Source organism: Pseudopodoces humilis, chromosome 6 (genome assembly GCF_049639895.1).
Source record: "Pseudopodoces humilis isolate 2021_Gansu_Grassland_sample_001 chromosome 6, ASM4963989v1, whole genome shotgun sequence".
NCBI classification, from domain to species: domain Eukaryota; kingdom Metazoa; phylum Chordata; class Aves; order Passeriformes; family Paridae; genus Pseudopodoces; species Pseudopodoces humilis.
Window position 1 is genome coordinate 49,092,383 of NC_142205.1, and position 121,450 is coordinate 49,213,832.

Consider the following 121,450-nt stretch of genomic DNA (forward strand, 5'->3'; position numbering starts at 1 on the left):
TGACTCTGCCCCACTGAAGAGGGGCGAATCATTTCACTGCATATCAGTGCATCAGTGCAGTCTCTCTGGCTTGGGACAGGGAGGCCATTGGCAGCATCTGTGAGACTCCTTGGTTGTCAGCAGCCCAGGATTTGGCTTTTCTGCTGTGCCCTGTGATGACAGCACTGCCTTCACAGCCTTCCCTTCAATTTTTGGGCAGAGTGCTGGCTATTGATTTGCTGTTGGATTTCTGCAGCACTCCTGGGACCTCACTCACCAGAGCATTCCCCAGCCTCAGTGGTGTGCCCCAGCATGCTGGGCACCTCTAGCACACTGCCTACAGCAAAGCACTCTCCTCAGGAAGCTTTAAACATACATCTCAGGACCTCTCTGGCACCATTAATTATGGCTCCTCAATTTCTTCAAATTAGAACCCTATATCTAATAAAATAAAAGAGCTTAAAGATTACTCTATTGATTTCCAGTTGAGGCAGCTTTTCAGTTTATGGCCAAGGGCAATCTATAAAACACAGACTTCAATTAACCCTGATGAATGCAGCTGACATGAAACATCAATACCCTCAACATTTTCAGCATAGACAGCTGAAGATCCACCTTTCACATTCCCTGTGGAGAGCCACAGCAGAGGCACTTCCCTATCAGGCTGCACTGGGACAGGGACAGAAACCTCTCTGCTGCCACAGCCATCTTTATTGCTGGCAGTGCTGGCTGTACCTGTTGGTGTCCCTCTGTCTTTGCTTCATCTTGAGGGTAGGACTAGACATTAAAGGTCACTTCCAACCCAAATTATTCTGTGATCTTCTCCTCCCATGGCTTTGCAGGTAGGCAGGGTGAAGACCCACAAGCAGCCTGCTGGTGGCCTACAGGGGACACCCAGCAGGTCCTGCTGGTTCCTGTGGACCCCGTGCCATGGTGGGCAGCTCTGGGGCTGTTCTTCAGGCATCCATGGGTAACCCTTCATTCCTGGGCTGTATCACTGTGGCCTCTGCGTTGTGCTGGGCCTGTTCCCTGGAGCAGAGTCCTGTAATTTCAGGGTGCTAAGCTGCAGAGTCATTTAACTGAGGTCAGAGCTTCTGGGGTGCCTCAGCAGGGCTGACCCATCAAGAGCTCTGTTACACATCAGGACCCTCACAGGTGGCAAAATTCCAAAGAGAGGAGCAGCAGTCAGGACCGCTGCCTGGCCAAGGGTGGAACACAAACCTGCCTGTGGGACGGTGCCTCAGTGCCTCGCATGGCAGGGCTTCTGTAGCAGCAATGCCAGCTTTTGGGGCCACATCATAGCACTCAAGGGAGCAGCAATAAACACTGCAGCTACAGAACTCAATACCACAAAAAGCCCCACTAAATAAAACTGGGAAGAAAGAAGGTGCTATGTGGGCAAGGAGCATTTTGTCGGTTTTCATCTCTGCTTTCCACAGAGCATTTATTTTCTCTAGATTTTGTGCTTTCTGATAGAAAAGCCACTGTGTTACTGTGTTCTTTATTATTATTAACAACTTTCACCTTTCTCATTACATCAGTAGGACGCTTCCCTGGTCAGGGCTGCTGTTTTTCTAATGAATGTGGCTCATTTGTCTGTTTCCCTCCCTCCCTGCTCTGCTTTTTGTCTGCTTGCTCTTTGGGTAGTAATTTGATGTATTGAGCTCTCACCACCTCCGCTGCCCCTGGGGCTGAAGTTCTGACGATGCTAAACAGTTAAAATGCAATGCAATTACAGGCAGTACAGAACAGCAGAGAATAAGCCAGCAAAAATTCAGTCGTGCATAACACTGTGGAGACTGTGTGGCTGTCAGTCTCCAACTCCCGGAGATAATTTGGGCTTTTTAAGAAGCAATAATTGAGCCTTTTGCATATGCTGCGGTTATGAACTAGTCAAAAGCCTGTTTGCTCTGCACCCTGGAGCACCAGATGGATTGGATAGTCCCTGCAGGTCTTTGGGGCCTGCCAGCTTTACACTTCAAGACTTTTCTAGCTCCTGTACTTTTAAGTTATTCTTTTGACAGCTCATACCTTGTCTGAATTTAGCTGGCAAAGTGAGGAAGGAAGGGTGAAGAAGAGCATACCAAACGAAATCCATATAGCTTGGGGGAGTTCAGAGGCAGAGATGAACTTTGCTGCTCACATCAACCTAAGAAAGAACCATATAAAGGAGAAAACCACATCAGACCTTTAGCCTTCAGAGTAAGGTAAGTGCTGTGTGCTGCAGGTCAGGCTGTGGCCACAGGTGTCCCATGCCGGTCAGTCTGATCACACTCACTTCCAGTCCCATCTTCACAAATCCCATGTGCACACTCTAAAGACTCAGTACTAGGAAGCTCAACAGAGAGCTGCTCCTAGGAAAAAAAAAAAAAGCGATTGGAGGGAGACTTTTTTCCCCTGACATTTTTAGCAGCTGACCTCATTGAAGAATACGCCTGATGGAAAGGGCAGAGAGGAATTGATTGCAGGTACCTGCAGCTGCTCTGCTGACCATCAGGGCTTTGCATTGGACTTGTAGGTCAAATTTCAAAGTTGAGCTATGGAAATGTCTAAATGCTCCCCCCTTGCAGTCAGAGCCCCTGCTGATGGAAGGGGGAGCAAGAGGCAGGATGTGAGAGAAGCACCTTCTGGGTGCAAGCCTCTCATCTGCCCAATGTGGCTTGCTTACCACACTCTCCCTCAGTCCCTCCCTCACATCCACAAATCTGTGAGCATTCTTTGCAGACAGGAACAGAAAATACTTAATCCTACTGCACTACAGTTCAAGCTCTGCTAAATGCTCTTCATGAAAAGCCTGGCCTGCACCTCTGGGAGATGGAGATAAATGGAGCCAGGATGTGAATCAGACTGTGCTTTCATGTTGCCCAAGCCAGATGATTTAGGAGCCATGGCAAGCTGTCATGCACTTGTGCCAGACTGTGCACAGCTGAGGTGCTGGGAGACACAGTGGTTGCCCACCCCACAGGGAAGCGGGCCCTGAGGCACTTGTGTTCCCCATCACCCCCGTAATTCCTTTCAGGTGCCACTACTGTGTAATCACCAGGGAAATTTTGCCTCATGTACCACCCTCCCTCTTTCTCAGGTAGGTTTCTTATTGTGGGGGCTGCTTTGCACCCTCCTAAATACTTCTCTTGGCAAAGGATGGAAGCTTTGGGGCGTCTTCTATCCTCCAGAAACCTGGATATATTTGGGTCGCCTTCAGTTGGCTGAGCTTGGCTGCCAGCTTAGGAGCCGGAAGGCTGAGCACTGGAAGGAGGGGTTTGCTGGGAATCTGTGCAGTAGTTAAGTACATTTCAGTTCCTGGTCCTTGGCATGGGATGATGATGGGTCTCACTGAGGGGAGGAAATTGTTACTGTCCTGTAGCTATGCTCCTTCCCTTTTGAGATGTGCTGTTTTCATCTTCTCCCTCAGGCAGTCTGCTTTTGCCTTCTCTAAAAAAACACAGTGTTACAAGGGGGAAAACATCCTTCTCTCTCCAGGCTGTGCCTGCTGTTCTCACACAGCCATGAAGGTGTCTGCATGCTGAGAGGAGCCCTTTGTGATGGGCACCTGGCCCCCTCCAGGCAGCCAGCATTGAGCTCTGTACCTAAAAACATATAGTTCAAAACTCCATGTTAAGCTCAGTGTTCAAGGTTGGTGCCCGACTCCCTGTTCCTAGTACCCAGCCCCAAAACCTGTACAAGATGCAATCTGGAGTGATGCTTCCCCCTTCAAACAGTTCTTCACAGCTCATGATTTTTAGGCTTCTTTTAAACAGCATTTTAGCAGTTCTTTGAAACTTTTCTGGCCTGAAGCAGTAGCATGCACAGGACCACGACACAGCGAAGGTGATGAAATTCTCATCCCTGAATGGTGAAATGTTTGAATGAGAAGCACAAATGGGAGCTGGCCAGGTGGGGAGAGGCCAGCCTGCTGAGTCACGCAGTATCTTGGGAGCCAAGGTAAGGGATGGTTTTTGATAAATGAAGGAGGCCAATATGCTGCATCTCTGCTTTCTGGGCTTTCAAAGCTCTAAAGAAACAATTTTTCTGTGTCTACAGATCAATGATGGAATGAGCTGTTTGGGGATTGTCCCCTTAGCAGGGTGTGTACCATGTACTCTTTGAAGGAATTTGCACCTGTGCTATCTGTAGTCTGGAAAATACATCCTTGCCTCTCTCCACGTGACTTTGTTAAAATTGCCCTTTTCAACACAGCCAGGCTGGGTCACCTGTGGTGGTGCACACACTCAGTTTTCTACCTCCATACAGGTCTTAAATTAAATCCAAAGTATGAGGAAGAATCCTGACACTGAAAATGTCAGTGGGGTTCCTGCGTCCTTGGGGCAAGCAGGTGTGAATTTATGTACCTGTGCATCCTCTGGGAGAAGAAAATTAAAGTGTGTCATTGCTCTATTTTCCTGAACTGCACCAGGTGATCTGATAATATTACAGCTGTCTCGGAGGGACTGCTAGGCAGAGGTGTGGTTCTGAAGAGGAGAGAATGAGCCTTGTTTTCTTGCACTTGGAAAAAAGTTTGTCTGGAAAAACTGCAGTTTTCTGAGCCTTGCCATGGACTGCAGAAAGGAGGTGACTTCTAGATCCAGAAATGTTTGGTTTAAAAATACTCCAGACTTTTTTTATTTCCCTCCTCATTAAATGAAGACACTTAACGTGCTGGTTTATTGCGCCAGTTTAAGGAACAGAATCATTAGGATTCAGTGGCAGTGCAAAGACAATGCACTAACTTTAGCTGAGCTTCAGTCATTAGACACATAGGGTTTTTATTTTCCATAGCTGTGTCTGACATATTAAATTAGTTATTTTGCTCCTGTGTGTTGGAAGCAGCAGGAATTAGTGTAGAGTATAAATAAGATACCTAGTAGAGCAAAATAAGGAAAAGTTAATGACCACAAGTACTGGAGAAAAATTTCAGGTACTCGAGATCATGTTCAGGGAAAAAGAAACCCTAACTATTATGGATCAAATAATCTCACAGCTTTCAGAGAACTCTTTCCAACAGAGCACATGAATACTTAGAGTCTGTGTTTTCTAAGAGAAAATGAGTGACATTATTCCCATGTTACCAAGGGGAAAAACAAGAGCAAAAGCGCTTCACATTGCCAAGGCATGGCATATGCCTGTGGTGGGGACAGGAACAGCAGCCATCCAACTCCTGTTTTGGTTTGCAGCTTTAATGTCCAGGAAAACACATTTCAGGCCTGAAGTCCTGTGAATGAAATAGAAACCAAGGAAAGTTGCAAGGGCCAGCCATCTTTTTAGAGACTAATAATGCCATAATGTTAACCCATCCCATTTTATTTTTTTTTAATTTAAATTTAATTTTAATTTTTAATTGTTCATCCCTCCATGGTTTTGTGGCTTACCTGAAGCTATGTGACAGCAGGTGCCTTACCAGAAATATTTAGCAGGCAAACTTGTTACATCAACCTCCAAAACTGCCTCTTGCCATCTCAGAGCATCAGTGGCCCATCAACCACTCCTGTGCTATTTGTATTCTTCTCCCGTATTAATCAAAACTGGTCCTATTTTAGCTAAGCTGACTTGCAATTTCCAGCACACCATAGCAGATTGCTAGAGAAATACTGAAAACTTCTGGAGCAGGTGTAAAACAAGCAAACAAATCAAAGCAGTGGTTTGGATCTGTTGGAAGAAGTAAAAACACAGCTTCCCAAATATGCAACCTATGAAATACATAAACTGCAATAGAGAACTAAAGAATTCCTGTCCTAAGGATACCTGTTAAATGTTAAAAGGAAGCAGTGCTTTTTGTATTGGACAACTTGCAGCAAACTTTTATCTTTTAATCCAGAGGGACTATAAATATCAGTGTAACAAAATCACCTTTCTTTTTTTTCCCTTTCTCCTCAAGCAGCAAGAAATTTGGCATTCTGATTGCAAATGTTTTTAGATGAACACTGGGTGCACCACATGCAGTGGTGAAGGTAGTGAAGTCCATGATGGTTTATTTTCCCTTGGGGTTTCCATCCCCAGGAAGTGGAAATTCCACTGATGAAACAGAAGAACTTTTCATGGAGAAATGTATGATGAGCCCTTGTGCAGGGCTCCCATGCAGGGAAGGATATTTCAGCAGCCCTTGAGCTGTGAAGTACCACGGCCAGCTGGCAGATGGAGATGTTCACCAGCACAGAAACTAGAGCTTGGGAAGTGTAGGTCTTGCTTAGCCCTGCAGGTGATTAAAGACTTGTGCCCTCAGCACAATGCTTTCTCCCAAATGGACAGGTACATACCATGGGCACTCACTGGTCACGTCCCTGTGATGGATGGGGCCACTTGCTGCCAGCCCACATCAGCACCCTCGTCCCCTCTGGAGACAACTAGCTTTTGCAGTGGGAAAGGTAAATGGTGGTGATGATGATGATCATGATGATGCTCATGGCAGTTCCTTTCTTTACCTGACTACTTACTTCTGTCTTCTGTTTTGTAGGCTAGGTGTTGAACACGGCAGTCTACACATCTATATTGCTGTGGCTGCCCTTAAGCTTGCAGGCTTTTTAGAAGGGTAAAGAGCTTCAGAGAAGCTGGCAGTCATCAATAGAATGCTTTAACCACAACATTATGGAGCAGCTTGGACCATAAAAAAGCTGTTTGGATACCTACAAGTTATTCTCAAAGAAAACTGTTTTCTTTGCATCTGTGCACAATCTGCTGTTCTTTCAGTCTCCAGAGCACTGAAATAACGATATTTTCACCTAAACATCCACCAGACTGTGGCCTGAGAAATACAAGGCCTTGCATCTCAAGCAGGGCCTGTTTCTTTTTCCTGTAAGACACACACTGGCCACAAGAACTACAAAGTACATTTCCCCCAAATCAGTGACTGATGTGATGTCACTGTGTGATGAAAAGAACGAGCTTCTGACTGCTCAAACCAAGAGCCTTATTTCCACCTGTTAAACAACATCTCTGTCTATCAGCACAGTCTAACACAGAAGAGCAGACAGACTAGATTTAAATCAATCAAAACTCTATTTAAAACTGAACTCAGAAAAAAATGAAACAGGAAAAGCTATATATCTAAAGAAACGAGACTCTACACTGCCTGTTCTCCAAGATCCTCCTGAGTCTGTCCTGAGAATCACAGGCACTCAAATATAAATTGGATGGTATAGCTCTGGACTGAGTTCTGCTCTGCAGGTTGGGCACATCTGAGCAGTCTCCAGGGCAGCACGGAGGCACGCGCTGCAGAACAAGTGGCCGCATACAGTTGACACAAGCTCTCGTCCACTCTGCACAATCTGGAAGAAAGAAAACAACAACATGTATTGGGAGGAAAGAATTCGAGTTTGCTGCTCTATTGGCACCAGGCAAATGAGACTTGAGAGCATCTGGAATCAGTTAGAATAGTGAGGGACCCACAGATCTGCCAGTGCCATCCTGGCAAGGGCTTCTCCCTCTACATTCACCACCAAGAAGTGACTTGTGGAGCTTCCCAGTAAGGACTGTGCTTCCAGCCAGCTGCCCACATCAGTCAACTGACTTGTGCAACTCCCCTTTTGGCTTCTTCCTCCTCCCACAAAGCACAAAGGATGACAAGAGGTGGAGCCTTACCTCTGAGTAAAAGTCCATGCAAATTGGACACTTAATAACCACTCCCGGCTCTGCGCTAGAGGGAACAGAAGCAGAAAGAAAGTGCAGCTGTTAATATCACTACACTTCAATGGTTCTTGATACATAAAATCTCACCTAATCATGACACTGCACTGACTAGCCCTGGCACATTTCCTTTGAAGAAGCCTGCTGTCTTTAACTCTCTCTTTCCTGCATTTAATGAGGATTTGGGGTCTCCCTGCCTTGAGGGAAAGAGCATCCTGGTTTTCACTAGGAGAAAGGTGCAGTCAGTCACCCTGCTCTGGCATTTGAAGTAAGAGCAGTCTCTAGCGCTGGCCAGTTGGTGTTTGGAAACTTGGACTTCCAGCGGCTCATCAGGAACAGCTTTGGAACTACAGCATCCAGCTGTCCTCTGGGAACTATTCAGCATGGAATATTCATTCCAGGACCCACTTCTAACGCTACAGAGTAACACGGCTCCGGCAAGATCCAGCCCCAGGAAGGAGCCTTTGGTCAATGTTGAATGCTGCAGCACTGAGTTCTTTCAGAGCAGTTCCATTCTGGAACAGAGAACTGAAGGAATAAAGTATTCCTTTGCTATATGAATCCCAAGTGGTGGGATTTGTTCACCTGCAGACAGAACAACCAAAACTTAAACATGTACAATTTCATTGGCTAAAGGCATTAGGGTTAAGAATAGTGAAAGCCCTTGAGGTGGCATACTTAAGACCTGACACCTAAAAGGTCCATACTCAATTTCTCTCCTACATTGCCTTTCCCAAAAGGTTCAAAGCACACCAGCTTTATTAAAACCTATGCCTTTCCCTTTCACCCCAAAAAAACACTTTAGACAACCTTCCATCTTCATTCTCATGTTCTTTGTCCTCCCTAGTGACACAGACACCTGGTTTCATTTAATCAGCCTAATGCACTGCATCTTTCTAATTCTGCTGGAGCGCTCCTACAGCAGGACTTTGCTGTTTCTCTGCAGAACGGGGATTTTACTGTGCAGGCACCCAGCTTCAACTGCAAGATCTCCATCCCAGAAGCAAAGAAATCAGGGCTTGTGACATCCAGCACTGGCCATAAAAGCATGACCTGCACAGCTGCCTGCGTGCAAGTCTACCTTGGGAAGAAGGGCTCCAGTTCCAGGAGAAAGGGAGCCAGCTGGCAGCATTCCAGCAGGCAAGTTCTGCTGGAATTTGCCCAGCTGCTGCCTGCTGGCCCCATGATGCCAAGCCTCATTTCTTGCAATGGAAGTATTTCCATATCTAACATGGCTACTAGAACTTGTCAGAAAAAGCAAATGCAATCCTGAGCTATGGCCTGTGACCAATGCCCTTCCTTGCCATAGCCCCACTCTCATCTCTAAGGTTCTGTGGCATCTGCCTTGGGCTGCCTTTTTCTCCCTAAATGCAAATGGCATCATTTGATCATCATGTAACACAGGAGAAGTATGGAAATAAGTAGAGTAGGGAAGGCTTCAAAGATAAACCAGGCATAGCAGTATAACTTAGTCCTACACAGAAAAGAAACAAAAGCACAACATTCTGTGTTTGGTAAAACATGAGCCATACGTACGCTGAACGTTCAGTATCCTCCTCTGATGCCTGTTCTGCAGGGGCTGCAACAGCCATAGGTGCATCATTTGCTCCTGATCCATCACCAGAGCCATCCACCTGTTCCTGACTGTCCACTGCCACACTTCTCCTTTCTTGTCCATGCACTGTAATTGAATTTTCAGAAGTTAGATCTATTATTCTCTCTCTCCCTGGAGCTACCCTTCAAATGAGTTCTAGAAATAGTCAGTAATGGTTCCTATTTTAAATGGACTCTGTTCATCTGGGTTAAAAACAATCTGAAACAAACTACTTTCCCAAAGAGTAAGGCTGAACCTTTCCAGACATTGGGACTACTTGTGGATGCTAAATGCAAAAAGCAAGCAGGAACACCCAGTCTGTGTGAAACTAAGTCACACAAGCTTCTCCCTCTGGCCTGAGAAAGCATAATGAAAAATCCAAACAGTCCTTGCTAAAGGACAGCAATCTTTGCAGGTGTTGTTTAGAATCCTTGTTGTTTCCTTGCCAGAAACAGTCAAGGGGTGCTGTTCCAATTAACCAATGATAGTGATGTGTAAGTTTCATGACCAATGAGAGCTTTACCTCTCAGACCTTCTCAAACACATCTGTAAAAGAAGATCTGGAATAATAAATCTTGCTCTCTTGGACAAAGCAACTAAGAGAGTCATATTGTACTTCTCGTTGCTCCTAATACAGTACGACAACTACTCTGCTACGGACCAACACAAAACATTTGCTTTGTTCACTCTACACACAGCTAAAAAGGTGATTCTCAAGGACAGTCCCTGGAAACTACAAAATTACTTGGAGCAGTGTCCCCTTAAAAATTGTCATCATGTCCCTCCTGACTTAAGGTAATTTGAAAATGGACTTCTATGGGATGCAAAATGTAGAACATATAAAAGATTTCTTAAGGAAGGATGCTCTTTGTATTGATATATTTCATCCTTAAGGAAGGATGCTCTTTGTATTGATATATTTCATCCTTGCATATTTTCAAGCCAAATCAAGCGGAAGGGAGATTTAATCCATGAAATAGACAGCAACTAACAAACAAGCTCTAAGTGATGCCCATGGGTTAGAAAAACAAATCCCTTGTTGGTAGAACTGCCTTGTTAAGCTTCAGGCCTTGGCATGTTTCAAGGAGCTCAGACCCAGGGAAAGGTTAACAAAGCTTCAGGAGAAGGATGCCCACTGAGAGTGGACACAAAGAATGCAGAATTGAGGGGCCAAAAGGACATCCAACACAACTCCCAAGATAAGGAAGCAACTAAGAAACCCAACTCTCCTGAAATCACCTTTGACTGGTAAAAAGTAATTCCTGCAGGGGGAGATTGCAACCAGCCCAAAAGAAGAGAGAGACTGAGCAATAGACGGAGTGGACTAATTCTAGGGAGAAGTGAGACAATCGGTAACCAAAAGAAGGCAGAAGACTCATTAGGAAGATGACCGTGTCACTTGTAACCAGTCAATACCAATTTCTTTGTTTGTTCAAATTTGTAAATAATGGAAGTTTTGATAGTGAGCGTGTCTGATAGGTGAAATAGCACTGAGCACCCAGACTGAAAGTGCAACACTGAAATAACCAATCTATGTCTCTCCCAAGTGTACAACTATTGACCTGTTGCACCCCAGTAACAAAATCCAGTTTTTGTGGGCAACATCTTGACCAAGTTCAAGAGCGATCAATTTTAAATGGCCTGGTCTGTAACAGCCAGAGGGTCAAGAAATGCTGTTTGCTTTTTAACTCTCAGAAAATGCAGGCACCCATGACTTCTGCAATTCCATTCTCCATGTGATACTAATCAATCACTAATCAATTAAAACTGTAGCAAGCATCACCAAATTCAAGTTCCTTCTGCCTAAGTATTCAGCCTCAACTTTTATGGCAGGGATTTTCCACTGTGACTGATAGAGGCCACCACACACACATTGGATCCATTCTCTAAGACACTGGCTAGCAGCTTGAGCCTGTCCTCTGCCTTTTACTAAAAGCACTTTCAACCCCTGCTGCTTGAGGTGCTTGGAAAAGAAAAAAAATAATGATTACATTCTAGATAAAAGTCCATTACCAACTGTAAAACATCAACTCACCTTCAGGAAACTTCCATTGATGCACATGAGAAGGGAAAGAAAAGAAGATACAATTAGATTTGGTGAGCCCCCTGTGCTGCATGCAAACCTCAGCTCAGAGAGCAGTTCTAGCAGAGGAGTGAGGAAGGCTAGGCTATCACCCTCCAAGTTGGCTTCAGAACATTCAAAGCAGGAGCACAAACAGCTGCTGCCCTGAAAACAACCAAGTGGCTGCTGCTGATTCTGCTCTCATTGATGCAACAGGGTACAAACAGAGGCAGCTTAGGAAGCACCTGAAAACCCTCCTCCCTCCTTCCCCTGTTCCTGTGCCCTAATTCAATTTGGCCTGGAACTGTTTCTTTCCCTTGTTCTCCCTAAAACTGGAAAATTCTGCTATTTGAACTCTAAACACTTCATGTTAGATGAAAGAGCTGCTGAAGAAAGGAAACCACAACAGGCATTGGCAATAAAGAACTCTATCAATCAGTGCTAGAATTACAAGGAACACATGGATCTGCCAGTGCCATCCTGGCAAGGGCTTCTCCCTCTATGGACACCACCAAGGAGGGACTTGCAGGAATGGGCAACTTGGAGCTTCCCAGCAAGGGCTGTGCTTCCAGCCAGCTGCCTGTAGCACCCATCTAAAACAACTGAGTTGTGCAGCGCCCCTCTTTTCCCTTCCCCTCCCACAAATCAGAAATGACAACAACATGTGGGTCCTCACCTCTGCGTTGTCATCCTCCCAATTTGGAGGACTAACGAGACCTCCTGGCTGTTCACTAGAGGGAGCAGAATCAGAAGAACATGCAGCCATCAATTTCACACAGCACACAGGCTTACCAAAACATATAATTGCAGAAATTGAAGTAACCCCTTATTCTAATTTGGCAACATCCCAGCCAAGAAACACAATCAAGTGCAAGAGCTTTTATGTTCTGCAAGCATTTCCGTGTATCACAATCCATAAGGTAAGAAACATTACAATAATGACTTCCTGACAGAGAGGAAATATTTCTCCTGGATTTTGCTGGTTTTAGGGGTTTTTCCCATTACTTCTCTTCCAGACAGGCTACTATGATTCAAGTCAGAATTCTCCAAACTGAATCAAGTAGAACCCAAAAGATTGGCAAAAACCTGTGTCTACACAGAAATTACATCAGAAATTACACTTTGGAGAGACCCTTTATCTGTCACATACAATTCAATATCTCTTGGTTCCTGTTGGAGGTTGCTCGCTAGTACTTGGTTTGAATTCTCTGCTGATCCAGAATCCAATGGGTACTGCTGGCTCCCCTCCCAGTCCTGCAATGGGGTAAAAAAGGAGACAGATTATGAAGAGCTCAAAGCCACCCCATCCTGTTTCCCCATTTCAGTTCCCTAACTGGATTTGGGCTAGAAGCTTTTCTTTCCCTCGTTAGCCCTAAACACTTGGCGTTGGATGAGCAGCTGCTGAGAAACGGAAACCACAGCCACAGGAATTTGGGGCAAAATGTTTGCTGCTCTAGTGGCACCAGGCAAACAGGACTTGGAGTATGTGCAGTCTGTCAGTCAGTGCTAGAACTACAAGGAACACATGGATCTGCCAGTGCCATCCTGGCAAGGGCTTCTCCCTCTATGGACACCACCAAGGAGGGACTTGCAGGAATGGGCAACTTGGAGCTGCCCAGCAAGGGCTGTGCTTCCAGCCAGCTGCCTGTGGCATCCTGCCTAAGCCAACTGAGTTGTGCAGCTCCCCCTCTGGCCCCTCCCCTCCCACAAAGCAGAAAGGACAAGAACATGTGATAAGAACATAATCCTCACATCTGTAATGTCATCCCGCCATGTCGGAGGACTCTCAAAACGGTCTGGCCACTCATCAGAGTTAATAGAACTGAAAGAACATGCAGTTGTTAATTTCACAGTGCACAGAGGGCTACCAAGACATAAAATTGAAGAAATTGAAATAACCCCTTATTCTGATTAAGCAGCATCCCATCCCAGAAACACAGTCAGTGCAAGAGCCTTAATGGACTGCAAGCATTTCAGTGTATCACAATCCATAATGGAAAGAAACATTCAATAATGACTTCCTGAATGGAGAAGAAAGGTTTCTCCTGGATTTTGCTGGCTTCTAGGGTTTTTTTCAATTAGTTCCCTTCCAGACAGGACATTATGGTTCAAAGCAGATTCCTTCACACAGAATCAAGCAGAATCCAACAGTTTGGCAAAAACCTATGTCTACCCTATATCAGCAATGACACCTTGGGGAGACACATCATCTGTTACATACTCATCGTTGTCTCTTGGCTCCTCTTCGTTGTCACTGGGCCAAAGCTCAGCTGAATCCTCTGTCTTGCTGGAATCCAGGGGATACAGCTGACTCTTCTCCCTGCCCTGCACCTCTGAGTTTTCATCCTCCCTAGTCAGAGGACTGGCGGGATCTGTAGGCTGTGCACTAAAGAGAACAGAACCAGAAAGAACATGCAGCCATTTCAACATGGAGCCAGTAATTTCCCTGGGCACCAACAGTTGCCAACAAAGAAAATGCTGGTACTTAAAACATCCCCTATTCTGAATATGAAACATTCTCACCCAGAAACACAACCATTGCAAGAATTTTTATGTACTGCAAGCATTTATGTGTGCCATTCTCTGACATTCAAATTTAGATGGACCGCTTCTAAGAAGCTAAGGCTTCACAAACAGAGAAAGAAGGTTTCTGCTGGATTTTGCTGGGTTCTCCTCCAGGCAGACCGCTATATTCCAGGTCTGAAGTATTTGCACAGAGTTCTGCAGAACCCTACAGCTTGGCCAAAACCTCTTTCTACCACATATATGAAATCAGAGTTTCAACAGACACTTTCTCTCTCACATACCCATCATCTTCTCTTGCTTCCTCTTCATCATTCCTTTCCAGTGGCTCAGCTGAATTGTCTGAGGCCCTGGAAAGATGTGGCTGCTGCTGGCTCTGCTGCAGGGGTAGAACGGGGTAGAAATGGACACACTTAGGAACCAGTGGAACTTTACACTTCCTGCTCCCCCGTTTCAGTTCCCTAATTGGATTTGGGCCAGAGCTGTTTCTTTCCCCCTTTCTCCCGCAAACTGGCAACTTCACCTGTGATAGCCTGAGCACTACTTTTTAGAGGAACAGCTACTGAAGAGAAAAAAAGCCCTCTACCCAAACCTGCTCTTGTGTTTGGTCTAAGTGGAGCTGGGTCATGCAAAGGCTGTTGTGAAATTGGAGGCCTTTTCTTTGCATGGGTTCAGGAACAACCCTGTCAGGATATAACTGCCATGCAATGTTTGCTGCATGTGTCTGCTTTGCACAGCAGCAGAGGCATCCCAGATTTGATCAGACACACTGCTCTCAGGACTGGATCAAAGCATATTCTTTCAAAATAGTAGGGGAAAAAGAAAAAATCCCAAATGTGCCCCTTTTAAAGACTTAGAGGAGTAAGAAACAGAACTAGTGTGTGTCCCAGTCAGCTGCAGTTGCTTTTTACATCCAGTGACAGGGGGACCTTAAACTGATGCTGCAGCTAAAACACTTCTTCAAATCAAAGACTTCCTGTGCTCTCTTTTGAATCACTGAAGCAACAACTTCTTTTAGCTTGTTCATCCACTCTCTGCAACTGATTCTCAGGCATGCTGATGTGTTTGCGAGTGTGTTTGGGGTTGACTGGGAACAGTGTCTAATGTGATAAATCAGAGCCATCTTTCAACCTTGGAGGCCAAGGGACTTAGCAAGATTCCAGAGGGCAAGAAAATTCATGTGGATGCAAGATGAAGAGGAGTGTGCCAGTCACTACTTACCACAGGAAATTCTTCGTCATTGATGGTGATGACTTCAGGCTCGGAAGATTCACCTGTGAGATCTATGATTTCTTCACCAGTTGAAAAAGAGAAGGTTAAAACTGAGGTCAGAGATTGCAGAGGAATGAAATGGGCTGCCACTGTGGAACTGACTGTGCTTGGATTCACAGTGCCTAAGGTCTCTTTTTTTCAGGAATGTGTTCAACATTTCACTCACAGTCCACAGGGAGCATTGCCAGCCCTGTCCCCTGAAGGGGCAAAACAAGAGGAAGAGCACCTGAGCTCCTCACAAGTTCTCTTGGATGACAACAGCTTACGGCAGGTTCACCCCAACAGATCATTCCTCTCACATAGGGGAATGTTTAGCACACAGGAGAAAAAAACAACCAAAACTAGAGGGGATGCTAATTTTACAGTACCATGCTGTCCATGCTCCCCTGAAGAATGGGCCACAGCTAATGACTAACTTTTCTTCATCTTTCTCCAGCTTGGCGGATCCCAAACTCAGCCTGCCACTTCCACTGTGGCAGCTGCAGTCACTGCCAGCTCCTCAGAGCACATATTCAGGTGTTTGAGCAGCACCTGGGGCCTTTGCTACACAGCTCATCTCCCACTAGAGACCAATGTATAGCGGTCAGTAACAAACCAAAACAGCTGCCAGTGGGCTGGTTGTTTAGGGATGCCATACCAGGTGCTTCCTCAACCCCAAGGTTCCCTTCCTCCCCAGGAAAGGGCCTAGGAACTGGCAAAAGCACATGTTCAAATGAGCTCCAAGCCTCCAGAAGCAGGTTCTGTTCTTACCAGGCTCTAGAGCAGGTGAACAACTTTCCTCATGGTCTGTTGGCTCTGTCTGCAATGTTCCAATTGCTCTGGAGGGCAGCAGCCTGCTCTGTTTCCAAGGTGGACAGGAATCACACCCCTCTCCCGGGCGCTTTCGCCGACGCTGAGAGAGAACAAAGCCTTAGCATTTTCTGTTGCACTCATATCAACATGCCACTTGCTTTTTGCCACACCAATGACAGCACACAAGGATACAAAAACACTCCTGCAAAGGCTGCAATATGCATCCAATGGTGCTATGGGCCATTCCCACCCAAGTGCATCTCCTCAGAAAAAAGACATCACCCCTGATCTCCGACCAGCTGCCTCACCAAGAAAGAGCCTGTCCCAATGGCTTGAAAATGAGGAGACCAGTTCCCAGTTCTAGCAGGCTACTACTCACAATGTAAGCATTTCTGAATTACTGCTAATACCCACAGAGATCCAAAACCTTCAATATCCCAGGACACAAAATTACGTGAAGTTTTCAAAGGTTTCCATTCCTGTTCATTTGCTACAAACTCTTGAAATACTTCCTAGAAGTACCCCGTAAAATGTTTCAAGATTCAGAACAGCATTGAGTAGCGATGTACTTACTGAGCTCATGGTATTTTCTGGTCTAAATGCACCAGCAAAGTAGGTGGGACAAACACCAGAAAAGGAATGTCAGGGATTTGATCAATCCCTTTTGTTCCTTTGGGTAGCCCACTGAAGTTTTTTTGGAGTGACACAAAATTGTTGTTCCAAACCTATCAGAAAAGTACAGGGGAGTTGATCTATTTGGAATGCAAATTTTCTTGAACACCCTCATGCCCCAAGACTCCCATTCCCAAGTCTTCAGGTCCTGTTCAGAGCTAAAGGGGAAGTCCATGACTCTGGCACTTGAGCCCACCTGCAGCCCATGCTGCAGCCCAGACCAGCCCCTCAGCATGACAATCAGAATTGTCAAGCGTTGTCTGCACTCGCCTGTACAGTCACTCCAGAGTTTGGCTCACAAATGTCAGCAGATGACTCTCTATTCCCACCCAGGATGGAGAAGACGGATGCTCTGCGTCTGCTGCGCAGCAGAGAATCCGTCAACTGGCTCAACAGACTCCGTGTCAACAGAACCTTGGGAGCAGGAGTGCCCCTGGCAACCGGTGCCAACATTTCATGCCCAGCTAAAGGGGCTCCACTTTGCTCACCCATGCACTTCCAGAAGGCCATGGAGGCAGCGCAGCCATTGCCTGGTTCTGCTGCCACCCGCTCCATCAGGGTGCTCAGGGCCCTGTCCTGCCTGGCCTGGAACCTTCCAGGGACAGGGCATCCACAGCTTCTCTGCACAGCCTGTTCCACTGGCTCACCACCCTCCTGGCTCTTGCAAACATCTGCTCCCAACCTTCCCCTTCGACGTCTAAAACCTTCCCCTTCCCCCATGGCTCTCTGCCCCCTCTGGCCACTGGAAGGCCACAGTCAGGCCTCCCCAGCCCCTGCTCCTCTCCCGGCTGCACAGCCCCGGCTCTCCCAGCCTGGCCGCACAGCACAGCTGCCCCAGGCCTCCACACATGCCCAGGGCCGCCTCCAGCCCTGCTCCACAGGCACATCCCGCTCCTGCTGGGCCCAGCTGGACACAGCTCCGCACGCGCGGCCTCACGGGCACAGCTGTGCCTCCCACCGCCTTCAGCCTCAGGCACCTGAGCACCACTGGAGCCTTCCTGTGCCCAAAGAACCCACACCAAACCACACCTGCCCAAAGCAAAGAGAAATTTAAACCCTTCCTTAACCCTCCTCCTCCAGCTTTATTGGTCTCTTGCTGGTTTAACTCTTATGGGACTGCTCTAACTTGAACCCAAGTAAATAGCAATTAGAATCCATGTTTGGTGGAGTTTGTTGTTTTTTTCAAACTGTTGAAACTATCTAACCATTCAGATCCTTATTTCAAGTCTCTGAAATCTTGACATTGCCAGGTGTTTCACTACTCCTCTACTAGAATTTCCCAACAGGCCTGAGGAGCTTTGCTCTGCTCCCAGGGACAGCACCTCCCTCCTGAGGCCCTGCTCTGCTCTCCAAGGAGACACAGCAAAAAAAGCAGAATTAATAATCAGTTTGCCTTCAAGCCACAGGACCTGTGTTCAGAGGGATGGGCTGGGGCTCCTGAGAGCACCCGGGAACCCATCTCAGCCCTGCCAGATGCAGGAATGCTCCTCAGCCCCTGGTCCCTTTGCTTGGGTGCCCTCTGGTGTGGGGAGAACAGTGGCAATTGATCCAGGGCTGTGGAGGAACAAGGATATGTTCAGCTCGTGCTCTACATGAGAAGCCTCATTTCTTACAAAAATTTCTCGCTTACTACAACTCATCCTTTTGGGTAATTAGGTATCAAGTATTGAAGAATGGGTGGGGATGACTCTTCCATCTTTTGAAAAAACCCTAAAGGAGATTCAATGCTTTATATAAAATGTTAAGATGCTAAAGCAATTCCAAATGTGCATTTAATAGATGAATAATTAAGCTCCTTGTATGGGTCCCAAAGCACTGAATAGGAGAAATGGACAGTGCAAATATGCTGTCTCTCTGTTCTGGGCTTCTGAAGCTCAAAAAACCCCAATTCTTCTCTGCTTACAGATCAATGATGGAATCAGCTGAAAATGTGTTTTTCCTTCTGCTGACAACTATGCACCAAGATCGAAAACAAATTTTAAAACACCAAAACTTTAAAAGAAAATTGCCTCAGCTGATGCTGTTGAGCCAAACCAACATCGGTTTCAACTTACTATAAAATCAGCTGAGTGCCATTTCATTGCAGGTCAATTAAGATCAAATTGACTTGACCATAAATGCTTTCTTTAATGAAATTTTCTCTTTTCAATGAAAATACCGAGCATAACATGTCACCTACAAATATAGCTATTTAAAAAGACATTTCTACTTACTGCCATTGCATCCACCAAGAAGTTAAAAGTCTAGCAATAATGAGAAACAGAAAACATTGGTCTAAAATTTATGGCCACCCTATATGTAAATCATTTTATGTGTGTCTGTGGAAGTACTATCTTTGAGTAATTTTGACAACTCAAGTAGTTCTCATTAACAGGACAAATCAAAAGATCACTTTATCAGGCTAATACTAATCTTTTAATTTTATTAAGATCAAATAAAAATTAGGGGATACAATGAACCTTGTTTGTTACTACCTCTGCCTAATTATGGCAATACTAAGACATCTTGAAGTATGACTGAGGACGCAGGTAAATAACAGAATAAAGACAAAAAACCCCAATTAAGGGTCCATGTCCACTCAGATAACCAAATTTTAACACATAGAGGACTTAGTTCAATTTGGTCATCTGAGTTTTCTGTTTCATGGCACAACAAATTTACTGTTGCATTGTTGACCTGAGATCTGCCTTTGCCACTTTTTTACTTTTACATAACAGAAGTCATTTTCTTTCCTCTCTTATGTCCAATTATTATATCTCTGGACAATTGCATTTCTCTTCAAGGTAACTTAGGATTAAACTCCTGTAATTGAAGGAAAGGAGCTACAACACAGTGTACTGCTAACAGCTCCAGGTCAGGAACCAACTTCATCCATTCAAACACACATTCCTTCAAAAGCCTCCAGATTCGAACTCTAATGAAACCTTGCAACACGAAATGCAGCAGTTTGTTAACATACCAGTTATTCTCCAAGAAAATTGCTTTCCATCTTCTGGGTGTGTGCACAACCTGCTCCTCTCTCCATCCTCTGAGCATTGGAATCATGACATTTGCACCTAAACATCCACCAGATTGTGGCCTGAGAAGTACAAGGCCTTGCATCCCAAGCAGCGCCTGGTTCTTTTCCCTGTACAACACACTCTTGATTGGCCACAATTATTATTAAATTATTATTAAATTATTATTTATTGGCCACAAGAACTACAAAGCTCATGGCTTTAGCACATTTCCCCCAAATCAGTGACTACAGTGTGATGAAAAGAACGAGCTTCTGACTGCTCAAACCAAGAGCCTTATTTCCACATCTCTGTCTATCAGCATAGTCCAACACAGAAGAGCAGACAGACTAGATTTAAATCAATCAAAACTTTATTTCTAACTAAACTTAGCAAAAATGAAACTATGTACAGGAAGAACTATATACATAAAGAAACAAGCCTCTACATTGCCTATTCCCCAGGATCCATCTGACTCCTGAGAAGCAGAAACACTCCTAAATAAACTGGAATATACATTTCTGGATTGCATTCCGCTCTGCAGGTTGGGCACATGCTGGTAGTGTCCAGGGCAGCAGGGAGGCACGTGCTGCAGAACAAGTGGCCACACACGGTTGTCACAAGCTCTTGTCCACTCTGCACAATCTGGAAGAAAGAAAACAACAACATGTATTGGGAGGAAAGAATTCGAGTTTGCTGCTCTATTGGCACCAGGCAAATGAGACTTGAGAGCATCTGAAATCAATTAGAACAATGAGGGACCAAAGGATCTGCCAGTGCTGTCCTGGCAAGGGCTTCTCCCTCTACATTCACCACCAAGAAGTGACTTGTGGAGCTTCCCAGTAAGGACTGTGCTTCCAGCCAGCTGCCCACATCAGCCAACTGACTTGTGCAACTCCCCTTTTGGCTTCTTCCTCCTCCCACAAAGCACAAAGGATGACAAGAGGTGGAGCCTTACCTCTGAGTAAAAGTCCATGCAAATTGGACACTTAGTAACAATTCCTGGCTCTGCACTAGAGGGAACAGAAGCAGAAAGAACATGCAGCTGTTAATATCACCACACTTCAATGGTTCTTCATACATAAAATCTCACATAATCATGCAACTGCACTGACTAGCCCTGGCACATTTCCTCTGAAGAAGCCTGGTGTCTTTAACTCTCAGTTTTCTGCATTTAGTGAGGATTTGGGGTTTCCCTGCTCTGAAGTGTCCTGGTTGAAAAAAGGTGTAGTCAGTCAGCCATCTCTGGGATTTGAATCAAGTAATCCCCCTTCTCTGATATACCCCCACACTTGTCTCCAAGGTTCTGTGCAAAGCTGTACATCTGCCTTGGGCTGCCTTTTTCTCTCCAAATGTAAATGGTATCATTTCATCATCATGAGATCTCTTTTGAATCACTGAAGCAACGACCTCTTTTAGGTTGTTCATCCACTCTCTGCAACCGATTCTCAGGCAGGCTGATGTGTTTGTGAGTGTGTTTGGGGTTGACTGGGAACTGTGTCTAAAGTGATACATCAGAGGCATCTTTCAACCTTGGAGGCCAGGGGACTTAGTAAGATTCCAGAGGGCAAGAAAATTAATCTGCATGCAATATGGAGAGGAGTGTGCCAGTCACTACTTACCATAGCAGACTCACCATCACCGACAGTGACAACAGCAGCCTCCGAAGATTTGCCTGACACACCTATGAATTCTCCATGAACTGAAAAGAAGAGAACATTAGAATGAAGGTGGGAGACTGCAGAGGAATGAAATGGGTTGCCTCTTTTGAATAGGCTGTGCTTGATTTCGATGTGCCCTACGTTTCAGGAATGTGCCCAATATTCCGCTCAAGCTTTGCCCTCAATAGTCCACAGGGAGCATTGCCAGCCCTGGCCTCTGAAGGGGCAAAACAAGAGGAAGAGCACCTGAGCTCCTCACAAGTTCTGTTGGAAGACAACAGCTTATGGCAGGTTCACCCCAACAGATCATTCCTCTCACATAGGGGAATGTTTAGCACACAGGAGAAAAAAACAACCAAAACTAGAGGGGATGCTAATTTTACAGTACCATGCTGTCCATGCTCCCCTGAAGAATGGGCCACAGCTAATGACTAACTTTTCTTCATCTTTCTCCAGCTTGGCGGATCCCAAACTCAGCCTGCCACCTCCACTGTGGCAGCTGCAGTCACTGCCAGCTCCTCAGAGCACATATTCAGGTGTTTGAGCAGCACCTGGGGCCTTTGCTACACAGCTCATCTCCCACTAGAGGCCAATGTATAGCGGTCAGTAACAAACCAAAACAGTTGCCAGAGGGCTGGTTGTTTAGGGATGCCATACCAGGTGCTTCCTCAACCCCAAGGTTCCCTTCCTCCCCAGGAAAGGGCCTAGGAACTGGCAACAGCACATGTTCAAATCAACTCCAAGCCTGCAGAAGCAGTTTCTGTTCTTACCAGGCTTTAAAGCAGGTGAACCACTTTCTTCAGGGCCTCTTGCCTCTGTCTGCCAACTTTCACCTGTGCTGGAGGGCAGCAGCCTTCTCCGTTTCCGAGGTGGTCCGGACTCAAGAGGCTCTCCAGGGCGCTTTCGCCGACGCTGAGAGAGAACAAAGCCTTAGCATTTCCTGTTGCACTCATATTAACATGCCACTTGCTTTTTGCCACACCAATGACAGCACACAAGGATACAAAAACACTCCTGCAAAGGCTGCAATATGCATCCAATGGTGCTATGGGCCATTCCCACCTATGTGCATCTCCTCAGAAAAAAGACATCACTCTTGATCTCCGACCAGCTGCCTCACCAAGAAAGAGCCTGTCCCAATGGCTTGAAAATGAGGAGACCAGTTCCCATTTCTAGCAGGCTCCTGCTCACACTCTAAGCATTTCTGAACTGCTGCTGTGAGCTCCCACAGAGATCCAAAACTTATAGTATTCCTGAACATCAAGTTACATGAAGTTTGCAAAGATTTCTACTCCTTTGTAGCTTTTGCTACAAACTCTTGAAATACTTCCTAGAAGTACCCCGTAAAATCTTTCAAGATTCAGATCAGCACTTAGTAGCAATGTACTTACTGTGCTCATGGTGGTTTATGATCTAAAAGCACCGGCAAAGTTAGTGGGACTAACACCAAGACAGGAATGTCAGGGATGTGATCAATCCCTTAGTGTCCTTTGGGCAGCCCACTGAAGTTTTTTGGGAGTGACACAAAACTGTTGTTCCAAACCTATCAGAAAAGTACAGGGGAGATGATCTATTTGGAATGCCAATTTTCTTGAATACCCCCATGCCCCAAGACTCCCATTCCCAAGTCTTCAGGTCCTGTTCAGAGCTAAAGGGGAAGTCCGTGACTCTGGCACTTGAGCCCACCTGCAGCCCATGCTGCAGCCCAGACCAGCCCCTCAGCATGACAATCAGAATTGTCAAGCGTTGTCTGCACTCGCCTGTACAGTCACTCCAGAGTTTGGCTCACAAATGTCAGCAGATGACTCTCTATTCCCACCCAGGATGGAGAAGACGGATGCTCTGCGTCTGCTGCGCAGCAGAGAATCCGTCAACTGGCTCAACAGACTCCGTGTCAACAGAACCTTGGGAGCAGGAGTGCCCCTGGCAACCGGTGCCAACATTTCATGCCCAGCTAAAGGGGCTCCACTTTGCTCACCCATGCACTTCCAGAAGGCCATGGAGGCAGCGCAGCCATGGCCTGGTTCTGCTGCCACCCGCTCCATCAGGGTGCTCAGGGCCCTGTCCTGCCTGGCCTGGAACCTTCCAGGGACAGGGCATCCACAGCTTCTCTGCACAGCCTGTTCCACTGGCTCACCACCCTCCTGGCTCTTGCAAACATCTGCTCCCAACCTTCCCCTTCGACGTCTAAAGCCTTCCCCTTCCCCCATGGCTCTCTGCCCCCTCTGGCCACTGGAAGGCCACAGTCAGGCCTCCCCAGCCCCTGCTCCTCTCCCGGCTGCACAGCCCCGGCTCTCCCAGCCTGGCCGCACAGCACAGCTGCCCCAGGCCTCCACACATGCCCAGGGCCGCCTCCAGCCCTGCTCCACAGGCACATCCCGCTCCTGCTGGGCCCAGCTGGACACAGCTCCGCACGCGCGGCCTCATGGGCACAGCTGCGCCTCTCGCTGCCTTCAGCCTCAGGCACCTGAGCACCACTGGAGCCTTCCTGTGCCCAAAGAACCCACACCAAACCACACCTGCCCAAAGCAAAGAGAAATTTAAACCCTTCCTTAACCCTCCTCCTCCAGCTTTATTGGTCTCTTGCTGGTTTAACTCTTATGGGACTGCTCTAACTTGAACCCGAGTAAATAGCAATTAAAACAGAATCAAAGTTTGATGGAGTTTGGTTTTTTTTTTTAAATTGTTGAAAGGATCTAACCATTATTTTAGGTTTCGGAAGACTAGGCATTTTCAGGTGTTCAGCTATTCCTTTGACAACATTTTCCAACTGGCCTGAGGAGCTTTGCTCTGCTCCCAGGGACAGCACCTCCCTCCTGAGGCCCTGCTCTGCTCTCCAAGGAGACACAGCAAAAAAAGCAGAATTAATAATCAGTTTGCCTTCAAGCCACAGGACCTGTGTTCAGAGGGATGGGCTGGGGCTCCTGAGAGCACCAGGGAACCCATCTCAGCCCTGCCAGATGCAGGAATGCTCCTCAGCCCCTGGTCCCTTTGCTTGGGTGCCCTCTGGTGTGGGGAGAACAGTGGCAATTGATCCAGTGCTGAATAAGGATATTTTCATCTAATGCTTTACATGACAAAGATAATTTCTTACAATTTTTCAGTTAATACAATTTTTGCTTTTAGATATTTGGCAACCTGCTGAGTGTTTAAGAGTGGGTGGGGATGACTTTCCCAGTATTTTGAGTCCTTTTTCTGGGAGATGATGCAAAGCCTTGCTCTGGTCATCACATCCACATCCTTAATTTCTCATATTCAGTGCTTTGAGGCTGGTATGAGGTACTGAATTATTTATATATTAAATACATATTTGGAATTGTTTTAGCATCTTAACATTTTAATATGAAGTGTTAAATCTCTTTTAGGTTTTTTCTTATCCTCTTCCCTTTGGACCTCACATCTTTGGAAAGCAAAAGTGGTTAAGATGAAGTGGATTTACAGGCGTCTGAAACATCCCATGTGCTAAAGCATGTGCCCACTCATGCTCCAGGTACAGCTGATGTTGTCTAAGTGGACTCAGTGCCATGTGTATTTTGGGACAGGACTGGGTGGCTTTTAGCAGAAATGTGTCATCACGGGTAAGGGACAGGGGACCACTGAGGAAGAGGGGCAGATTTTAGTCAGTCAAACATTTGAAGGCTCTAGGGCTTGATCTCCCTCATCCCTGCTGGACAGTGGCATCAGGGACTGGGAGATCTTTAAGGCCCAACACATTTTAATTAAAGCTGCTCTTGAAAATATTCATCACTAGGTAGTGAGAGGGAGAGAAACTTCTTGTCCTTTCACTGCACATCCCAGGGAAGATGCAAAGGCCACATTCCTCTTTCATCTCCTCCTGTGTGGATCACCTTTGTAGCAGGGTGCAAGACCTTTGAAACACCCATTGCCTTTCCATTTTGGGAAGGAAGAAGTTTGCATCTACCAACTTCCAAAAATAAAACCCAACAGCCTAAACTAAGCCCATATTGAGCTGGCTTGGTATATTAAACACCTGGAGATAGAGCATTTGTGTTTTCATATGATTAGCTATGGTTTGTCAGGAATTTTTGGCAGGAGAAGACAGCTCAAGGAGCAAGAAACCCAGGGTTCACTGGATAGGGATTGTCAGCTCTGTACTCTCCCAAATCAGGGATACCCTGAGGATCAGAGCAAGGGCCATGAAGTAGTGAAAGAAGGGTGAATGTAGTATAGGATGTTGTATACCAAAGCACTGCAATCACTCATGAAAAGAAAACCTACAATGATATGAGAAAACCCATGTTCCACCCAGGTGGGTCAGTGCTGCTTCTTTCTCTCTCTGACTTTCTCTAACAACCAAAATTATTTTGATCTGAGGGCAGAAAAACAACTGGATTGCATGAGGCAGCAAAGATCCAGTAACCAGCCCTGTCTTTCAGCCCCATGACCATGGCCGTGGTTGCCCACAGGATCCTGCCCATGGGCAAGTTGGTTTCCCTACTGGGAAACACAAGCCAAAAAGGGCTGCATCACCCTCATGGGCTGCCCTGGACACGTTATTGGTGGGAGACAGCCAGACACCCAGCTTCCCACACAGCTTGGCACAGGGACAGGTCTGCAATCCCTACAGCAATCCTGCAGACCAGTCCCTCTAAATCCACCATCAGGATGTGGGGAAATAGGCAAGGATTACCAAAAGAAGCCCCAAAAAGATGATAGTCTTGACAAATGATAATTTGTATCAGTCTCACTGAGGATTGCATTTCACTTCATGCATCAAAATGTGCTTTTGCTTGACTCTAGCAATGGTTGTGATTTCAGAGTATGTTTCCTCAAAGACTGTTCAAAGTAAAACCATTTTTTACCCTCCCTGATGGTAGGCAGTAGGGGGTGGCTTGTTCTGCGGAACAAATATGTCTCTGATTTCCTTCTCTCATTTTTTACTAATACTCCACAGAGGTTTGAAATTCCTCTACAGAGTCTACATGGTCTTGAAAGCTGAGCAAGATTTATAGCTTGCTCTGGATCTGAGACAACATCTATGAGTGTGCTTGCAGGGAAATGTGCATATAGGACTTTTCAGGCAGTAACCAGACAGGGAATGTTTTTCCATATATACCTTATGTTGCTTGTTCATACCCCAGGCCTAACACTAGGAAAACTCATCTTCATAAATTGCTTTTTTGTGAAGGCAGGTATCATACAGCATTTTATACAGTGTTAGGCAAAAACTATCTCTAAGAATTGGGTCACTATGGTAACCGCTTCTTATCTCAAAATCAAATAGCTGTTATGGCTGTAATTAAACAATATATGATTTCTACCAAGAATTATCCTGAATTATAACTCATTTTCTGTCACTAGCTGGAATTATTTTTATTGCCCCCAAAGGCATCAGCATTTCGTCTAATTCAGGAGTACAGAACTTCACAGAGAGAGACTATAATCTGCTTTGAATCTACTGTCAGAAATCATGGTCAATGACTTCAACCTCTTAAATATTTCAACAGACTCCACAAAACATCAGTAATAATTTTTGGGGAAGGCAGAAGATAAACAATGTCTCCTGAAACTTGTGTTTCATTGCAGCTAGCCACATGTCCTGAGCCCAGTGGTGCACAAGAGGGCCAGGTTTGCTGCTGTACACAGGGAGTGGGCAGGCCACAAACTCAGATTTTCCTTTAGCTTAAGCAGAAACTTTATTTTAAAACAAACAAAAAAAGAGATTGAAAAAAAGAAGAAAACCTCTCAGCTCCTCTTCCTTGGGCACTTTTGCCTATGACTTCTGTTCTCAGGACCAAGGTCATGCACATAAACCTTGGCAGACTACCAGGACACAGTAACATCATTCACAGGTCAGTCACTGTGACTGCCCTTAAAACCATGACATAAGCAACAGGAGCACAGTGCTCCACCTAGGCCCAATCAAGCCAATGGCAAAGCTGGTCTCCAAATAAAGGGGAACAAACCCACCTTACGATTAGGTGAGCTGCACCAGCTGGCTGTGATGAGAGTTATCCACATGTGGCTTCAAGGAGGAGCAAAGCTGCCAGTGCTAATATGAACCACTTCCAAGGGAGTAGAAGTAGGGTGGTTTTATTTTCTTCTTTTTGGCCTGGGGCTGTACTAGCTCAGAAGATTTTTAGAAGGATTTTTTGGTGCTCACACCTAGGAGGTTGGTTTTTTTGTTTGTTTGTTTGTTTTGGTGGGGGGAGGACTGCAGATTGTTTGTTCTCTAGCTAACACATTATTGGGCAAATATACACCTATGTGCTATGTAAATATCAATAGAATTGTTTGCCTGAGTGTTCCTTTTTTTATTTTTCTCTTTCCAAGAGGGAGGTAAAACAAACATTTATTTTTTAAGAAAAACCTGTATATTTTTGAGGCACTTGTTTCTCCATACAGTTGTGAATCCCTGTGGACTCTTGAGTGTTTTCTCCTGGAAGTGAATTTACTGGCTGCAGTTATTCCAGCAGGAAACCATGGAAAACTTTTTGGTGCCTAAAATGAGCTTTCTCTTCCTGATCTGGAGAAGCAGCTTCTTGTGTTCCAGATGAGCAGTGATGTTAACTTAGTGAGCCATGGACTAATATTTTTTTATTCTTTTGGAACTGTTCTGGCCATCCACGCACCGCAGTGGCTCTCAGTGGAAGAAGATTTACGAACCATCGAGTTACCTAAAGAGTTTTGGAAAAGGACCCTGTAAAAACCCAGAACCCAAACATGTTTGTGGAGCCAGAGCATTGTACCCAGGACAGTGCAACTCTTCCTGCAGTGGCACAGCCTGAGTTTTGGGACTTGCACTGGGATGCTCTCAGCACTGACTACAGACTCCTCATTACAAGTATAACACTGTGGGCTTTCCAGGTAAACCTCGTGAGTGGTGCATGGCTTCATGATGCATGGACTAATAAATAGCTTAAGCTGCTGAAGCACATTCCAACAAAGCACAGTTCAGAGGTGAGTTGGCTCTGGCATGCCGTGCAGGGGGCAGGAGAGGATGCTGGCAGTGGGAGGGCTCTGCAGGCTCCTGCTGGGCTGGTTCCCCAGGTGTGCAGGGACACTGAATGGGAGGGGCAGCATCAGAGAAATGCCCTTAGGCAGAGGGGCTTTCCTGACCCTGCACTCTGCCCTGTCACTGCTCAGGGACAGGACTACGTGAAAGGCAGCTCCTTTGGCAGAGGAACTGAACCTTCTGGCCTTGAGGTTTTTCTGTGACTTTGCCCTGGGCATCCATCCCTTAGCTCTACTGCAGAGCATCAGTATTTTGACCTTTCCTCTGTTGGTTTTTTCCAGATCCTCCCTGCTGGTTTCTCTGCTCTTCCTTGGCAACTCAAGCTAATGTTTTTTCCCCCAAATCCTAGGCTGGTGGCTGGTTTGATTTTTTTTTTCTCTCTTCAGTTTTTGAAATATCCAGTAATTCTCCATTTTTTTCCTGTGCTGCTGCAAAAATGTCACAGCTGAGCTGTGGTTCAAGCTACAGGAAAATATCCTATGCCCACCCCCGCCCCCAGAGCAATCAGGTTTTGCACTCATGATGGGTTTAATGTCAAGCAGTGTCTTCAAGTGGGATGTCATTTGCAGGGGCTGGATCTTTGCACTGCCATGAATTGTTAGCCTCCTCTGCCACCCTCATCTTTCTAGTTTCATGAAGGCAGCTGCTTGCTGGCATAGCCCTACCCTTAAATTCAAGAAATGAACTTGTCTGTGTTGACACTCCAGACTACACTTTTAGTTTTCAAGAGAGGGTGTCTGCAGTGTGAAATCCTGCTCACCACCTATGGTTCATAGTCACCTATGTGCTTCATAGTCCCAGCCAGTGGGAATAACAACCCCTCCCTTTACGAGCTGGTCCATGAACAGTGGTGTTGAGAAGTGCTGTGAGCAGCAGGAAAAGTGGTGTGTTAGTGCTGCACCCTTGAAACTGAAGAAAGGAGGCCTTTCTTTACCTGGCCCTCTTATTTTGAACAGACTTTCCCTTCCCAACTCTCCCAGCAGCACTTAGAGTCAGAAACAGAAGAGACCATCAGAAAGAATTTTGAGGGAGGGGACTTGTCTGCGGCACTGCAATTTTGGAGGTCCTTGTGCTGAACTCTGAGGAGCCCTTGGCAATGATAATTACTCAAGATTGCAGAGGCTCTGCAATCAGAGCCATGCTAAGCTTGGAGGAGCCTGCTTCAATTTGAAGTACATTAGCCTGCTCAGCACTGGAGAGCAGAAACCAGCATGATGCACCCTCATGCTGTGAAGTGAGAAACAAATCCTGCTGTTTGAGCTGGCTACCAGGATGGGGTGGCTCTTCAACTACCTTCTCACACTGAATTAATTTCCTCATCCTCTGGAGAGGGTAGGACAAGATGGTCCTTGCCCATGGGTGTCAGAAAGAAGGGAGACTTGCTCACAAAACTTGTTGCCCTCATAGAGTCAAGTGTAAAGGTGGTCAGGAAAGGAGCAGCTGTCCTGGCAATGCTGCTCCTGTCCTCGGTGGCAGTGGAGCCTTTCCTCCACCTCTCTGCCAAGCACTCATCCTTTGGATGATGGGAATACATTTTAGTCAGTATTTTCTAAATGTTGGAGCATCCACAAAAGGCTTTTCATTCTACAGTTTTCAGCCATTATATATATATATTGGGAGAAAAAGTATCCTAAATCGTATCTTTCAATGGCTACAGGAAACTACTTACTGGTCTGGTTCCTACCTCATGTAAGAAGGAAAATGTGTGCAACTGGGTTTGCCCCTCATCATTGAAAAGTTGAGTTCTGTTACAGTTTTTACTGCTGTTTTGTGACTAAGCTTTGGGCAAACAGCCTGGGAACTGTTGAACATGCCAGGGACCCAAGGCCCTGACTCATTTGTTCATCCCACTTTATAAAATAATTTAATAGAAAATAATTTAAGTGTGGACTTAACTGTGCTGCTGAACTGGGACTTAAGAGTCAGGTCCCTGCTGGATTCAGTTCATCTTAAGCAGATATTTATTAGAGCTTGGGCAAAGCCACTGATATTTTGCTAAAAGTGTTTCATAAAAATGCTGTTGGTGATAACTTGGACACCACCACACAGGCATTTTGGGAAACAAATGAGTACCAACCGTTGTTGTGCTGGATGAGTCGTACGGGAAAGGGGGAAATCTGGCTAATTTTGCTCTTATTAAGGCAGTCAGCCATATTGATGTGAGTGGCAAATGGGAGAGCCAGGTGAAAGTCAGCTATGACAGAGTCCATGACAGCCTGCAATTCATTTTGGAGGAAAACTGTCAGTAAAAAGGATCTGGTCATCATTAAGCTCCAGCAGAGTTTATTCTAATTTTGTCAAACTGACTCCTTTATTAAATGGTTGCTTTACAGGGAATTGGAGAAGTACTGGATGTGTGGTAGCAACAGGTAGAGGTTGTCATCCCGATTCTTCTATTTTCTCTGAACTCTGAGAAAGTATTTTCTGCTTCTGAGAGGCTCTTCTCCCAAAATCTACTAACCCTTCCCTGAGCAGACAAGATGAAAGGTGGGGAGGGAGGGAATACCCTTGTTTCTGTCAGAGCCACCTGCTGCTGTACCTCAGCTATAGATGATACTTTAGCTTTTAGTTTCCAAACAATGTCCAGACATTTGTCTTTTCTTAAGGGATGACTTAATTCCTTTTGTGAACTTGTTTTGGGTTATATATGTGACTATATTTCAATGCCTCTTATTAATCCCATATTGAAGGCAAGCATAGTAAAAATGTGAGAAAAAGACCTACAGTTTGGTTTTGTTTTGGGTTTTTTGTTGGTTTGTTTTTTTGTTTGTTTTTTGTTTTTTGTTCTTTGAAGGTCTTTTTTTTTCTCCCATGTTCAGGGTGTCCTCTGGGTTTCAATCCAGTAGCCCTTCCATCTTATAGTGCTCATCTAAAAGAGCCACAGGACATGCACCAGGGCATTTGGCGGAGCAGAGAGATGAACTGGATTTTTGCATTGTACTCCTCTTCTTCCCTGTATATGGCAGGGGATGAGGCCAGACACACCTCGGTGTTTGCTTCTAAGGCTGGGTTTGTGATGCAGAGTTGTGCTGGGGCTGACAGTGCACTGCCAGCTCTTGTGGGCTGCAGCATCCCCTGCACCACTCAGCGTCCTGCCAAGGTGTGTTCCCAGAGAGGCCTGAGGGCCCACCTTTAATTAACACCTTCCCATCCAGGCTTTCAATAACCTCGCGTAGTTTCAGGGTGTTGTGGCTTTCATCAAAATAAACAAAAAAGGAATTTGCCAACGGACAGGGAATGTTGCTAGCTGCTGTCCCAGCAGTTCCCCACTGTGTGGCAGAGATGGTTTTGCAAAAGGCCCTAAATCCTTCTGAGCAGCTGCCAGGGAGCATCCCATGCAGAACATGAACCAAGTAGAAATGCAAAGCTCATCTTGCATCTGTCTTACCTTAAGAAATTCTTAGCATGCTAAGGACACTTGTATTACAGTATTTGTACCTTTTTAATTCATAAGTGAAAGCGATGTGGAGTATCATATGCGATGTCTGAGAGCTGATTGACAGAGCTGTCAGCTGCAGGACACTGAAATGACAGCCCTTTAAAGTGCTGTCAGGTCTTGTTGGACACTTTTATTATAATACTTATTTTAGCCTCAGGAAGACAAATCCATTGTGTCTTCCCTTTCTGGGGGTCTCCTTAAAGTACTGCTATATAGTGGTGGAATGTTTAACAAAAATGGCTTTCTTGAAGTTGTCTACACTGTAGGTAAGATCTCCTCCCTTCCCAGAGATGGGAACAACACCAATGCCACAGCCAGGGGCTTTGAGCAGGTTTCCCAAGACACAGAGAACTTTTCCAGGCCTTGTGGCCCTTGCCTTGTCAACATCTGATGGATGCAAAAAGTGCAAATGATCTGCTTAACCACACTGCCAATTCCTCTCCTACGGGAAGAGCCCAGCTCCTTCCCAGCTGGAGGAGGTTTGGTGCAGTGGGGCAGTGCCACAGCAGACCTTCCCCTAAACCCACCCACAACCATTAAGTCTCCATTACAGTATGCTGAATTCACTCTGCAAATGGAAGATAATGTCTCCTGAGGAAAATAAACTAAAAGCGGGGAAGGGGATTGGCAAAACAAAAACAACCCTTCCCACTGCAATAACACTTTCAATTAAGAACAAAACGGAGCAGGAAGCTTTGAAGCTTGACTTTGGGCAGAAAGAAAAGGCCCTCTCTGAGAGCCCCGGGTTTCTGTAGGCACAGCACAGCGGCTGCTGTCTTCTTTTTACGTCAGACCATTAATGCTGTTTTTTCGCCCCTGGTATCAACAGAGCTTGCCTGGTAGGTAGGTGGGGTATTGGGATTTATATTGTAGACAAATTCAGGGAAGCTTCAGTCCTTTTTTTTTTTTTTCTAACAAAGCTTTTGAAAGTCCACTGGGGACCCCTAATGTTCAGCTACTGCTGAAGCAAGCACTTCAGAGCCAGAGCTGCACAGCTTCTTTAGCCATCTATGGGTTTGATCATTCTGTGGGCTTTTATTACAGGCAATAACACTCCCTTCCCCTGCTAAAAGTCATCTTCTTAGGAAGCTCTGAGGGTTCCTCAAAATGTTTTGTAAAACAACATTTCAGTGGTCATAAAAACATGCCAGCCAAATAAAACCGGGATGGCCCTGAAGATGCTTTGGGAGACAGAAACCTTTTTTCCACCTGCATAGCAGGTAGGATCCCTCCCTGCCCCAAGCTGTGGAAGCAGACACCCCCAACATGCCCAACAGAAAAGTCTGCAGAAGAAAAGTGGATAGCAGACGTGGTTAATGTAAAAGGAGTTGGGAGGAGTAATCCTGTGGGGATTTTAAGGATGGCAGGGACAGACTCTCTTAGCCCTCCATAAATTCCCACTGCCGAGTCCCTATTCCCACACATCTCCCTGTGGCTGCCTCATTTTTCCCCCAAAAAATCTCCGCTGCCCACCTTCTAAGGCCCATACCAAGCTGGGCAGCCTCCATGACCAAAACCTACAGTCTTTCCGCTACCTTCAGCCAGAGTAGATAGGAATTGCTGTTACAGGGTTTATCCTAGTTTCCTAGGGCCTCTGCTGGTGGTGCTAAACAGGACACACAAATACCTCCACAACAGCCAGGTTTAGGATTTTTTCAGCCAAATTCCTGGGGTCAGCTTTTCTCTCTCTCTTATGACAGGAATGTGCTGTCTCTCCTAGATTAGCATTAATATAATTCTAATTTTCCCCCTCAGCCAAAGGCAGCAGCGTGGTCAGTACTGGGAGAGCCACACCAAATGCACCTGAAAGTCTGAGCAGAAAAATGTTAGAAATGCAACTGGAGTAAGTTACCTTCCTCTTTCATGTCTCCATCTCCAAGTAAATCAGAAAAAATCGTGCTTTCTAAGTGCTTTCTAACATAATGAAAGTCAATTAGAGTGATGCAAACGGAGCTGATAACTGCAGGTTTTCATCACTGACTCCGTGCTAAATATCTACACTCTGTGGTTTGCAAGGAAGTAAGGGTGCATGGAGAGGAAAGGATGAGGTTTTTAAAAGCACTTAAATTACCTCTAATTAGCAGCACAACTGTAGTCAAAACATAATGTGAAGATAATAAATTGATATTTGCATAATGGAAATACTACCAAACTGTACTTCAAAAAAATAAATTAGATTATAATTGGAGCTGTGTTTTGGGAAAGAAAAATCCTTCTAATTGCCTGAGTACAGGCAGTGCCAAGGAGGGGAAAGCTGGCAGCTGTCAGGGAGGTCCAGCCACTGCTGTGTGGGACAAGTGCCCCACAAGTGGGGGCCATTCCCTGAAAGAGGAACAGGGTGCCCACATCTACCAGAGGCCAGAACAGCCATGGCAAGGCAGGTCTGGGGAGAAAAAGAAAAAAAACAGGAGGAAGGTGAATGTGTGCACTCTCAGCCATCAACTGCAATACCTTGAACTGAAAGAACATCCAGGGCAAAATTGTACGGACAGCAATTAGGGCGGGAGACACTTGTGTTTCAAGAGGAGGTGGTGCAAGGGTAAAAATGCAAGCACTAATCCTGTAAATTACAGGAAAACAGTGAACATCTTTTTCTGGTAAAATCTCGTCGTCACCTTGAGTTCCAATGGCTTCCTCCTGCTGCTTTGATAACTGACTTTATTAAACTAACAATTGTTTTCTTTCTGTTGAATCATGTGCAAAGTTGTTTGCAAAGATTTCTTGTCCATTTCTTACTACTCTTTTTTAGTAAAGAGGGCCACTTGGATAGCAATGGATGACAGGTCACTCACCCATTGTACAAGTATGTATACCAGTAAGGAAATTACAGCTGATATGTTATATTCCAAAACAGCTGTTTTTTTGAGAAAGCAAACAAAATTATTAAACCCTGTTACAGAAGTAAAGGCAGCATGAACCTTGAGGCTGACTTGTTGCCTGGTGGCTGCAGGATCTTATGGTTGCTAGTGCCAATTTTGTTGTTGGGCAAGGGTTCAGGTGGGAAAATTGATCAGCATACAAAAACCTGCTCTCTCATTTCAGCTGGGGGACTGTAAAAGGTGATTCCTTAAGTCCTGTGTGTACTGGGTTTGTGTGGCCTTATTTTGATAGTGAGGGGGGCTATGGGATGGCTTCTGTGAGAAGCTGCCAGAAGCTTCCCCCATGTGTGACAGAGCCAATGCCAGCTGGTTCCAAGGTAAACATGCTGCTGGCTAAGGCTGGCCTAGTCAGGAGTGAGAGTAATGCCTTCATGATTACATATTTAAGAAGGGAAAAAAGTTACTGCACAGATGTAATTGTGGCCAAAGCACATGGGGTACACCCCATGAAAAGTGACCAACATTGGAGCAGTTAGCGGAGAACTGTCTCCTCTGGGAGGGACCTCACACTGGAGCAGAAGGACTCTTCTCCCTGAGGTGGCAGCAGTGGCAGAAACAGCTGTGGTGGACTGACCATAACCCCCATTCCCCATCTCTCTGCACTGCTGGGAGAAGAGGAAGTAGAGCAACAGAAGGAGAGGGGGATGAGGAAAAAGTTGGCTTTAAAATTTATTTTCTTTTTAATTATTCTGCTCTGATTTTTTCAGTACTAAATTTAATTAATATCCCCAAGTTCAGTCTGTTTTGCCCATGATGGTATTTGATGAGTGACATCCTCCAGTCCTTAACTCATGAACCTTTTGCTGCATATTCTCTCCCCAGCCCAGTTGCAGAGGGGAGTGAGAGAATAGCCTTGATGGGTATCTGCCATCCAGCCAGGGGCAATCCAGCACAGTGTGAAATACAATGATCCTGCTCACCAGGCCTTCTGTGTATTTGCTCCTCACATACCCAGGTGAGCTTATGTCATATCTGGGCCACTAATAGCATCATCCTGCACCCAGTGGCAATAGGAAAGGTGTGAAAGGTGCATGAGTTTGGCCATCACTGGTTGGCAAAAGTGTGCAACAGCATATGTCTCTCTGCAACCATGCTTGGATATGCCTCTGACACTGGCTACTGCAGTTAGGGAGGATAGAGAAAACAAGGAGGATGATTTTGGGGGTAGAAGAGTGGCAGCACACACTGGTTCTGGGTTTCAGTGGGGTTTTGAGACAGCTCCTCATGTTACTTGCCAGGTGGATGCTGTTTTGTGGAGGCAAAGACAAGGTTTTCCTGCTCACAGGCACAGAAAGAAGGGTACCACAGGCCTGGAAAGGATGCCTAGTGCACTTCATTGGTGCATATTTCTATATAGGAGATGTAAAGCATAGGTCCGGTTTCTAAATCAAGGGCTACTGCCCATGCACATGAGAAATAAAGGGCAGGGTATGAGATGTGATGCAGTACAAGCCTCACGTCAAGGGAAATATTCCCCTGCCTTCAAAGGGTCCTGGCTCAGGGCCATGAAAGAGGCCATGGAAATAAGCTCCTTTTTGAGTTGGCAAATGGTGTCTTGCTTTTCTGCTTGAGGAGTAGGAAACAGGGAAACTCACCTGGAGCTCTGCTCTGCTGTGCAGTTTGTGGTACCAGATTTAACAAAGGGCTGTGTGGGAGAGAGAGAGAAAGGAGATGAGTGGGGGGAGCAGGCAGCTGCCCCACAACTGAGAGCACTGGTGTGCAGCATGCTGACAGGGACAAGCTGAGGGAGCCAGGCCAGATGTCTCCTCTCTGTTCCTCCCCTGTTGGGAGCAGGATATAGAGCTGGCCCTGAGGAGCCCAGCCTGGGCACAGTCAGGAGGAAAAGAAGCAAAGCCCAGTCATCCCTTCCTTAATGTGTGGCCATCACACAACCTCCACCAGTCTCCACTGTGCAGGGGGCTGGCATGTTGTGCCAGCTGGGATACCCCCCAGTTGTTGCCAGGATCACCCTAGAAAGATACTGAGGCTGACATCCAAGAGGGGACAGGAAAATGGGAGCCTGGATAAAATCCTTCACACCTTTGCCTACGAATCATGGCACAATAGCAATTCTCAGAAACCAAAGCTTGAACCCCACCATGAGCTTGCCGTCCCATTTGTTCCTTCAGTGGCAGCCCCTTGTTCTCAGGCTCACCAGTGTGGCCTCAGGCATCCAGGGGAGTGCAGGACCTTGTGTCATGCAACAAGTGAGCTGAATAATCATGGTAGGAAGAAGGAAAACATTGCACACCAACAAAAGCCCTGGGAAACAATTTTATTGCTAGCAAAACTCTGCAGGTCTTTGTTTAGTGAGCACACGTCCCGTGAAATGCAATTGCTCACTGTGGTTTTAAACTGAGACCACCCTGAAAATGAAGGTAGTTTCCATTAAATTGAATTTCTTTTCCCCAGAACTGGCATGACAATGGTAATGTTGATAAGGAACACTAGCTGCTAAGTGAGAGCATAATTTGTATTTTCTATTAAATCACAGTCATTTCCAGTACAAATGGATCATGCATGCATGTCATGCTGATTTACAGCCTTAGTCATGATCAGTTATCGCAATGCCTAAGCAGAGCATGAAAGGTGGCACAAACATGCAAGCAACACTGCACCAAGCCAAAATGAATATTTGGATCTAACTTAGCATTAGCAGATGAGTTGGTACAACTGTGATGGGAGTTTTTTTCAAAAATACTCATATGCTTATCATCAGTATAACATTGAAGGCTACTGATCTCCTCCATCTCACCTTTCCAGTGGTCTTCACAAGCGGCAAGCCGGGAAGCAAATGGAGATGGAGCAGCAGCACATGACTGCTATAGACCTGACCATGAAGATGCATCACAAAGCAAATGTAATGTCCAGTGAATTATTCAAATTCCTGAAGACTAGGCAGTCAGCAAGGAGAAGGCAGGGTTGCTGAGTGCAGAAGACAAGGTTGTACAAATATCGGTGTTGCAGCAGTCATTCAGGGAAGGTTTCTGCTCTTGATGTTTTCCAAAAGTTGCTGAGCTTCTAAGAGCCCATGGGCTGCTGCCACACTGAGGAGTTTCTCCGCTTCCCTGAAGGACATGAAACCTTCATCAAGAAAATCTAGGAGGAAATCCTAAATTCATTCCTAGCTAAATTTTAACTACACAGGCTTTTATAAGAGGACCACAGCTACTGAATATGAAAACATCTGTAAAGTTAACTCTCCCCTATTCAGAAAATTATCTGATTTTCCTTCTGCTTTTTCCTGTGGTTTGAGCACATATGTTCTGGGTTTGGTGTTTTATCTTAGTTGAAGGAGAAATGGTTTTGGATTTCTTGATATGCCACCCAATATGTGAGCCTGATCATGCAATATGCAGTGGAGACTGAAACAAAATGCACTAGCTTCAAATCACAAGGTTTGTCCAAACAACACTTTTTTAGCTTCATTTAGAGTACAACTGGTCGCACCCGCCTCGGTTTTTATTTTCAGGCTTGAAGCAAATGAAAATAATTAAAATTGAATGATACAAAATCAAAAAATGGCTGGGTTTCACTGTGATGGGATCAGTTTCTTCAACTTCACTTAGCCCTAGGACAAGTTGTCACAGTGACTATACAAAGCACAAGGCAAGTTTTCTTTATCTCTGGGCCTTGCTGGGAACACTGGTGTGAAATGTGCATGTGCACATCAGGGAGAAAAACTCATGCCAGGCAGTTTCAACCCAACTCCCAGGCAGTAAACAGGAAGCTTCTCATTGACTGGATGGAAGGAGAGTGAAAAGGGAGAGTTTCTCCCTTATAAGAGAAAGACAGGTATTTATAGCAAAAAATTCACATGTCACTTCAACAGCTCTTTCTATACCAATATAGGTCTTGTCCCTTGCTTTCATTGGGAAATCATCATGGAGAAACATATGCAGACCATGGGCATTATAGGTACTGTGACACACTATTTTTAAAATGTCATTGGACTGTGTTTTCCCATTTCCCTGCTGCAGGCAGGGCTGCATTACTGACAATACAAAAAGAGGGCATTAGAAATGCTGGAGTGGCTTCATGCATGGAGTACCTACAGCACCAGGTTTCCCCCTGTCCCCAAGAGGAGCTGGGAGTGAAGCTGTAATGGGAAGGAAGAGGATTATCTCACCCTTCTTCAAGTGCCATGGTCATGTTTCTGAGTGTCCCCACTGCCAGGTTGAAGGAGGAGTGGGGATGGCCCTGCCCCGCAGCCTGCCTACAGCCAGGAAGAGACAAGCACGGAAAATGGTAAGAGAAGTACAGGAGAAGAAAACCAAGAGTTTAAATGTTCTCAAGCAAGGTGAGAGTTGGTTTTGGCTGAGAGTCACTTTTCTTCCTAGCAGCTGGTAGAGTGCTGTGCTTTGGATTCAGTACAAGAATAATGTTGGTAACACACTGATACTTTGGCTGTTGCTGAGCAGTGCTTACCCTAAATCCAGGATTTTTCTGTTTCCCATGCTCTGGCAGCAAGCAGGTGCACAAGAAGCTGGGAGGGAGCAGGGCCAGGACAGCAGACCCAAACTTGCCAAAGGGATATTTCATCCCATGGAGCAGCTCATGGTCAGCGTATAAACTGGGGAGGTTGGTCAGGAGCTGCTGACTGCTCGTCAGGGACAGGCTGGGCATCGGTCAGAGTGTGGTGAGCAATTGTACTGGGCTCACTTCTGTTTCTTGGGGTTTATTCCTTTCTTTTATTACTACTGTTATTGTTATATTTTACTTTATTTCAATTATCACGCTGCTCTTATCTCAATCCATGAGTTTTACCTTTTCCCAGTTCTACTCCCCATCCAACAGGAGGGGGAGAGAAGGGGAGAAACCAGTGAGCAGCTGCATGGTGCTTAGTTGGTAGCTGAGATTAAACCAGAACAGAGCAAATAAGGGAAAAGTTATGTATAATTCACTTTTTGAAATGTGACTCCTTTGAAATTTCAGGCCCTGATTTGGGAAACATCCTTATTCAGAAAAGCATGAAGGCTTGAGCATTTCTCTAGGTAATGGATATCTTTTATGATTCCTCCTTGAATTACATCTCCTGCTGTCACAGGCATAGTTCTTTCAACCCTATAAGTCCAGCAGCTTGATGCTGTTCTATTCCTTGAGCAGGCAAAGATACCATCCAATATGTCTACTCCTATCCTCTTGCTTTTTGGGTAGCACAGTAAATTTCCCTGTCTTTAGTTTTTCCCATTTCTTACCAAGAATGGCAGGATTCCAGGGGATTCAGCCCAGGCTCCCACCATTGGTGTGACTACTATGGGTACCACAGCAAATGCACACATAGGCATGGCTGTGTTACTCATGTGGTAGAAGCCTCTTGGGAGGGTGTGCTGAGAGCAGGAAAATAATACACTGCTGTAAATTGATTTCCCATTCCCTCAGCAGCTCCTGGCTCACTCCCCTCCTGTACCTGTGCATGCTTCCTGCAGCTCAAACCTCCCCATAAACCCATACAGCAGCACCAGCATCCCTCTGTACTCTCGCTGTCAAGCTATTTCCTTTCTTTCCACTGATTAAAAAAAAAAGCATAGCAGGTAGGGAAAGTGGATCAAAGCATAATGCAACCCACAGTGAGAAGTCAGGAGCTCCTGCTGTCCCTGTTGCCACCTGTGAACCTATTCCCAACAGCACAGGACAGCTCAGTGCAGGTTTCCCCAAAAAGCTCTGCCAGCTTTTTCCTCATCCCATACCACAAGTACCCTTTCCCCAGAAGGAGCGAATTTCCCATGTCAGGAATTGCTCGGGGGATTTCTGTGCCTCACCTGAACCAGTGCATGGCCATCTCCTCGTTTTTTTCCACTCCAGCTCCTGGGTGTGAGACAAGGTAGCAAAGTCACAGACAGGTTATGAAATACAGTCCAAAAAATCCAGCAGTGTGTTGGTATCACAAAGCCACATTTGTGGTTCTGGCTTATAAGCACGCACACTCTGGCAAGAAGTTAGCCACATATTGGAGAAACATTACCTTGCAAATACCTCTGTCCCAGGATGTGCTGGGCATTGGGGTACCCCAGGCAAGCATACACACGAGCCACATGGAAATGGAAATCCTCGTAGCACAGGGGGATGTAGAGCAGGAGGAGGCCAGCAGTGATTACAGCTGCCAGCTGTAAAAGAGAGGAACAGTCACGATGCAAGGGAGAAAATAAGCTGAGTGCTACAGCAAATATTTCATCTGAACTCTGAAGTCTCCCAAAACTATTCCCCACAGAGAAACGGGAGGAAAGGCCCACACAACCGCAGAAAATCAAAGTCACCTTTGATAGAGAGCTGGCTCCAGAACTTCCACTGAAGCTGGCAGAAAAGACCCTGCTGAATTCAGAGAGCAGTGTATGAGCTCCTGAGTTATTTTCCCCTCTAAGCTCTGCTATAGGCAAAGGAAACTACAATCATTTGATTTTCTAGTGGTCCTCTTGAAGAAAAGGGAATAAAAAAAAACCCTAAGGTGCCATCAGGCTTCTAGAAACAATTAATCAAAGACACTTGCCAGAAGGAGTGTCATTCTCCAGGCACCTGGGGACTTGTGGCCCACCACTGCCCACATAATTGTCATACACAAGTGAACACTCACAGAATCACAAAATGGGCCAAACTGGAAGGGACCACAGAGTGTCATCTTGTCCAGCCTCCATGCTCATGCAGGGTCATCCTAGAGCACATTGCACAGGATTGCATCCAGACAGTTCTTGGATATTTCCAGTGAGGGAGGCTCCACAGCAATTTGTTCCACTGTTTGGTCACCTGCACAGTAAAGTTCTTCCTCATATTCAGGTGGAACTTCCTGTGTGTCAGTTTCTCCCCATTGCCTTTTGGCCAATTGCTTAGCACCAGTGAGATGTGCCTGGCTCCTTCTTCTTGACATCCTTCCTTCAGATACTTATTAACTGTCTCTTCTTGAGGCTGAATGGGCCCAGCTCCCTCAGCCTGACCTCATTGCCTTGCACTGGACCTGCTCCAGGAGCTCCATGTCTCTCTCCCTTTGAACATCCACAGCTCATAAACCCTTTCATTCTGTGTTACAGTGAGTACATGCCTACACCTGACAGGAGAATAACCTTGAGTCTGAAACTCTTCTTGCATCCAAGGTATAAATCAGTGAAAAGTCTGATGAACTGCACCAGCAGAGAAAAAAAATGAGAGACAAGAATAAGACTGTTTGCTTTTTTTGATGCCAAATTGGATTTTCTTTGTTCAGTGAGCTAGCTATTAGCTTCCAGTGAGAGGAGCTGGCAACTCATGCATCCACATCTTGGCAGAGTCAGATGTTCCTGGCTGGGGGAAGAAGAACATACTTAGGAAAAGGCTGTAGGAGGCCCACGTGGAGCCTCTTGCCTGCACAGGTTTCCAGAAGCCCTTTGCCTCCCTGAAGGGGAATGCAACATGTCTCACTAGTGGTGTCAGCCCTGCAGAAGGTAAAACCCTTCCCTGCTACAGGGGAAGATTGACCAGGTACAGTCCTAAGTGTGGACCACGTGGCTTTTTGGAAACATCAAGGAGGTGAGTGTTGATCAGTCTCTCCCTGCCACACTGTGCTGAAAGAAACCATGTAGATGGTGTGTGATCTGCAGGAGACCATTAATACCTCATCCTTCAGCTCTGTAGCTTTGGTGAAACAGTGATGGACTCTTGGAGCTGATGTTCATGGGGACATGCTGAAGTGTCTGCGGGTGCTCTGCATGCCACCCTCCCTCCCTTCTGCACATGGAAGCAGAGCAGACTTTTTAACAGCCAAGACAGAAGCAAGCCCCCAAGGTCTGTCCAGCTGTCCACAACTGTTGCAGAACAAGCTCACTTTTTCATCTGGACATAATTTCTTGCTTCAGCTACTTGTGCATAGTGCTACAGCACATATGCACATTCGTCACCATGTCATGCTCAGAATGAGCCAAGGGGACAAGAAGCAGCTGCAAAGGATAACAAGATAAGAGCTTTAATAGTCAGGGGCTATTCTGGCCACTCAGGATGGTTTGATGCAACTGATACAGACAGGTACAAAAACCAACTCTCCTTCACGTTTTAGGGAGGCAGGGGGAGGGGGTGTAGTGCTCAATATATCTGCTGACCACTGCAAAGAAAATGATGCATTTAGATCCTGATCTACTGCTCAGTTGTCTTTGGAGCTTGAACACAGAATTGATGTGGGTCTGCAATTCCTTGCTGTTTCATGGGGGCTCCTGCATTCCCACACATCACGATCAGCTGCAGGAATTGCTGGAGGCACAGATTGCCAAGAGCTTGTTAGCTCCTAATTGAGACCCAAGTCCTGGTTTGGGCCCATCTCTAACTGGGATTAGTGAATGCTGAGGATTAAATGAGCCTAGTTATCTTATTAGGCTAAATAGATAAAATAGGTGAGCAATAATGACATGCAAATGCCTCAACATTTGATTTTCTGACTGATAAGTTTAGGGATGTAGGAAACTTGGACACACACACACACACACACATTCCCCCATTCAGCTTGTGTGGTGCTGTTTTCAAAGTGCTGATGGGTATGTCAATCCCTGTAAATCAATGGCAAGCCCAAGAAGAAATGCAAGTCACAGATCAAACTGATTATTGTTGAATGCTTTTGATCTTATTTAAGAGGAGGAAATTATACTCCTGGTAAAAAAATGCTTCTTGCTGGAGATGTGGCTGATGTTAAAGGTCCAGCTGAGGCAAAGCTGAGTACAGATCTATGGTGAAGGGTAGGACAGTGCTCCTGAAGCAGTGCAAAAGCTGATGAGTAAGAGTCTGGTTTCACACAGTGGCTGTGGGCTGTTACTGTGCTATTTTGTCACTGTTGCGGTGGCTGGGACACATCAGGGAATGTTTCACGTGACTGCAGGAGACAGAGCGCACCATACCGCAAGAGGCAGTGGCAGTGCTTCTATAGGTGCAGATCTGTGACCTGCAAGATGCTCACAGCTGTGGTGTTCTCCTTTGTCCTCCATGATAAGTTGCCTGAAGCCTCAGGAAAGGAGTAGGAAATGTAGCATTTTGGAGGAGCTGTCTCTATTGCAAGTCTGGTACATCCAATACATGTAACAGCCAACAAATGACCAAGCAGGTGAAAGAGGAAAGGATATGGTCAGAAGCAAGGTCACAGGGGAAACCTCTGTGACCATGCACCAGTGCCATGGGGGTACATCCTGGCATATATGCTCTCTGTGGGACACCACCTTTCCACAACGATGTCAGTAATGATCAGCCATGCCCTGCTGGCTCCACCCTCACTACTGCAGAGATGCTGTGTCTGGCTCCTCTCTGGATGTTCCCCTTTTGTCCCAAGCTGTTTTTTGAGGGGAGGCTTTCAGCTTTTTGCAGTTGTGTAGCACTGACCTGTATAGCAAGTTCACATTTCACAGGAAGTTCCTTTAGAAATTGATAACTGAGCATCCCTAATCTGATTTGCTTGTTCGTCTGTTTGGGGGAATTTGTGTTTGTGTGGTTTTGTTTTTTTTCTATTTTCTCTTCCTAAACAGCAAGAAAAAAGGAGACCTATGCATGACAAAAGGCAGGTGGAGTGCACTGATCCCAGCTCAAGAAGATGGTACCACAAATAGCTGTTGCTTGGCTGCCCACCACTACCTAAAAAGGCATCTACAAGCATGCAGCTAGTCCTATACCAGCAGAGACATTAGAAAAAATACTCCTTTGTCATGTCATGGTGGTTACATCTGAGCTCAGGTAAATATTGTGCTATTTAAACTGTCTCCAAGACCAAGAGAGGAGGGAAGTGCAGCTGCTGGTGCACAGGGGGTCACTTTGAAGCAAGATCTGTCTGGAGAAGGGATGAAGGAAGGAGATGGAAGTCCCTTGGGCTTCTTCCTTCTGCAGGTCCTTTCCCTCACAGCCAGCACCAGGGACTAAAGGCACCAACAGACCCTGAGACCAAGAGCTCCTCAGGGACCCCAGCTGGGCAACAAGTATTAGTCTACCTCAAATGCAGGAAGGAACATGGGGAGCCTGTTGCATTGCCCCATGCAGAGATGTGAAGCAGATCACTGCCCTGAAACAACCTTTGTAGTCCTGTGTGGCAGCTCTCAGTTGCTCATCACACCCTTTTCTGTGGCAACCCATCAGAAAGCACTTTGCACGTTTCAAGCCCTGCATCCTTGGGGCTGCTCTTAAAGCATGGGGAAGCCCAGCACTGTTGTTGGGGCTCTGCTGAGGAACCAGGCAGTGAGGGAGACAAATCAGGCTGTGCACATGTATTTATGCAATCTGGTTCCTATACAGCACCCTCAGCTTCTTGGCTGCACCATCACCCACGTGCCAAAGCCAGGTGAACAGGATCAAAATGATGACCAAGAGGAATGCCTAAAAATACCACTCATAATCACTGCATTTGAAGATGCCACATTACTATATGTTAGCAAAAGCCTTTGCTCCCCATGCTGAAGGGCATTGCAAGCCTCGCAATTTTTAGAGGCTATTGTGTGCAAGCAGCTCCTGTGGCTTTGACCCGCTCTGGCACCTGTGGCTTTCAGAGGCAGGGTGTGACTGACATAACACCTGCTGCCAGCACTCCCACCCTGAGCCCATTCCCACACTCACCTCCCAGCTGCTCCATGCCAAGCTGGAGGGGTGGGGGTTCCCACTCCCCGGAGAAGGATTTGCTTCACAGGTATCAGCTCTGCCCCTTCCCGGCTGTCGCCACCGCACTGCAGGCTTGGTGTCCCCCATCTCTCCCTCTGGCAGCAAGTCTGAGCACCTCGTCTTAAGCTGCTCCCTCCCTCTCCGCAAGCACCCACCACCACCCTGCCATAACTCTTACCCATCACTATCCCTTAGTTTTGCTCCTGATTTACGGCAGCAGCAGCCCAGCTGCTTCACTGAGATAAGAGGGATGGATACACATCCCCTTGAAGAGTCACAGAAAAGATGGTCCTGACGAAAGCCTTTCAAACCACCAATGTTTAACTCTCCCTGTGCTGAATATTTCTCTTCTTTCAGACTGCTCCCAGGTGCTTCAAGGTCTCACCACGGTTGTATTTGACAAACTTGTTTACATTTTTTCTGCTTTTTATATGTGTGGGTCTGGGATAAATGCAAGACCATGGAGGCCCAAGTGAGAAAATTAGAAAAGATGCAATGATGTATAATTGAAATTTATCCAGACATACAACCCCCCACAAAATTGACAGGATGGGAGGGGTTTTTTAAGCTAGAAAAGAGCTCACTTGTTAAAGTCAATCATTTTATAGCTGCATAATTATGCCTCTATTCATCTGCTGTAACTTCACCTAGTGAATTTCACATGCTAAATTTTGTTTTGCATTCACATCGAAGAAAAAAAAAAATCCCTTCTTAACACAAGATCCCTAATGCATGCTATCTTTCCTGCTCTGAAGTCCTAGCAGAGGATCTTAACCAGATGGCAGCCAGGCAAGGTCCATCTCGTGTGAAATGCTGACCTTGCCTGGTCTCCTGACAGCATAAAATAAATATTTTTCTTTCCAATTTTACAGCAAGATAAGTGCTGTGCTTTGGTTCTAATGGCAACCCCACCCCCAGAGAACAAGGATACCTCTTTGGTGATGATGACTCAGCCTAAAAAGCCTTAATGAAGAGAAAACCCTACATAGTTTCATATTTTATTTCTTATGTTATGCTGCCACCATTGGGACAATATCATTTGGTCAGTCACAGCTCCTTTACAGTTGAAGAGATTCATCTTTATAGCCCTGGTCAAAGCATGACTCATTTTCACAGTATATCAAATTTAATTGGGCAGTTACAGTCATACTGCAAGATCAGATGCTTCCAAGTGCAAACCTCTGCATTAAGGAGACCTGGAAATTTCCAAAATAAGTCCAGCACAAAAGGCCCTTCACTGCAGCAAACAGTAAAGAAGAGATGAAAGAAGGTGAGGAGTCTACTTACCTACTTGCCTTTTTTTTTCCCTTCTTTAGGCACAATTACTAAAATTTAAAGATAAATGAAAAAACAAAAACAAAACCAACCTCTCTGGGAGTCACCGTTCTTGGGAATGAGATGTCCTTATCTATAATCCCAATTTTTGGCAGAATTGAATTCCTGAGTTAATCTCAGTGTTGTTTGTAAAGATATGTCTGTAGCAATTACCCCCCTGGATCTTTGACCTTTGACTTATGACCCCTCACCTTTGATCCTTTACCCCTTACCCCTGGCTCTGGAGCCTGTCCCTGGACCCTAACCTGGTCCCTAACTACTCTGCCCTGTCTGTACCCAGCCCTACTGCTGGGTCCTGCAACCCCAAACTCCTGGTGTGTAACCCTCAGCCCCAACCCCTGCCGGTCACCCTGCAGCCTGCACGTGTCACCCCTACCTTTTTGGTGTGCTCTTGTCCTCCTGGGAGGGCTCTGGTGTTGGCCTGCTGTTAGGATTGCTGCCTGCTGCTGCTGCCACAAGGGATGAAATGGCATCCTTAGGGGCACTGCGGCTTTCTACTGCTGGTTTTTATTTTAAACCAGAGAGAAAAATTACGATCCCGCTTAAACACAGAAGAGCAGAGGAAACCAAGTCTCTGCGAACCCAGAAAGGTTTGAAATACACCCAAAAAACGTGATTAAAACCAAAAAGTTAAATGTTGGTGCCAAAAAATTGATATGTTTCATTTAATGGTGAAGGTAGGTAGGAAGGAAGGTGCATAGAGAGTTGGGGGACAGGGAGAGAATGACAGGGGGTAGGTAGAAATGTACCACCCTTCCAGGGGTCCTGATGATATCTCATTTCTCCCCTCCATCTGGTCTTCTTGGTGGTGGGGGTCCCCCACCGCTGGGGCCATGCCAGAAAGTATAGAGTCCAGTGAAATTTGTGCTGACACCCCGACTCACTCTGTGAAACTGGTAATTTCTCACTACAAAACAGGCCCTGGAGCCTGCAGTTCTTTGTTGCAGATGACCAAAAATGAGAACCTGTTATTATTAATTATGTACTATTCAGTGAGGGCTAGGCTGTCTGTGTTACAAGCCAGGTGTGGTGCAGCATCTCATTCCAGCTGTGAACTTCTCTACAAAACCCAATTTTACACCATTTACACCAGGAAGAAATTACAACTGTAGTAGCTGCCTTCTACCACCTGAGAAGAATTGGAACCCTTCTACTTGCAACGACTTTGGCAAGGAAAGGGCAAACCCCTCAGTGAATTTTCTCTCCAGACTACTCAAGGGCAGGGGGCATTTCTTTTTTCCTTTAATTTTCACAGAATGAGTTGTGTAGGACCATTTCCCATTCCTGCAAGGGAGCATTTTGTTTGAAAACCTGGAAAAAGCCACCTTCAGGAAAATACCATTTTCTTCCCATTTCTTTTTCATGTTTTCCAGGTTGCTTTCTTACACAGAGAAACTGGTATAATGAATTTTCTATAGCTGGTAAAAAGCCTATTTGATTACAATGTCCTCGGGACAAAGGTATCACAAGACAAATTAGATTCACTCGAGAGCTCCCCAGTTTGAACATAATTGGAGTAGGTGCTTGCAAATGACTTTGTAGACAACATAAAATATCATGTAAATATAGCTTTAATTACTAAATTGAACAGAGATCATATATGAGGAAGGGGGAGGACCAAAGCAAACAGCAAAAAGAGAGTGTTGAGGGATAAGTTTCTGTGTAAGACAATGGGAAGAATGAGGTTAAGGAGTTCTAGCTGTCACCATTTCTGACAGACTCTCATTTCACCTTGCCTAACTAGCTGTAGTGTCCTTTCAGAGCTGGCTAAACAAGAACAAGGTCAAAATCTATTCAGGCTAGTCATTTTGACACTATTAATAGTAAATACAAGGGTGTACCATGAACAACAGTGCAGATATAGGGGTAGGTCAAGTATTTCCTGAAATCAGTATGCAAGTGTTATCTGCAGAACTATTAGAGAGATTTGTATTTTGTTACTAGTATAGAAATTTATCAGAAGATAAACCCTCCCGCTTTCCAGCTGATCCTCAGAGGGGCTGGGTGCAGCTAGGTTTAATTCTTTTATTATTATCAATTCAGCACTCTAAGTTCAGCTGCATTCAGTATGATCCCAGAAGCACCAGTACAGTGGGTCTCATTCACAATCAGAGGTTCACAAATAGTGTAGCTCATCAATGAGACACTGTCTGGTTGGCTTCAGGAGAACTTGCATGAACGTAGACTCACAAATGATGCAGCTTATTGGAACAACAGATTGTAGATTCTTACAGATCTGCAGTAATGGATTCACTAGATGTGCAAAATATAAATATATATTACTATGTATAAATGTTTCCAGGTTTGTTCTAGAGGTGCAAATCTAACCAAAGAGGCATTCCAGCTTTGGGGAAAGGAGAGAGGAGTAGAGACAAGTAGAGTAAACCCTTTAGCTTGTCTGTGAGGCAGTCATATTCTCAACCTCTGCCACAGAGGATTTCAAATACCAAATCACATTTTTTGGAGAAGTGGAGGTGAGAATGTAGTCAAATATTCTATTAGCTGCTATCACAAAGGGGAGGGGCAGACACTTTATAATGAGGAATAAATGAGGAATGTTGAGAGTTACAAAAAGAGAGATTACAAAGGCCGTATGTTTTGGACAAGAACAGGACTGTGACACCTGATTGATACTCCCTCTTCTAGCTGGACTGCAGTGATAAGAATCACCTATCACCTATCACCAGTGATAACCTATCACCCCATCAGCAGGACATCATGCCCATGGTAATCCCTTCACCATGTATCTCCCACTATATCTCATTCCTACAATGTGTGAAGCTGTTTGGAGATAACAGATTGATAGCTATTATATGTTAAGCTGAACAATTGAATCCATTCATCACTACAAACAATACAACAGGGCAGCCAGAGAGGGTGGGATTTTCCTGAGCCCAAATACAGCAGCCAGCAGGGAGACCCAGCTGAGCAGAACCCTGTTATTTAATAGAGATCCCGGAAAAGGGCACAAGGGAAGCCCTCTGCAAGGGGAAGAACCCTCGGGGCAAATACAAGTCATACTGGAATTCATCTACCACAAAAACTAGAGCCTAAATAATTTAAGTGGTGTCTAAAAAAAACCCCTAACGAGCTATATTACTCACCTAAGGGGAGTTAGCTCAGAGTTTGGCACACTAAAACCTCTGGCTAAAAACTGGGTACTAAAAACTGAACTGCTTAGGTGTCACCTAAAAAAAAATTAATTTCTCAAATGCCTGGCTTTTGAAGTTCCACAGATATCCAGATTTGTATCTTGGGAATACCGTGGCAGACCTGAGTGCTTTGACAGGTATCTCCCACTTAAACTTATGCAGAGTCACGTTCAGCTCCACAGTCCAGCCAGGGGTTTTGTGGCAAAATAAAAATAGGGGTGGGTACGACTGGGTTGCCCAAAAATAAAGGACTTTAATAACGCATAAAATAACAAAGGAGCATAAGATGTGCACAATATAGGGACAACCTCAGAAGATGCAGAGGCAGGGCAAACATTAACAATATATAAGGGATGATCTGAGGGTAGGGGTCCAATCATAAAAGAGAATTAGGAACATAACCATAAATATAAAATGTAACAATCAATCACTAACCATAACTAGAAACACAACCTTATATGAAATAATTCTATTAACATAAGAACTTCCATGGTGCAACAACACTTAACTCTTACTTGCCCTAACTAACAAGGTTTTTCCCACGGCCTTAAGTCCATGGTTGGCTCAGGTTGGCTGACTCCCACAATGCAGGATACAGAAACTCCAAAGTTCTGAAGGCTGTGGTAGAAAGAGCTTTCTGGGAATGCTTCATCAGTCTACTAAAGATGATCTCCACCACTTCTGCAGAAACTAAGTTCCTGCAAAAAACGCATTTAAGAAAGTCCAAACAATATAAAGTTCATAGCTCAGTACTTATTGAGGGGTGAAAAGTAATACCTGCTTCAGAGAATTTGTTTGTATTTTTGAGACATTTGGAAATAAGTGCTTTTTCATAAGGAAATAATACCAAGTAGTAGGCAGAGTAGAAAAGAAAGCAATACTACACCCCAGTTCTCCTAAGGCTCTGAGAACATAGCTGGGCAGTTGAAGGTCCCTCAGTACAACTCTGTCTCCAAGGCAGAGGTAACCTTTACCCAGCAGCTCACACTGCAAGGCTGACAGCCTCTCAGCAAGGACCTGCCCCAAGCCGGCTCAGGAGGGCACCAGCAAAGCCATCCAGCTTCCCAGAACAGGAAGTACCGCGGTCCAGGACAAGGCAGCAGCCGCCTGAAAGCTGGGTGGCATGTGATGGATTGCAGCAAAAGCAGCTCAGGCACAGCCTACCCAGCACAGACAGTGCTGCAGTGCCCACACAGTGCCACACAACATCTTTAATGACAAGCACCAAAAAACTTCATAGTAAAAAAGCAGGGGCTCAAGGGCTGGGTAAATGATGCAAAGCCCTTCACCACTGTGGCCTCCAAAGGTAAGACACTTGGGGACAGGCTTTCAGTACAAATATTACAAATATCATGAGGAAGATGGAGGTGGCAAGTGCTCCCTTTGGCTCCTTTTGTGAATGTGGGATTGAGGACTATAGGTAGGTATTTTAACCTACCAGACAACTGCTGGGAACTGAATACAGCATAAAAGAGGCAGTCCAGGAAGTTCTTAGAGTGTGTGGATGACAACTTTTTGTCACTGGTGGTGAGTGAGCCTACTAGGGGAGGGACTACGTTAGACCTGTTGTTTGCAAATAGAGATGGGCTAGTGGAAGATGTGATGGTTGGAGGCAGCTTGGGACATAGTGATCACAAAATTATAGAGCTCTCAATATTTGGTGAAATCAGGAGGAACACCAATAAGACTTTTACATTAGACTTTCAGAGGGCAGGCTTTGGCCTATTAGGAGACTTATTCAGAGGGCTCCTTGGGAAGCAGCTCTTAAAAACAAAGGAGTTCAGGAAAGGTCGGCATGCTTCAAAACAGAGATCTTGAGGGCACAGGAACAGACTGTCCCTGTGCGCCAAAAGACAGCTCAGTGAGATAAATGTCCAGCCTGGGTGAGCAATGAGGCTGTGAAGGAGCTTAAGAATAAAAAGAGGATGTATCATCTTTGGAAGGAGGGTCAGATTTCTCAGGAAGTATTTAAGGGGATTGCTAGGGTATGTAGGAAAAAAATTAGGGAGACCAAAGCTCAGTTTGAACTTAATTTGGCACTTTTCTTAAGAATAATAAAATTTCTTTTAATAAATATATTAATGGTAAAAGGAAGGGTAAGACCAGCCTTCGTTCTCTATTGGATGCGGGAGGAAACTTAGTAACTGCAGATAAGGAGAAGGCAGAGGTACTTAACACCTTCTTTGCCTCAGTCTTTGGTGGGAAGACAGCTTGCCCTCAGGACAGCTGTCCTCCTGGGCTGGTAGATAGTGTCAGGGAGCAGAATGGTGCCCTGATACCCCAGAGGAGACAGTCAGAGAACTGCTGAGCCTCCTGGATGTTCATAAATCTATGGGACCAGATGGGATCCACCCCAGGGGGATGAGGGAGCTGGCAGATGAGCTTGTGAAGCCACTCCCCATCACCAACAGTCCTGGCTCACTGGTGAAGTTCCAGATGACTGGAAGCTGGCCAGTGTGACACCCATTCACAAAAAGGGTGGCAAGGAGGATCCTGGTAATTATAGGCCAGGCAGCCTGAGCTCAGTACCCGTAAGGTAACGGAGCAGTTTGTACTGAGTGTCATCACACGGCACTTACAGCATGGCCAGGGTATCAGGCCCAGCCAGCGTGGGTTTAGGAGGGACAGGTCGTGTTTGACCAACCTGATCTCCTTTTATGACCAGGTGACCTGCCAGGTGGATGAGGGAAAGGCTGTGGATGTGTCTATTTGGACTTCAGCAAGGCTTTGACACTGTCTCCCACAGCACACTCCTGGAAAAGCTGCAGCCCACGGCTTGGACAGGAGCACTCTGTGCTGGGTTAGGAACTGGCTGGATGGCCCAGAGAGTGGTGGTGAACGGTGCTGCACCCAGCTGGGGGCCAGACACCAGTGGTGTCCCCCAGGGGTCTGTGCTGGGGCCAGCTCTGCTCAATATTTTTATTGATGACATGGATGAGGGTATTGAGTCTTTCATTAGTAAATTTGAGGATGACACTAAGCTGGGAGCGTGTGTTGATCTGTTGGAAGGTAGAAGGGCTCTGCAGAGAGACCTGGAATGGATGGATGGGCAGAGTCCAGTAAGATGATGTTTAATTAGTCCAAGTGCTGAGCCCTGCATTTTGGCCACAATAACTCCCTGCAATGTTACAGGCTGGGGATGGTGTGGCTGGACATTGCCCAGGCAGAAAGGGACCTGGGGGTGCTGGTGACAGGCAGCTGGACATGAGCCAGCAGTGTGCCCTGGTGGCCAAGAAGGCCAGTGGCTCCTGGCCTGTGTCAGGAATAGTGTGGCCAGCAGGAGCAGGGAGGTCATTCTCCCCCTGTACTGGGCACTGGTGAGGCCACACCTGGAGTTCTGTGTCCAGTTCTGGCCCCTCAGTTTGGGAAGGACATTGAGACACTCGAGTGCATCCAGAGGAGGCAACGAGGCTGGTGAGGGGCTGGGAACACAAACCCTGTGAGGAACGGCTGAGGGAGCTGGGGTTGTTTAACCTGGAGAAAAGGAGACTCAAGGGTGACCTTATCACTCTCTGCAACTTCCTGAAAGGTGTTTGTGGTCAGGTGGGGGTCGGTCTCTTTCTCTAGGCAGCAACTGACAGAACGAGAGGAAACAGTCTTGAGGGAAATATAGGTTGGATATTAGGAGAAAGTTTTTATAGAAAGGGTGATAAAGTATTGGAATGGTTTGCCCAGGGAGGTGGTGGAGTCACCATCCCTGGATGTGTTTAAGAAAAGACTAGATGTGGCACTCGGTACCATGGTTTATTTGAGGTGTTAGGGCTGAGTTGGATGCAATAATCTTGAAGGTCTCCTCCAACCTAGTCATTCTGTAATTCTGTGAGGTTATTTATGCTCACAACTGGGGTCTGAAGTTACTTTGGGATTGTTCCTGTGTACCTAAGTTTGCTTCAATTTATCTCTTTAAATAGCAGAGAGGAGAGTTCAGGTTGCGCTTATGAGAGTGTCTTGTTAGCTGGCATAAGCTGATCTGAGGCTGGTTTCATGTACTCTACCTGACACATCCCTAACATGATTTGTATGGTAAATACACATCCTTGCTTTAGCTTAACCTTTGGTGTTAGGCTGCCTTGCCTGGTAATTCCAGCTGTAAGGAGCTCCAAGCAGCTGAAAGCATGCAGCCAAAGTGAGCTGTGTGGAAAGTTTCCACAGACAGGGAATGTCTGTGGCAGGGATTGTCTCCATCTGATAGGAGGTCTTTTTGTTCCTCTTCCTAGCACTTCTGTGGACATAAACCAAAGAGATTTTATTTTTTTTTACTACATCTTGAATGGTGTCCCACAGTGGTATCATGGCTTGCAACTTGGTTCTCTTTTCATGCAAGGTAAAGGGCACTTGCATCCTTGATTTTGAACAGAAATCGTTTTTAAACACCACGTTGAACAAAATCTTGAGTTCTGCAGGCTTTTGTAAAATCTTGAGGTTTGTTTTCAAACTTAAAAAAAACCCCAAAATTTTTCAAACCCTCTTATCTTTTTTTCTTGCTGAAGGAGAGTATGAACAACTGATGCTTCAAACAGACAGAAGCACCAGATAGTTACATAAAAACAGATCTGTGCCAGATCCATGCATGTAGGAGTGTCTGCTCTCAATTCAGTCCTGCCTAACTCTTCACATCTGTGAATGTGCCTGGAAGTAGGTCTCCCCACCCTGAGGCGATAGCAGCTGGGACTAGATGCCCGAACTGAAAACAGGGTGTTGAAGGCATTGATGATGTGGCCTTAGACTGTGTAGAGATTGAAGCAAAGGGTTCTTTGTAGCCAAGGGACCAAGTATTTGCAGTCAGACATTGGAGAAAAAGAGCCACAAAGTACTAAATATTTACTAGTTGAGTGAACAGCTGGAAAGACCTTTAAGTAAAGCTGTAGGGATCAGGACATATCCTCCTGTCTTAGAGTACTTCGATTGTTGTAGACTTAAATAAAGGGGAAAAGTTATTTCGAGGAGAGAACTTTATGCATTCAGGTCTACCTCCCATTAAATGTTTGGCTCTAAGAGTATTCATTGTGCTCAGGACCCTTCAATAACAAGGTAGAGGAAATACAAGCTACACCTACCAAAGTGGTGGTTTGTGATCAGATTGGTAAAGTGCATGACAGATCCAGCTCCTCTTCCCTCTAAAGAGCTATTCAGCCATCTAAGGGCCAAGGTTAAACGAGCTCTCCCCGAGCTCATTACATGCTCACAGACGAACAGTAAATCTCTCAGATAAAACAGACTTACAGTGTTCTGGAAGACTGAATTGTTACTTTTTTGAAGTTTAAAGAATAGGACCGAGAACACCCTCAGCTGAGCTCTGAGGTTAAATGGTAATGTACTGAAAATGGCACTCTGAAAAAACAAGCGGGTTAAGGCTTCAATTTAGGGAAACACAGGCAGGGGTTCAAAGTACCTAAGGTGAGGACATTTGCACTGCATTAATTGTTACACTTGGAACAGAATCAATGATAAACTGCTTTTAACTATAGTTTGTGAAACACCCGGCGAAACAAAGGGGTCTGAGGGTGAGTGCCCCTAAGCATTGGTGCATCCCCTGCTTACGACAGAGGTAAAAAAAATAAAAATAAAATCAGTGTACGTGCGTAGTTGTTGGCACTTCCCCACCCCCGGAATCTTGAGGAGTTGATGCGAGCTTTATTCGACGCCCCTGAGCAGTCTCGTGTCCTCGCCAACGCAGTGTCATAGCCCCTCATCCCACGCCCGGGCCATAATCTCCTTCAGGCTGCTCCTGAGGCGCTTTACACACAAAGCCAATTAACTCCATTGTGCAAAGAAAGATTCGCCGGCAGTGCGGCGGCTCTGGAGCGATCTGAGCGCACAGGAGAGGCTCGGTGCCGGAGCGGGACCCGGCGATACAGAACCCCGGGAAAATGAGTGGAGGGACTTGGGGCAGGGTCTCTCCCGCCCGTGACCCGCTGCAGCCCCATTCCCAGTACAGGCTGCGAGGCGAAGGAACCCCAAAGCCGCGGGCCACACGACCGAGATTCCCCCACCTTCACCCCCTTCCTGTCTCTTTAAGTGGAGGCGGGGCCTCTCCAGCTCCCCACGTCGAGCGGCCGGCCCCGCCACGCCTCGCCATTGGTTGTCGCTGGGGCAGAGCGGCCGCCCCACCCGCCGCCATTGGCTGGCGGCGAGGCCGGGGTTCCCGGATGCGGCCGCGCGGTGCGGTTATAAAGGGCCGGGGGAAGGCGGGAGTGGGCGCAGTTTGAATCGCGGCGGGTCGGGATAGGTCGGTGCTGTCGACCGGCTCGGTGCGTGCGGGACGCTCTTTGCTTCAGCCTTCCCCTGCGTGACACTGCGCTCCGGTTCGCTATGGTGAGGAACCACGGGAGCCTCTCGGGGCGCGGGCGGCGGTGGCTGGGGCCGGGGCGGCTCCGTGCAGCCGATACCGTGGGGGGAACGCGTGCGGGCTTAGCTGGGGGAGGGCGGAGGCGATTGGGGGTGCGGGGAGGGGGGATGGGGTTGGTGGCACGGGCAGCGGCGCCCCGGGGACGGGGAGCGGTGGCCGCGCATGCGCGTTTTGAGCGGCCTGTGCCGCGCGGTGCGGTGGGCGGTGCGCACGCGCCTCGCAGCCGCGCGTGCCGCTCTGCGCGGGGGGGGAGGGGGTGGGCGCGGGACGCATGCGCGATGGGGGACGTCAATTCCTGCTCTTTTCCCGGCGTTTCCAGGCTGGTGGGAAAGCTGGGAAGGACTCCGGGAAGACCAAGACCAAAGCAGTGTCCCGTTCCCAAAGGGCTGGATTGCAGGTGAGTAGGGGCTGGGATATGGGTTTGTGAAAGTCAGTCTAGCTTTCCATCTGTTGATTTGTTTGTACAGGGTGAAAGCTTCACGCTCTGCTGTCTGGCTGCTGTCTGGAATGATGTAAGGATCATAAACCGGACGTTAGCACATCCAACCGGTTTTAGACCTTTATCTAAGTCCGTGCAGGGAGGAAAGTAATTCCCTTTTGGCCCTTGCTACTACTTGTACTTAAAATCGTGAAAGTTGCTGATATGAGTGTGGCATGCAGTGTATTACATGGATTCTCAAGTTTTGGGATGCAGCCCTTGCTTATGCCACTGGGATTCCGCTGCCCAGGATGTGGTTTTGCATAGAGGCTTTCTATTTTCATAGCCTGTTCATGCTTTTGTTATTTTCCAGTTCCCTGTTGGCCGCATCCATAGGCACCTGAAGTCTAGGACAACCAGCCATGGGCGTGTAGGAGCCACAGCTGCTGTGTATAGTGCTGCAATCCTGGAGTACCTGACAGCTGAGGTAAAATGCCTGCAAGGGTGCAAGCAAGTTGGTGAACCCCTGAAAGGCATAATGACCAGTGCCTACTCTATTTGAACAGTTTGTACTTGGTTGTTAACTCTTTCTGTGCTTTGAGACACTTTTAAGTGCATACTTCAGCAGAAGACTGTGAAATACAAGTTCTCTGCGTTTCATGTAAATCCCGCAGTGTGACTTGTAGGAAAAATGCAGTGTGTGAAGTAACTTCATAAATGGGCAATTACAGCACGTCATATTTACTGTAGAACAGTTACTCTGTCATTGGGAAAACTAAATGCAGAGCACCAAAGGAGGACTCCCTTTAAAAGAGACATTGTTTGCCCTCTTGGTGTCACTGACAAGTGACACTGTGTGGAATAGAGAATTAAACAGCTAAGACTGTGCTATTGGTCTCATTGGTTGTGTAACCATTGAAAAATGGTCTTGTTTCAGGTCCTTGAGCTGGCGGGAAATGCATCCAAAGACTTGAAGGTGAAACGTATCACTCCTCGTCACCTGCAGCTTGCCATTAGAGGAGATGAAGAGTTGGATTCTCTGATTAAGGCAACAATTGCTGGTGGTGGTACGTCAATTGCTTGTTCTCTTGGGGTACTTGGGTGGCATGAACTGTCACAGACTTGAAGTTCCTTAGTGTTGTCATTTTACCTAAAGTATGAAATTTAGGAAAATCATTGAAGAGAAATAACATGGTCTTAACTGTTGTTCTTTCTTAGGTGTAATACCACATATCCACAAGTCCCTCATTGGCAAGAAAGGACAACAGAAGACTGTCTAAAGGATACCAGAATTCCTTGTTATCTCAGGACTCGAAGTACTTAATTGTCCGGTGTTGGTGATTCCAGTGGACTGTATCTGTGAAACACAATTTTGCCTTTTTTTAACTTTTGAGAAGCTAAAGCTCCCTTGAGCTTTCTAACAAACCAAATTTCTGCATTGGAGTCTTAACCATATTTAAGTGTTACCATGGCTTCAAAGAAGCTATTGTGTTTGTAGTGGGTTGTAATTGAGCTGACTGTTTCTGGATTGGTTTAAGTAAAGGAAATGTTTGGTTTTGTACAGACTTTTCATCTATTAGAGTGGAAATACTCAATAAATGTTATGTCAAGACTGATTTGTCTCTTTTTCCATTAGCCGGAAAATGTTTCCACTGTGCAGCTCTTAGGGTTGTTCAAGGGCCTGTAACTGACAACCCTTCCTGAAATACAGGAAATCTTGAAATATAGCCTGAGAATACTGCAGTTAGCAAATACCATATAGTGAAAGGGCCCAGGGCTTGTCCTGTAAAGTTACGTTCTTCCTAACTGAACCTGCTGTGTCATGTGCTGGGCTGATGAAAGGCTGATGTTACTTAAGGCCAGTTTTACTCACTGTCAACCATAGAGGGAAAGGGTCTGTATTGAAGGAGGGTATATGATAAGATGAAGGGGTGTTGAAATTCCATGCTTCACATAATTTTTTGCTAGAGCCTGGCCCCCTGTTATGTTTCAGCTTGCAAAAGCTTTGGACAGACAGCCATGAAAGCAGGGACTTGTAGTGCAGCAGCCTTTAAATTCTGCCATGCAGTAGAATCCTCAGCAGCAGTGGATTAGAGGGAGGTCTGGGCACACCTTCAGCTGTCCCCCACTGAGCCGGTTCATTTCCTACAGCAAAGCCCTGCCTGTTGTGATAGGAATGGTTACTGTGTGTGGCTGGGGATAGCAAGCAAGCTCCCTGTCTTCCAGAACTGCAGTCAGCAGTGAAACACTGCAAATAGAGATTCTGCTTCTGAGAACAGGCTCTTGTGTTTCCCTCAACTCTTGCAGGCAATAATCTCTGCTGCAGCACTGTAGCTGGAAGGCGGTGACCTAGATCGGAGACGCGGGTGAGACCTGTGCTGACTGCACTCTGGCGCTGCGGTGCTTCCCTGGAATAGTACCCGAATGTTTCCTTCGCAGCAAAGCAGTCCTTGCCGGGCTGTAATTGCTGTCATTAATTACAATAAGCCGTTACGAGGTGCTAATGAGTACCTTAAAGCATAGTCAGGCAATGACAGTGGCACCGCGCGGGCTCCTCTCACTTCTGTGCGGAGCCGCAGTGCTGCGGCAGCGCGCACGGTACTTTTCCATGGCAGCCGGCTCCTCTCGCCTCTGGGCGTGCGGGCGGCCTCTCTCCCGGCCGGGACGATTCCCAGCGCCCCCGGCCCCTCCAGCCGCTCCAGGCCGGGCAGCGGCGGAGCCCCGGGCGGGGCGGGGCGGCGCATGCGCGGCGGGGCCCGGAAGGGGCGGCCGGGGCGGCGCCGGGGCGGGCGCCGCGCTGGGGCTGCGGCAGCGCCGGGGCAGCGGCGGGATGGGCCCTGCGGAGTGAGCACCGCCCCGCCTGACGCCCCGCGCCGCTCTCGGCGCCTCCGCCCCGTCCGCCTCCGCTCTGGCTCCGGGCCCCTTCTCTCTGCGCTGCGGCGGGCGGAGGCGGCGGAAGGAGAAGCCCATGGAGGGGAACCGGGACGAGGCCGAGAAGTGCATCGGGATCGCGCGGGAGGCGCTGGAGGCCGGGAACCGCGACCGCGCCCTCCGCTTCCTGGGCAAGGCGCAGAAGCTCTACCCGACCGACACGGCCCGAGGTGAAGCCCGGCCCCCTCCCCGCTCCCGCTGCCCGCGGCCCGGTTCCTCGGGACGAGCCCGGAGCGACCGCGGGGCCCGCAGGAGGGCGGGCGCAGGGGGGGCCTCCCCCGGGGGGCCCTGCAGGATGAGGCGAGCGGGAGCCGGCCCCAGAGGCAGCCCGGGGGCTGTGGCGGGGCGCGCGGCTCGGCTGGGAAAGGAGGCCGGAGTGTGTGCCCAGGAGCAGCGCTCAGGGCAGGTGCCTTCCCCCCGCCAGTGCATGACTCTGGCGTCAGGCGCTGCGGAGGAGTGGGTTTACCTCCCCCGGTGCCAGCGGGGATGTCCCAGGGCCGACCCAGCTCCTCGCCTGCATTCCCCCTCCTCCCTACAGCCATCAGTAAAAGCGCAGCCATACAGACGAGGCTTAGCCCCGATTAACATTAGGACATCGCAGGCCCCAGGCCGAGACAGGCTGGGTTGGCTTCTTTTCTGTCACTGTGAATCACCTCTCACTAACAGCTTGCAATGAGAGCTGCAGCTTCAGAGTGGACCGTGTCTTCGTTCTCTGATATACTTGTGGTTTGGGTTTTCTTTGGTTTGGTTCCCTTTTGGTTGTACAGCAGCCACATAGGAATTGCACACGGGTTTACCTTTCCTAGAGAAAATGGAATATGTGGCTCCCTGCCAAGACTTAATTAGCTCTTCTGACTGTTTTGTGCTAAAAACTTGAAAAATATTTAGCAGCCTTTTAGCAAAAGGTGTTTAAAAATAATTGTTTAAAAGGAACAGTAGTAAGGTTTCAGTGTATGTAGAACTGTTACATGTCTTGGAGCCTTTCTGTCACACAGTGCCAGAAGTCAGCTTAAAACACCTTTGGACACAGCAGGGACTTGTTGCGTCCCTCTGGTTCTCACTTACGTGGTCTCTGCTGTGGAAGGAGTAGGAGCAACTTCAGTGCCCTGTACCATTTAAAGGCCTCAGCACTTGCCATTTCTGCAGTGTAAGTTTGAGGCAAAATCTTGACTGGAAGTTGCTGTGAGGAGATGCAATGAACATTTTTGGGCACCTTAATCTCCTGACTTCTTATATGCAAACAATAAATGAAGATTTCACTGGCACTTTTTTTAATTAGTTTTTAATTTTCAAGTGTTTTGTTTTTTTCTCCTGCAAGAGCATGGATGTTGCCATATTCCCCTAAAATTCTGTGGCTTGAGAATATGACATGCATGAAAATACTTTGAGCTTTTTGGAATCTGTGTTGGTCAGGAGGCAGAGGATTTCCTTTCAGGTTTTTCCACAAAGGAGAGCAAATAGCTTAGTATGCTTCCCTCCGATTGTTATCATCTTCTGTCTCAAAGACAAGAGTTAGAATAGCTTTCAGTGAAAAAAAAAAACTTCATCTGACTTGTTTTGAGCATTGGGGTTTGTTTGTTTTTTTTTAAAGTAGGACTGCCAGTACATAACCACCCTTATAAAGTATTCAGTGCAAGAAATAGATGGCTAATTAGGTTATTGTCTGTAGGACACTTGTTTTATTCACTGTGGAAATTAGCAAAGTCAGTCACAAATGAGGCACAGACTTGGGGGAAAAGAAGATGGCCTTGTGGTAGTGGGCTGTAATCTGGAGAATTGAGTCTTTTAAACTAAAAGCTTCACAGAATTTCTCTGTGATATTTAATAAGTCAGTTCACTCAGTTTCCATTAGTGACCAGCTAATTGTTTGTGCTTCATTTTTCAGGTATTCAGCTTGAAAGAAGGGCCTGATTTGTGGAACTGGTGGGCAGTTAAAGCTCCATCTGAAGCTAAAGAGAATTGCAGATGCCCTAATACCACTGAAAAAGTTCAGGCCCTAGGCCTGATTTGAACTAGGTACTTAGAAATTAGGGGACTCTGTAAACTTGTAATATCTCTGTGCTTCAGTTTTCTAGATGTGGAGGTTGTTAAATCTTTTAAACTCATCTCATTTCCTCCCCAAATAACACAAACTCATTAAATTTATTTTGGTTTTAAAGTTTGAGGCACCTAAATGGCCCTCATAAAAGTGCAGTAAGGTGCAAGGACACAGACTGTCTTTTTTTCAGGAAAGGTTCTAGAAGGGGTGCAGTAAATCACATCTGACATTTTACACTAAGAACAAATTAAACTGCTCTCATTGGCATCTTTTAGTGGGGGGTCCACTTGAAGAAAAAAATCCAACCCATGATTCTTAATTTAGGTAATCAAAAATGTGTCACAGCACATACCAGAGAGAAAGAAGCAGTCAAGGTTTTGTGAGCCCATTTAGTTCTGACACAAATTCTGATTTTACAGTCATAAAGTCTTTGGTTTATATGGTGCTAGGACAATGTGGTGCAGCCCCAGTAGTCACTCTGCTCACTTATTTTTCTCTGGAGTGTGGGTTAGAAGGTAGTTGAACTAATTTCTCACTGAAGTTGCAGAGTCTTTATACTTTGTACCTTTAGGATCGTTTTGAGAACAATTGCCCACCATTTCACAAATGAAGTTCTATCAGTCATGAAAGCAAAGAGAATGGTAATGCTGAATGTTTTACTGGTGGGAGCTTCTTCCTCCTGATGTTATAGTGGATTACAAAAGGACAGAGAATAGGTTTTAACGATTGTCTCTAAAACAATACTATGTGTGATCTGCTTTTGGCAACATTTACATTTAAAGGGCATTCAGCACTAGTTCAGTCATCAGTGAAGTTTAGTTTTGCTAAACAAAGCTTCTGCCTGAAATACGCTGACTGCAGCAGTGCTATTTTAAGGCTTTAGTGTGAAATGTAAGGTCAGTGTTTATTTAATGATACTGAGCTAATGACTTCATAGTAGCAGTGTCCATGTTGACGTCATTCTTTGCTAGAAAATTGTTCTACGCTTCAGCCGTTCAAAAAATAGTTTGATTTTGATTTTTGCTAATGATTCATCTTGCAACTGAACAGAACCCAATCACTCATCTGGAAAACATTTTTAAGAGTGGTTTTAAGGATAACAAAGGACAAAATGTCCCTTTCAAACTTAGGTGCCTTTCAAACATTAGCGGCCATTTTTAGGAAGAAAATGATATTAAAAAAACTTTATTTTTCAGTGCTTCTTAAGATTTTCTTGCCCCATTTCTGATGCTGCCTCTAAAAACAAATTTTCTTGGAACATGTCAGCTTAATTTTTAGGCTGTTGCATTAGGACAAATTCTGAATTAAACAGAATTCTTTCATTAGTGAAAGTGGGAGGGTGGGAGGGAGCAGAGGGGTCATGTTCAATGCATAATGGAATCAAATGTAGTCCAAAAGATCTTTCATTCAACAGCAGGTAATAGTACACACAAGAGATGCTTCAGACACATTCAAAGATAAGAATCGTTGTCTTACCTGTTAACAAAATAAGTCTTTGGTTCCCTGTATGCCCTATTTCTAAGTACTAGATGTACACTGAAAGTTTTCTTTAATGCATTGTTAGTGCTGCAATTCTAACAGCTGGTTTTACCACCAGCAAGAGTCAGTTTTTTCTGAATATCTGAACTGTATCTTTTATTTAAAGGAAACAATGGCCCCATACCCTTTGTGTGGTTTTCTTTTTCACTGTAGGACAATAGCATGTTTGTTTGTATGTGCTGTGTCCTGCTATTTTAAGAAGTTCACTTTGATATATTTGAATTTTACTATTTTTAAGCATCCTGCATTGTATTTTCAGCAGTGCAGCACCGTTATGAGGTCTGAGAAGGGGATTAGAAAATAGTAGTGTTTAAGGTGTACTGCAGCCAAACCTCGTCATTAAGAGACTTGGAGCCACACTTGCTTTGAAGAAACACTGGGTGTTAAAAATGCAAACCATCACCCATGCCTGCGTTTCTTCCATTTCTGCTCCCACAGGTTCTGCATAAATGTTGGTGCAGGGATGAGAAATTTCTAGAGCAATTCCAGTATAAAAGGAGAAAATGCAAAACTTTGAGTAAGCATTCTTTCAAGAAGGTCACATGTTCAATAGGATTCTGTGTGATGCCACTGTTAAATGTCATACTCACTGGATAGAAAAATAATCAGGTTTTTGTTTTGTTTTCTGATAGCACTTTGGAGCACATTTGGACTGAAATGCTTCATTCTGAGGGCACTGTCTGTTCAAAGCTCTGTTCCTGATTAGTTCTTAGCCTGCAGACCTGGTCACCTCATTGGAGTTGTTACTACTTTATTTACCTCGGAACATCATATGCCACAATAGAGGATAGTAGAATAAAGTATTGCAAATATTGACTGTGTCCTTCAGTTATAATCCATAATGCAACTGTAGCTCTCCTTTTTCCGAGCTCCAGATTTCAATTATAATGAAAGCATCCCCCTCTGTTACAACTAGAAATCTAAAGCTTAGTTAATTCCTTATATCTGCTGTAAAGATCCTGATCTGATCAGTCAATGAGCCTTGCTGAGGCACGTGGAGGGCAGGACTAGCTCTGAAGTCAGCTGACTTTCTTGTTCAGACTGAGTGTAGCTATTCATTTATAAGTGAATGTAAAAGTAAACTCTGGGGAGCTTTTAAGAAGTGGTGGCTCTCCTTTTCAACAAAGCTTCACTTTCTTTTCTTCCTGTGATATACAGGCTACGATGTGTAGGAGCCATATTTCCTGCTGCTCTAAGAAAGACCATGCTAGCCAGAGGAGAATTTTTTTTTTTCATTTAGAAGAAAAATCTTAAGGATTCTTCCCACTGGCTTTCTAGAAGAAAGTGCTGTGCTTTCACAGTGCATGGAACATTTTTCCTTACCAGTTTTTATTAGTGCATTTTTAATGGAGATAGTAACTCATTTTCTTTATGAAACAAATTTAGCCTATGTAGTTTGCCATGTTGCTCTGAAGGAATCTGTTTTCAGGAAAGGTGGACTATTTAATAATCCTTGATCTATATTATACTTTGTGTGCAGTCCCTTATGTTAGAATGGTATTGTTTCTGATTCATTGCTAAGACAGATACCCCTAAAATACAGGCTTATGTACAGAAAGAAAAAACAGACTTTGTGTATAATGTTTATTAAAGCTGCTAAATTTGAGATCTGCCAGAACATGGAATGAAAGAGGATTTTAAGAACTAGCAGAAGCCAACCGGTTTTCAAGATTCAGGTCTTGAGTTGAGTGTACTTGGCTGGTCCTGAGTGTTTTTTGTGGCATTGTAACAGTGGTTTGAATTTCAGCTGATATTGTCTGGAAGGTATAGAGCATCAGTTTGTGGCCACTAATGACTCAGGTTACAGGTAGATATGTACTGTAGGAACTGAAATGTGCTGTAGATGGGCTTGATATCTGTGAGGAATAATTTGCAGTTTCTATAGAATGTTAGTTCCTCTTCAGTTTATAGTTGCTTATTTGGTTGTTCAGATGTTTTTCACCCCAAGGCACAAGTTTAGTGCCTCTAAAAAGCATCTAGAAATGAAGCAGCTGGATAAATTCTCTCCAGTGTTACGTTACCTTGGCAGAGATGGATGGGAGGAGTCCAGTCACTAATTTTGAAACACCTTTCCATAGTTTTGCCAGAAAAAGGAATTGTTATACTGACTGCAGAAACATTTGTGGCACAAAAGGGTGATTAATAAGGAAGGAGGATGTAGCAGCTAGTCTTGGAATCTGGTGCTCTCATCTAAGATGCTTGAGAGCCCTGGCTTAATCACTAATACCTGTAATGATACCATGATATACTGTTGTTTTTATAGTTTTGTTGGAAGCTATTATGAAGAATGGAAGTACTGCTGGGGGAGGCGCTTACTGCCGAAAATCAGCCAGTAGCAGTGATCAAAGTAAGCCCAATAGCACGAAGGAGGGCAATGCATCTGCTGCAGGTGAAAGTGGAAAAGGCTACAACAAAGAACAAATGGAAGGAGTATTAAGGTATGGCTTAAATATGTCACTGCTTTTCATTCTGTGTATTATGTACTCGTCCTTTCAACTCTTACCATTTAAAGGAGCCACAGGAAGTTTGAATTTTACTCAGAAGGGTTACTTGTACTGAACTTGGACTAGAAGGAAGAGGAGAGTTTTGCTGGTTTTAAACACTGAATGAGACACTGTCGCTTTCTGCAAGAAAGATGCTACTCCTTTCTTCAAACTATCAAGGCTACTTTATGGAAGAATAATACTCCAAATAATTATTGAGTAGATCTCATGATAAATAGGAAAAGTGGTGAAAATTCTGTTGTACAACTTGCAGGACAGTGTTTCTATTCAATATTTTTATTCTAAAGATACATGCTCACTCCTAAAGTTTATTTTCAAGCTAATCTTGCTGTACAGGCAAGTGTTAGAATTGTTTCTAACAAATTGTTAGAATTTGTGTAGAAAAAGCGTTAGACAAGTGTTAAAATTATTTTGGTTTGGACATAAAGGCACCTGAGCAACTTAATCTGGAGGACATAGTCTGAGTTGCAGTATAAATTCTGCTTAGCGCAGCTTGATAGTATTAAGATGAGGTGACATCAGGAAAGGATGTGTGCAAAGAAACAAAGGTCAATAAAAATGTCATTTTGAGGCAAGTAACTCAAGTCATGTTATCACTGCACACTTGCTGGCTGTAGGAGCAAGAAAATTACTGTTTGATATGTGCCCAGGTTTCTGCTAAAGAACTATGGATATAGTGAAGAAATTGCACACCTCAAACCCTGTTAATTTTCAGATAAGCCTAGCCCAAGTATTTTCAAGGGAGCTTTAAGGGAAATCAAGAGTTCCCTATTTCCTAGTTTGTGTATATTGGATGAACTGTTGTGCATAACAGAAATTTGTGGGGGATTTTTTTTTGTGTGCATCTGTGAAATGTATGTTACTGCTGATACTATCTTGGGATCTTCCTAAAGTTCAATAATCTGTTCAGCTGTGCTAACAGTGAGGAAAGAAGTTGAAGTTGTATCAACAAAGTTTGGTTGATACAGAAGCCCTGCATTCAGGCAGGTAGAAACCAGCAGCTCTCACATGGTTATTCTCTTGGTGTCATTTACTAGAGCTTTTCATTTACCATCTTCTCCACTTAATTTATGTTATTGTCCTTTGTGATACATCTAAAGTAAAACCTGGACAAGCCTGTATGTTTTTTGCTATCTTATATCAACTGTTAAAATGAATGTAGAATGTGTCTGTGTGCACACGTGTGTGAGACAAAATATCCAGAAAAAAGTCCTCTGTAAATGCGGCTTAGGTCAAAATAAGGTATGTAACATACTCCTAGAAAGCTGCTGCAAGGGGAGCTGTATTGGTGCCAGCAGTCACTCACCTGTGATGTGCCATTCTGAGCTGCAATCTTCTTTGACATCAGGATCCCTGCAAGATCTGTTTGCTTATTTGTTTGTTTTAGCAAAAGGTATGTTGCCTACTTTGTTTTGAGTTCAGTGGTACTATAGAGCTAGCTTTTTCTCTGGTAGGCTTTTGTGGTATTGAGTATTGCTTTCTTGAAGGGATTTGTTAGATACTATATAAACTTAATCCAGTTTGTTCAGATCAGGACCAGTGTTAGGGGTATTCAAGAACTGCATATTGAGAATAATTTGATGGAATATAGCTTCTAGAACATTGAATATGGAGTTTTAAAACCTACCAACATCTTTGCAAAATAGGCAAATGTAATACCTTACAGAACAACCCACATTAGTTTGATCTACATACCACTTAAAATCATGTGTTAAAATAGTATCTTCACCTTCACTTGGGGAACGCTGCTGTCCTTTAATACAGAAGTTCATAAACCTTTAGAGTGAGATGGAATTTTTCTTTAGATGAGCAGTGATCAACAGAGCAAGTTTTCAGTTCATGTTGGAAGATTTGAAATGTTTGTCATGGTATTAGTTAGTAACATAAACAAACCACTTAAATATTTGTGGTTAAGAATTATAAAACGTGTGTGCCTTGCCAAGGAGAACAGAATCAAATACAAACAATGGGCTGAAAGTAAATGTAAAAATATAACACATTCAGTGATGGTAATTGAGAGAAAGTTCATGTTTAAACCACAATGAGAATGAGCTTTCTAGTTGGAAACATGACAGGCAGCATATGATATTGCTTCAGTCAGGGGCAGATTTTTCCAATTAAATGAAACATGCCCCTTTGGGGAGGGTATTCTTTAGAGAATAGAGTTTGTCACCACCATATGCTTCTGCCTTACCGCAGTGGAACGGTTTTCAGATGTTTGAATTGGTTAAAGAAATAGTGTGTGAGAAGAGGTGGCTTTAAACAGTGTTTCATGCCCAGTATTTGTCTTTTTTTCCTGTAAGGGAAGAATGTTATAGACAGCAAGGTAGCAAAATCTCCAAACTTCAATAAATTCTGACACATAGCATGAATTTGACATTGGACAAACAGAGTTGGTTTGCATGTGCATGATTCAAAAGGTCATTATCCTCTAATATTCTTCCTTTAGGAGTTTTTGGTTCAGTAACTGAATGTAGACATAGGGAAAGTGCTTCTGGTTTCAACTATGCTTCCATGCCATTTCCAATGCTTTTGTTGTAAGCCTTAGTGAGCTGTCAGACAGGGGAACTGACTGTGAGCTCCCTGGCTTGGATCACTGATTAAAGTTCCTGGAGCTGTACAGCTATCATGAATTTGCTTGTGACAGAATATTTAAGAAGCATAGTGAAGGCATGCTTGGAGCAATGTAACTCATTTAGCTGCATTAATTTTCATCAGGGTTACTCTAGTAATCTGAGTAGGTATGAGTACAAACAAGCACCTCTGTGCTGGCTTCATTTTTTCCACGTACACAGGGGACACTGATCACTAGCAAGTTACCATAACTGTTCTGTAGAGTATTACACGAGCTTGCAAGTTGCTCAGCAGGGAGAAGTGTAAGATGTAACATATTTCCTCTGATTGCATAAGTGCTGGGTAATACTGCTCTTTGCGGGAGCCGTGCTCGCTATTTCAGTGTAACAGTTTGAGGCTTGAGAGATACCACAGCACTTTGTTGCTTTTACATGGAAATGCTTTGAAAATCCCATCTGTAGGACATGCATCTTTTTCTTAATGATTCTTACCTTGTCACTGAGAACTGGATCAAGTTGCCTTAAACCCTTAGGTGACCTGGATGTGGGAGGTATTGACAGGAGACCAGCAGAAATATGCTAGGACCCACAGTAGACTTAACGTCATTGTAAAGCAAGTGCCCTAGGAGTCTCTAGGCAACTGAAAGCTACCCAAGCAATGGCAGTTTAGGACAAATGTGTGAGAATTGTGTGCACCCAAAAAAAAATAAAACAATAGGAAGCATGAAGCATTTTCATGTTGTATGTTTTATACAGGCTCTATTTAAATGATCCTAAAATTCACAAGGTGTTTGACCTCTTTGGTCTCTTATTTTTTAGTCAATAAACCATAGCATGTATTCCATATTGCCTTTTTGACATCTGAAAGAAAACTGCCGTGACTAGTAGTATGCTAAATTTGCACTGTTGTCTTGTGAAGACTGTGGTGGAATACTGCTTTTCCTGCCTTGCCAGTGCCTGCTTCTTGGAAGAAAGTACAATAATCAAATTTTGTATTTGGATTGTTGAGATAGAACAAAAACAAATGAATAGATGTATGAGTTCTATAGAGACCTTGCAAGGCAGGATTAAGTGTCATCAAGTAGTGGTCAGGACTTATCAATAACTTGATTTGAATTCATGTAGTCAACCAAAAAATTGCCTCTACATATTTCATGGATCAAACTAGGAGTATAAATTACATGACTGTCTTCTTCCAGGCATTCTGCTGACACTTTTGCAAATCCAGCAAAAAGAGAATTATTGGTTCTTTTCCAGCATGGTGTCGAGAAGATAATTAACTTAGAGTGGATTAATAACAGCAATCAATATATGCTAAAAAAAACCAAACCACCAAAGCAAAGAATCGGGGCATGCCTTTAATTAGGCTGTAGAGCTGCCTCGAAGTGTTGAAATATCCAGTTTAATGGTTGGGAAATTAAGGTGGAAATCATAATCATAGAGCGTTTCACATGAAAGTGGCAGAGAAGACATGATGGACTTCATCAGAAAGGTTGTAACTAAAATAAAAGGTTAAATAAAATCTGGAGAAAAGTATGCTGATGTAAACACAGCCTTGAATATTTCATATAATGCACACAGTAGAAACCATCTGCTCAGTTACATCCAAGAGCAAGGTAGTAAGACAAGCACCCTAATGTGAATCTATCAGTGCAACAGAGATCTGTGACTTCTGCTGCATTTGTTTCAGAAACTAGGGATATGCCAGTACCAGCTCGAGTTCCTTGACAATGCTGTGACCTTCTCTGCTCAATCTAGAGTACTTCTTTCAGGCCATGTTTATGTTACCCAAACTGTGACTGGCACATTCCCAGCTCAGCTGCGAGATACCATTTGCATCAGACTCTCTGGCATAATCGGAAATTTGACCTGCATAGATTTTGGTATGCATTTTACTGTGTTTTTCTGCTCAACTCTAGGATCAGAAGTCAGTATAGCTTTCGCTTGCTGGGGTTTTTGTCACTAACATTCACATTTCTGCTCACTGCTGCTCAATTCAGATTTCCATTGGGAGAAATAATTATGGCTCCCTCGACATACTTCTGATTGAAGTATTTGTCTTTTGGGCTGTTCCTGTGAGGCTTTGGAAGGCCCTTTGAAATACCTCATCATACTCCAAATTTCATGATTGTGCATTGCTGCAGGTATTTGATACAGTAAGGCAAGCATCTCTGATAGGTTTTGTTAATCTGATAAAAGTGCTGACCTAATCTGAATTGTAGATTTGAAAAGTGATCTGACAAGCACAGCAGTAGGATCACATAATTTTGTAGTCACAGGAGAACCAGTGGTGGTAGCCCTAGGGCTTCTGCAGGTGAGAAGAGACGTTTCAGGACCTGAAGGGCTTCCTCTGCTATCAGCCATCAGAGCATGGAGAGGAGCCCAGCATCCAGCAGAGTTGTTGGTGCTGCAGTGTGAAGCTGACTGACCAGTTCTACTGCAGGTGCCTTGTCAGCTGCAAGCTGGGGTAGTGGAGCTTTGCAAGTCACGATGAGATACCTCTGTCAACAGATTGGGGATGAAGGAAGGCCATCACTTGCTCTCATGCTGTTTGAGAAGTCTATTCTGTAAAAGTCAGCTGTTATTTCAGGAACAGCCAGCAAATCTGTTAATCAGAAGGACAAGTGCCAAGGTGGTGGTAGGGGACTAACAATTCAACAAGGAGAGAAATTACCTAAACAACAAAAATAATTTGATAGTAATTCAGATACAGAAGTGATCCAACTAGAAATGAAAAGTAAAAAAAAGCAATTCACAAAAAAACAAAACCCCAAGCAAAGTATCAGTGAAAACACCAAACTTCAAATAAGCCAGAAATAAAGAACAAAAATAACCTGTTCAATACAAAATGGGCAGTTAGTGAGCAAGCGATGTGTACATTAGAATTTTAAAAAGAAATGTCTTTGTGGAGTTTATGTATGCAAGAAGATTAGCAGTAGGAACTGCAGTGCCTTAAGGGCAGCAAGACCAAACAAACAATTTGAAATTCAGCATTCAGAAAGTTGTTCATGCTGAGAGTGTTGCAGGAGTTTCAGGTGCAGTTAAAAGCCAGCAGTAACATCAGTGATGGGGCTTTTCCAGAACCTCCACTGGTTTGACCCTTAATTTTTCCATGCCTTTACTGGCTGATTTGTGTGCCCTGTAACAAAAGAAGGTGAAAAAGCAGTGGATCCTTCTATCAACCTGCCTTCCCAAGACAGATCTCCACAGGATAATTCAATGGTGCAGGTAAGGGATTCTGGCTGAGTGAGGATTGTCAGAGGTCAGTCTGCTAGAGTAAAGATGTGAGGAATATGTCCAAGAAAGGTCTGCATCTTCTGAGGGACAAGGATCAAGTTGGCCATGACTTCCAACAGCTTCCAGCAGCTGGAGAGAAATTTCTCATCAGGAGAGTGGAGTTTTGGGGAAGAAGACTTGGAGCATCTCTTAAGGGTTGAGAAGGGGTGGGACATCTGAGGCCCTGGTGTGGTGGGCTTTGTGCTCCAACAGTGTTAGAGAAGCCTTGTGGCTGCGCAGCCGTGTATGACCTGAGTCTGGTGACCCCTCAGTTTGTCCTGTGATAAACTGACTTACCAGGTTCAGTTTGTGATGCATTCAAGTTTTGCCTCTCAGGACTACATCACAAACACTGATAACTTTGTTTAATTGGAAAGCAACTTCTAATCATCTTTGCTTGTCCCATGCATCATTTGCACTGGGGATCAGTGCAAGTTTTGGTGCAAAACTCATATGAACTCAGTTGAGGGGGGAAAAATGGAGGTGTTATCCTGTTATGATTGCCCTGAATTGTGCTCTGTCAGGAACCTCCTGGCAAAACTCACTGGCTCTCTTCCAGGAGGAAACTGCATTGACCAGATGCTAGCTACTTACAGTCCAGGTGGTTTTGGCCTTGAAGTAGCCAAGCAATTGTGTAAAACTGGTGGCTAATGGCAGAGTGTGGCAAAGGCTTCATAGCATAAGGTCACTGCTGAAAATTCCAGGCTTAGGTATGGGTTTTGGCCCCTGTGCATGTTTTTTAGCTTTAAAACTTGATCTGCCTAATCCAAAGTCCTGGTAAACTGCAAAATTTCCATATGTATATGCATGTTCTACATTTGTGTTTGTAGAATTTTTCATTTACCACTAGGAAAGACTTGCAAAGAAAAACAGAAATGTGTTATACCTCGGCTGAACACATTTCTCGATAATAACAATACCTCATTTGTGGGCCAGGTTCAGGATAGCTGTTGCATGGAGGTCATTGCATTTAATCCTTTAGATTTTTTGGTTGATACCCATCATTGCTATTTCTCCTTTGAGGGTTGTCCACTGTGGAACATCCACATCCACATCCAGTGAACTGGAGGGAACTCTCAAGTGGGTTTTGGGGATTTAGAAGAACAGGTTGGCATCTATTGCATTGTTCCTTTTTTCCCCATATTTCTCCTCTTGGCATCCTAGAGTTGTGAAATGGATGTATATTGGGTCTGTAAATAAATAAACTTCTGTGTTAGGTGTTTTTTTTCATGAAAAATGACAATATGCTGTTAAGGGAGAGAGTTGTTGAGGATGCGCAGTGCTTAAAAATACGTGAATGAATGTTTAACACCAGAGTTTTAATGCTAAAAAAATAACAACGTTGCTAAGCATTGACAGCTTGCTATGTAATTTTATATCAACCAAAGTTCTGAAGAGTCTGGCCCACAAACAGATAGCTCAGAAACAATTATTGTAGAAAAGTTAGATTGGATGCTGAGATAGCAACTTAATGAAATAAAAGCTTAATTTGATACTGTTACACATTTAAATAAAGCTACCTGCTCTTGATACAGTTCTTAAGTCATCGAGGCATTGAGGCTATGGATTAAGGGATTTGTACACTACCACAGTTCTTTCTGCTTGTACAGATTACCAAAAAAAAGGTTTCCAGTACTCAAGAGTATATTTTAATGTATTTTCTTTCTATCCTTTCTTGATGGATTCATGATGTTCTTTTTAGTTAGCTCTATCAGCTTCCTAATTGGAGCTTATTAAATGTTACTTCAATATAATGAGCTATATTTATTTCACAGGATGTTTGTGTTGGCAGCTGCCTGCATACATTCAATTCAGTGCTCTTGCAAGCATTACACCAAGGCTTCCATAAAAGCTCCTGTATTTGAATACAGGAAACAGGATCCCTCAAATGAAACTTGATTTGATCAATCTGTGAAGTAGGATGGGCCACACATGATGGTGTGGTTGTACTTGTGATGCTCACACTCCCTTAATTACAGGGTATCCATTCTTCTTTCATGAGAATGCCAAAAGCTTGCTTGCCCCCTTGTTTTCCACATGGCTGCCCTGTGTGTAGTCTTGGAAACATGAAACCCAAATTTAAGTAGAAATTTGTGCATGCAAGAGAATGCAGATACAATTACAGCCATGTGAAACAACTCACATGAAGCTTGTAAAGTATTTATGGATGTAATTTCTATTTCTTGCTCAGACCAGCCCATTTCTTTTGGCATGCACTCAATGTCAGTGTGCCTCATTTCTGCAGTGCAAATTAGGGATTCAGCCTTTTCTTTCTGAATTCTTACCCAAGTGACTTGGTTTGATTGTTAAGCTATATTTACTGATTTGATCAGTTTTTCCAGCCCACATAGAATTAATGTTCTCTCTTCTCCTGTAAGTGCTCTTTCTTCCTTCTGGGGTATGGTAAAGTATACTAAATCATTACATCATTTCCGGATTTTACTTCTGTCTGGGTTAGACAGCCTACAAAAAATATTTCTGAGGTTTCAGTTTTGAAAAATGCTACACTTGATTATATGAGATGAGTTAAATATGTAATTGCTGGAGCTGCTGCTATGACATTGAATTTACATAAATTAAGATCCAGTGCATTCCCAGCAGCAGAAGTATTCTCACATGTTTTATTCCCTGAAAAGTGAATGTTTGAGTGGTGGTTGGATTTGACTTTTGTTTGGAGAAAGGGAGGTATTGTTTGCTTTGTTTTATATCCTTTATACTGAAGTACATTTGCTGTTTACAGTCCAAACAGATTATCCTACCTGCTAGTTGTGCAAAGTAAATTTGGAACCTTCTTTTTATGCATTATTAACAGCAGTATTAATGTAATTGTGGATGAGGAAATGCCACAGTAGTTGCAAACTGAAACCCTTTCTTACAGCTGCGGTAGTTCTACAGTAGAAGAAATGTACATAATGAGCTAAATATTGAGTTTATTATGAAAAAAATGCATTCTTTGTTTCTAGAGTGGCTATTTAAAAAATATTTTATACTGAAAGCAAAAGATGTAATGTGGTACACCAATGTTGTGTATGACCTCATTTGCAGCTGTATGTTAACCCATTACTTCTGTATCTCTTTTTTTGCAACATTTTACGTCATTTTCTTTTGCAGTATAAAGAAATGTAAAAATTATTACGAAGTCCTTGGAGTGTCAAAGGATGCAGGTGAAGAAGACCTAAAGAAGGCTTATAGAAAACTTGCTTTGAAATTCCACCCAGACAAAAACCATGCACCTGGAGCAACAGAGGCTTTTAAAAGTAAACCCCATTTTTACTTTGAATTTCTTTTATGATTAAGCTTCATCCAAATAAATATCTGCATTGGTCATTTGTATTTTTACAAATGTAAATGTATTTTTAGCTGTTGTTAAACTGACATTTTTATTGAAGAAAATACTTGACCTTTGTTATATTAGAAATATAGATAAGTAAACATGGACTTCGGCAGTAGGGCTTGGTTTCAGAAAATTGATTGTAGTGTTCAGTACAGGGAACAAATACTTGATCTGTGAAACCCAATTGCACTTTTTTACTGTTTTTCACTTAATGTAGTCATCGAATTTTACTACCTTGGATCTTTACTGTAACTGAGCTAGAAAAAAGGAAATCCGTGATAACAAAATGTAGCTTTTACTGAATCACATGCCGCACTGTTACCTCTTCCTTAGCATTTTTTGTATGTGTGTAGTTTTACTACTTTTTCTGCACAAAAACACCTGAGTTCAATCGTGGCCTTACTAGTAGTTGTCTTTGACCATTTTTTAGGTAAAATTTACAGTCTGACTTGACCTTATTTAAGGCTGCCCAGCTTAGCCCTGCACATGGGAAATTATTGAAGAAAAGCTTTTTAAAGAAAACTACACCTTCATCTCAGGTGAAGAAAAATGTGAATCTGTAAGAAATGATGATGCATAAACAATCTGATTGTGGTACATCTTTTTATTTTTTTTCTGTGTGAGGTTTACATGCAGACATTTGAAAAAATCATTCGGATAAAACACTTAAATTGGGGAGGGAAAAAAGAAAAAAAAAGTCCTGAGCAAGACTCCTGATACAGACTTTAAGAGGTAATTATAATAATATATTAACAATTACAGGTGAAAAGTAGATAGAGCAAAGCAGTAAAGTTGATTACTGTTGAGTCATTTAATACAGCTATGTGGTATCTTTATTTAAAAGATACTATTCCTATAAAATTGTATTGGGCCCTAGGAATAAAATAGTTCTTTCTTGTTAATAGCATTTCAAATCATCTTTAAAATGTTAAATTCCGTTTATTAATATTTTATTTAACATGAGCACTTTGTACAAGTCTGATTTCTTCAGCTGAATTTCACTTTCTAGTTTTTAACTAGATGAGTAAACAAACAGGAAATTTTGTAGGGGAATCTTGTTTACCAAAAATTGTTTAATGACAACTAGCATTTGCTTTCATTGAAATTATCATAATCATTTTGTATGGCTGAGTAAATTTATGGTTTAGTTTTCCTTTAAAGGTGTCTGGTGAGTTTTTGACATCCATCTGAGAAAAGGAGTTCATAATAATAGGTTTTATTTCATAATAATGTTTTATTTTAAGGAAAGGTCACATTTTAAAGCAGAATTGAATTTCATGATAGGTAAGGTACTTAGATCTTGACCTACCTAGTACTACTGTTCCATTGTATTGAACAGTTTCACTGAAGTGAATTTTTAAATGAAAAAGTTTGTGCAAATATAATAACTTCTGCTGTCTTTTACCAATTTAGTCAAGAACCTTTTCTTTGAAACTTTTGAGCAGTGGCTTTTTTTTATTTTTATGTCCTTTTTGAAAAGAAAATTATATTGGAATTAAAATCTGTTGTGAATTAGCACCAGATAATCAAGAGCAAGTAACAAACAGGCATATTGTGACAGTATGGTGACTTGACTTTATATTCAGTCACCTGATTTATCTAAGTTTTTAATTGTTGGGAAAATCTAAATTTTTACTGCCAATTTTATCCTTGTATTGAGCAACAGAACAGTATTTGATGTTGGTTTATATCATGCTTTCAGTGCAAAATACCAGGCTTCATTTTTTTGGGGTTTCTCCTCCACTTAAAGGAATTGCATATGTTTTATCCTAAGGGCATCTTAAAAGACACATAGCTAAAACTCATTAACTCTTGCTTAGACTGGATAATGTTTAAAATACTAATTATAAAACCACAGTCTTATTTGCCTGTGTTGAGGTTATAGTGTTGCACCTTTCACGAACTTTTGATGACTGTGGCTTTTCAACACTGAACATCATAATCCCTGTGCCTTGGGTTGGTTTTCTGCCAAAGAAGTCTTTTGTTAGAGAGGACTGGAGGAGAGAGTAGAGAGGAAGGCAGAAAGGGTTTAATGAAGATATGACTGAGTGAAGATCTTTCATCAAGTGGCAGCACAAACATTCCATCAATCTGCAAGATCATTATGTCTGTGCACAGCAAGAAAGAAGCTTCTAAAGTCATTAGAATATGTGGGTTTTCTTGCTGATTTTTCCATGCTTATCTAAATGAGGTTTTTTCCTTTCTACTGCCAAAATTGAAGCTGTTCATTTGTTCATTTGATACCATAGCATAAACAGGGACAAGCATCCAGGCCAGGCCCTCCGAACACGGAGGTCATATTGATCGCCCAAAGAACACGTGCATTCCTGTCACACGTGCATGTTGTATTCCTCATGTTACATCATGCAAAACTTTGTGTTATTAATGTAATGCATAAAAATACCTTCAGAAGCATGAAGACAAATACATTCACACTCTTGTTCACAATGAAGTTGGTATATTCCAAGAAATGACCACTTACCAAATGAAACCAAAGAAAACCTGCCAAGTCTATGATGTTTTTTTAAGCTAGGCTGCTAGAGCAAACTGCAGGTACCCAGGTTCAGAGTCGTATTGTAATGCTTGAAGATTTTTTGGTAACTGCAGTGAGAGAGAACATTTCCAAAAGTGTAGGTGTTCCCCTAGAAAAGCAAAGCTCTTCTGCCTTGTTTAACAGGATAAAAGGCCTTTGAATAGCATTGGTGGGAAACTTTGTGGAAGCTATTCTAAGAAAAGTGGAGATGTTTCTGGACCTTGTTATACTCTAGTTGTTTAGTAACATACAGTGAATTACATCGTTTGCTGCCTGTTTTTGACTTTGAAATTTCAATTTTCATGCTGGAAAGCTTTTATCATGCATTTATGGGAGTTGTGTTTTATTCCTTGCTTCAGAAATCGGAAATGCATATGCTGTGCTGAGTAATCCAGAAAAGCGAAAGCAGTATGACCTTACAGGCAGCGAAGAGCAAACTTGCAATCACCCTAGCAATGGCAGATTCAACTTCCATAGAGGTTGTGAGGCAGATATTACTCCAGAGGATCTGTTCAACATGTTTTTTGGAGGGGCCTTTCCAACAGGTATTTGTATTCATCAGTATAATTGTCTAGATGTACTGCCCAGAGTGGCATTAGAGCTTATGACATTATAAAACAGTAGAATAATTCCAGCCAGCCTTGAACCCCAACTCTACAATCTACATCAGTTTATTTTTCCCTCAAACGCTGCGTAATCCGAAAAATGTCAGTTCTTTGGGGTTACTATCATAGAGATTAAAATACGTCTTTTAAGCAACTTTGAAAATATAAGATACCTTAATGTCATTTTATATGCCATTGTGCAGTAATGTAAAGTGCTTTATGTTGCTTCTGTACTGACTTCTAAATAGTATTGTGTACATGATTTAAATGTGGCTGTTCCTTCCTCAGGTAGTGTACACTCATTTTCTAATGGTCGTGCTGGCTACAGCCATCCAAACCAGCACCGTCAGAGTGGGCACGAGAGGGAGGAAGAGAGGGGTGATGTAAGTTTAAGCACCATTGGCTTTAAATTATGAAATCTGCTTTCAGTGGTGTGATTGTACAGGAGCTCTCTACTGTAAACCACTTTGTACCTGCCGGTTGGGTATTTTAAACTTCAGCAGGTGGTTGGCTTACTGACTGATAAACAGGCATGCAAATTTGAGAAGGTAATAGCCTGGTTTTGTAAATCTGTTGTATGTCACTTTCTTACTGGTGACTGGTATTATTAACCTAAATATGCCACTAATTCTGGCCACTAATCCTTGTATGCATTTAAAAATTTATTTGGGCTGAGGTAAGTATTGAACTTATGGCTCAATATTGACCTACATGAATTATGTCTAGTCCTGTATAATCACATATCACTGTATAGATGAGACCAAATCATAGTATACAATGTAGCTGAATCCAGTTTTTATTTGGTAGTTGCTTGTGTGTATGTGCTTACCCATGAACTCTTGCAGCTTGAGCACTCTGTGAATATTGTGTATGCATTTGAAAGTTCAGATAATACCACAGTGTTTGCAGTTACTGTTTTCCTAGCAGCTTTGGAGGCTTAAAGCAAAAAGTCACGCTTAGCATTAAGTATTGTCAAATTTACTTGTTTGCTTGATGATTTATGAAATACTTGAATCTGTTTTGTTCCTTAGGGAGGTTTCTCTATGGTCATTCAGCTGATGCCTATTATTGTGTTGATCTTTGTCTCCTTGTTGAGCCAGTTGATGGTATCTAACCCTCCTTACGCCTTATATCCAAGATCGTAAGTAACGCTTAATTACATCACCTTAAAGTAGAGGGGGAAGGTATTGTAATCACCCTCTCCCACTTAGAAGCATTGTGGAGAGTCTTTCATTAGTTGATCTTTGATCTCCTACTGTGAAGAAAGGGAAGGAAGGTGTAGATGAAGCAGAACAAAAAATGTAGGTGCAAAAAATATAGGTGCTGTGAGGATGTAATGGAGAAAAGAGGTCAGCGCTACCTGGAGTTTAGGAGGTCTAGTACAAGCCAGTGGGTCCATGCAACACGACATGTTGTAAAGGTGTTTACATCTCCAACATACGTAATCAAAACCTGAAATCTGCTAAGGCTCATTATTCTTTTGAGGGTAATCTTTGTTCGCGGAAGGTGAAGAACTTGAAAGCAACTTCCTTATCCTTATTTAAGTGTTAAACTTGATGATGGCTGGGAAGATTGTCTGTTTTTTGCTTCATTCTAGGTGATGGTAAAATCTTCATTTTCTTTTGAAGAATTCTACTTGTGAAACTTACCTATTTTGTACAGTAGGATATTTAAACCTTTTTTTCTTGTGAGAAATAAACTTGAATCAAGCATGCAGCTAGCTGGTAGACTTAGCCCACTCACCACAATGGTTTTAGAGGTTTTTAGTTCCTTGCAGATCTCTCAGCCCCACAACAGAAAGGTTTGATTCCTCCTGTTTTTCAAAATTCTCTATTTCTGGAGTAGGATGTTTTTCCCTTCTGTAACTAAGCTGTTGCAATGCTTAGAAAAGCTTCTCTGCCAAAATGTTTGCATCCAATCTTTGATTTTTAATCTGCAGAATGCCAGCAGGAAAATGAATTTATCAGGGCTGGCAGCAAACACTTCAGAATGGAGATGCCTGTACTGTGTTGCAACAGAATAGTGACCTGTTTCTGTTGAGTTTGAATGTATTTTTTTTTATTATTAAGACTTATATTTGCCTAAAGAGATATGAAATAAATGTCATAGTAAAGTGGAATTTTTTTATGAGATCAAGTGTTTAAGCAGCAGAAGTTTAATGATCAGGTAAATGCAATAATTTTATTCTCTAGACAATTATAGAGCCATTCTTTTCATTATTTGTCTCAAAATGGCAAATTTATGAATGTGCTGGTACTATTCTGTAATGGCAGTATTTTTTTTAAATCTATTTGTGATATAAAAAAATAAATTAATACTTAGTCTTTCTCTCCCCCCTCCCTTCTTTTTTGCAGAAGTACAGGGCAGACCATAAAAATGCAGACAGAAAATTTGGGTGTCATTTATTATGTCAATAAGGACTTTAGAAATGAATACAAAGGAGTGTCGCTACAGAAAGTGGAAAAGAGTGTGGAAGAGGATTATGTGTCCAACATTCGTAATAACTGTTGGAAGGAGAGGCAACAAAGTAAGTTTGGTAATATGTGTAATTTCATGAAATCATGCATTACTATAAAATTAAATTGCCTCAAGCAAGAAGGAAGGGCTTGTATTATTACAACATCTCAATGTGAAATTAAGTCCCCTGCTGTTCCTCACTTTAACACTGTCCACGGTGTCACTTTGTTTCTGAATTTTATTCAGTGATCTAACAACCATTTGCAAATCATCAGCAATTTTAACCTGCTGCTTTATTATCTGTGTCGATTTCTCAGAAAATTAGACTACACTAAATTGATAATGACAAAGCTTTTGTCGTTAACTCACTGCAATTTATAAGAATTCTCATGTCTTCCACATTACTTTATCATGGCAATAACTCATTTCCCTAAGTGCTTTTATATAAGTAAATAAATATACAGAAGCTTACATAGAAGCTTACATAGGTATTTACAGGGAGACAAAAAAAGAATCTTCCTTGGACGACAGTACATACAAACACTGTTTTTCCAGGCAACCAAGGACAGGCAGTGCATCCTGTAAATCAAGAGGGTTTAGTTTGCCATCTGTTTCTCCAATCTAATATTATACAATGAGTTACTTCTTTTCAGAAACCTAAAATTCAAAGTTAAACCATAAAAATACTGAAGATCACCAGCCTTTTCTAAATCAGCATCAATTTTATCCAGTTATTCTGTTATCTGTGACCATTTTGTGAGCTATGTGGGAACAGCACCACTAAAATTTACATTAGTATTGAAACCAGATGGTTTTAACTTTTCAGGTGGTGAACTTCAGTCATAGCTAACTGGAAAAATAATTGATTCATGAACTGTCAGTAAACTGACCAAAAGCAAATAGAATGCAGTTCTCTGAGTAGATCAGTAGAGTAGAACAGTAAAACTGTTCCCGCCCAGTTTTAGTCTCTGCAGTGCAGTTGCTTGGTACTTGTAATTTATTAGGTTGTGAAAACTACCTAAACTGATTTTGAATAAGAGGCTCCTAATGTTTTCTTTTTTCTGATAATAGAAACAGCTGATTTTATGGTTTTAAAATACCAGTTGTGTGTTAAATCTCCGTGACAGTTAAAATCTATCTGGGGTTGATTGACGTTTAAGAATGTCTTGCATTTTGAGTTGAAGTGACAAAAAAATCTACAGAATTAAAATGCTCAGCATTGTCAAGCTGTTGAGCACCAGTATAATACAGAGAGCTCTTAATTATTAATAGCTCTGAACACTGACAGTCTGAATCAGCATCAGTTGAAGTAAAGGGCTTAACATTCAGATTGGACTTTTTAGGGCACAGACAAGATGCTAGAGCTATCAATAACAATGCAGGATCACTGAGAGTGGCCTGTATTTGTAATGTTTAATAAGGTCTGACCAGAAGTAGTAGGGCATTTTTTGTTATTTTGTTGTTGTTGAGGATTTTTGTAGGTTGTGTTTTTTTCTGTTTAATCAGATACTGCTTTATGAACTCTGAGGGAGCTGGAAGGGTGATACAGCTTTAACTGCTCAAAAAGATGGAATTGTTACAAATATCCAGCAAAGGAAAACAGTAGCAGTGCTGTTTAGTCTGAGGGAAGTTAGAAGGAAAAAAGGGCAAGGGTTAAAATCTCAGGTGTTTTGTACAACTCTGTCATGTTCCAAGTATTCAGTTTGTAACCAAAAGAATGTTTTCTCTTTTCTCCTTGAAGAAACAGACTTACTTTATGCAGCAAAAGTATATCGAGATGACCGCCTCCGAAAGAAAGCAGAGTCTATGTCCATGGAGAACTGCAAGGAACTGGAACGGCTGACCAGCCTCTACCGAGGAGAATGAGCTACAGTTACACACACACCTTACCTATGCTGTTATCTCTCCTGTAAACCGACAAGAGATTTAGTTTCACCATGGGTGCTGGAAAAGAGGGTGGATGTAAAACTCTACTGTGTAGCTGTTTCCAGAAACCTTATGCTGAAATATCATTTAACGGCTTCTTTACCTACTGTGAAATATAGGTAACTTTAATTGTCTAGATTTTACTTCAAAGCTTCTGTGAATTCTTTCAGCAGAGAGAATAGCTCAGAAAGGATGCTATACTTGTAGAGACTTAGTCATAGTGGTTCTCCTCTAACATATTTGCCATGTAAATATCTATGGAAAGAACACTTTGTGTATATACGAGTTAAATGACTTTCTATTTAAAAATCTCAGAAATTTAGTTCCATACTACATTTTGTCTCACTGATGGAATAAATAGTATGATTACATCACTCCTATTCAGATGTCAAGTGTGTGGAGTTGAAACAATAATTTTTAATATTTTATCTCTAACTCTATGTAAAATCTTCTAGGTTTACCGCTTAGAGGAACTTGGTATTTTTAAATATAATGGCATATATTGCTAAATATCTGTTGGGGTATATTGATCTGGTGTAGAGTAGCAGTTTAGCTGTTGTAGTTTTTTAGCATTTCTAAGCAATGCTGAGAAAAATAAGAACTACACTAATCTCTTTTCAAAGTAAATATTTGCAAATGCTGTACAGACCATTATAAACATTGCTTTTAGTACTTGCAACAGTTTACAACAGCTCTACCATTTGGTATTCCAGTAGTAGTAAGTCCATACGTATGGTTAACATGCATCCATAGCTTCCTTAATTTTCACTGGAAAGGTAGAGGAAAACATGCAACACTAAAAACACTAAAATAAAAAGGCAACCTAATTTTTTTTCCCTGGCAGGCTTCCATTTTCTTACTACTTTTTTATTTCAAGCTGGGTCCCAGTACTGATTCCTCAACGGGCACCGCAATTGGAACAGGGAAATTTTGCTAAGTACAAGCTATGTGCCTTTCAATTTTGCCAACTATTTAAATGCTTTGCTGCTTTGCAGTGTGCTCCTATGGTCAGAACCCTATCACTTGTCAGAAGAGGTAGGGTATGCATTTTTTGGGACCAGAATGTAGCTGGACTGACTTCCTAGAAATGAGCAAGCCTACTGTTTGGCTCCTGTATGGAAGATCATGTAACTCAGTGGCCTGGAAATGGAAACTATATGTAGCCACACCTGCTGATGCAAAGAGGTGTTCTGAAGCAGCTAAGTACAATGTACTTCAGGTTTATCAAAGTATATTGAAAATGTTTTTAGGTCCAGTTGCTGATGTTTTTTACATTTTAACAGTGTTATGCAGGGGAATGTTTCTTGTATTTGAGAATGCCAGATAGCTTGTATTATGGGCAATATATTTTGTTTGAGAAAATTGCTGTCTGAACAATGCTGTCAGTTCATGTGGAGCCAAATATTTCTCCTAAATTTAAATACTTTGTCTGACTTCATTGCAATTCCTTCTGATCCAGAGCAGGATATGTTTGACTTTACAAATACACTGAATGCTATTGCTCCAAGTGACCCAGAAAACATTTTGCATATATCAATTTTCTAAACTGTCCCAGTGGAAATGTCTTGTCTTGAATTGGTGTAACGTGAGACTGGCTGCAGGCTTTTAACTAAGCAGCTAAGCCAGTATTCAAGGTGGACATGAAAGCCTGGGGCACAAAACAGAACTAAAAGTTCCTGAAACAACAACAAAAAAAAAAAGTTTGCTGTACTGAATGTCCTTGCCAAGACTATAGTAAAAGGGCTCAGATATAATGGAAAGGCATCCAGATGTTTGAAATATGCAATCAAAATCTATGGAGAAAACGACATTCCCCAGTTTTTGTAACTGTCCAGAATGTATTGTAATTATATTAATGAAAACAAACTATCGAGTACATTCTGGTACTCCTGTGTCTTCTTAAAAGAAGAAATTTATTCCAGAGGCTTTAACAAGTACTTGGGCCTTCCTGTTTACAAATGAGTCTGAGTTTGCAAGTAATCTTTTAGTTAACAGGAAAAGGGATATATAACACATTTATCAAATATTGAAACTGTGAAGTCAGAGTGAACAGATGGTCTTAGCAAAGCTGCCTATAATAATCCTATGGGCTGTGTCTGCCCTGCAGCCACTTCTGGTGCAGGTGAGAAGTGTGGAAATGGATGGATGCTGAGCTGTGTCAGCTTGGTTCGATTGCTATCAGTTCCTCTGCAAACTGGGATAATGTGGTGGCTGTGCCCTATGGCAACACAGACACCCCAGAAGGTTAAAAGTGAGACCTAGACTGCAACATTTCATTTGATTACCTATTGCAATTAGCACTTTCTGAGAAGGAAATAATATGTTTATACTGGTGGAAGTATGCTGCTTAGCATTTAACAGATTAAATAGTTGCACACTTTGAAATATGTAGTAATGTGCAAAAGGATGCTGTGATTTCCTGTGGCATAAAGATTAAGCTGCTCTAAATATGGCCTGCAAACATTCTTTTAATATTTCAAGTGGGTGTTTTTCTCCTCATGGTTGTTGCTTTTTTTTCCCTAAAGTCTGAAGGGGTTTTTTTTCTTCAGAAATGTCAATATCTTCCCTGGATTTGTTGAGGGAATCTGCTAGAAATTCATTTGCTCATGAGCAAAATGCAAATTGAAGAGGGTGGAGTACTTAAATCTTTTCAGATGACCTTTCTTCAGAAGGCAAAGCTCTCATTAAAATAAGATACTGGAAAGAAAAGGGGAAAGCAAAACTGGTTTTGAACAGCCTGACTAAAAATCCCTCAACATTTTGGCTACCTGCTCCTTAACTGTTTTTATTAAATATTTATTATTTTATTAAAATTAAAATTATTAAAATATAAATATTATTTTATTAAATATTTAAATAGTCATTACCTTTCATTTAATCTAGAATTATAGATAGCACAAGCATGGGTTCTTGGTTTTGTCCTTTAAAAGCACAGGCAGAAAAGCCTTGCAAAAAGAGAAAAATCTTGGCATGACTCTGACATAGCCTAATGAAAAAAGGAGATGATTTGCATCTGCTGAAATATAACATCAGTATGTGTTCTATTTATGGAGCATCCTGAGTCACAAGAGAGTTCAGTGTTCACATCTGATGAACATTTCCCTACAAGTTCTCTGTTTGGGTAAAACAAGTCTAAATTGGAATTTTTTACCTTTTTTTTTAGACAGTCTTTTTTATTTTACAAGTTTCCAAGAAATGGTAGAACATCACAGCACTAAAAATGCAACAGATGCATTTAGATAGACAGCAAAGACAACTTGAAATTATAAATATTTTTAATACAATTTTGTAACAAATGCTGTAAAAGGATTAAAATACGAGGGCAAGAATATTTTTTAAGGTTGTTTGTTCATGAATTTCATTCACTTTTAAGCAGTTGTTATTCTGACTTCTTGTAGCTCTGTCAAAAAGAAGGAAAGTGTAATAGTAAAAGCATTTTCTTTTTTAAAAAGCAGGTAATAATAAATAAATTAATTCCTGAAGCTATAACTTACATGTAATGTAATGTAATAAATATAGGAAAGAAACAGGCCATTTGTTGTGATTGGCCTTGGCCATGAATGAAGCACTGTGCAGCCAGCTGCTCTCACCCCCACAGCACAACGGGGTGGAGAATCAAACTCAGGTAAAACCTGGGGGCCGAGATGACAGCAGTTCAATCATCAAAACAAAATCAAATATCAATGATCAATAGCAATGAAAAGGGAGACAAGAGAGAGAGGAATAAACCCCAAGAAACAGAAGTGAGCCCAGTACAATTGCTCACCACACTCTGACCGATGCCCAGCCTGTCCCTGACAAGCAGTCAGCAGCTCCTGACCAACCTCCCCAGTTTATACGCTGACCATGAGCTGCTCCATGGGATGAAATATCCCTTTGGCAAGTTTGGGTCTGCTGTCCTGGCCCTGCTCCCTCCCAGCTTCTTGTGCACCTGCTTGCTGCCAGAGCATGGGAAACAGAAAAATCCTGGATTTAGGGTAAGCACTGCTCAGCAACAGCCAAAGTATCAGTGTGTTACCAACATTATTCTTGTACTGAATCCAAAGCACAGCACTCTACCAGCTGCTAGGAAGAAAAGTAACTCCCCTATCCCAGCTGAAAGCAGGACACCATTATAAGCTATACTTCCCATACTTCTCAGTTTGGCAGGAATTGGGTTTGATGATTTGGCTTCTCCACATTTTTACAAGTAATATTAAAATACACTGTTCAGTTACAATGTTATCCTTCATACGAAATACCCTTCTTCCTTCAGTACTGGTTTATTCCTTGTATAGAAAGACTACATTGGGATGGGAAAATAAATTCCCATTAATAGCAATACAGGAGCCATCTCATAGATGCTTTTGCATAGCTTTCATTCAAAATGTGACAGGGAAATAAGTAAAATCAATCACTGAGCATCATGACTTCAAATAATTTTAAAAAAGTTGCATTTTTAAACCTTTTTAGTGTATAGTGGGGAATATTTTAATAAACGAGAAGACCGAGGTTGTCCCAGGTAGCATTTTCAAAAATACTACCAGAAGCTCACACAATGATTTTATGGGGTTCTCTTTTAAGTATCTCTCTAATATGACCAAGTCCTTATCAAATTGCTGTGTGTGCATGGCTTGGATTAAGAAGGAGGTATGAATTCTCAGTATTCAAATAAATTTGTTCTTTTGAATGACCTTTTCCTCTGTTACTTGCAAAAAGTGGCTTATCTCTGTTTCGGGCTTTTTGGAAACTTCGCTGGACCTTTATGTTTAGAAACATTAGCAATTTCCAAGTAAATATATATACATATATATATCTGTACACACATATATATATATAATTTACACTTTTTGAAATTGTAATTTGATACTGGCATCTAAGCAAAATCTTCAGGAATCAACAATGCTCTAGTCACTGGTGGTGTCCCCTGGGCTCAGGATTGGGCCCACTCCTGTTCAGTATCTTTACTGACAATCTGGATGAGGGAATTGTCTACCCTCAGTAAATCCACAGGTGACACCAAGCTGGGTGGCAGTGTTGATCTGCTGGAGGGCACAAGTCTCGGCTGGGGATTTGGACAGGCTGGCTCAATGGGCTGAGACAATGGAATGAGGTTGAACAAGGCCATGTGCTAAGTTCTGCCCTTGGGTCACAGCAACCCCAGGCAGTGCCACAGGCAGGGGACAGAGTGGCTGGGAAGCTGCGCAATGGGAAGGGACGTGGGGTGCTGGTGACAGCAGCTGAACATGAGCCAGCAGTGCCCAGAGGGGCAAGGGAGTCCTGGCTTGGATCAGCAATGGTGCGGCCAGCAGGAGCAGGGCAGGGATTGTCCCCTGTACTCGGCACTGGTGAGGCCACACCTCGAGAGCTGTGTCCAGTTCTGGGCCACTCACTACAAGAAAGGCATTGCAGTGCTGGAGCGTGTCCAGAGAAGGGCAGCAGAGCTGGGGAATGGTCTGGAACACAAGTCCTGTGAGGAGCGGCTGAGGGAGCTGGGGGTGTTTAGCCTGGAGAAGAGGCAGCTGAGGGGTCACCTGGCTGCTCTACAAATCCTGACAGGAGCAGGTAGCCAGGTGGGGGTCAGCCTCTTCTCCCACACATCCAGTGACAGGATGACAGGAAATTACTTCAAGCTGTGCCAGTAGAGGTTCAGGTTGGACATTAACAAGAAATTCTTCATACAAGAGGTGTCTAGATACTGAAATGGGCTGCCCAGTAAGGTGATAGAATTGCTGTTGCTGGAGGTGATTGACGAAAGACTGGATGTGGCACTCAGAGCCATGGTCTGGTTAACATGATGGTGTTCAGTCATAGTTTAGACTCAGTGATCTGGGAGGTCTTTTCCAACCTAAATGATTCTGTGATTCTGTGCTTGGCTTGTAGCAGCTTGGTTTTTTTAGAGAAAAAGCATTGTGTGCTGAGCAGGCTTGGGGTGTTTTTAGTCTACCACAGGGCTCCTGCATGCTGATAGAAGACTTTGAAAACAGATACCATTGTTACACTGTGGGCATCTACTAAATTAATCTATTTTATTTCTTCACATTAGCTGTTACATTATTAGCCTGGAGGTCCATGTTTTGGTGGACTAGATCCAAAAGTACGAGAAATAAGCAACAGTGGAAGAGTAAAACTGGCAGTAACTCTACTCGGCAGAAAAAGACATTCGCTCTCTGCGGTCGATGTTCCTTAACTGAAATGCTGCGGTTTGTTTTGGTTTTGGTTAGTTTTGCTGCCGGGGCGGAGGGCGGGGGCGGCGGGAAGCGGTTCCGGGGCCGGGAGGGCGGTGCCGTAGCTCATGTGACAGCGGCTCCAAGGGGAAGCGGCGGCGGAGCCGTACGGGGCGCGCCGGGGGCGCGGACAGGTACGGCGGGGCGGGCAGGGAGCGCCCCCCGCACCCCCCTCCCGGGCCGCGGTGGTCTCGGCCCAACCGCGCGCCCTCCCCGGCGCGGCTGGGAGCGGCTGTACCACGGCAGCGGGGCGGGGGGTGGCGGCCGGCCGGGCCTCGGGGACGGAGCGCGCCCTCCCTCCGGCCGCTCCCCTCCTCGGAGGCGGTGGCCGCGCCCGCGGTGCCGGGCGGCCTGTCGTCTTGTCTCGCAGGCCCGCGGAGGTGGCGGCGGCGGCAGCACCGGGCGGGCCCCAGCCATGGCCGACGTGAGTGCGGCTTCGCGGGGCGGGCGGGACGCGGGCGGTGGCTTCTGGCAGGGGTGCGGTCGGGGGATGCCGAGGTCGGGCCGGGGCTGTCCGGGCGGGCGGGCGGTGTTTCGGGGCGGGGAGGGAGCTCCGAGCGGCCGTGAGTAACGCGCTGCCCGTCTCTGCCCGCAGGACCTGAAGCGGTTCCTGTACAAGAAGCTGCCGAGGTAACGCGGGCCGTGCGGGGCGGGCACACGGGGACATGGCGAGGGCCATCCGGTGCCAGCCCTCTGCCATGGGTAGGGACACTTCCCACTAGACCAGGTTGCTCAGAGCCCTATCCAGCCTGGCCTTGAACACTTCCAGGGTGGGGTATCCACAGCCTGCCTGGGCAGCCTGTCCCAGTATCTCACCACCTCACAGTAAAAAATTTCATCCTGATAGCTAACCTGAATTTCCAGGTTTTCAATTTGTACACATTACTCCTTGTCCTGTCATTGCAGTTCCTGATGAAGAGTCGCTCTCCGGCTTCCCTGTAAACCCCCTTCAGATACTGGAAGGTTGCTATGAGGTCTCCACTCAACCTTCCCTTCTCCAGGCTGAACAGCCCCAACTTCCTCAGCCTGTCTTTGTGGGGGAGGTGCTCCAGCCCTCTTATCAACTTCATGGCTTCCTCTGGACTTGCTCCAGCAGTTCTTATTATTGGGGCCACCAGACCTGTACTAAATAGAACAAATACTGAATTAGTGAAGGCATCAGGTTTTTTCAATGTTTTCCCCTTCCTTGCACATTTGTTCACACAAAAAAACCTTTCCTACTAATTATTGTGTTTTTAAAATGGTGTCTTTTCTTTTCTTCCTTTTGTTTTTTTTTTTTTTTTGCAGTGTTGAAGGTCTTCATGCTATTGTAGTCTCAGATAGAGATGGTGTGCCTGTTATCAAAGGTAACTTCAGCTTCTCACTGTGCTCTGCAGCTGAAATCCTGATTGAACAGCAGGGGGTGGAGAAGTACAGAAAAATCTTCCTGGTTATGTGAAATACCTAAATATCCCAAGTAGTAGAATTGAATTGGACTTTAAGTAAAAGTTCAGTAGTTGATTATGTACCTTTTTAAATATATCTTGTTGTTTGTGCCCTCAGTAATTGTAGTCCATGGAAGTTTTCCTGGGTGGTAGGGGTTGGAGTGCTGTAAGGTCCTTGTATCTTTAAGTCCCTCACAGGCTGATTGATGCTAAGTAGGAGAGAGAGCTTGGCAGTGTTTTGTTGGCTTTTTTAGTACTTTAGTTTTTATGTTCTGCAGCCCTTGTTTCAGATGTTCTTTCCTTGTGAGTACAATAGTTTAAGGATACAAAGATTCAAGTATTGCAGATTTATTTTGTTCAATGCCCCAGGGTATTCAAACCCCCAGCAGAATTTGCACATCTTCATCTGTATGCAATCAAGTAAGTGACTGTGTGCCAGTAATCAGTTCAAAGGCTGGAATGGGTGCAAACAGTATGGGACACAGAACCAAAGGGACGCGAGCACAGGCTGTGCATCCTAAAGGAAGAGACTCTTTCTTAGTTATGCTAGGAGGGATGCTGGTGTATCAAGCTTTGATCATACAGAGAGCATTAAATGATGTACAGCTTGTGAAAACTGTCTGGTGTTCCTGTGGGAGCACCTCAGATCTCTTGCATGTTTCTCTGCTTTTGGCAGAGCACTAAGCTGGATGAGGGTTTGGGATGCAGTCAGAGACACCATGTCAAGATAAGGATTTTCTTGTTTTGTTCTAGTTGCCAATGATAATGCTCCAGAACATGCATTGCGACCTGGCTTTTTGTCCACATTTGCCCTTGCCACAGATCAGGGCAGTAAGTTAGGACTCTCTAAAAACAAAAGTATCATCTGCTATTACAATACATACCAGGTGAGTAACCTCAGTGTGTCCTGTCCTCAGTGACTTCAGCTGTTCCTGCATTACATTGAGCAAGAGAAAGAAGGTTGTTTAAGCTCTGGTAGATTTTCACTAGGCTGCTATTGAAGTAATTTTGGCTTATTTCTTACACAGCTTAAATGGTTAAGCCAAACTTTCACAGTATTTATTAAACTTTTGTTGTATTTCTTGAAACTTGAGATTTACTGGTTGACAGTGGGAAAGTGTAGTAATTCTGAATTTGCAGGAGGTGTTGCTCAAGTGGTCTTCTGAATCTTTTATGAAAGGTTCATATTCTCTTTTATAAACAATGTTTATAATTAGTGACACCTAACATTAATTAAAGCACATGCAGCCTAATTCATAGCTAATCTTCCTGCCAGTATGGCTTTGTGGTAAGGAAGCCTTGAAATACAGCTCACAATTTTCACAAATAAATTCATTATTTGTGTCCAGAAGTCCATCATCTACTACATTTCTGCTCCTTCATGAGTTCTGGTGGTCCTGAGATCTTTTAATTATGACTGCAGTAAACTGACCAGCTGTTAAGCCTACAGCACGTCAAGCTTTGCTTGGAAATTAAGTGGGTGAATGAGTTAGTTTGCCCACATCAGTACATTGCTTTGACTCTCTTGATGCTACTATAGCTTACTGTTGTGCCCAGGGTGCCAGTGCCCTGTTAATGGAAGAACAGATTCTTCTGTACAGGGAACAGAATTTTAAAACAATAAACCTGCCTGCCCTCCTGTTTCCTGTGGAGGGTGTGGTCTCCGTAGTGTAATCTGCAGGATCTGCAGCTGAAGTAGGGTTCTGTAGAACGTGGAGGCAGAGGGAAATGCCAGGTTTTCCATGTGCATCTCCCTGGACTGTAGTGTAAGTTGTTTTGGTGTTTTTAACTATGAATCAGACACAAGAAACAGTCACTGAAAAGTCACGTCTGTGGCTCTTGCTCCTGCTTGTCCTTTAAACCGAGGAGGCTGCTTGTTGCAGAAAAATTTATGTGTAAAGAGCCCTGACATCCAAGATGTGTTAGCTGCTGGCTGAGCACTTCTCTCTCCTTGCAGGTGGTGCAGTTCAATCGCTTACCTTTGGTAGTGAGTTTCATTGCTAGCAGCAATGCCAATACAGGTAAATCTACAAATTTGTTTTAAAGATTGCAGTATTTTAAGGCCTGGGTATTTTAATAATTGAAAATAAATTCCCTGAATTCACTTCAAGTTAACTTTGTTCCTGCTGTGAATTTAGTTAGCATATTGTGAAAGGTGAGAAGGAAAAGGTGACAGTAAAAATTCACAGAATTTAGGTGGCTTGCTGGAGTTACAATTCTTCTATAAGCAAGTTTGTCCTGTGATTAACCTTGGCCTTGCTGCATGGACAGGTACTGTGCTGTACAAGGCAGCTGTTGGCTCTCTTTCCTGTCAGTCAAGTTAACATTCTTCAGGAACACGTGCAGTTTTGTCTTTAGTTCTGTGGGATGGGGAAATCCTTCAGCCAGACCCTAGCCTTGCTCGTGAGGACACTGGCTAATTAATATGAGCAGAAGGGATTTAATTCTCATACAGCTTCTTGGGCCACGGCAGCTATGGGAAGCAGCAAGGCAGTAGTGGGGGAGAGTTGTGCCTCTTTTAGTGTCAGGGTGCCTCCTTTAGTGCCAGGGACTGTGGACACCCTGCATTGGGGTTCTGGCCACTGTTCACAGGAAAGTGAGTAGCTCACATGAAACATTTCAGGCTTTGGAAAACACTGCCTGTGACTTGGGAAGGGGAGGGAGCTGCAGGTTTTGGAGAGAGGCTTCTCAGTGATGTTGTTTGATAGCGTATTCTGTCTCTCTTTCCAGGGCTGATTGTAAGTTTGGAGAAGGAGCTCACGCCCCTGTTTGAAGAATTGAGGCAGGTTGTTGAAGTTTCTTAACCTGATGGTATTGCCAGAGTGCAGCATTCCTCTGCAGCCCAGTGGACAGAAAGATTCAATAATCGTCAGTCTAATAACACGTCTTGGAAGAAATACCACAGCTCCTTAGTATACTAAGTAAGAGTAAATTGTACATAGTACTGAATCTGAAATGATCTACCAATGTGTTGTAGGTGGATGTTACTTTAGGCCATGCTTGTATTGTGCAGTACTGGAGAGCCCACCAAAATAGCTCCCATGGAGTTTAGCTCAGCCAGCTGAGCCAGGTCGGTGCAACGCCCTTGGCTCAAAGGAGCGACCCCCAGATCTCTTGCTTTACAGGGCACCAGGCACATGGCAGGGTGAGTCCTCAGGCCGGCCACCACTAGGTTGTGGGAAAGCAGATCAGGTGGAGAGAGTGAGCAAAGATGTGGTTGGAGGCATTTTGAGAGCAAGTGTGTTAGCGGTGATGTGTCGGTACAATCAGTTAATATCCCAGCTTTCTTACACCGGGTGTACTTTGGCAAGGGAGTGCTACTAATCTGGATGCTAGCTGCATCCTGCTTCCACTAGGAAGAAAGCTGTTTCTATGGAAGCTATTGCTTTAGGGACTTTCATGATGCCTAGCTAAAAGCACCCAAACAATGTCTCACTTCTTCATGGGTTTTTTTGTGTAATATGGTTGTGAAGATCTCATGTCTCATAGTCTTTGTGTTCATCACTGGTGACACTCTCAGCTTATTTACCCTTAGGTTTTCTTAAGTAAATAAATATAAATAAAAAACAGTATTTTTAAATGACAGAGCCTGGTCCACTCTTCTGTTGCACTGTAATACCCCACAGCACATCTGCTTGTCTCTGGAGAGAAACAGGTCTCTTAATTGTTCATAAATGTCCAAAATCCATGAATTTATAGGCTGAAAACTAACCAGTGCTTCTCTCAGTTGGGCAGTAAGGATATCAAGTCCCAGGGCAGTGCAGAGATCCTGTTGCTGGGGGTCAAGCCTGTGCACTTAGCCCCACCCTGTTGTTCCCTCCCATGTCCCCTTATGACAACTGCCAAGCATTGCAGATCTGAGGGACTGCTCTGGGCAGGTCTGTGCCCCAGGCTGGGAAAGGGGATGCCATGGCCCTGTGTTCACATCTCATCAACCTTTGGTGCATCAGGCAGATGGGGGAAACAGTGGTGCTGGAAATGACAACTGGAAGTTCTTGGCTCAAAAAGAGATTACAGCTTGTCAGTCAACCCTTTTCCATTTAAACTAAGCTGGAATGGGACTTCTGTTGCTGGTCATTCCAGAAGCAGCTGGAAGGTGTGTGTATTTCTGGCAAAATGTGTTTGTGTTCCAGCACAGGCCTCCCCTTGCTGTTTGCTTCTGCTCTGCCTGTCACCCAAGGTCACTGGCTTCAGTTTGTGACATCACGTGCTGAACTTGTTTCCAGTGTTCTGTGAAGCAGCCTGTTGCTGTGAAAAAGGGAAGGCTAAGTTTGTGGTTTCTCTACAAGCTCCATTTCCAAGCAGTGTTCAAAGGACAGTGATGCTGCTGTTGTCTCACTCTCACACAAACTCGGCAAAGGTTTTTAACTAAATGGGAGATGCCATTGTTAAAGCTTCATTAAGGGAAAAAGGAGGACAAAGCTCTAACAATACAGTACAGGAATATAAAAGACCTGTGGTAGTTTTATAACGACATTTTATTCAGAAAACAGTCTGTATAAAAATATTTACAAATACTTTGAATTACTAAGTTGAAATAAAATGCTATTTATATGTCCAAATCTAGATTTTCTTACTTCTTCCAATGTGCTTTTGTCTTCCTCTTCTGCACTCCCAGTAAAGGCAATTACCAAACACCCCCTCTTTGCACACCCCTTGAGGAGGCACAGGATTGCACAGGGGATCTTGCTCAGGGCATCTTGCAACTGGTCTTGAGCCTCTCCAGTGTGTCAAACTTTGCTTCCAAAATGTAACATCTGTTTTGAGTACAGCATCAACCTCATGGGGTTGCACTTCTTGTCTCTGTAGTGAGCCACAACGCTGTTAAATGTGTGTCCTGTGGGTGCCAGGAAGCAGCTACTGTTTCTCATAACCCTGGCTGTATATAAGTGTGCTTACATGATGCTGCTCACCATTACCTACAGATGCTGTTTGAAACAAACATTCCCTTGTAGCCATCGCTGTGGTATAAAGATAAACCATATAAAAATTTGTTGGACCAGAACTAAGTGTCACACATCTGTCACTTTGAAAAGGGCCTTGAAATACTACTTTCTGGATTGCAATATAGATACTATTTATAAAATGTAATTCTGTCATTTTTCTTGTGGTTTAAAGCCTAAACAGGTAATAAAAAGACAATGTTTCCAGAAAGGACCTCTTTTAAATAAAAGGTTCAAGGTTACAGAACATGATACTGATCCTTTGTTGTGATGGAGCTTGCAATAAATTATTGAGTGCTCTGAATAACCACGTAAGTTTTGAACAGTGACCACTTCTGTGATTAGTTGGCAGGTGTTTGGATTAAGTGTATTACAAGCATACACCACACGTGTTAAACCCACACTCTGTTTGTACAACCGTCCCCACGTGTGACTCGGCGGCCCTAGAGCTGCAGGATCCCGTGTGTGCAGAGCTGGGTGACATCTGTGTGGGGGCACAGACAGCACTGGAGACGTGAGGCTGCCCACTGGTAAGAGGCTTCCCCTTGGAGAGAGGCCATTCCTGCCAGTGGAGCAGGAGTGCTGGCACACAGCTAGGAACTGAGGGTGGCATTGCGCTCCTCCAGCTGCTTCCGTATTTGTGACTGGAACGGAAAGACAGTCCATTACTGCTTGTCTGCGTGCACATGCATGTGGGTGAGTACAGGCAGCCCAATTCCTGGTATTTTTTAGGAAGCAGTGCTTTTAAGCCTTTTCCTTGTCTTCTCGGTCCTGCTATTGTGACCTAGGACATGCGGTCTGGGCTGATGAGCCGCATTGTTTACCAAGCACATATAATGACATCCTTAGAGATGGAAGTAATTTTTTCTTACTAATGAGCATGCCTGTTAAAAATGCACCCCAAAAACACTGAAGTGGGTTTGCAGGCAGATCCATTATTCTCCTGTGCATGGCACTGATGAGGCCACACCTTGACTGCTGTGTCCAGGTCTGGGCCACTCAGTTCAGGAAGGTGCCTGAGTCCAGAAAAGGGCAGTAGAGGGGAAGGGGCTAGATCATAAATCCTATGAGGAACAGATGATGGAGCCTGGGGGTGTTTAGCCTGGGGAAGAGGAGGCTCCGGGAAGACCTTACCACTCTGTAACTCCCTGAAAGGAGGGGGTACTCAGGTTGGTCTCTTCTCCCAGGCTGCCAGTGAGAGAACATAGCCCCAAGCTGTGCCAGGGGAGGTTTAGACTGGCATCAGGAAGAATTTCTTCACAGAAAGGTGTTGTTAGACATTGGAATGGGCTGCCCAGGAAGGTGGTGGAGTCACTGTCCCTTGGAAGTGTTTAAGAAAAGACTGGGTGTGGTGCTCAGTGCCAGGTATAGTTGACAAGGTGGTGATTAGTCAAGGGTTGGACTTGATGACCTAAGAGGTACTTTCCAACCTAATTGATTCTGTGATTCTATGATAACTGCATATTCCAATCTAGCTGGCCTGGCAGCCAGAAGAAGTACTCCCTTGTTGCAGGTGCTGAGAGCTGTAGGACTGGGGTGCCACAGTCCTGTGGGGGTTATGATGGCAGTACCAGGTGCTGCTACCTGGGATGCCGTGTAACAGCACACATCACCTTACCAGTTTCCACCGCAGGATTTTAATCCACTCGTCAGCTTCTATCCCAGTTTTTGCACACAGGTAGTATGTCCTTAGTGGGAACACTAAACTGTAAGTAAACAAAGCTTTCTTAAGTTGCTAGAACAACTGGCAGTTCTCCCCAAAACTGAGCCCAGCTGGCCTGTACCAACACTTGCTGAGACAGAGCAGGGCAGGGAGGCTGTGCTCCCGTTCAGCCACCAGGAGGGAGATTAACCAAGAGAATGGCTGACAGTCATTTACAGTGCAGGGCCTTAAAGATAATGACCCTTCTGAGGATAAAAGACCCACATTTGGGCACCTCTAAGAAGAGGTTACCATATGACCTGTATCAGTGTCTGACCCCAAGATCCATGAGTCTAGATGATGATTATAGATGCTTATAGAATTAGAAATGCCCACTACAAATGGGTCTTTCCTTTTGGCTGGAGTAATTTGAAAAAGCCATGCAGGACTGACAGAAACTGGCTGACAGAAACGGACTTTTGAGTTAGAGGATGAGCAAGATCACAGCCACCAAGGGACCTTTCAGAAGCATGCACTGTTTACATTTCAAAATTCCCTTTCTATTTTGAACTTCCCAGCAACATGGAGAAAATCCTACAACCTACCAGAAACAATTGACTCTTTCCTGGGAATAGTCAAATTGCACAGCTGAGCATTCAGTTAAGTCAAGTGCTCGAATTGGTTCCGTAGCCTTGAAGAGAAAATGTTTTTAAAATGTGGACACATGAAAACAGAAGATAAGGCTCTCAGTTCACCTTCAGTGCATCTGGACCTTTATAGGCACCTCCACAGGTTTTTCCAGGCATAGTTACAATGGCTGCAACACTATAAACTCAAACTAGCGAGCATAACACCAGTGGTATCATGATATGAAGTGAGCTTAACATGAAAAACACAGGACAGTTCACATCTGGACAAGCAACAGAGATCTCTACTGCAGGAATGTCTGAGCTACATGGAGGCTGCTGAGGGTTTGGCTGTGTAATGTAACTGAGACAGCAGCAAATCTGGTACCACTTTCAGCTAAGCTTTACAGAGACAAAGGCATGGGTATAAGTCTTACCAGACTAGCCAGCTGTTGGAGATTTAATTAATTCCTAAATTCCTTAAAAGGATGAAGCTGGGTAAGGAGAAATGTAGAAGCAAAGCCAAAGTAGTGCCTTGCAGCAGAAATGATAGGTTTGACTGCCTGAGAAGCATCTGTGTGTCCATGTATACCCAAACACACACACACAAGTATATATAAAAGTTTCTTTGGACAAGGTCAGGTGCAGGGTCAGGTGCAACTCATCTCCCTTAGGACTTTCATTCTCCTCAGCTGTGAGAGTTCTTCCTCCATTTGTTTCAGCCTCACACTGTTAATACTTCGGAAGAGGCAGCTTAATTAATTGTTTTCTGCCCAAACACACTTAGCTGTTTACATGGTCCTCCATCGGGTATATAGAGGCGTGTGTTTCTTTGTAATCTTCCCTTAATATTTTTGCTGACTGAGTGGCTGTTAGTAATACCCTATATTAGAAGAAAGCCTCTTGTGCTGTGGTGTGATAGCAAATGCTAGGGTCGGCTGCAGGCTGCTCATGTGTAGGTACCTGCAACCCCGCAGCAACAACAGGAGTGCCAAGAGACACTGGAGCTGCTGCCAGGAAGGAGGTCATATTCCTGGCAAAGACAGAAATTCTCACCTGGTAAGTCTCTAATGGAGTGCTGCTCTCTGAAATGCTACTCTGCAAACTTAATTCAAGTTATCTTGAACCAAAATGAAAACTGATGGAAAGCCCTGCAAAAACCTATCTGTTTATAAATGGTAATGTTTGGTGAGAGAAGGCAGTTGTATCTGCTCTTGTGTAAAAAACATGAAGAGGCTTGAAATAGGGCTTGCCAGAGGTGAACAGGCTGTGTTTATGAAGGAACCTCAAACAGAGGCATTGTTAAGGCAAAGAAACTCCAGAAGTGTTTCTTATCTTTACTCAGATTAAGATAGAAATGGAGCAGAAACTGTAAGGACCCAATGTTTTTCCCAGATGCTGTAGGTTAGTTTTTGTAAGAAGGAATTTTTAAATTAATGGTTTTCTATGTATCCTGTGAGACCACTTGAAACAAAAGGATGAAATTAAAGAAGGCAAAGAATACTATGATATTTTTAGAACTATTTAGCAGCGTTACATTGTGTCTAAGCTGCAAATAACTGTTGTGTTGTGCTGGTAGCTTAAAATCATCTTAAAAAAGCAACCCAAAAATGTATTCTAGGCCAGGCTGGGCAAGGCCTGGAGAAACCTGGTCTAATGGAAGGTGTCCCTGCCTGTGTTGGAGGGCTTGGAAGGAGATGACCTTTGAGGTCCCTTCCAGCCAGAACTATTGTGAGTAAAAAAGCCCTGTAAACTCTATCCAGTAGCTAAGACTGGCAGAACACAGTCAGTGTATTCAGATGTAAAATTTACTTTCTCTTGTTGAAGTCATCAGCAGAACTGACTTTACTTGGCAGGTTTGACCCCACTGGCGGTATGGAAAACTTTAACTTGGGAAGCTGTGACGCAAATGTGAGAAGCCAGAGATACAAGGAGGCTGCAGCTGCCTGTGTGATGTTTAAACAGTAGAGCTGGTGTTTGCTACTTACTGTCTGGTCTTTGAAGTACTTAAGTTCATTCCTATGCAGTGTAAACCACCTTGTCTTCCAGCTCTGAAAGATCAAGAACAAATGGTAACTGTTTTGGGAGAGTTTAGTCTGATGCTCCTTAGGAAAGAAAACCTAAAGCTGCTGGCTTGCTCTGGTTTACAGTTTGTTGTTGCTCAAAACACAAATTGTTCCTCTCTGCAGGGAAACACAGGTGGAGCAATTTCAGCTCCACATCATCTTTAGTTTCTGTGGGTGATCACAGAGTGGAAGCAACAAGAGTTTTCCTTACCTTGACTATTTTGCCTTGTTTAATCAAATATCCTTCCTTGGTACCAAGCTGTGAAGTAACAAAGGAAGGGATTGGGGTTAGATGCTGAGCTCTGCTTCTATTTCCCACATCCCCCTCTTTGCCTACATCAGGAGGATAGATCAGTCCTTTGGGAAACTCCCCATAGCCACTTGCCCTCACTTCAGTGCTCCCCTTGGGCCCATCCAGCCATCAAAGATGGAGCTGTGCTGGCTCTGAAGGCAGCCCCCTGGACTGTGCCTCCCCCAGGGATCTTCTGGCCTGCACCTTCTCAGCCAAACACAGCAAAAAAGCTGCAGCGTAACTTTATTTATTTAGTTGGATGGTTGCCTTGGTACGTGCTGTGAACAGAAGCACACAGGGTTTAACTGACAGTGGAATTATCCCCAGAAAATGCTCCTTGAATGCAAACAGGGGAAAGTGCTGTTTCACTGAGCTGTTCTTTTCTCTCAACCAGGCCCACCCTTGAGAGGAAAAATCTGTTATGTTCAATGTGCTTCTTAAAAAAATTGGGGTTTGAACTGTTTCTCTGGCGTCCCGAGTGACACTTGGACCTTATGACTTCTTAGGCACTGACACTGTGTAGGGACCTGTCTGTGAGACTGCAGATCTCTGAAAATCAAAATCTTGCTAAGCTGCCACTTGAAAAAATATTACCTTTTATTGGTGGTATGTGGAAGTCAAGCTTCTTTGGAGGTTAAAATGTAGCTCAGTGATGAAAGGTTTATTGTGAGACACATCAGAAGTGGTTCCAGCAACTTCATTAGTCCATATTAACATAACTCCTCCTTTTTCCCCAAAAGGTACAGTATATAATTAACTTTCCTCTCTGTTCAGAGCAAACTGTTCTGGAGAAATCAGCTGTCTCACTTAGGTATGAGTTACAAGGGATTTAGAGACTCTAATTGCTGTTCAAGTGAATCTCAAATGTCAGAATAGGTGGCCCAAATGTATATGATGATTTTTTTTCTGTGTGCATTTATTGGTTTTTTTAAAACTCATAATAATGTTAATAATGATAAATTATTCTAAAAGATAAAATGAGAATGAAAATATTTCATATATTCTTTGTTTGGGTAGTCAGACTCACCCAAGTCAGCTGCAGACAATGTTTTCCCAGGGACAGCACTGAAGTGACAACAATTGTAAGAGCCTTTACTTGCCATGGGACTGCAGGGAGCAAGTCTGTATTTGCTTTTCCCTGTTTGGCAAAGACTTCTTGTGTTTACAAACCCATAAGGGGATTAATAACCAGTCTTACTCCATAGCTCACTCCAGCATCATGCCAGACTCGGGCCAGAAGCACCCTTCCCACCAGAACACAACTTACTGAGGGAGCATTTGGGACAAGGTCACTTTCTGTCCTTCCTGTCTGCATTGCAGTGTGAACACGGACAGACTCATAAATGGAAGGTTCTTCCACTTGCCGTGGGTAGGGATGCTTCAATACAATTAAGGTTCCTGGAGAGAAAAGAGCAGGAGTAATCCATCTGGAAAGTCCAGCTTAGAAAATAACTTGTCAGTCGCTACATCTCTGAGGAATGGTTAATTTCACCTTTTCTTAAAATTAAAACCTGTAAATATATGGCACCTTTTCAAAACTTTTACCCTTGCAAATGCTTGCATGAAATCTCTTGACTCATTAAATTCCTTTCCTGCCCAAGAGGCTGGGTTGGAGTATATAGCCAGGATGCTAAACTAGACAGGAGGCCATAAGAGTCATTGAGTTTGCCAACATCCCACTAGGTAGTGCTTAAATCACTTAATCTGTCGGAGCTTTGGCTACAGGTTTCCTAACAGTAAACCCACATTACCATCACCTTCAATTGTTTTTACCACAGCTCTTCCCAGTTAAACCTTTTCATTATAGCCATTCTTCCTTTTCTCCAAGTAAGGTCATGTTTATTGCATGTTCCCTGAAAAAAGCTGCACTCTCAACAGTGAACCTATTGTACTTTTCAAAATAGTGAAGAACGTCCTTAAAAGAGTAACTGCTCTTCCATCTAACTCCATTCTTTAAAAATAATGTCACAGCACACCAAATGCTGCTCCATTTGCATTTCATGCTGATATTGCAGCTCTTAAAGAGGAGGGATGCTAGAACTGGTAACAAGTTGGACTTTAAACCTGCAGATGTATGAGTAATTTATAAGTGTTCTGTAATGGGAAGGGCTAAAAAGAGAAGTGGAAAAGTTGCATTTGAAGTAACCAGCTGAAATCTGTTTGCAGACACAGGGCGTGTATGCAAATGTGATCTATTCAACTTGCCACAGGTGGAAAGTAACATTGGTTTAATTCTATCTGGCCTTGCAGAAAAAATATGCTTTACCACTTAAAATAAAATTGAGAACAGGTCCATCACCATTCCAGAAAAAGTACTCCTAAGCTGTTGCAGACAATCAGGGTATCATCATCTGTACACATGGATACAAAAACGGATAAAAATGGATACAAAAATGCATCCCATTGCAGAACTGGAAGGACTAATATAACATTTCATACAGTATTTGTTTTCTAGTAAGTTCTCTGTGGATTTCTTTTTCCTCCTCAAAGACAATTGTAGAGAATAGTCTGGCAATTATACACAAGATCTAGCAAAAGCTGCACTGTAGCAAAATTATTCTGCTGCATCTGCTTGGATTGGAGTTGATTCTGATGAGTCCCCTACCCCATTTTTAACAAAAGATGGTTATGACTCAGGAGAAAACTGGCACCTGTATCTGAAGAAGTATTGCCTGAGTGTTAATTCTCTCCTCCTCTCTACTGTTTTCCATGGTATGGTAAGGTGGAAGGTTTCTTGATATGAGGTTATATATATATATATACATATATATATATTGTATTCTGTAGCACATTTGACTTAGATTTTTCACACACACAGTAGAATCTGATTAGGAAACTTTAAGATGGCAAGTCTTGATCCCATCCATAGAGATCAGATAAAACCAATGTCTTGTTTATTAATATCTTCACCTGTAGTGAAGGAGTGAGGAATGGGGAAATACAAGTTTTATGTCATCTGAAATCTTTACGGAGATTTCATGTGGGTGAATATACCTGTGGGTGCATGCCTGATTTCCCAGGAAAAGTAGCTCACTGGCACAGAGGATATATGTAGGAGCTCTGTGTTTGAACCAGTTTTGAAAGCAATTTAAAAGGAGAGTATTTTGAAAAATACAAGTGCCATATTGAGTCTACAGCTGCATTTTTCTTGGGGGAAGAAATTGGCAAATGAGCCCTTGAATTTAATGTTAGTGTTCGCAGAGCACTGGTGCAAATTTAGTGTGTGACATGTTAGAGTTATTGCATGTGCCAGCTATCACTTAACTGGGCTCTTGCATATATAATTACTACTGCTCTGAGTTATTTGCATACACTTGCCACAGAGGATACAGAAGCTTTTGGCATTAATTTGTACTAACATGTCTTCAATCAATCAAGTCTTCTTACACTTGAAGCTAAACATAAAACTGACATTATTGTGATCATATCCACTTTGTTTCTTCAGGGATTCTAGTCTGATGGTGTTCAATCCACATGTAGGAATCAAGTTTAATATTTTGACCCTTAATTCAGGCAGCACACTGGTTGTTAAAGAAACTTGTGCTTTTTCTCTCTCCTCTTAAAAGCGAGGAAAATCACTGTGATGGCAGATGGCACCAGCATGGTGATGCACTGCAGGCAGAACAGGAGAGCTAGTTAAAACCACATTCCCTACAGGAAAGAGGAGCATAACACTGTAGACTCCTTCCTTGGACAAAGAATAGTGAGATGAAACAATTTCAAGTTGCTTTTCCACTTATTCTTATTGGGGGATTTCAGCTTCATAGATGCATATTTATTTCCTCACTAACACCGTGCTTTGGTTTTGCCATTTTTGAGAACGTTCCAATCCTCCTGGTATTTTGAAATGCTTCCTCCTCTGAGAAACTGAAAGGAGCTCACAGCCCTGGATAGCAAAAGCTCAATAAGCTTATGTGTGGTTTATCTTCAAAGACCTTGAAAGATTTTTTTGAAGTGGAACTTTTTTAGACACAAATACAGATGTGAAATTATGAACACTTTAGCAGAAGGTCTATTTGCTAACATATCAGAAGCTCCTTTTAGTTAGATCTTTGTAAAGCACGGCTACAAATGAGTTCATACGCACAATATGGCTCTCCTTACCTGTTTCACTTCCAATTAAAGGCTGGTTTGCAAAATGCATGACCAATTCCTTCAAGCTAGAAAATTCATTAAATCCAAATCTGAATGAAGTTCCTGTACATTCAACATGGAAGTGTTTCACAGAATCTTTTCCCCTAAAATAGAAGAGGAAAATTTGTCAAGATGTAAATGCCAAAGGCATTTGGCACTTACAATCCTTAAATAGCAGCTTTCACTGCAGGGAATCTGACCCAGATCACAGGCAGACAATCACTGTCCTAGGAGTAATACTACTGCCATTACTGTCCCTCACTAATACTCTACACATCTGAAAATCAGATTTTAATTGCTGATTAAGAGATATAAGACGATGGAAGCCTAGAAAGACCAAGTTGGTTAATTTAACTCTTACATCAGCAAAAAGACTCACAAAAGAGATTTCAAGCCTTCTGCCTAAATAGGATTAAACCCCTTCACTTACTGGACTTTAGTCTTGATGGTGCACTCAGTATCTATCTTGCTTTTCAAGTAGCATCCCAATCTCATTGAAAACATCTTCTGTTTCCCTTTCAAAAAAAAGGCAGTTTCCATTTTGCACCCAAGCAGGGGTTTAGTAACCTTTTCTAAAATACCTAGGGCTTTAGGGTTTGTTTGCTTTGTCTCTATACTTGGATGATTGGTTCCACTAGGATGGGCACTGACAAACATGAACCAGAGTCCTTGTTCTGTAAGGGAAGTAACAGCTTTTGTTTATGAAACCTGATGGCATTTAGAGAAGTGTGCAAGATCTCACTTCCTGGGTAGGCAATTATTTTGCATTCAGAAGACAGTGAAGCACTTATTTCAAGTATTTCTCCAGTGAAAAAGTTACTTTTGTTAATGTTACTAGCACCCAAAATAGTTGAGTAAACTTTGTCTGAGGAAAAACTTAACTAGCAAATATACTGAAAAAACGTGATGAAGAAAATTAATTATAGCTTCTCTTTCATTGTTTATTGCCACTTCCAAAGAAGATTATGATTTCAAACAGGTATTTAAATATTTATCTTTGAACAGTATTTATGAAACTGTAGAAGATGACTCTATGGGCATCCCACGTGTTTTGTGCTACAGTCAGCAGGGGCACAACAAGACAAGTGCAAATGCTCCACGCAAGGGAAGAGCTGCTGTGACTCTGCTGCAGTTACAGGGTTTTCCATCTTTTTGTTTAATTTCTCAAGATGATGTTGCAATGAGAGCAAATTCTACTCTGCTTCCTACTTCCTTTTCAAACTGATGTAGCCGGGGGAGGGGATTTCAGGCAATATGTGATCTCTCTTCCTACAGCTGTCAGTAAAAACCTCAAGGGATGGCTAAGCATTTTTTCCTTGAAAAACCCCAAAATATAATCATGACCGAAGTTCCTTATGAGGCTAAAGCAGAAAATAACGTAAAAGCTACAGAAGATATTTTAGGACAGAAGGAAAATGACAGCTAGAATTGCTGAAATTATCCATTCTACAGGAATGTATCAGAACAAAATTGAATTACTTATTCTAAAATTAAGTTTTAATTTTAGTCAAAAAACTGAAAGAAAATGTAAAATTAACCAGTAGAAAAACTGTAAAACATTTTAAAATCAAAATCAGTATTCAAAGGAGATGCACCAGCAGAAACAACAGAAGCTAACAGAACAGAATGAAAGATCAAACTTCAGACTGGGCTGTTCAGTTCATATGGTAATGCAGTAAGTAATTCTCACTACATGAAGAGCTAAGCAAGAGATTGGAATGGGCCTGAAATAGACATGTGTAGGTCTTCTAATGCTAAAATCCATTCAAGCAGAAAATTTATTTTCATTAACTAACATTTCTGTTTCCTATTAAAATAACTATTTAAATTTTGGTTTATCATAATAAGTTGTTTCCTGAATGCTATTTAAGACTACCTTCAAGATACATATATATAAAATATATTTAATTGTCTGAGGTAGTTATCTCAAATAATGCTTAACATTTTGAAGTAAAAAAAAAACAAAACAGAAAAACAATGATTAATTTAAAATTACTTTTTTTAAAGGACTTATAAATGTCATTATTCTTTTTGACAACACTTGCATTCATTTCAGTCATTGCTACTCTGAATACTCATTTTGTAAAGTCACCTTCAGATCTGTTGGGCACCTTGTGTATAACTGGCTGCCTGTAGTGGTAATAATTTCAACAGTGTGTGTATAGACACGCTTGCTCCTAGGTCTTCTGTCAGAAATGGGTGAAACACCTCATCATGTCTAATGCATGTGTCCTTAGGCTGCCTCACTAAAATGTCGTAGCTTTTCTCCTTCTGGGAGATTCTTTAAATGTGATTCAGCAGTGAAGTAACCAGGCCAGGCTACCTCTGCTCTGTATTGGTTGTATCCTGAACAGTTGTGTCCTGAATTGCTGTAATTGACTTCAAGGCCCTGACATCAATCCCTCACAAGATGCTATTCAATTTAGCCACGTGGACTTGGCTAAGACTGAACCTTAGCACAGAACAGAGGAGTGAAACCAGCCAGTCAAACATTGGATCATCCTTCAGAGATGATGGTTCCTATACAGGGATTCAGAAGCTAGTAAGGTTAGCATCTGTTAAATGTTTGCTGCTGTCTTCATCTTAAAAGTTTTCAACTCCTGCCAGCTGTTTCTTAAGCTCTTTTAACTGACATGCAGATTTTTATCACTCAGACTGAAAATTTACAGCCATTCTATAGAATTGTTTTCTACCAATAAGATTAATTCATAAATTGGAAAAATGAGAGCAGTTGTCAAATCCAATCCAATGTTTTCCTCTAGAAAAATGTCATTCAGTGGGATTATACCAATAGGAATATATTTCAAAATGGTTTAAACCCTAGGGAAAAAAACCCACCTTGTAATGCATGGGACATTCAAACATGGAAGTAAGTGCAGCATTAGATTAGTTCACATAGCCTACCTTACAGAGAGGGAGTACAGATCTTCCCTTTCATTGCTCTTCCTCAAAAGATAGCTCCCATCCTTCCCATTGGAGAGCAGCAGCGCTTCTGCTGCGTGTCGGGTGAGATTGTCATGGTACCACCTGGGGAGACAAAAGGGGTTAAAGCATTCTTCACTCTGCCCTAAACTGGCTGCTGCTGCTGCTTTTTGGAGCAGGGTTAATTCCTCTACAGTTTTGAGTTACCCCCTTTCTCACAGGCACCCACAGCTTAGACAGATCTGTGCCCCTGGCAGTGGCCTCCTTTTGACAGTGTCAAGAAACTGTTTTTTGTTAACGCAAAGTTGTGTACAAACAGCTGACTGTTTCACTGGATATAAAAACTCTGCAGTTTCTCCTTGCACAAGCAACAAATTACCCAGGTCTGTGCTGATAAGGTGAAAGCAGTTTTGGGGGGTATACAGAATCCCTTGTCTATTTTCAGAAGCGGACATAGGTACATTCTTTGGTACACTTCTTCTGGGCAAACAGGCAGCACTTAAACTCCTCATAAACTCCCTATTTCCCTCAACACATCTTCACTGACAAGTTCTGCAATTAAACCTGCTTGCCTAAGCTTATAATTAAAGGGATCAAAATTAACTGACAGAATTTCAGTGAAAATTAAGAAATTTTGCTATTCTTGTCTCTCAGCCAGGTGTGATCTGAGCAACAAAGGAAAACATCTAAACACTGTTTCAATTTATCTTCAGTGAAAATTAACTTCATTTTTATATGAAAAGTTTTGCAAGGACTTCACAGGAAGAAAATCCTGCAAAGTCCAGGAAGTGTAGTTTATGGGTGTGTTTCCATTCAGAATGCTCCACAATAGAAACACCCTCTTTTTCACAAGAGGCAAATATCTCACTGGAAATGAACCTGAGACTGAGCACAAAAAGCTGGAGCTATAAAAGGTTGGAGCTGCAGTCCTGCAAGGCACGTGATAATAACCATAGCCATGCACACACACACACACACACACACACACACACACACACACACACACACACACGAGGCTCTGGAGCAGAAGGAGGGAGGGATACTACACCCAAGGCTCTGCTGGGAGCAAGCTTCCCTTGTCTGTATGTGAAATGCTGCCAGGTCGCCTTTCCCTTCCTTTAAAACTCCTGTAACACTGGGTTCAAAGCCTGTCACTGCTTCAGCCAAAGAAACACGGTTTCCCTGAAAGCAGAAGTGCCCTTGCAGCACTTTCCAGAACTTGTTTCGTGGCAGTCTTCAAAATGAAACCAGGTGTAATTGTATCCTCCTTCTCCTTAGCTGTTCATCCCAAGTTTCCACCAAGGTTGGCTTCTCGCACAAAGCTTTAACTCTCAATTTGGATGGCTGCCCATTTGAAAGGCCAGCTGGCTGATAAATTGCTTTATGAGAATCTCCAGACTCTTAACCCAGAGGAAGAGAAGATCCATGTGAAACTCAATACAGGCAGGGTAATGCTGTTTTGGCTCTAGAATGTGGTCCATCTTCACAGTAGAATAAAATAATGAATATTTAAAGATCAAAGTGTCATCCTCTGGAACACCTGTTAGCCAAAATCCGCCTGGGGATTAACTGCTCAAGTAAGCAACAGGCAAAGGTCAGATCATTCCTGATGTGGGGAGGATCATATCAGCATGGCCAGACCTGCAGCTGAGAATGCAGCACTGTGTTTGGGGTGGGATTTCCTGACGCTTTTTGGCTCGCTTCTATGCAAAAGAACCAGATGTTGAGAAAATCTGTGAGTGGTCATTGTCATGAAGGAGGCAAATTTAGTTTGAGGTTGCTCATAACTGTGTCATTACCTTATTTCCAAAAAAAAAAAAACATACTACTAAACTTTTGAAAGAGAAGTCACTAAAGTTTAAAAAATGCTATGTTTAAATCCACTCTCTCTTTACACACAAAAGGCCAGGCACTAATGAAATGTTACTATTATGAAAAAAAATAGATAAACCAACAACAAAAAAACCCTTAATTGGGAAAATACTGTTGTTTGAAGGTGCACTTTTAAAACTTGGATGACAAGGCTACACCAGTTTCTTGCCTAAATATGCTGTCTCAGACAAAAATCCCTCAAATGTTACTGTGTTGCTCTTGTTCAGCTCAAAATATGGAAGTGGATGTGAGACAGTAATGCAGATCTTGGTGTCAAAGGGACTGTTACATGTAGTTTTGGGTTTTTTCTCTTCCTGACTGTGACAGATGGTTTGATCAGGTTACTTCAATGTTCCACTGTGAAAATTGTCACACAAACTCTGTTCCAATTGCTTAAACACAGGTAAAATATTGAATTGCTGGTGAAAATTTAGAGTTTCCACCACAGACCACCAGGAAGGTAAACAAATACTCTATGCAATCTGCTCTTACAATCAAACCTGAGCTGACAGTACAAGCAGAAATCACCAGAGATAAAAATAAACTCAAACAGTCCTGTGGTTAGACACTACTAGATACACTTCAGCGTAATTTTTTTTCATTCCTTCTATTTATCTGTCTCAGAAAAAACCTTTTAAGCAGTTCTTTGAAATTGGCAAGCAAATCAAGATGGGAGTTATGGCTCATTTGGCAAAACTGTAAAAGGCAGTCCACCTTCAGCTTTGAAGCTTTGGTTGTCTTCTGAGTTATATCTGGGGCAGGAAATAGTTGATACAAAACACAGTACTGTATCTACCTTTATGCCATTTTCTAACAAGACATTAAGGAAACTAAAATGCTTTACAAACATCCATCTCTTTGAAGCCCCTAGAAAGTCCTTCATAAAGCTGGATTGTCTTAAATCTTTGGTTTTGAACATGGTGGATAACATTGGACAATTGAGATGTTTCTGAAGGTCCTTCCAAAAGTCATCTTTATAGAGTCTTGTATTCACTACAAAATAAGTCCAGAAATATGCTCTGTGCTTTGACACCTTTCAGACTGAAAATCATCAGTAGTGTAAAAGTTGCCTGAGGTTCTTGATTGAGATTTCTCTGAGAAACACAAGAAGAAAGATAGGTTAAATTCTCTCCCTGTTTCAGAGCCACTTCTTCTGGCTGTCCTTGTACACCCTCCTGATATGTATACAATATCTCTGGGAGGTTTCTCCTTTCTGATTATTTCATTTTGTCTATTAAAAAAAAAAAAGAAGCGTAGTCAACTTTTTGGGTTTCCTTTTCTACAATTTGACCAGCAATCTCAGGCTCAGAGTTTATAGATGCTGTCATGTATCCATTCTTGTTACTTTAACTTCATTCTAAATGATGTTAAATGTCTTTATCCGGTCCACGTAAGCACGTTTGTGTTGTGTGTGTGTGTTGTTGAATGACCCTGCTATCTTTCCTGCTCTTTGGAATGGCCAGTGAAAGCATGTCTTAGGATGGACAAGCACAGCCAGTGAGATCACTTTTGCTACCCCTTCAAAAAGAAAGCATTTTTAGATATCAGCCTATTCTTTAGGTCACACTGCATTGGTGGTGGCATGGAGGAAGGACTTTAGTGATGGCTTTTACAGGGAAGAGAAGGAAATGAGAACCCAGTGCCCCAGAATGCCCAAACTCATCAGAGCACACAGCCTTGCCCTGAAGATCTGCTCCTCCAGTTACCAGTGGGGTTTCCCCATGGAATAATCCAGTGGCTGCTGCAGCTGTGCTAATCATCACAACTCCAGAACAGGATGCACTCACGTTAAAATCTCTTCTTAAGAAGACTTTTGTGGAGTTAATGCACCAGCTAGAGCTACCTACACTATGCTGAAGATCAGGAGTATGTTACAGCAAAGTCTGGGGTGAGAAATTCCCTGTTTAGGTTAGAACATCATCCTCAAAATGTTCATTCTTTAACAACTCAAACTGTTCCAATGAAAAATGATAATGAAACTTCATTTCTGTGTCCCCTGCAGATGAAAGTCCTTAGGTATGGCATCTGTCATTTCTGATAATGCTGTTTTCAAAGAAATCATGTGGATCTTTTGCAAAAAAAAATCTGCCTGGGTAAATAGGAGCTGCTGTATAAACTTGTAGCTGGCATCAGGTGGATAAACTGTTTAACAATAACAGAATACACAAGGAACACACACACTACTCCATGAAAGGATGAATGCTGAGTGACTTGCCCAATTATCTTCTGAGCCAGTTTTATGTGCAAACTGTAACATCCAGTAGAAACACTTGCTTTTCTTCCTCATAAAAATGAAAGATAGTAGCACCAGAAGAGAGCACAGCTGGAAGTTCTGGCTGCTATTTGGTGTGTTTGGAGTGATAACTCTGCGGTATACCCAGCTACCAGATAAATGCAGTAGGCAGAGGTCACACTTAGTTTTGGTGTCCTTAACAGATGTTCTCAGTACTGGAAACAGCGTGCATGTTTGGCTTGCTTTGGTGAAAAAGTCAGACAATTCAAAGTTCCTTCTGTGAAGCAAGAAGGAGATTCTTGGTGTTCAGCTGGGTGAGCTATGCTCTCTTCCCAGAGGCTCCCTCCCCTACTGCAGCAGGGCCAGTAGTGCTGGTGCTCTGTGGTGGGTGGAAAGCACTTTGGCTCTCTGAAGCAGAAACACAGCAAGTCCAATTCATCTCTTGTCCACCTATGAAAGGTAACAACAACCCATATGGCTGGGAAGATGAGCCACGTGTGCCCCCAGTAGGACTTGACTCCAATATTACCCAGAGCAGTTATCTACCTTCAGTTGGGTTGACTGGATTTTTTGTTGTTTGTTTGTGGGTGTTTTTTTTGTGGTGATAGATGTTGGCAAGTTTTATGTTTTGTTTTGTTTTTGTTTTTTTAATTATATATATCTTCTGCCCCAAGGAGTTGAATTTGCTTACACTTTGAAACTATATTCTAGCCTCAAAGATGTATTCCCACTCTTAGGTTATAGCAGTAGTACTGCTCAATGGAGCACAAGGGAAAGCACTGACTTATCTCCTCTGGCTAGATGCAATGCTCTTCACATACCCCTGCTGCAAAAATTACTGTAAAATTGACTCACTAGTTCTCTATTTCTGGCGTTCTGTATTTCAGCAACTTCCAGCTCTCATCTGTCAAGTTCAGTAGTTTGGGATTTTTAATTTTTTTTTTTTTTTTTCCATTGCCCATCATCTGAAAATTGCAAAAGTGTTCTCTGTACCTCACATCACTATAAGTGAAGTCTTGGCCATGTTTTTAATGGTGCCTGAGTTGACAGAGCTCTAGAGAATCTCCAAAAGGGCAAGAATGCCAAGACAGAAGTTACAGGTGTCAGGCAACCAAACTGGTATTTATTAGACATCCCTTCAATGTGCTAAGTTGAAACACTTAATCATGAACCTGTATAAAGTATTTTGCTGGAATACAAGGACACCATTGTATGGAAAAAATAATTTTAAAATAGAAACAAGAGGAAATAACATCATATATCCAGTCTTAACGTTTCTGTCTTCTAACTATAGACTTTCACTAGTTCAGCTTCTGCTTTTCACTTCTGTTTTTTCTCCCCCTTCTTTTAACTGCCTTCATTCTGATTTTCACCCATTATTTGGCCCACTTTCTAGTCACTTCAATTTTTCTCTTGCTTAAATTCAAAAACAGAGATGAAGAAAAAAATTCTTATGACCATTTACTGTGTTCCAGTCTAACGTGTTCCTCAGTTTAATTATCACCTGATCTAGGTGATAATTTCTCTTCTGCTACTAAAACAAAGCATGAAATGTCTTGTCCGGTCTTACTAATACCATCTGTGAAGGTATGGGAAGAGCATAAAAGCTCAGCTGCAAGGGGTGACAAAGAAAGCTTGGACTGTAGAAGGAAAAAAGGTCGCAAAAATTTGTTTCCATTTGCCCTGTGCCTTTCACTTTCAACAGACAGTGTCACCCAAACTGTGCTGTATTGGGATGCAAACTGTGCTACCAGACCAGCCTGTAATTACTGGGTTGATGAGATATTCCACATTCTCGTCTCTTGCGCAAATAACAAAGGGGAATTCCCCAAACTCACGCAGTATGTGCTCAGCCACAGGAGCTCCACACTGAAGTCAGCTCTAACAGCAACAAAGGCCACTGGAAAACAGGCTGAATCCAGGAATAATCAAAGAGGCCTTCAGAGAAGAATCCTATTTTCAGTTTCCTTTTCATTTGAGCCAAGGTGCTTATGTCTCTTTTGGCAAACTTTAGTGTTCCCTTTTAAATATTCTGGTAGATTTAGGGACAAAGTTAATTGGCGAGGCAACAGGTTTTTAACAATGTGTTCTGCTTTTGAGCTCCCTTTTCATTAAGCATTAGGCCCACCTATATGCACATCAATACACTGAAGCTGACTGTCATCTGAATTTTCACTACATTGCTGACAACCTTCCATTCTGTTGAACAGCTAACCTGGTAAACTATGAGCATGTCCTGGTACTCAGCCTTTTCTCTTAAGAGTAAAGTCCTTCCCATTTCACACTTCTTTAAACCTTATCCAACTTCTTTGATTTTTGTACCAGAAAGCAGAAGCTTTAAAATAAACTGCTTCAAATTCCCCCCAAAGTTACGTTAATGTTGAAGCTACTTCTCATTTGAATGACCATTGTCTCTGTTGGAGACTCCTCACCACAACTGGGTCTCAGTCGTGCTGGATACTGCATCAGCTGTCAGGGGAACTCTGTACTGTGAGAATATGGGACTGAATCTAGGATGGAAAACCCTTGTGATGACTGAGAATTTCATTTTATGTTCTGGAGAGTGACACACCTACTTGTCACAGCTGGAAAGGTATTCACATTAAGAGATCTTTCAGGTTATGCTGCAAGAATGTCTGCTGCATGAGAACTTTTTCATATTTAGGGGAAAAAAAGAAGGAAAAAAAAGTGGCTTTAGTACTAGCTGAAAAGAAAGGGCCTTGTTTAATAATTTGAAGGGACTCTTTGCCTGGTGTTGCTTATTCACCTTTAATCTATTTAATTCAACACACTTCCCTGAAGGAGATGCTTAGTATTCTGTGGAAGGGTGAAAAGTTTTTCCATTGAAGTGGAAGTAAAATAAAGAAGGTACAGCTTTAAAAATGCATATTTGTAGTCCTCTCATCTGTACTCCTTCCTTCTGATGGATACCACATTAAGTACCACATCAAGCAGCATTTCTACAAGACTGTCTATGAGGATGAGCTCCTTCCTGCTTATAGGCACATGTTACTGGTATATATTATCTCAGACCACATTGTGTAAGTCAGTAAACAAATAGTCTGGTAATTGGGAATCATGCTTCCCACAACAGCTCCAACTAATTTTTCTTTCCTTCTTCCCTGTAAATACTGTTTTAGGATGAGCATAATCTAACAGATGTAATGAAAAATTATATAATGGCTACTCTGGGTACGGCTGCGAATCGACTTAATTTCATACCTGTTAGGTGCTTCAGTTAACAGGCACTTCATTAAAAGGTTTTTTCCAATACAGGAAAGTAGCACCACTGTAGAGATACTAATTTCAAGCTATTTTGTTGCACTCCAATTTGTTCGCTAAGCGAATGAACCACAAATATAAGCAATGAGTTGGTCCTAATCCTCAAGTAGTCAGGAAGCAAAACACCTTTACTTTTTTTTGTCAATTTGTTTGAACGCAGAGGTGACACCAGAGCCTTTTTTGCTTTGTAAGAATGATCACTGGCCTTTCTTCTGCTTTGCCTCCCCTTTGCATTGCTGCCACTGATCCCACCCTGTCTGAACCCACCTGCGCTGCTCCTCCAGCCCGTGTTTATTCCTGCCCACGGCAAAGCTGCCGGTGACAAAGTGACCCAGGCCTTTCTCCTGTGAAAACCAAAACTAGCTGGCAGAAGAAAATGAGCGAGTCGCATCAGACAGGGAACAAGCTCTGTTGCAACCTTTGGCCTTCCTTTTTGCTCCTGGGGTTTTGCTTTTCGGTGAGCGCGATGTGCTCGCAGTGGCTGCGGATTGCCCGCTGCTCTCCCTGCTGGAGCCACAGGCACCTTTGGGAATCCTGCTGCCTCCCGGGGCCCGGCAAGGACAGCAGCTCTCCAGACCAGGGCCCAGGCCAAGCTCCAAGGAGACAGCTGAAGGCATGGCACAGGGAGGACAGGGATCTGAGGACAGCCTCTGGGTTTGGTGCTCCCTGGAAAGGCAGGGAAGTGTCACGGCACAGCCTGGGCTCTATCCGTTGGCGATGGCTTCAAGGCCGCAGGGGTTTCCGAGGGAAGCTGCTCCCCTGCCACCAGCTTTCCACTACATTCGAACCGCGTGTCTGCGCTCTCGGTTTCTAGCTATTCTTTATTTGTCCTGGTCCGCTGTGCCAGCCTCTCAGCACTGCCACCGGGACGAGGCGCTGGGCTTCCCCGAGGGCTCACAGCACGCCCGGGGCCTCGCTGGGACAGACCCCGCCTTACCTCATCCCTCCCTTCGCCACCCAAACCCAGCAGCCAGACCCAGCAGCTCCCACCCTGCCAGCCCCGCCGGGAGTCCCGGCACGCCCGGGGCTGTCCCTGAGGGCGCCCTCGGTGCTGCCCCGAGCTCCGCTTACCCCAGCGCCATCAGCTCCCGGTGGGGCGGCGCGGCGGGACGCGGCTCCCGGCGCTGGGCCATGCTCCCGCCGCTGCTCACGCCTCTTCGGGGCTGAGGAAGTGCGGGCCGGCACCTCCCCGGGCGGGGCCCATCCCCTCCCTCCCCGGCCCGGCCCGGCCCGCCTCACCTCCCCGGCCCGAGGGGGAGACCCCCACCCTCAGCAGGAGCAGCCAGAGCCCCCCCGGCTTCCAGCGGTGCCCGGTGCCGCCCCCATAGTGCTGACACTTTGGTTTGTGGCCAGAATAATTCATACTTCCCGTTGTTTTTATCTGCCCCTCACAGATGTTCGTATTCCAAAGGTTGGTATTTCGTTGTCCGCTCGCTTTTCCCCCGCCATCAATCCACGAACGCCCCTCGCCTCTTCTGTGTCCGCCAAAGTACTCAGCGAGGAAATCTGTGGAGGTGAAATTTGTGGATTATTCTGTGACAAGTGTGCAATCCTGCCCCCGGCCAGCCCCCAGAACCCAGGGAGGTTGTGGTTTTCCCCTCCGAGCGCAGCTTCCCATGGCGCTGCCGCTGGATTACCAAGGAAAGGGGGATGCTCCTTGCCCAGGGTCTGACACGGCCCCGGCTCCCTGACCCGCTGGTTCCCCTGGGGATCCGCCGGGCTGCCTTTGAAGGGGTCACGCTGTCTTTCGGAAACAGGAATAGGAACATAAACTGCTAGAAATTTACAACTTCACTCCCTCTTTGGAAGCATCAAGAGGGCTGAGCTTTGTGAGAAATTTCTGAGCGTTATGTGGTGTCTGTTCCTTCCAATGCTTAAACGATCTCCTGCAATACTAAAGAGGTTATTTGTATTCCCCAATACTTCATGGACAGTGATTATTACAGGTGGCAAATTCCTTACTAAACTTTTTTGACAAAAGGACAGGACTCCACCAAAAAAAAAACCCCAAAAAAACTCCACCAAAACCAACCAACCAACCAACCAAAAAAAACCAAAAAAAACCCCAAAAATCAACAAAATAAACCCCGAATGCTCCTTTCCAGTCATACTGAAGTTTTCACCTGGTATCCAGTACTGAAAGTCAGCTGTTTCCAGAAAATCTGGTATTTAAAGAGGACGGAACAGCTACTTATTTTCCCACAAGCAGTCATATGAACTGCATGCTCAGTGTGGAGCTAAGAGTCATTTGGAATAGGATTTTTTTTAGCCTGCAGCTCCTGCTGATCTTGGAGAATTTGGAAAGAGTTTTTTTAGCCTCCCAAATGGGAAAATCTTCAGAGAGGTTCCATGTGTCAGATCAGACTGCCCTTTGTTTGAGCTTCTAATTGTGGCTGCATGGTGTTCTGCTTCTGTACTTACCTGTTCATGTTGACATTCAGTTGTAGATAAATATTTTGCAAATAAGCTGGGAGTTTTTCCTTACCAGGGGAAAAAAAATAGTGTGGAGAATACTTTTTTCCTTTTTCTTAGTTTGCCACTTCCTCTATTGCTCATTGAAAGCTTGTGATCTGATACTCTCGTTGTTAACGTGACTCTGAAATCCACAACATTTAGTTAAATAGATGTTTTTATGTCTCCACTGTTTGTTTGTATTTGCTGGATAGATTTCTTTATTATTGTTCTCCTGTTCTGGAAGCTGCTGTGTTTGATTTCAGCAGTGATAAACCCATTCCAGGTTATCTTGTCTGTCTTACTGATAGAGGCAGAAAAGCACCTATGAGAATTTCTGGGTTACAGAGGAAAAGACAGAGATGGAAAAATTAATTAAATTCCAAGCAATGAAAAGCCACAACTAAATTTTAGTAAATTCTAATTATATCACAAATGATCCTAAAAGTTCAGCAATGCAGGCTCAAAGGTGTTTTCCAGCCCTTGTGTACACCATGATCTTTTGTGCAGTGTGTTGTTGTGAGAGGGGGCTCCCATGTGGGAGCAGATGCTTCCGCTTACTCTGCACCTGAGATGGCAATGTTTCCTCTTCATTTGTAGAAAAATAAATAAAATAAAATTAAAAGGCAGAAATTGTTCTCTCATGCAGCAGAGATAATTTTTCCTTTTAATGAAGTCCATTTTGGGTTTTTTACACAGGCTAGCCCCTGGACAGAAAGGCTACAGTTTGCCATCTTGCAGTTCCCCAAAGCCAGAATACTTTAGTGTCTGTGTTTGGGTGCTATTCCCAAGCACTGGCATCCCTGGTGGAGCACTGGTGTGCAGTGTGAGTGCTGTCAGAGGAGACCTGTAGATAGCAGCAGTGCTCTGGTGCTTGCAGCTCAGCCCGAGCGCTGCTGGCCACAGAGCACCCCCTAAGGACAGTTTGGCTCTCCACTCATCCCCTCACATCTGTCAGCTAAAAATCAAAGTGTGATTCAATTTAAAAAAACAGTCTCTTCAAGTCTTTCTTGACTAACTGCACCATCTCACAGGAAACAAGCACCAAACCCCTATGTTTTAAATTTAGGTCATGAAAAACAGGAGAAGTACAGCTGTCAAAATGGGGAGGGTCAATAATAATCAATACCTGTGCAATTATTCCTTGTGTTGTGTCACACTATGTTACTCCACAATGCCATTTTTAACAGCAGACTTCAAAACCCAGAAAATACTTTACAATGCAGACACCAGGTCTCTCAGTCCAGCAGGTGTTTGCTTTCATGATGTGCTTTTGGATATTGTGTGTTCTGTTTGGGCAGAAATTCAGGGATTGCTAGGTGAGCTTATATCACATGTGTCCTGCAAGTGGTCAGATCCCAGGATCATGATGGTTCTTTAAGTTTTTCCAGTTTTTATGCAGCAATTGCTTAAAACTATTTGAAAGTTTTAAATTTTTTTCAGGTAGCTGTAATTTTGTACTTTTAAATATACTAAATAAAGGAAAATTTGGGATAGATAGGCATGTGACTAATAAATAGACATGATTGCTGCAAAAATATAATTAAATAACTCTAGTTACTTTACAGAACTTGGCAGGAAATAATTGAAAATTTCTTTCCTTTTACCATTTCAACTTCCAATAACCTGAACAGATTATAGGTAGCTGTGAACCATTCCAAGCAAAGACGGTCAGTCACAAAGACAGTGATTTCACCCAAATGAAAGTAAAAGAAAGAGATATATTACAAAGATATTGTTAACACAGTTGGGATGAGGGGCAGGTTGGGATGGAGCACAGTGGGCACCTGCAGAGCACAGGTTTCCTACACAACAGAGAGTTGGCCATTGATTTATTCCTTTTAAGGTGATTGTATCTGATAATTTTGCAGTGCCCAAGATATCTAATCCCTACTGCACTCAGGTATGACCCCATGGAATTCTGTGAAACCTCTAAAGCAGCTACAGAAATCTTTCCACCGTGTTTAAACACAGGATGCACACTAATATCTTCTTCTGAATTTATCCTGATTCTTCCCTTCTGAATGTGGCACAGATTGTCTCGGAGTCTTTATTTGAAACAATTATTATGCTGGAAAACACTTCAGATACTGGATATCAACATGGTGATTGGTTTACTTTGTGGATTTTGAGACACCTAAAGCATGTTTATTTAATGTTTTTTCTAATGTCCACCATCAACACATTTCAAGAATGTGGCAGCTAACCCTGTGTTGACTGCAACCTATTAAGACAGGAAACACAGAACAGTGGTGAGAAAAAGAATTTGAAATTACCCAGGTTCCTAGGGGAAAATGGCTTGAAGACAAATTGTGCAAAAGGAAATTGCCCCATTTTCTCCACAGTTTGGGCAGGGCTTCTATAGCTAAAGATCACAATAGCTGCGTTGCTGTCAGGGTTCATTCCCCAGACTTGGATTAGGAACATGTTTCTGCCTAGGCACAGCAAGAGGTGCAACAGCCATGCCCTCCCAAGTCTTTGTGGAGTTTCCTGCCGAGTGGGATAGGCCCAGCCATGTCACAAAAGAATATGATTATGTATGGGATCCCAGAGATATTGATTTAATAATTCAATTTTATAAGCCTCTTAACTTTGCCCTTAGTAAAAAACTAGCATTCTTCATACTTTTCATGATGTAACTTTTGGGACTAAACATAGTTATCATCTCCAACACAGTACACTCTCTCTTCTTGTTTGATTTAGGAAATTCCTCTAGGGCTAAGTACAGGAGGATTTTTTTTTTTTTTTTTTTTTTTTTTGGTTTCTGAACCTAAACAGGGACATGGAAATAAGTAGAAGTAAATAAATAATAATAAGTAAAAGAAGTTTCCCTTGATGCTTGCTAATTTTTTTCCTAGCCCTTTATTGCTGTGTGTATAATCAGGAGCTGGAGCATGTATATTTTGAGATGATGGTGGGAGATTAAATGCCTGTTGCTAGAACAGCTGAGTTATTGCACGTGGCTTGGTTTTCACAGTTTCAATAATGTGGATAATGATGTGAAGATTATGTGGTTTCAGTTCTACAAGGAAAACTTTCTAGAAACTTTGTCAATCCACTGTTTAATGTACATGTGTGCTTGAAGCCTTCACGTTTTTCATGTCTTCTTAGACACAGCCAAAGCCTCTTGAAAACTGCTCTCTGAATAGATGGTGTGCAAATGGTTTTCCTGTCCAGCCAAACCCCAAGATAATCTCCAGAAATAAGCCCAAACACCTAGAAATTATCTTTAAATTGGAAAATGTGGGTTTCAGTGGCTGTTAGTGGCAGCACACAAGGGGAGGTGGGAGAGAGCAGGTCTTGTTGCCAGAGGCCAGGGTGAAGGGCAAGGTTGGAGACAGGCAGCTCCTCTTGTGGGCCGTGTGGTGCCTAGAGCCAAGTGACCTGCTGGCAGCTCAGCCTCTGTCCAGGAGGAATCAGACCTGGCTGGCCAGTCTGTGCTCCAAGATCACCCAGTAAATAAAGATGTGGAAAGGAGGAGCCTCTCCAGACTCCCTCAAAGATGGCTCTTGGCTGTAGTGATCTGGGCTGGGGAGCACCTTCAGGGTTGGGGACCTGAATGTCCTCACTCCAGCTGGGAGTTGCTCCAGGGATTCCTGCTTGCCTATGAAGCCAACCCATAACTCTCTGGCAGCAAAGCCCAGGGTGCCAGCTCCACCTCTGTTCTGGCCCCCAGCTCCTCACAGATGGCATTGCAGTACCCACTGTCCAGCCTAAGGTAGAGGCTGCACCCAGAGCAGAACTGACCACACACACTGGTGTCCACCATACATGAAAATTGATGGAGATGCAGCATGGGATTTTGGACTTGGGTAAAAGTGTCATGAAAAGCTAGGCTTAGGTAAAAGTGTCATAAAATACAAAATTAAATTGTTTATACTAGAGAAGGGGGTAAGGGGAAAAAAAGGCTGAGAACAGTCTTACTTGCTGTTTTGTAAAACTGTTTGTTCTGCGACCTTATTACAGCTCAAAAGTTAGGTTTTTTCATTTGTGCTTTTTGTAACTTCAAAATTTATGTTCAAATAACATATAATAATGATAATAAATATATATATAAAATAATGATATAATAAATAGCATACAATACCTAGTAAATACAATCATTGATAATGATAATGATTATGATGATAATAATAATAATAATAATAGTAGTAGTAGTAGTAATATACAAATATATCTGTACCTTATCAAACTTGATAGCCCTGTCACCCTATGCAACTGTTTATGGATACCAGGACAAGCTTTAGGAGTAATACCAAGACCTGAGTAGAAAGGAGCTCAGGAGAAAAAAATTGTCTTACCCAAATAAAATTATGTCAGTAGCTCTGAAAACATTTGAATCTTGCATCATTTTGCATTTTATGGCACTGCTGATGCATAAAGCAGGATACTGAGAATCTGGGTCAAAACAGCGATGCAGTTTGCTCTCTGAGAACAATGATTACAGTTATAGTGCCTTTTCCTTGCAGAAGAAGCATGGGTTAATATAACATTACATGAGCATAATATGTTAGGATTATCCCAGAAGACATCTTGCTGGAATTACAGATGCCAGGCATTTTCCAGTGCCTTGTCAAAAGCACAGCTCACTGCCAGTTGCCAGTTTAAAGATGTGTATGCCTTGTGGCAGGTCAATGTTTTTCTAAAATGAATAAGGACCTAACCTTAGAAAGAGTGCAGGAGCTTTATAACTAACATTTTGTGGATTGTAATTGGTCTAGTGGTTGTTCAATGCACTGCAAATGCCCAGTATGGATGGCTGCTTCTCCTACCAGCACAAAGCATCAGTGACCATTTGCAATCCAGCAGCAGTTTTATCTTCCATTCCATTCCAAGTTCAGGCATTTCAGTGACTTTAAAAACCAACACTCTGTCACATTAACACCCAAGAGCAGTCTCCTGGCAGGTCCAGGTTATAAATAGAGATCCTCTCCAGAAGCCTGGTCCTACCTGAGATATCCGTCTGTCCGTGCTTGTAGGCATGATCTTTGCGTGCCCATTTCAGGGTGACTGCAGTGGATCCCTCCTGCATCAGTGGGAGAGGCTGTGCACGTTGCTGTGCCCAGCACATTCTCCCTGCTCAAGGGGAAGAGAGCACATCCTCTGCTGGTTTTGGTGAGGGAAAGTCGAGCTTGGGTCATCTATGGATAATTGTGCAAAAAGAGGAGAGGGCAGTGGATGCAGGCAGACATGCTATGCTTTGCTGTAGAACCTTCAAAAAGCACCAGAACTGATGAGGTTTTTGTATTTAACTCCAGATATTGTTTTTTTTTGGTGTTTGGTTTGTCATTTGTTTTTTTTTGCCAGGCGAGTGCTTTTGGCCAAGTAGCACAGGAGGGGA

At 43.5% G+C, this 121,450-nt stretch overlaps 5 protein-coding genes and 2 long non-coding RNA genes across 9 annotated transcripts; 4 read left to right on the top strand and 3 right to left on the bottom strand.

Annotated features, from left to right (window-relative positions):
• Positions 1-305: 305 nt before the first annotated feature.
• LOC148184172 (uncharacterized) lies at positions 306-2,562 on the bottom strand. Its single transcript, XR_015772796.1, has 4 exons — positions 2,452-2,562; positions 2,258-2,333; positions 2,064-2,128; positions 306-1,021 (listed from the first exon to the last, which is right to left on the bottom strand). It is a non-coding gene; the product is annotated as an uncharacterized LOC148184172 (long non-coding RNA).
• Positions 2,563-6,239: 3,677 nt separating this feature from the next.
• Positions 6,240-11,365, bottom strand: LOC148184173 (E3 ubiquitin-protein ligase RNF4-like). Its single transcript, XM_088056814.1, has 4 exons — positions 11,226-11,365; positions 9,133-9,277; positions 7,552-7,606; positions 6,240-7,238 (listed from the first exon to the last, which is right to left on the bottom strand). Exons 1-4 carry the CDS (start codon positions 11,305-11,307, stop codon positions 7,089-7,091), a joined length of 432 nt encoding a protein of 143 aa, XP_087912940.1. The 5' UTR covers positions 11,308-11,365; the 3' UTR covers positions 6,240-7,088.
• A 15,760-nt stretch (positions 11,366-27,125) lies between these two features.
• Positions 27,126-38,345, top strand: LOC148184174 (uncharacterized). Its single transcript, XR_015772694.1, has 5 exons — positions 27,126-27,301; positions 27,535-28,089; positions 33,339-33,426; positions 35,285-35,417; positions 37,226-38,345. It is a non-coding gene; the product is annotated as an uncharacterized LOC148184174 (long non-coding RNA).
• A 17,339-nt stretch (positions 38,346-55,684) lies between these two features.
• H2AZ1 (H2A.Z variant histone 1) lies at positions 55,685-57,916 on the top strand. 2 transcript variants are annotated; one of them, XM_005517486.3, is made up of 5 exons: positions 55,685-55,848; positions 56,202-56,279; positions 56,674-56,787; positions 57,238-57,367; positions 57,519-57,916. In XM_005517486.3, exons 1-5 carry the CDS (start codon positions 55,846-55,848, stop codon positions 57,578-57,580), a joined length of 387 nt encoding a protein of 128 aa, XP_005517543.1. In that variant the 5' UTR covers positions 55,685-55,845; the 3' UTR covers positions 57,581-57,916. The 2 variants fall into 2 exon arrangements, with proteins under 2 accessions (XP_005517543.1, XP_005517542.2); XM_005517485.2 differs by lacking the exon at positions 55,685-55,848 and having other exon boundaries at positions 56,154-56,279.
• Positions 57,917-59,130: 1,214 nt separating this feature from the next.
• Positions 59,131-82,848, top strand: DNAJB14 (DnaJ heat shock protein family (Hsp40) member B14). 2 transcript variants are annotated; one of them, XM_005517484.3, is made up of 8 exons: positions 59,131-59,401; positions 65,072-65,246; positions 74,273-74,418; positions 77,388-77,573; positions 77,922-78,016; positions 78,665-78,774; positions 79,988-80,160; positions 81,832-82,848. In XM_005517484.3, exons 1-8 carry the CDS (start codon positions 59,269-59,271, stop codon positions 81,954-81,956), a joined length of 1,143 nt encoding a protein of 380 aa, XP_005517541.1. In that variant the 5' UTR covers positions 59,131-59,268; the 3' UTR covers positions 81,957-82,848. The 2 variants fall into 2 exon arrangements, with proteins under 2 accessions (XP_005517541.1, XP_014116342.1); XM_014260867.2 differs by lacking the exon at positions 59,131-59,401 and adding an exon at positions 61,131-61,247.
• A 5,440-nt stretch (positions 82,849-88,288) lies between these two features.
• Positions 88,289-93,231, top strand: LAMTOR3 (late endosomal/lysosomal adaptor, MAPK and MTOR activator 3). Its single transcript, XM_005517482.2, has 7 exons — positions 88,289-88,356; positions 88,593-88,646; positions 88,818-88,852; positions 89,510-89,568; positions 90,400-90,533; positions 91,604-91,667; positions 92,377-93,231. Exons 2-7 carry the CDS (start codon positions 88,638-88,640, stop codon positions 92,448-92,450), a joined length of 375 nt encoding a protein of 124 aa, XP_005517539.1. The 5' UTR covers positions 88,289-88,356; positions 88,593-88,637; the 3' UTR covers positions 92,451-93,231.
• Positions 93,232-94,106: 875 nt separating this feature from the next.
• Positions 94,107-114,813, bottom strand: DAPP1 (dual adaptor of phosphotyrosine and 3-phosphoinositides 1). The gene is made up of 9 exons (XM_005517481.3): positions 114,730-114,813; positions 106,254-106,376; positions 103,320-103,453; positions 100,483-100,613; positions 99,135-99,182; positions 98,846-98,908; positions 96,837-96,922; positions 96,208-96,295; positions 94,107-95,233 (listed from the first exon to the last, which is right to left on the bottom strand). Exons 1-9 carry the CDS (start codon positions 114,789-114,791, stop codon positions 95,183-95,185), a joined length of 786 nt encoding a protein of 261 aa, XP_005517538.1. The 5' UTR covers positions 114,792-114,813; the 3' UTR covers positions 94,107-95,182.
• Positions 114,814-121,450: the final 6,637 nt, after the last annotated feature.

Bases quoted from the DNA above. Each gene is read 5' to 3' on its own strand.
- DAPP1 (XM_005517481.3), bottom strand. From the start codon at position 114,791: ATGGCCCAGCGCCGGGAGCCGCGTCCCGCCGCGCCGCCCCACCGGGAG. The intron at 106,377-114,729 runs GTAAGCGGAGCT...TTGTCTCCCCAG, and splicing joins CGGGAGCTGATGGCGCTGGG to GTGGTACCATGACAATCTCA. The intron at 98,909-99,134 runs GTAAGGAAAACT...TTGATCTTTCAG, and splicing joins AACAAGGCAAAATAGTCAAG to AGCTGGAAGACAAGGTGGTT.
- LAMTOR3 (XM_005517482.2), top strand. The intron at 88,853-89,509 runs GTAACGCGGGCC...TTTTTTTTGCAG, and splicing joins CTGTACAAGAAGCTGCCGAG to TGTTGAAGGTCTTCATGCTA. The intron at 91,668-92,376 runs GTAAATCTACAA...CTCTCTTTCCAG, and splicing joins TAGCAGCAATGCCAATACAG to GGCTGATTGTAAGTTTGGAG.
- H2AZ1 (XM_005517485.2), top strand. From the start codon at position 56,154: ATGCGCGATGGGGGACGTCAATTCCTGCTCTTTTCCCGGCGTTTCCAG. The intron at 56,280-56,673 runs GTGAGTAGGGGC...GTTATTTTCCAG, and splicing joins CCCAAAGGGCTGGATTGCAG to TTCCCTGTTGGCCGCATCCA. The intron at 57,368-57,518 runs GTACGTCAATTG...GTTCTTTCTTAG, and splicing joins GGCAACAATTGCTGGTGGTG to GTGTAATACCACATATCCAC.
- DNAJB14 (XM_005517484.3), top strand. From the start codon at position 59,269: ATGGAGGGGAACCGGGACGAGGCCGAGAAGTGCATCGGGATCGCGCGG. The intron at 65,247-74,272 runs GTATGGCTTAAA...TTTCTTTTGCAG, and splicing joins CAAATGGAAGGAGTATTAAG to TATAAAGAAATGTAAAAATT. The intron at 74,419-77,387 runs GTAAACCCCATT...TCCTTGCTTCAG, and splicing joins AGCAACAGAGGCTTTTAAAA to AAATCGGAAATGCATATGCT.
- LOC148184173 (XM_088056814.1), bottom strand. From the start codon at position 11,307: ATGCAGCACAGGGGGCTCACCAAATCTAATTGTATCTTCTTTTCTTTC. The intron at 9,278-11,225 runs GTGAGTTGATGT...ATTCAATTACAG, and splicing joins TCAATGGAAGTTTCCTGAAG to TGCATGGACAAGAAAGGAGA. The intron at 7,607-9,132 runs GTACGTATGGCT...TGTTCCCTCTAG, and splicing joins GAGGATACTGAACGTTCAGC to CGCAGAGCCGGGAGTGGTTA.